Source organism: Lepidochelys olivacea (genome assembly GCF_965140295.1).
Source record: "Lepidochelys olivacea isolate rLepOli2 genome assembly, chromosome: 17".
Lineage (NCBI taxonomy): Eukaryota > Metazoa > Chordata > Testudines > Cheloniidae > Lepidochelys > Lepidochelys olivacea.
In genome coordinates, this window is record NC_140427.1 from 22,729,366 (window position 1) to 22,862,088 (window position 132,723).

The following is a 132,723-nucleotide window of genomic DNA, read 5'->3' on the forward strand; positions in this document are numbered from 1 at the left end:
TTGCTTAATTTTTCATATGTTCCTGTGTAATGATGCAAAAATGCAGAAGGAAAGTATAAATGCACTGGCATGTATTTGTTTTTTGCTAAAATTAGTGCATTTCACAGTTTATGCTTTTAGTTACGCGGTTTGCCCTCAAAATGTCAATTTAAATGTTTAAGAATAAGTTAAAATATCTGTGCTGATTTGTAGAAACATGGGAGTTGCCATACTGGACCAGATTCAAGGTCCATCTAGTCCATGGCCCTATATCTGACAGAGACCATGAACAAAGGCTTCAGAGGAAGGAACAAGAAACCCTGCAGTAGGTAGTTATGAGTACAACTGGTTGGAAAATGGAATTTCCACTCCATGAGAAATTCTGACATTTTGAAACTTGTTTGCATTCTGAATTGGAACATAACATGGGGATTTCTAACGTGGTCCTGGAACAGGTTTCAGAGTAGCAGCCGTGTTAGTCTGTATTCACAAAAAGAAAAGGAGTACTTGTGGCACTTGGAGACTAACAAATTTATTTGAGCATAAGCTAGCTCACGAAAGCTTATGCTCAAATAAATTTGTTAGTCTCTAAGGTGCCACAAGTACTCCTTTTCTTTTGCATCTTGGAACAGAAATTCTGAACAAATTGTATTTGGAAATATCTATTTTTTTAATAATTTTGAATTGTTTCATTTAGATAATGTCAAAACACTGTAATATAAAATATTAACTCTAATATAGATTAAATAAAATATATTGACATTCATATTTTAATATAATAACAAAGCAAATCAAAATAGTAAAGTCAAAATGACATACTTTTACCTTATTGCAATTAAATGTTTCAACATTATCAAATTGAGACAAGAAAATAAAAAGGATTAATTTTGACATTTTTCTGGAAACAGTATAGTCAAAAATCAACACATTTCCATGAAGCATTTTAGTTTTGATGAAATTGCATTTTCAAGTGGAAAATATTTTATCGTGTAATTATGAGATAATCTTCCCCCATGAAGTCCTCATCCTAATCCCTAATAGTTAGAGATTGGTTTAAACCATGAAGCATAAGGTTTTATATCCCTTCCAACATTTTTGTTAGTGTTGACTATTATAACTCATAATAATTAATTATATTTCATTGGAAAAAGATTAATTATAACTGGGAATCATCTAAGAACACCTTACTAAATGCCCCAAAAGCCACAAACTTGTAACCAAGATACAAGACCATGCAGGAAAAACACCAGCCTGGTTTAGAGGGGAAGTGAAGGCAGCAGTAATAAATAAATAAATAAACAAACAACAAATGGAAGAAAGAGGAAGTTGAGGATAATGAATATAAATCAAAAGTTAGGAATTGTAGAAAATTGATAAGGGATGCAAAGGGATATAAGGAGAAAACAATTGCCAAAAGAGTTGAGGACAATAAGGCAGAGGTTTTTTTAAAACTATATTAGGAACAAAAAGAATGCTGACAATGGCATTGGTCCATTATTAAATGGAAATCATAGAATTATCAATAATAATGCAGAAAAGGCAGACTTATTCAATAAATATGTCTGTTCTATATTTGGGGGAAAACAGCTGATACAGTGCCATAAAATTCAAAATTCTGTGCCAAAATATTAAAAATTCTGCATCAAAAAATTCAAAATTCTCTATAATTTTGCATATTTTATTTGTCAAAATAATGCAGTATAATCACACCAGTTTCAATTGTTTTGGTAATTTATTTAAACTACAATATAGAAAAAATTCACAATAACTATTCAGCATTTCCTAAACACCTGAAAGTTAAGTTGCAAACACTTTGTAACTAATGCCCTGCATTCCAGTTATAATCCTGGATTTTCATTTAAATTTCATTACTGAAAACTTAACAGAAAAAAAAAGTAGAATGTCATTTTTAATTGCTCAGACTTTCACACATGAAAGTCATACAGTTTTGCTAATCATTGTCCTGGATCTGGCTGGGACTTTGGGAAGTGCTTGGTTCTGACTGTCCTGACATTTTATTGCCTGCTTGGTAAATGTTTTATTTGCCCTCAAAGTCTTATTTTTTAATGAGTAAGTAAAATAAATCCGGAGCTGTAATATAACCCCATTGTGCCACTTCGTCATGGGAAAAAAAGTGAGAAAGCCCATAGATCTTCCTAGCTGAGGATTTATATCCTATCTTCCTAGCTGTCATTTATAATAAGGCTCCTTTACCTCACTCTAGCAATGTAGGGGCCTTAAAACTTTCACAGGTTTTATGCTCCTGGGGGAACTGACTGAGAATGGGAACAGTTAACTAACAATAGGAACATTAACAATGTTACTACGTAGGCAAGATGCTGCATTTCTGTCTCAGAGAATGAGATCAATTAACCATCAACGACTACTTTAACAACCTTACTACACAGTCAGGCTGCTACATTTGTGCCTCAGAGAATGAGATCAATTAACTCAAGCAGGGTGCTACACTTCTGCCTCTAGCCTGCCTAGTGCATAATAAAAAGCCCTACTCTTCCATGCCAGCAAGCTGCAGTCGCAAGAGAGAGGGACAGATTCTCTCTCTCTCTCTCGCTTGTTGTCACGCATGTACGCCCAGCCCCTTGACGGTGATTAACCATGCAGGCACACATGCCCAATCCCCCTCCCCCATCTCTGAGGCTGATCCACGCACACTGGAACAGACACGCTGCCTGGACTGCTGGGGAAGAGGTGCATGTCCCCCAGCAGATTTTTTTTGCATTTTTCTGTGCAGGGGCCATATAAGGGAGCACAGAATTCTGTCAGGAGTAGATGATAACACTCTTTCCATTGCACTAGTAGCTCTGGAGGATGTTAAACAGAAGCTACTAAATTTAGACTTTTTAAAATCGGCAGATCCAAGAGTTTTAGAAGAGCTGGCTAAGGTGTTAATGTTGATTTTCAAAATATCTTGGAGCACTGGGGAAGTTCCAGAACAGTGGAAGAAAGCTAATGTGCCAATTTGTAAAAACGTAATTGGGATGACCAGGATAATTATAGGCCTGTCAGCCTGACCTTAATCCCGGGCAAGATAATGGAGCAACTCATAGAGGACTTGATTAATAAAGAATTAAAGGAGGGTAATGTAATTAATTCAAATCAATATGGGTTTATGGAAGATACATCCTGTCTAACCTGATACCTTTTTTTATTACAAGTTTGGTCGATATAGTTAAAAGTGTTGACATAATATACCCGTAAGGTGTTTGACACACTACCACATGACATTTTGATTTAAAACCTAGAACAATATAAAATAAAGCATACATTAAATGGATTAAAAACTGGCAATTTGATAGGTCTCAAAATGTTATTGTAAATGGGGAATCATTGAGCAGCTGTGTGTCCAATGGGGTTCCACAGGCAGCTGTTCTTAGAATCATAAAAGTTCAGAGCTGGAGGAGACCTCAGGAGGGCATCTAGTCCAACCCCCTGCTCAAAGCAGGACCAATCCCCAACTAAATCATCCCAGCCAGGGCTTTGTCAAGCTGGGCCTTAAAAACCTCTACGGATTGAGATTCCACCACCTCCTTAGGTAACCCATTCCAGTGCTTCACCAGCCTCCTAGTGAAATAGTTTTCCTAATATCTAACCTACAGCTCCCCCACTACAACCTGAGACCATTGCTCTTTGTTCTGTCATCTGCCACCACTGAGAACAGCCAAGCTCCATCATCTTTGGAGCCCCCGTTCAGGTAGTTGAAGGCTGTTATCTTGGACCTATGCTATTTCACATTTTTATCAGTGAGCTGGAAGAAACATGAAGTCATCACTGATGAAGTTTGCAGATGACAGAAAAATTGGGGGAATGGTAATAATGAAGAAGATCACTGATTCAGAGCAATGTGTATCACTTGGTAAACTGGATGCAAGCAAATATGTGTTTTAATATGGCTAAATGTAAATGTATACATCTAAGAACAATGTAGGCCATACTTACAAGATAGGAGACTTTACCCTGGGAAGCAGTAAGTCTGAAAAAGATTTGGAGGTCCTGGTGGATAATCAGCTGAATATGAGATCCCAATGTGACTCTGTGACCATTAGGGCTAATGCTATCCTGGAAGACATAAATGGGGGGAATCTTGAGTAAGAGTAGTGAGATTATTTGACCTCTATATTTGACATTGGTGTGACCACTGCTGGAATACTGTGTCCAGTTCTGGATCCCCCAATTCAAGAAAAATGTTAATAAATTGGAGACAGTTCAGAGAAGAGTCATAAGAGTGACTGAAGGGTTAGAAAGCATGCCTTATAGTGACAGACTCAAGGAGTTCAATCTATTTAGCTTAACAAAGAGAAGGTTAAAGAGGTGACTTGATTATCTCTTTAGTACAGTATCTACATATGGGGGAAAATATTGGGCTCTTCAATCTGGCAGAGAAGGTCTAACATGATCCAATGGCTGGAAGTTGAAGCTAGACAAATTCACAATGGAAATAAGGAATAATTTTAAACTATGAGAGTACTTGACCTTTGGAACATTTTACCAAGCATCATGGTGGATTCTCCATCACTGACCATTTTAAAATCAATATTGGATGTTTTTTTAAAAGATCTGTTCTAAAAATTATTTTGGGCAAGTTTTATGGCCAGTGTATAGAGAGAAAATGAAGACAGATATTACTACATTCATAGTTCATCTAAATGTTAACACCTCCTTTTGATCTCTGAATGAACAGAATACAGCAATAGACAGGAACTGTTTGGTTACATTGTCAACCTCTAACAATATATATGTAAACATACAAAAAATAGAATAATTATCTAATATGTCTCTGAAGTTGAATCTGGGTCAATTAGCCTGTTAGTTGTATAACCCTTTCTGGTCCTGTGTCACAATAACTGTATATATAATGATCTTTTAACTAATACTCTCTCTCTTTTCTAATAAATCTTAGTTTAGTTAATGAGAATTGGCTGTAAGCGTGTATTTGGGTAAGATCTGAGATATTCATTAACCTGGTGGGTAATATGTCTGATCCTTTGAGACTGGTAGAACTTTTTATATGATTAACAAGATTTTCAGTAATCCTCATCATATTTGATTTGGGTGTCTGGGAGGGAGCTCAAGGCTGGGTGGCTTTAAGGGAGCTGTATTTCTGGCTTCTGGGTAACCCGTAAGGTATTACAGAAGCTGTTTTGTTGCTCACTTGGTGTATCTGAGTATTAGAATAACCACCAGTTTGGGGGATTGTCTGCCCCATTCTTTGAAGTTTGCCTAATTGAGCAATCTCAGCATGGCCCCCCCGGAATCCCGGTCACAAATATGAATAAAGTTCTTAGGTCAGTTTCTTAGGAGAGATAGTGAGCTTCAGAGCTGCAAACAGTTCTTTCAGAATTAGTTTAATAGAGTATAGTCTAATGTCCAATATCAGGGTGATCCACACTGGACCTGGAGACCTCAGTCTTGTGACTCAAACTTCCCCTGACAAAGCTGAAGCAGATCTGAGATACAGGATCAGGGCCCAGGAGTTCTTTTTATAGTTCTCTTTGGCAGGCTCATGACAGTAAACAGAGTAAGCAGGTGTTCCTTGGGTGAAGCATTGTGGCTTTGAAATAAAACCACCTATGTCCAAAGTACCACTGGTGATTAGCTGCATAGATTAGCATCAGGTAACTGCCCACTCCCGCCCTTTACATGTAGTTTACTACAAACTTCAAAGAGAAATTAAGACAATGATATTACTACATTTACAGTTCAACCGTTCATCTAAATGTTAACATCTCCTTTTGATCTTTGCATTAACAGAATACAGGGACAGACAGGAACCGTTCAGTGATATTGTCAGCCTCTAACAATATATACATAAACACACAAACCCCACAGTCATTATCTACTAATATGTCTCTAAAGGTTGAATCTGGGTCAATTAGCCTGTTAGTTGCTTAACGCTTTTTGGTTCAGTGTCCCACCAGCTGTCACATGGGCCCTTGCAACTGCAACTTTTTAATACCCCATCCTAGGGCATTCTTGTGATTAGAGGTTCATCAGAGCTTCAGTTCAGAACAAGTACCCAGTCTTATGAACCTCAGTAGACCAAGTCCTTCCAATCCTCCCCTAAGGATTGGGGCCCTCCATGGACCAGGTTCCTGTCCGTTTGTTGGATCAAGAAGCAAGGCCCTGAGTCAGCCTAAACTCATGCTTTTTATCCAAAAAGCATTTTTTTTTGGTCTGTGGATCACTGGAGAATCCACTTTGAACTAGTGGATGCATATCTCCCCAGGAGGGCTTCAAAGGCTGATAACAGAGGAAGTTCCTTAGCATTTCACCTCCATACTACAGAAGGTAGAACACAAACACAATTCCATTTTTAATACAATGTACCCAAAGGTGTCAATGTAATTCAGTTAAGTTTATCTTAAGTCCATTACGTTTCTTCAGGACGCTGTCAATCCGTCACACTCTGCTGTTTAGCTTTTGCCATGATTAAAATTGACTGTATATTCTTAGCCTGTGTTTCCTGACTCCTAGCCAGCCTTTGATCCCAGACAATACTTGACAATACCAGGACTGCTTAGATTTTTAATAGTCTTTTCTGAGAGACATCGTCAAAGGCCTTCTGAAAGTCTAAATAAATTATCTCAACTTGTTTTTTCTTTCTGCGCTCGTTTATTGACACATTCAAATAGTTTTAACAGATTAGTGAGACATGATTTTTCTTTGCAGAAACTGTGCTCGTTAGAGCCTATCCTATCATGATCTTCCAGGTATTTTATTATTCTATTTCCATTATCATTTCAACCAGTTAGGTACAGATGTAAGGCTTAATGGTGTAGCTAAATTATATGTGTGTGTGTGAGTGTGTGTGAGATTAGAGGCTCACACCACAGGGATATGGGACTAAGAAGTAGGTATATTTGAAGTGTATGTAGTAGGCATATAAGTAAGATGAAGCTGTAATTATGCTAGGTCTGTAAGATATGTAGCCTGAGCATAGAAGGTCTCAGGCCTGAAACAGGCTGTCATGACTTGTTGACCGAGAGATAACACTGTACCAGTAAATGTAAGATTACAGAGTGACATACCAGGGGTACACTCCAGATTAGTGGGGGGCTGTGTCACCCCTGCCCTACACTGTTGGGTGCCTTACAATGCCTTGCTGTATTAGCTCCCCCTTGGGACACTCACGAACAGCCTACCAGGATCTTCCTCCAGAAATGTATGTTGTGTACTGTCCAGCCCTCTCCTGACAGTACAAATATATTAATTCTATTATTCTTTTAAGGGAATAATATGCCACTTTCTTATTTTAAATGGAGTACCCAGACACTCCAATTTAAACACACTGGAGTAGATAAAACAGTAAAACAAGTTTATTACCTATAAAGCAAGAGTTTAAGTGAATATAAGTAATGAGGAATAAAAGTCAGAAATGCTTACAAAAAAATAAAGATAAAATGTTTACTAGTATCTACTTAAGCAACTATCTTAGCTGCAAAGCAAACAGTCGCACCACATGTTCCAGCAGATTACTGACCAAACTGTTCAGGTCAGGGCCCCTGCCCCAGCATCCAATGGCTGTTTCCTTTTGTCTTCTCAGCTGCTGACAATGAAGAAGACGGGGGTGGGGGGGAGTGCCTTGAGGTGTTTGTCCCTCCTTTTTATATTTTCACTCACCCTCTTGAAAAACATTTCCAGCTAAGACCCAGGAGACAAAGATTCTATGTGAAAGGATGTTCCCTGCTGAGTTTTTTTACCTGTTTGAACTTCCTTTGTTTTTCCTCCCTACTTGATGACTCTGTTTACTACTTCCATGCAAGTTAAGATGAACACACATTCCTTTGTTTACGACAGACCTGTTTGCCCACTTCTGCTTGGGCGGGGTTGTTGGGTTTGGAACATACATTAATAACATCCTACAGGGGACTCTTATAACTTCACATACAATGTTGTCACATTTTTTATCAGGACAATATTGAGCAGCAAATTGTGAGTTTTTAAATTATATCTTACTAGGCAGATGTTGTACAAAAATTATTACAATAGTGTTAGGGTGTGAATACTGGGGTGTATTCTGTCACATACAGTAAAAGATGTATTAAGGTTCTCATGTTCTAAAAGATATGCAGCAATAGCTTGTGGAATATATGTCACAATGTATCAATTAATATCTCAAGATGATAAGTAATTATGTCTTGAGCAATTCTACAATGACTGCTATCACATTCTGGGGTGCAATCAAGACCAAAGAGAAGTTGTCTCTCCCTTTGCCCTGCACCAATGGCTTGCTGATGGAGCGCCCAACCTGGGCTTCTCACAAACAGCCAAACAGCATTCAGCTCACACTGCACAGATGCAGCCCTGGCCCAGCAGCTCTGACCCCAGCAGCCTGTCAGCTACAAACTAGTCCACTCTGGCTTTCACCAGCCTGGGTTACTACCTGCAGGGTGAGCCCAACACACTCCCAGTACAGATTTTCCCCACAAACATGTGTTCTGCACTGTCCAGCCCTCTCCTGGACAGTTTAGATATTAGAGGTCCATTGCCCCTGTCAGGGGTCAATGCAGAGGCAAAACAGGGGGGTCCACATGCCCCACCCCCAATTTCTACCAGGGAGGGTTCATACCAGAATGTGACCAGCAGCAGCCTTTTGGCACTGTGCAGGGAGGAAGGGATAGGAGCTGCTTCCAGCTGCAGAGGAGAGGAGGGGGAAGGGAACCCATGTCTTTGCAGAACTCATCCCTTACTCCCCTCCCCCCGGTGGCTGGAAGCAGCTCCCATCCCTTCCTGCCCCTACAGTGTGAAAGGCAGCTAACACCTCCAGGCTGATGCTGGCTACTAACATGACCCAGCTGCCTTCTGTCACCCAGCTGTAGTGAGGGCAGGAAGGGATTAAGCCCTAAGGAGGCATTGTACACCACGTCCCCAGGAAACCTGACTGCAGGGGCTTTAGTGGCCATGGATCCCAGCCAGAGGTGGCTCAGCAGGGGAGGGCGCCTATGGGACAGAGCAGCTCCATGCTCCCTGGGGCCAGACCCAGAGGGCTGCTGCAGACCCTGCAGATTCAGCTGAAAATCGCTTCCCCTCCCTACTCCAGTGCTTATCTGAGAGGTGGAGAGGCTCCCCCATGCTGGTGTAGCGTTCACCTGGTGCTTTGCAGGGTTCTGGGTGGCTTTGGCATATACAGGGCTTGGCTTCTCATGGGTATAGCCTCGTGCGGGAGAGTTGATCGCCAATCAACTTTGATGACACCTGCCTAAAGGCATCAGCTTGTCTTTTGTCTTTGAGAAACAGGTTTACCCCTCCTCAGACTTGACTGGTAAACAAATTTCAGTCATAATTTCAGTTTACGTTCATAACTTTACATATAATGTTGCTACACACATTTCACCATGATATTATTGACCAGCAAGTTATTAGTTTTCAAATGATACCTCAAAAGGTCTATTTAGTATAAAGATTATTTCAGTAGTGCGTAAAGTATGAATACAAGGTGCATTCGGTCACATCCACAAGTCACTGTAGTAACTCACTGACATAATGCTAATGAAAGTAAGAGGAATATTAGACATGCTGTGAAACCCCTTTCTGTCCTGCTATATTGTATTGGTTTTGATATTGTTTATCTGCTTAGTAAGAATCTTAATAAAAGGAGGGTTGAGAACTTTAGAATCATAGAATATCAGGGTTTGAAGGGACCTCAGGAGGCCATCTAGTCCAACCCCCGCTCAAAGCAGGACCAACACCAACTAAATCATTCAGCCTGACCTTTCAAATCTCTAAGGAAGGAGATTCCACCACCTCCCTAGGTAACGCATTCCAGTGCTTCACCACCCTCCTGGTAAAAAAGTTTTTCCTAATATCCAGCCTAAATCTCCCCCCACTGCAACTTGAGACCATTACTCCTTGTTCTGTCATCTGCTATCACTGAGAACAGTCTAGATCCATCCTCTTTGGAATCCCCTTTCAGGTAGTTGAAAGCAGCTATCAAATCCCGCCCCCCCCGCATTCTTCTCTTCTGCAGACTAAACAATCCCAGTTCCCTCAGCCTCTCTTTATAAATCATGTGTTCCAGTCCCTTAATCATTTTTATTTCCCTCCGCTGGAAGCTTTCCAATTTTTCCACATCCTTCTTGTAGTGTGGGCCCCAAAACAGGATGCAGTACTCCAGATGAGGCCTCACCAACGTCGAATAGAGGGGAACGATCACGTCCCTCGATCTGCTGGCAATGCCCTTTAAGTACTTCATTTGTGGTCATTGTTCCTCTAGTGCCCCTAGAGTCTCCAAACCTAATGATGATTCTCACACTGCTAATCCTGATACTGTCGTATCTCTAAGCCCAGGTGACTGTGATCTAATGTAAAACCAATGTTATATTAATCCAGACATTAATAAGGCTACGCTGCTCTGTAATGCCCCAAGTCACTTCTAGAGTATTTTTTAAATATAGGGACAACACTTGCTACCTTTCCACCCTCCTGTATAGTAGAGGTTTTCAATGCAAGATTAAAAAAATTTTTAGCAGCTCAATCACCTCACTCTTAAACCTCCTTCGGATTTATTTCTTTTTAAATTATTAATTTATTCAATGCCCTCTTCTGACAGCTCAGTTTCTGATGGCCTCCCATTTTTATATTTATAATATAAAGAAGAGAGCAGGTCAGAGATAGATATCTCCCTAACATTCTCTGAAGTGAAGACTGATGTAGAGAAAGCATTTAGATCCAGATCCTAAAAAGTATTAAGGTGCCCTACTTCTATTGATTTCAATGGGAGTTAGGTGCTGCACCTAACCATCTTTGAATAACTGTGCTTTATCTCCTTAGCTATGTCCTTACCTTTTTCTTAATTGCTCCCTTTAGCCCCTGGCAATCCACAGATTGATTCACAACCCTCCTGTTTCTGATATACTTAAAGAATCTCTTGTTAGTTGTTTTTTAGCTTTTAGCTAACTGCTCTTCAGAATCCAGCTTACACCTCCCAATTTCCCTCTTACATATTAACTGCTGTTTATTGGCTTCACTGGGGATAGATTTCCAAATTCCAAAGGATTTTTGATGAGCTTAGATAACCAATAAATAGCAAGCTTGGTTCAAGAGGTTATCTTTTGCCTTCCTCATTTCTTTTTTGTTTGCATGAGACTCTTTCATTGTTTCTTTAAAACGTAAGGTTCTGATTTCCTTTACTTTTTGACCTTAGGCCCTTTATGAGCAGCTTCCTCATTTTATTCAGCTGTCCCTTTGCAAAGTTTAGTGAAACTGACAGTGTTTGGATATTGAACCTATTTACTGAACTGGGTTTAAGGTCGGGGTTACTGAATGGCTCATCTACTGTTAATTATTTAACGCTTGGATTGTCTGTGAATCTGCAGTCGGGTTTCCAGGACAAGCCTGCTTTTGCCCTTCCTCTAAAATTCACAAAGGAATACTGGTTTCAGAATTGGCAGGTTAAATCTGGGGCTGAGTGTGGAGAGTGGGCAGAGGTGCAGTTAATTCCCAAAATGAGCTATGCATGGTTGCAGCAAGCATGGGATCTAAGGACAGTAGTGAATTTCCAGTAAGTGTCAATGGGAGTGAAAGCAAGTGCTGTAGAAGTAAAAAGCAAAGAGAAACTGTCTCAGTTTGGGGGGAAAAAGAATAGTGACGAGAGACAGACAGGAAAGATAAGATACAAGCCGCTGAAGAAAAGAGAGTTGCTTGGGATATAGAGACAGTGTTGTTGTGGCTGTGTTGGTCCTAGGACAATCAAAGATATTAATTCACTCACCTTGTCTCTCATAACTGGAGAGCTACCCCTTTGTCAGAAGCTGACCAAGGCACAGCTGGGTAACCTGCTATACTCTAAGGACCAGAAAAGAAATGATTGTCTAGGACTGTAAGGGATACCCAGAGTATGGGGGTGGGGGGGAGGGGGAACCTTGGATAGCTCCTTAGATGGAAGTGGGAAAGAACTGGACAGAGGCAGCAACCAGCCTTCACCTAAACAGAATATACTTCTTCAGCCCCAGTTGTGAAAAAGCCAACAGGTAGAGAAGGAGAAGCTGCAGCTGGAGAAAGACAAACTGTGCTTGGAAGCCCAGTAACTTGCAGACCAGGAGAAGCAACATTGTAGAGAAGGGGATCAATATTATATCCCAATATGATAATATATATTATCTGTCAATATTATATCACAATAGCATCATTCTACTTATAACAAGCTAGAGAGTACATGAAACAGGGTCATAGGTCAACAATTTGCATTAAAAATGCCACTGTTTATGCACTATTGAGGAACTGTAAGTATTTCCATGGTGAAGTATTTCCATGGTGGACCATAGTCCTCTAGGAACTACCTCCCTAGTGGTGGGTCGTTAGGCAAATTCACTCAAGTTGTAACAATTCCAGAGATAGAGGCTTACACATACTGGTTCAGACTGGATTCTCCAGGGACCAACACACAAAGCTAGGACTTTTGGTTAAAAAGCCTGAGTTAAAACTGACTCAGGGCCTTCTTTCTAATCCAGCAAAGAGACAGGCCCTCTGGTCCAAAGGGGGCACCTAATCCTTACGGAAGGGTCAGAAGGTCTTTGGCCCACTGAGGCCCCTTAAGAGATGGGGCTAGTTCTGAGCAAAAGCTGTTATGAACCATATTGGAGTTAGAGGGTGATCTCTGGTAAGCATATTAGCATGCACATAGGTTTTCTCTGTTAGGCTTTTACCTTAATAATAAAAGTGCTTGCTTAGATAGAACTATGTGGTAACTTATAACTGTTGGCAGTTACACTGTCTACTGTCTGTGAGGAGAGAAATGAAGCAGGCCTACTTAGGCAGTCCGTCTTTTGGGGAATAACAAACACTGCTGTTGTAAGGAACTGTTCAGAATGGAAATACCCCAGTGAGAAGGGAGAGATACATGGGTATCCCCCGAAGAGAGGTGGCAGTTGAGGAGCCTAGAAACTAGAGTGGGTGCCCTTATTGGACCAGAAAAGGAGAAAAACAGGTGCAGGTGTCCTGAACTGTGACACTCATCACAACTCCTGAGATGGAGAGTCCTGCCATTGGGTACGTTATCAAAGAGTTTGTTATCCGGAATGGCCAGATGACACAGAACATCCAACACTCCATCATTTCTCAATGGATTTTTCCCTGTGTCCAGCAGAAAAAAAGAGGAATTTGTAGGTACACTTGCTCAAGGCCACAAAGTCTGGGGACTGTGGTATGGTACAGGTAGGAAAACGTGGGGGTCTCAATTAAAAAAGGGGACACAATATGCTTGAAATGTTGGACTCTCATAAATTGCCATTCTTTTGACACACCAGCCATTTTTGAACCATTTTTTTCCTGTATGACTAAAAACTGCTCAGTAGACTCTTGGGGGGGCTCTGCAGACGCTACATATAGTTTTCATTCAAATTACTTCAGCACATCCAATATTATGAATAAAAAGGCCCCAACTCAGTTATTCCTCCAATAAGCCAGCAAGTAATAACAAACACAATGTAATTAGGTTTAACAGCCAAAGGGAAATAAGGTACAAAAAACTATCAGAGGGATACTAAATATAGAAAAGGGGATTTCAATATAATGAGGAAGCTCTTCAGACTAGGCCTAATGTCAACAGTAAGGGAAGCAACAGCCTTTGATTTAGCTACCTAAGACAATAGTAGTAAGCTTATGCAAACTGCTGAGCAAAAAGGAACCAGGAAGAGAAAAGTAAATGGCAAGGTTCAAGTCTTCAAGAGGTTATCTGAAGTGGGCTGTAGCTCACGAAAGCTCATGCTCAAATAAATTGGTTAGTCTCTAAGGTGCCACAAGTCCTCCTTTTCTTTTTGCGAATACAGACTAACGCGGCTGCTACTCTGAAACCTGAGCCAGAGAGAAATTCTTTGGGATTTGGAAATCCAGCCCACGAAAGCAGTGGTTTTCAAACTGTGGGTCGTGATCCAGTACTGGGTCGTGGCGGCTCTGGTCAGCACTGGGCTGTTACAAGTCCCATCGGCAGGGCTCCCCGGCTACTGCAGGCTGGTCCCTACCTGTTCTGACACCGCGCTGCATCCCAGAAGCGGCCAGCAGCAGGTCCGGTTCCTAGGCAGGGGCGTCACGGGGCTCCGCATGCTTGTCCCACCCCGAGCACTGGCTCCTCACCCCCATTGGCCATGAACCAGCCAATGGGAGCTGGGGGTGGGGGGGCAGTTCCTGCAGGCGAGAGCCGCGTGGAGCTGCTTGTGCACCTCCGCCTAGGAGTCAGACCGGCTGCTGGCTGCTTCGAGGGTGCAGCACAGTCCACAGCCTGCCTTAGCTCCCCCACTGTGTTGCTGACTGGGAGCTGCCCCAGGTAAGCCCATGCCCCAATCCCCTACCCCAGCCCTGAGCCCCCCCAAACCCAGAGCCCCTTCCTGCACCCAAACCCCTCATCGCTGGCCCCACCCTAGAGCCTGCACCCCCAGCCCAGAGCCCCAACCCCCTCCCACACCCCAGCCCTGAGCCCCCCCAAACCCAGAGCCCCTCCTGCATCCCAACCCTCTGCCCCAGCCCTGACTCCCTCCCATACCCCAAACCCCTGATCACTCCCTGTTGAGCCCAATGATCTAGTCAGCTTTCTATCCACCTTATAGACTTGCCCTTGGCGAATCCATATTCCTCTCCTCCAAGTGCTTCAAAATGGATTCCTTGAGGACCTGCTCCATGATTTTTCCAAGGACAGAGGTGAAGGCTGTAGTTCCCCGGATTCTCCTTCTTCCCTTTTTTAAAAGATGGGCACTACATTAGCCTTTTTCCAAATGTCCAGGACCTCCCGCAATTGCAACGAGTTTTGAAAGATAATGGCCAATGGCTCTGCAATCACATCAGCCAACTCCCTCAGCACCCTAGGATGCAGTGCATCCAGCCTCATGGACTTGTGCATGTCCAGCTTTTCTAAATAGTCCTTAACCTATTCTTTCTCCACAGAGGGCTGGTCACCTCCTCCCCATACTGTGCTGCCCAGTGCAGCAGTCTGGGAGCTGACCTTGTCTGTGAAGACCAAGGCAAAAAAAACATTGAGTACGTCAGCTTTTTCCACATCATCTGTCACTAGGTTGCCTCCATCATTCAGTAAGGATGTAATGTGATCCTGCGATGCAGGAAAAGAGGAATCTTGAGGAGGATTAGAATAGTTATTTTTCCTCTGTATTTGGCACTGGTGGAATATGGTGTCCAGATCTGGTGCCCACAATTCACAAAGGGTGTTGATAAATTGGGGATGGTTCAGAGAAGAGCCATGAGAATGATTCAAAGTTTAGTAAACATGCATTATGGTGAGAGACTCAAAGAGCTCAATCTGTTTAGCTTGACACTGAGAAGGTTAATGGGTGACTTGGTCAGTCTGTCAGTACCACATGGGGAACAGAAATTTGATACTAGGCTCTTTAAACTAGTAGACAGAGACATAGAAAGATCCAATGACTAGAAGTTGAAGCTAGGCAAATTCAGACAGGAAATAAGGCATGAATTTTTAACTTTGAGAGTACTTAACCATTGGAGTAAGTTACCAGGGGTCATTTTGGATTCTTCATCACTGGCAGTTTTTAAATCAAGATTTAATGTTTTTCTAAAAGGTCTGCTCTGGGAATTATTTTGGGGCTGTTTTCTGTGATATAGGAGAACTGCCTAAATGGTCCCTTCTGGCCTTGGAATCTATTAATCATCTAATTTTTTATCAGTTGAATCCCATCTCAGCTTTTTCATTATTTTACCTGGGATTGACGTTAGGCTAACTGGCCTGTAGTTACCCAGATCATCCAATTTGCTTTGTTTTAAATATCGGCACAACATGAGCACTCTTCCAGTCTTCTGGAATTTCCCTGCACAATTTCCCCACTGTAGTTATTTGCAGGGGCATCAAGTGCCGGGTATCCATTTAAGCACCTGATTATGCCCAGCTAAAGCCAAGGTGAAATTATGGCTGAGAGAATCTCAGTTTTTCTTTTAGATGTGTCTTACATATTTCTAGTTTTTCCACACATATTCTAAGTGTGTCGATTGAGAGAGTGAAAAATGCATTAACTGACAATTAGACTCTTTCACCATTCAGTTCCCTAGAAGATAAGGAACTGCACAGTAAAATGTAGCCCTCTTCCTCTGTTCTATGGATGAATCACAAAGGAAATCTGTTGCCCGGAAAGAAAGAAGTGTGCATTTCTCAACTTCATCTAGGGAAGAACCAGTAAATATTTTCTCTTGGCTCAGCCTGTCCCTACAGGTGTTTCCTCTTGACAAAGCCCAAATCAAACTCTGTGAGTGCCCGCCCTGAGATCAGTGCAGCTGCTATAAAAGACCAAGTCACTGAGCGACCCTCACCAGCTGAGCAGAGATGGCAGGTGAGCTGCTGTTACTTTTTACTCTCTTTTTTATGGCTTTGACATTTGTAATAAAATAGGCAGTGTGTTTCAGAGGGAGGGCATGAAAAGCCATGTGTGGTAAAGAAGAGTCAGAAATGGGCAGGAGTGGGGCTGTAGGAGCCCTGGCCCTCCTTCATTCCCTTTGGGTGAGGGAAATTGATAAAGAAATGGGAAGAAAAGGAGTTCCTTCTCCTACCCCTTCCCCTGTTCCAACCCCATCCCTTTCAGGAGGAAACATTGGGATACTTTACAGTAAAGGACTGTGGGGAATAGAAAACACAGTTGTTGAGAGAAAAGTGCAAGAAACTTTCCATTATAGAAATGGGGGCTAACCTGCCTCTCCCAACCCCTAGCATTATGGATCCTCATAATTTCTCTTAGAGATTGACTTAAACCTTGAAACAGGAGGTTCAATAACTCTTCTAAAATATATGTTAGCACTAACTGCCCTAACAGTGGATGTTCTTTTATCCACACAAATCTTCAGTCCTTTTTTCAATCTCACTAAATTATTGCCCTCAGTGACATTCTGTAGCTGCGAGTTCCCCAGTCTAATTACACACTATGTGAAAAAGCATTTCTTTTTATGACAGTTTGGAATTTTCCACTGAAATTTCCTCAAATGGCCCCTTTTTTCTTGTAGTGTGAGAAAGGCAGAATAGAAGCTCCTGATACTAAACTGGGAGGAGTGGTAGATACGCTGGAGGGCAGGGATAGGATACAGAGGGACCTAGACAAATTGGAGGACTGGGCCAAAAGAAATCTGATGAGGTTCAATAAGGATAAGTGCAGGGTCCTGCACTTAGGACGGAAGAACCCAATGCATAGCTACAGACTAGGGACCGAATGGCTAGGCAGCAGTTCTGCGGAAAAGGACCTAGGGGTGACAGTGGACAAGAAGCTGGATATGAGTCAGTAGTGTGCCCTTGTTGCCAAGAAGGCCAATGGCATTTTGGGATGTATAAGTAGGGGCATAGCGAGCAGATCGAGGGACGTAATCGTCCCCTTCTATTCGACATTGGTGAGGCCTCATCTGGAGTACTGTGTCCAGTTTTGGTCCCCACACTACAAGAAGGATGTGGATAAATTGGAAAGAGTCCAGCGAAGGGCAACAAAAATGATTAGGGGTCTGGAACACATGAGTTATGAGGAGAGGCTGAGGGAACTGGGATTGTTTAGTCTGCAGAAGAGAAGAATGAGGGGGGATTTGATAGCTGCTTTCAACTACCTGAGAGGTGGTTCCAGAGAGGATGGTTCTAGACTATTCTCAGTGGTAGAAGAGGACAGGACAAGGAGTAATGGTCTCAAGTTGCAGTGGGGGAGGTTTAGGTTGGATATTAGGAAAAACTTTTTCACTAGGAGGGTGGTGAAACACTGGAATGCGTTGCCTAGGGAGGTGGTGGAATCTCCTTCCTTAGAAGTTTTTAAGGTCAGGCTTGACAAACCCCTGGCTGGTGTATGATTTAGTTGGGGATTGGCCCTGCTTTGAGCAGGGGTTGGACTAGATACCTCCTGAGGTCCCTTCCAACCCTGATATTCTATGATTTTATGATTCTATGATCTCCCTTCTCTAGGCAGCTCTTTATTATATATGGAACTAGTTGTGCCAACAACATTTAAGTTTGCTCCAAAAGTCCCATTTTAAGACCCAGTTTTAGTGACTTACAACCTTGCCAAACTTTAACTTTGTGGCTGAAATTTTCCTTGATGAGTGTTTGTCAGTTTCAGAAAAATGGTTTAGCCATTTCTCAGAATGAGATTAGGGAAAAATAAGTTTAGTCCCATTAAAAAAATGTCTTACAATAGTTTAATTGAGAAGTTCTAACACCTCCATGCTTTCACGCTATGTTCTCTGAAAAAACGGGTCCTACGTATCACAAAATTGGGCACCTAAAATTAGTGGATTCTTTTGATTTAACTTCTCTGTGCTTGACTTCTCCATCTGTAAAACGGGGATAATAACACGCCCTCAGATCCCAGGTGGTTGTGAAAGTAGATCAGTTAATTGTGAAGTGCTGAGAAACTATAGCAACAAGCAGCATACAACATCTCACGAGGAAATTAATAATTGTGTTTTCAGATCAGGTTTTGAATAGTGTGCAGTAAATAAGGCCTGGGGCCACACACTGGACAGCGAGAGTAAGACAGAATATTGAGTAAGTGTTCTTTCAGTGAACATGGTCTGTCCTGTGCAAGGAATAAGGCAGGGGTCCTGTAGACAAAAATAAACTTTATCTCCATGCATATGCAGAAGAGGACGCAAGGATGTACGGATTAACTCTGGTATTTCCTAACTTTTGAACAGTTGACTTCATTGAACGGTGATCTTTTAACGTAGACTGTGTCTGGAATTGTAAATATTTTTATCATCTCCCCTATTATTTATTTCATTCTTGTCTCCCCCCTTCCAGTCAGGCTTGTCCCTTCCTATAATCTTTATGGTCTCTTAAACACCTTCATGTATGTCCACCCACAATTCACCTCCACTCATTCCAACCTGTCCTCCATCCAGGTCAGCATCCTTAGCCAACTCTCCTTGACCCTCTCCAACCCAGTGCCTTCTGCTGAAAATCCCCATCCAAGCTCAAACTCCCCAATTGAGAACTTCTCCTACCTAACCTCCCCAAGTCCAGAACCCTCCCTCCTGTCCTGACCTGACTCCAGGCTGACAAACCCCCTTCCCCCTTGACCCCCAGACACACACTTCCCATAACCACCTCAGGCTCAGAACCCCTCCCCTGCTCAGAACTCCTCCCACCTGGCCCCCAGCTCTAAAAACTCCCTTTCTACCAAACGTCCCATCCCCAGAGCACTAAACTCTGGGGTGTTAGTACTGTTGTACAAGGCACTGGTGAGACCTCACCTGGAATACTGTGTGCAGTTCTGGTCTCCCATGTTTAAGAAGGATGAATTCAAACTGGAACAGCTACAGAGAAGGGCTACTGGGATGATCCGGGGAATGGAAAACCTGTCTTACGAAAAAAGAAAAGGAGGACTTGTGGCACCTTAGAGACTAACCAATTTATTTGAGCATAAGCTTTCGTGAGCTACAGCTCACTTCATCGGATGCATACTGTGGAAAGTGTAGAAGATCTTTTTATATACACACAAAGCATGAAAAAATACCTCCTCCCACCCCACTCTCCTGCTGCTAATAGCTTATCTAAAGTGATCACTCTCCTTACAATGTGTATGATAATCAAGTTGGGCCATTTCCAGCACAAATCCAGGGTTTAACAAGAATGTCTGAGGAGGTGGGGGTGGGGTAGGAAAAACAAGGGGAAATAGGTTACCTTGCATAATGACTTAGCCACTCCCAGTCTCTATTCAAGCCTAAGCTAATTGTATCAAATTTGCAAATGAATTCCAATTCAACAGTTTCTTGCTGGAGTCTGGATTTGAACCACATACCACACAACAGAACCACTAACCCAGGAACCTATCCTTGCAACAAAGCCCGTTGCCAACTGTGCCCATATATCTATTCAGGGGACACCATCACAGGGCCTAATAACATCAGCCACACTGTCAGAGGTTTCAGAGTAACAGCCGTGTTAGTCTGTATTCGCAAAAAGAAAAGGAGGACTTGTGGCACCTTAGAGACTAACCAATTTATTTGAGCATAAGCTTTCGTGAGCTACAGCTCACTTCATCGGATGCATACTGTGGAAACGGCAGAAGACATTATATACACAGAGACCATGAAACAATACCTCCTCCCACCCCACTCTCCTGCTGGTAATAGCTCGTTCACCTGCACATCCGCCAATGTGATATATGCCATCATGCGCCAGCAATGCCCCTCTGCCATGTACATTGGTCAGACTGGACAGTCTCTACATAAAAGAATAAATGGACACAAATCAGACGTCAAGAATTATAACATTCAAAAACCAGTCTGAGAACACTTCAATCTCTCTGGTCACACGCTTACAGACATGAAAGTTGTGATATTACAACAAAAAAACTTTAAATCCAGACTCCAGCGAGAAACTGTTGAATTGGAATTCATTTGCAAATTTGATACAATTAACTTAGGCTTGAATAGAGACTGGGAGTGGCTAAGTCATTATGCAAGGTAACCTATTTCCCCTTGTTTTTTCCTACCCCCCCCCCCCACCTCCTCAGACGTTCTTGTTAAACCCTGGATTTGTGCTGGAAATGGCCCAACTTGATTATCATACACATTGTAAGGAGAGTGATCACTTCAGATAAGCTATTAGCAGCAGGAGAGTGGGGTGGGAAGAGGTATTTTTTCATGCTTTGTGTGTATATAAAAAGATCTTCTACACTTTCCACAGTATGCATCCGATGAAGTGAGCTGTAGCTCACGAAAGCTTATGCTCAAATAAATTGGTTAGTCTCTAAGATGCCACAAGTACTCCTTTTCTTTTTGCGAATACAGACTAACACGGCTGTTACTCTGAAACCTGTCTTACGAAAGGAGACTCAAGGAGCTTGGCTTGTTTAGCCTAACCAAAACAAGGTTGAGGGGAGGTATGATTGCTCTCTATAAATATATCGGAGGGATAAATACCGGAGAGGGAGAGGAATTATTTAAGCTCAGTACCAATGTGGACACAAGAACAAATGGATATAAACTGGCCATCGGGAAGTTTAGACTTGAAATTAGATGAAGGTTTCTAACCATCAGAGGAGTGAAGTTCTGGAATAGCCTTCCAAGGGAAGCAGTGGGGACAAATGACCTATCTAGCTTCAAGATTAAACTTGATAAGTTTATGGAGGAGATGGTCTGATGGGATAACATGATTTTGGCAATTAATTGATCTTTAATTATTCATGGTAAATAGGCCCAATGGCCTGTGATGGGATGTTAGAGGGGGTGGGATCTGAGTTACTACAGAGAATTCTTTCCTGGGTATCTGGTTGGTGAATCTTGCCCACATGCTCAGGGTTCAGCTGATCGCCATATTTGGGGTCGGGAAGGAACTTTCCTCCAGGGCCCATTGGCAGAGGCCCTGGGTTTTTCGCCTTCCTCTGTAGCACGGGGCACGGGCCACTTGCTGGAGGATTCTCTGCACCTTGAAGTCTTTAAACCACGATTTGAGGACTTCCATAGCTCAGACATAAGCAAGAGGTTTATTGCAGGAGTGGGTGAGATTCTGTGGCCTGTGTTGTGCGGGAGGTCAGACTAGATGATCATAATGGTCCCTTCTGACCTTAATATCTATGAAACTCTTGCCCTCCATTTGACCTCCAAGCTCCCAAGTCAGAAATCCTCCTCCCATGTCAGAAGCTTGAAAACCTCAAGCAGTCAAAAATCATGAGTCAGGCTCCAACCCCCCCCTTGAGATCAGGATAAAAATAGTGAGGGTTTTTGTTTAAAAAAATTGTAGGTTTTATTTTTTTTCTGAACATTTATGGTGAACTCTCCATTTTCAAGCTTTTCTCTGAGTCATAGAAGGGACCACTCGATCAAGTCTAACCTCCTGAACCTCACAGGCCAGTAATCCCCACCCAATTACCCCTGTATTGAGCCCAGGAAATTGGCTTGGACTAAAGTATTGCAGCCCTCAGGAGGCTAAACTATTGTGAGCCACAGGCAGAGGACAGGAGGGACAAGGTGCACCAGTGCTTGAGGTTCCTGCAGTGGCAGGGAACTGGTTTGGTGAAATGTGCCCAGATGAGCTTAGCAAGCCCCCATCCTGCAGAAGAAGGGGAAAAAACCAAAACCAAAAGTTATTGCCAATCTCATCTGGGGGAAAATCCTTCACCCCACCAATCTTAGTCTCACCTGCAAACTTTATCAGCAGCAAATCCATGTTTCCTTCCAGAACACTGATACAAATATTCAGTAAACAGAGCTGTGGAAGTTGATCTCTTTCAGTGTGCGGATGACATCCGTGGGCCCTTTACCTCCTGGAATTATCGCTAGTAACCCAGGTGTATTTGTGTTTCTCTCCAGGGATCCCCCTCTTCGGACTCTTGGTGACCCTGAGCCTGAGCCAGGCATCTGGATCTTCCATAAATGGTACTGTCCCCTTCCTTCTGCTGCTGGTGTTCTGCATTACGGGTATAATGCTTTGTGGTGGGATCTAAAGGGAAACTCATTGTGGGCCCCCACCCAGTCTATAGGGGTTTGCAGTGTTCCCTCTCCCACCCAAAACAAAACCTATGTCTGGGAAGTATGCATTCACCATGAATATCCAAGGACTTCAGAGGACCTGATTGTTATCCCCTTTCTAGATATGGGGAAACTGAGGCACAGAGAGGGTAGATGCCTGCCTCCAGGACAGAAAGAGTCACATACAGGAGAGCCAAGAACAGAACCCAGGTCTTCTAATGCAAAGTCTGCTAGTTTCCGAGTCCAGGACCGTGCTGACTCACTAGTGTCCTTTAGTAAAACAAAATGGATTGGCAGTATAATCAAAAGAGGCCCCGCTTCCTAAATGGGTTGCTTTTGCATCCACACCCCTCCCACAGGTTTTTCTTTTGGCATTTGTTTGGAAAAGTTTTGGCAAAAACAGGGCAGCTCATTTTTGACAATAAATAAAATCTCTGATTCCAGACTTATTCTCTTGCAAAAATTCAGTTCTCAACTCATGGAGGCAGTAGAGCTCTTCAAGGAAATGGCTGGAAAAAAGTTGGCAACACTGGTTCTGTCATAGAAAGAGCTGAACTGTTTTGCTTCAACTTGCCAGAAATATTCTGCCTGAGGCAGAAAGGACTCCTGGAAAGTTCCAGCCCCTGAAAGATTAAAGATTGGCCAAGTGATAACAACGGAAAACAGGGTGTTATAATGGGAAGTCCTGGGCAACTTCAATAATAAGGGTCACCACCAATGTACTCTATAATTAGACCTTAGCTGTAAAGATTTATGTGCACATAGTAAGAAAACCAAAAAAGAACCACCGTGGCTAATCAACAAAGTTGAAGCAGTGAGAGGCAAAAAGACATCCTTTAAAAAGTGGAAGTTAAATCCTAGTGACGAAAATAGAAAGGAGCATAAGGTCTGGCAAGTGACGTGTAAACATATAATTAGGAAGTCCAAAAAAGAATTTGAAGAACAGCTAGCCCAAGTAATAGCAATTTTTTTTTAAAAAAAGTACATCAGAAGCAGGAAGTCTGCTAAACCACCTGTGGGGCCACTGGATGATCGAGGTACAAAAGGAGCACAAAAGGATGACAAAGGATGTGGAGAAACTCAATGAATTCTTTGCATTGGTCTTCACAGTTGAGGATGTGTGGGAGATTCCCAAATCTGAGCCATTCCTTTTAGATGACAAATGTGAGGAACTGTCCTAGATTGAGGTGTCATTAGGTGGTTTTGGTACAAATTGATAAACTAAACAGTAATAAGTCACCAGGACCAGATGGTATTCACCCAAGAATTCTGAAGGAACTCAAATGTGAAATTGCAGGACTAATAACTGTGTTATGTAACCTATCATTTAAATCAGCTTCTGTACCAAATAACTGGAGGAGAGCTAATGTGATGCCAATTTTTATAAAGGGCTACAGAGGTGACCCCGGAAATTACAGGCCAATAAACCTGATTTCGGTACCAGGCAAACTGGTTGAAACTATAGTAAAGAACACAATTGTCAGACACATAGATAAACATAATTTGTTGGGGAAAAGTCAACATGGTTTTTGTAAATGGAAATCACGCCTCACCAATATACTGGGATTCTCTGAGGGGATCAACAAGCATGTGGACAAGGGGGATCCAGTGGATATAATGTATTTAGATTTTCAGAAAGCTTTTGACAAGATCCCTCACCAAAGGCTCTTACGCAAAGTAAGCTGTCATGGGAAAAGAGGAAAGGTCCTCTCATGGATTGGTAACTGGTTAAAAGATAGCAAACAAAGGGTATGAATAAATGGTCAGTTCTCAGAATGGACAGAGTTAAATAGTGGTGCTCCCCAGGGGACGGTACTGGGACCAGTCCTATTCAACATATTCATAAATGATCTGGAAAAAGGGATAAACAGTAAGGTGGCAAAATTTGCGGATGATACCAAACTACTCAAGATAGTTAAGTCCCAGGCAGACTGCAAAGAGCTACAAAGAGATTTCTCAAGACTGGGTGACTGGGCAACAAAGTGGCAGATGAAATTCAATGTTGATACATGCAAAGTAATGCATACTGGAAAACAATCCCACTATACGTATAAAATAATGGGGTCTAAATTAGCTGTCATGACTCAAGAGAGAGATCTTGGAGTCAGTGTGGATAGTTCTCTAAAAACATCCACTCAATGTGCAGTGGCAGTCAAAAAAGCCAACAGAATGTTGGGAATCATTAAGAAAGGGATAGATAAAAGACAGAAAATATCATATTGCCTCTTCCAATACATAAATCCATGGTATGTCCACATCCTGAATACTGCATGAAGAGGTAGTCATCGCATCTCAAAAAAACTATATTGGAATCAGAAAAGGTTCAGAAAAGGGCAACAAAATGATTTGGGGTATGGAATGGCTGCTGTATGAGGAGAGATTAATAAGACTGGGACTTTTCAGCTTGCAAAAGAGACAACTAAGGGGGGATATGATTGAGGTCTATAAAATCATGGCTGGTGTGGAGAAAGTAAATAAGGAAGTGTTATTTACTCCTTCTTATAACACAAGAACTAGGGGTCACCAAATGAAATAAATAGGCATGAGGTTTAAAACAAACAGAAGGAAGTATTTTTTTCACACAAAGCACAGTCAACCTGTGGAACTCCTTGCCAGAGGATGTTGTGAAGGCCAAGACCATAACAGGGTTAAACAGGTCCATCAATGGCTTTTAGCTACGATGGGCAAGGATGGCGTCCCTAGTCTGTTTGCCAGAAGCTGGGAATGGGCGCTAAGGAATGGATCACTTGATGATTACCTGTCCTGTTCATTCCCTCTGGGGCACCTTGCATTGGCCAGTGTCAGAAGACTGAATACTGGGTTAGATGGACCTTTGGTCTGACCCAGCATTGCCATTCTTATGTTCATAACTGTTTATGCACTGAAAAAAATTCGTGGACTCCTGCTAGGATTAAAAGCTCTATAGAAATGACTGAGTGACCAAAAATTGCTCAGTAGACTTCTGGGGGATGTACAGACTCTGTATACAGTTTTGATTCAAATTATTTCAGCATATAAAATATAATGAATCAAAAGGCCCCAATGTATGTCTTCTTCCAATAAGCCAGCAAGTAATAATGACCACAACATAATTTAATGGTTTAATAGTCAAAGGTATATAAGGTACAAAAAAAAAACCTATCAGTGGCACTAAATGTAGAAGAGGGGATTTTAATATAATAAGGAAGCTCTTCAGAAAAGCCCTAACGCCAAGAGCAAAGAAAGCAACACCCTTAGATTTAGCTACCTTAGAAAACAGTAGTTGCCTTATGCAATCTGCTGAGCAAAAAGGGAACCAGGAAGAGAAAAATAAATGGCAAAGTTCAAGTCTTCAAGAGGTTATCTGAGCCAGAGAGAAAGTCTTTGGGATTTGGAAATGCAGCGCCAGCCAAGCCAACTAACAAGAACATGCACTACAGCAGTCAATATGTAAGAGGGAAATGAGGAGGGCTAGGATGGATTTTGTAAAGTAAATAGATGAAGGTATAAACACAACAAGAAATTCTCTAGAAGAAGCAGGAAGTCCACTAAAGAATCAGTGGATCCGCGGACTTACCAGGGGGTTAAATAGAGCAGTTAAAATTGAAAAGGACATTGTTGAAAAACTAAATTATTTCTTTAATCAGCCTTGTATATTCGTAGATTCCAAGGCCAGAAGGAACCAGTGTGATCATCTAGTATGACCTCCTATGTTACACAGGCCACAGAACTTCCCCAAAATAATTCCTACTGCACATTTTTAGAGAATCATCAGCTCTTGCTTTAAAAATTGTCAGTGATGGTGTGGTGTTTAGATGCTGCTTGTTATTATTAGAACTGGGAGCACTGGCTGTTGGGAGTCTGAAAGGACAGGAAACAGGAAGGAGCGGGGAGGAAGTTGAGGAGTGGAGTGAGAGCTACCAAGGGTGCAGCAGCAGCTTGGTAAAGAGGTTTCCACTTTAAAAAGAAAGTTCTGTTGAAGTTTGTTAGTACCTTGCCTGGTTGGTACAACATTTTGGCAGTGAGGATGGATCTTCTGCCTCTGAACCCACCTGCACGCTTTCTGCAAAGCCCAGGTGAGCCTCCAATTGCTTTTACTGCCTGGATCCATATGTTTGAGACTTATCTGCTTGCAATCACTGCTACAGATATTTATGAAGTAAGAAAGCACGCTCTGCAAATCCACTGCCTTGGAAGGTCAGCTTATATTTTACACTTTCCCCCTTGCAGATGATAAATATGAGACTGCACTCACTGCATTAAAGAACTTTTCTGTGCAAAAAGTGAATGTAGTAGCTAATCGCTGCAGATTTTGCCAGCGTGAGCAGAAAACAGGGGAGACTATAATGCAGTATATTGCTTCCCTGAGGAGTCTGATTGTAACTTGTGACTTTGGGAATATGGCAAATGAGATGATTAGAGACCAGCTCATTGAGAAAACAACCATGCTTCATGTTAGAGAATGCTTACTTTTAGAACCACAATTTACACTAGAAAAAGCAATAACCATTGCTACTCAGATTGAGTCATCTACAGCTAAATCCAAAATAATGAGCATGGATACAGGAGACACAGTCCAAGCTGTGACTCCTTTGCAGAAAAGTTCACTATCGCTGCAGACAAATGATTACAAGAGGAAAACTAATGGAAAACCACCGAATCAGCAAATTCAAAATACAGTAAAAGCATGCTTTTGCTGTGGATCCCCCCAACACCTTGCAAGCTACACAGGATATCCGGCAAAAGCAGCTCAGTGCAATCATTGCAAAAAGATTGGGCATTTTGCTAAAGTATATTGCAGCAGCCAGTTCAATCAACAGGTGTATCTAGTTACAATACCAGATGTTACTGTGCTGAGTGTGGACAAAATCACTACTGCACATATTTCAGAACAAATAAAGTGCACTGTAAACTTTTCTGCCATACCCCCAGGCAAATCACACTCTATTCAGAGAATGTTGGACACTGGCTCAGCAGTATCTATACTACCTGATTCCATCTATTTGGATTACTTTAAAGACGTGCCTCTTACTGAACCCAAGCTTCACTTGGTGTGCTATTTGAAAAACCATATTCCAGTACATGTCTGCCTGCCAGCAATAATTGCTTTTGGTGATTGCTGTGTAACTGCAGAGTTCTACATTGTCCACAAAGGCACTCCTATCCTTGGCAGAGATTTATTGGCATGCATCAGATGAAATGAGCTGTAGGTCACAAAAGCTTATGCTGAAATAAATTTGTTAGTCTCTAAGGTGCCACAAGTACTCCTTTCCTTTTTTTTTTTTAAAATCTCACAGTAGTTAGTGGCCGAATTGATCTTTCTCAGCAAAGCACCCTTGTGGTACACACACCAGTTTCAGCTGAGATTCAGCCAGGTTGAGGAGCAACTTGGATGAGCTTATGGGTTTCTGCATAAAGTTAAAATGTGGAACAATGTGATGCCTGTATGGACTGAAGTTATGGTGCTTACCATTTTCAGTCAGGGAAGCTGTTTCAGAGGAACTTAGAAAACTTGTTCAGAGGGACATTATTGAAGAGTGACTCCTTTGGAATGGGTTTCACCTATAATAGTGACGCAGAAGAAGGGTGGAGGCATTCACCTTTTTGTGGACTTAAGGGAGCCAAATAAAGCTATTGTGATTGACAGCCACACTCTTCCTCACATAGAAGAAGTATTTGCAGAACTCCGTGGAGCAAAGATGTTTTCTACTCTTGATTTGCAGAGCGCATACCACCAAGGTTATGTTGCATGAAGATAGCAGAGGCCTCACAGCATTTATTACACGAGGGACTATTTTCTTTTAAACATGTTCTATACGGTCTCGCATCTGCCCCAAGTGCCTTTCAAAAAAAATGAGGTCATTGATTCTGAAGAATAAACATGGAGTTCAGTGCTATCTGGATGATATTATTGTGTTTGGAAATATTTCTGAGAAGCATGACAATAACCTGCAGACTGTACTAAACAGCATCAGCAAAGCAGACCTCAAGCTCAATAGGTCCAAATGCAAATTTAGACAAACTGAACTCTCCTTTCTGGGGCATACAATTTCACAGGCTGGACTAAAACCTGATCCAGATCATATCCTGGCAATTTCAAATGCTTCTCCAACAGATTTGCAAACCTTACGTTCCTTCTTGGGTCTTACCTGCTGGTATGCAAAATTCATTCCCAATTATGCTTCTGTCATTCAACCATTATGGGAATTACTACGGAGAAGTTCAACCTTAGTGTGGACAACGGATGCACAAGCTAGTTTTGAAATGGTGAAAGACTTGATTGTACATAGTCCAGTACTTGCACTATTCAGTCCTGCATTGCCCACAATTGTAACTACTGATGCTTCTGATTATGGACTTGTGGCTGTCCTAACACAGAGAGGACGGTTGCATTTGCTTCAAGGACACTAAGTAATGCTGAGAGGAAATATTCTACAGTCGAAAAAGAAGCCCTTGCTTGTGTCTGGGCTACTGAAAAATGGAGAACTTACCTGTGGGGCCTCACGTTCAAGTTGCGCACAGACCACAGCCCTTTGACGACGTTGTTCACCACGAAAGGACTGGGAAGAGCGGGATATCGTATTGCTTGATGGTCTGCAAGACTACTCTCTCATTTATGAACTAGAATATAAAGCTGGAAACCAAAATGTGGTCGCTGATTGTCTCTTGCCTGCCTTTGCCTTCACCAGATGGTCAACCGGAGGATGAGGATGTAGTGGTTGCGCTTATTACAAGCATTCTAACTGCAGTTACAAAAGAACGATTTCAAGCTGCTTGTTCAGCGTGTCCAATTCAACAAAAACTATAGGGATTTCTCAAAGAGATGGCACAGTCACCCTAAAAACCTTGACCCAGTTTTGTTGCCTTATTTTAGAGTTCGGGATGAACTTTTTTTGCTTGATGGCTGTGTGCTATGAGGTACACACTGGCTACTTGTGCCTGAAGAATTACAGTCAAAACTCTTACACCTGGCACAAAACTCATCAAGGAATTGTCAGAACCAAACAATGACTACGGGATCTGTATTGGTGGCCAGGGATAGACTCTCAAACTGAAGCGCTCATAAAATCCTGTGTCACTTGCCAAATTCATGATAAGACAGCCTGTTCCTCTTCCTGAATCTTCATGGGGAAAAAGTGGTGACTGACATTGTAGGACTTTTTGATACTGCTCCAAGTGACTGCCGTTATGCCATCACTTTAATAGACTATTTCAGTCAATGGCCTGAGGTAACATTTACATCACAAATCTCTTCTGCTACAGTAATTAAGTTCTTCTCTTCAGTTTTTAGCAGGAAAGGTAACCCCAAGGAACTGCAAAAAGAAAAGGCGGACTTGTGGCACCTTAGAGACTAACACATTTATTTGAGCATAAGCTTTTGTGAGCTACAGCTCACTTCATCGGATGCATGCAGTGGAAAATACAATGGGGAGATTTATATACACAGAGAACATGAAACAACGGGTATACCATACACACTAACAAGAATGATCAGGTAAGGTGAGCTATTACCGGCAGAAGAGCTGGGGCGGGGGGGAACCTTTTGTAGTGATAATCAAGGTGGGCCATTTCCAGCAGTTGACAAGAACGTGTGAGGAACAGTTGGGGTGGAAATAAACATGGGGAAATAGTTTTACTTTGTGTAATGACCCATCCACTCCCAGTCTTTATTCAAGCCTAAGTTAATTGTATCCAGTTTGCAAATTAATTCCAATTCAGCTGTCTCTCGTTGGAGTCTGCTTTTGAAGTTTTTTTGAAGAATTGCCACTTTTAGGTCTGTAATCGAGTGACCAAAGAGATTGAAGTCCCAGATGACTGGAAAAAGGCTAATGTAGTGCCAATCTTTAAAAAAGGGAAGAAGGAAGATCCCGGGAACTACAGGCCAGTCAGCCTCACCTCAGTCCCTGGAAAAATCATGGAGCAGGTCCTCAAAGAATCAATCCTGAAGCACTTGCATGAGAGGAAAGTGATCAGGAACAGCCAGCATGGATTCACCAAGGGAAGGTCATGCCTGACTAATCTAATCGCCTTTTATGATGAGATTACTGGTTCTATGGATGAAGGGAAAGCAGTGGATGTATTGTTTCTTGACTTTAGCAAAGCTTTTGACACGGTCTCCCATAGTATTCTTGTCAGCAAGTTAAGGAAGTATGGGCTGGATGAATGCACTATAAGGTGGGTAGAAAGCTGGCTAGATTGTCAGGCTCAATGGGTAGTGATCAATGGCTCCATGTCTAGTTGGCAGCCGGTATCAGGTGGAGTGCCCCAAGGGTCGGTCCTGGGGCCGGTTTTATTCAATATCTTCATAAATGATCTGGAGGATGGTGTGGATTGCACTCTCAGCAAATTTGCGGATGATACTAAACTGGGAGGAGTGGTAGATACGCTGGAGGGGAGGGATAGGATACAGAGGGACCTAGACCAATTGGAAGATTGGGCCAAAAGGAATCTGATGAGGTTCAATAAGGATAAGTGCAGGGTCCTGCATTTAGGACGGAAGAACCCAATGCACAGCTACAGACTAGGGACCGAATGGCTAGGCAGCAGTTCTGCGGAAAAGGACCTGGGGTGACAGTGGATGAAAAGCTGGATATGAGTCAGCAGTGTGCCCTTGTTGCCAAGAAGGCCAATGGCATTTTGGGATGTATAAGTAGGGGCATAGCGAGCAGATCGAGGGACGTGATCATTCCCCTCTATTCGACATTGGTGAGGCCTCATCTGGAGTACTGTGTCCAGTTTTGGGCCCCACACTTCAAGAAGGATGTGGATAAATTGGAGAGTCCAGCGAAGGGCAACAAAAATGATTAGGGGACTGGAACACATGACTTATGAGGAGAGGCTGAGGGAGCTGGGATTGTTTAGCCTGCAGAAGAGAAGAATGAGGGGGGATTTGATAGCTGCTTTCAACTACCTGAAAGGGGGTTCCAAAGAGGATGGCTCTAGACTGTTCTCAATGGTAGCAGATGACAGAACAAGGAGTAATGGTCTCAAGTTGCAGTGGGGGAGGTTTAGATTGGATATTAGGAAAAACTTTTTCACTAAGAGGGTGGTGAAACACTGGAATGAGTTACCTAGGGAGGTGGTAGAATCTCCTTCCTTAGAGGTTTTTAAGGTCAGGCTTGACAAAGCCCTGGCTGGGATGATTTAACTGGGAATTGGTCCTGCTTTGAGCAGGGGGTTGGACTAGATGACCTTCTGGGGTCCCTTCCAACCCTGATATTCTATGATTCTAAGTGTTCTCCGACTGGTTTTTGAATGTTATAATTCTTGATGTCTGATTTGTGTCCATTTATTCTTTTATGTAGAGACTGTCCAGTTTGGCTAATGTACATGGCAGAAGGGCATTGCTGGCACATGATGGCATAGACCACATTGGTAGATGTGCAGGTGAATGAGCCTCTGATAGCATGGCTGATGTGATTAGGCCCTATGATGGTGTCCCCTGAATAGACGGGCTTTGTTGCAAGGATCGGTTCCTGGGTTAGTGGTTTTGTTGTGTGGTGTGTGGATGCTGGTGAGTATTTGCTTCAGGTTGGGGGGCTGTCTGTAAGCAAGGACTGGCTTGTCTCCCAAGATCTGTGAGAGTGATGGGTCATCCTTCAGGATAGGTTATAGATCCTTGATGATGCGTTGGAGAGGTTTTAGTTGGGGGCTGAAGGTGATGGCTAGTGGCATTCCGTTATTTTCTTTGTTGGGCCTGTCCTGTAGTAGGTAACTTCTGGGTACTCTTCTGGCTCTGTCAATCTGTTTCTTCACTTCAGCAGGTGGGTATTATAGTTGTAAGAATGCTTGATAGAGATCTTGTAGGTGTTTGTTGGTGTGTGAGGGGTTGGAGCAAATGCGGTTGTATCATAGAGCTTGGTTGTACACAATGGATTGCGTGGTGTGGTCTGGATGAAAGCTGGAGGTATGTAGGTAGGCATAGTGGTCAGTAGGTTTCTGGTATAGGGTGGTGTTTATGTGACCATTGCTTATGAGCACCGTAGTGTCCAGGAAGTGGATCTCCTGTGTGGACTGGTCCAGGCTGAGGTTGATGGTGGGATGGAAACAAAACCTGTTGCCAACTGTGTCTGCTTTTTTTACCACAGCGATATAGTGGCCAAAGGGTTTTATTCAGCTGTATATAATGAAGCTTAGGTCACTTTCTTGAGTTGATTCCATTAATTTAGAACCTTGTATGGTGTATGAGTATTATTCATTGTTTAACACTGAATTTCATCTGCCATTCTGTTGCCCATTCACTTAGCTTGGATAGATTTGTCTGAAGTATCTCAATCTTCCAGGGCTTGACTAACCTGAATAACTTTGTGTCATCTGCATATAAATTTGTCAACTATGTCCGATTGCTGCTGCAATATTGTGTCCAGTCCTGGGGTCCACAATTCAAGAAGAATGTTGATAAATTGAAGAGTTCAAAGAAGAGTCATGAGAATGACAAAGGGATGAGAAAAATCTTTGTTATAAGGAGAGGCTCAAGAAGTTCAATCTATTTAATTTAACAAATAGAAGGTTAAGAGGTGATTTGATTACATCTGAAATTATCTACATGGGGAACAAATAATAAATAATGGGCTCTTCAATCTAGCAGAGAAAGGTGTAACATGATCCAATTCCTGGAAGCTGAAGCTAGAGAAATTCAGACTGGATATAAGGCATAAGTTCTTTACAGTTATTAACTTAACTACTAGTAATTAACAACTTAGCAAGGGTCACTGTGGATTCTCCATCTGTTGGAACAACCAGGCAAGGTATTAACAAACTTCAACAGAACTTTATTTTTAAAGTGGAAACCTCTTTACCAAGCTGCTGCTGCACCCTTGGTAGCTCTCACTCCCTTCCTCAACTTCTCCCTCTTAATGGAGCCCATCAACAGCTTCACTGGGTGCAGGGGAGCTGCAGGGAGGGGTGAGGATTTAGGCAGTGGAGCTGCAGGGTAATGGTGGGAAAGATGGTCTGTTCTCTTTGTCTGGTCTGGCAGGGAGCTGCAGCACAGGGGGAGGGCTGAGGTTTGTGCCACCTCTTCTGGTGTGGGGGTGTTTGCTCCATGAGCTCCTGCCTGCTCTGGGCTGTGATGGCAACTCCCACTTGGCCAAGGGATCCCTGGGTAGCAGGGCTGGACGTGGGGCAGAGAGGGAGGGAAGCAATGCTTGATAGGTTCTAGTGCACCCATTGAATTGGGAGACTACATCTCTTAATTTCTAGCTTCAAACTTGTAAATTTTCCTTTACTCAAAACGGCCACAACCTCCTGTTCCTGGCAATGGGCCTCAGACAAGAGGGCAGCTGTTCACACTGGCTTTGCCTGTGGAAGAGAGACTGACCCTAGTAACAATGAGCATCAATTCTCAGTGGGACTGCAGCTAGGCTGTGTGCAGGGAAGGTCATGACCTCCCTATAGCAGAGGGCTGGACAGGAACCTATGGGGAGATGGGAACATGGCACACAGGAGGGAGGTTGCAACAGAGCAGGGAAAGAAAGGGAGCGAGGGATACATAAGCAGTAAGAAGATATGGGAGCAGGTAGATTTGGGTTGTGCATTTAGGAAAGGAACCCAGGGGAGCATGGAAAGGAGACTAAGTGGGGAGGGAGGGAGCGAGTGAGAGTAGCTTGTGGCTGGAGAGGAACTGAATAATGGTCTGTCCAGTAGTGCTGCATCTCTAGCTCAGTGCTGAAATGTGGTCTATTTTGATGTTATGCTACTGTATCTGATTGGGGGGCAAGTGGGTGGAAGAGGTGGCGAGGAGGAAGTGAAGTCCTGCCAGTGTGTGCTGGGGTTGGTACTTGCAGTGTTCCAATAAATCCTTTGATTCATATAAGAATATCACAACTGGGTGGCAGCAGCTTTAAGAAGTCAAAAGCACTTTTGCTTCAGAACAAAGGTACTGATCACAAAGAAGAGACAGGAACCTGTGAGCATTTGATAAACTTTGAGCTGTTGCACTCTGAATGAGTGGCCTGCTGAGCCAGCAGCCCGGATCTGGCAGTGTTTCTGGATTGCCACACCAAAGCATTTTACCAGCAGCTTCCAGTGTGGATCGTGGATCTTACAGACTGTTATGCAAACACTGAAATGCCAGAACGCCTGGCAAGCCAGGAGGCGGTGGGGGGAACCCCCACACAGTTATCGGTGTGTATTGAGGAGACTGGTTGGTTGGTAGGGCTTTCTCTATGTCAGTGTCTGTGGGAAATAGCTCGAATGAGGCAGAACCAGCTGTACTGCCTGCAGAGTTGGCAACGCAGAGAAGGTCTTATGGTCAGTGGTGAGCCATGAGAATACTCCATGACAAGTCAGTTTATAAATGGTTTAAGAAGGGAACTTCCTAACCTGCTGGGGGAGGAGGATAACATACTGGATAAATCCATGGATGAGACTAGATGCAGAATTATAAATGTGAAAGCAGAAGCCTGGGTTTTTTTAAGCTCTGAACTGTTAATTCATAGAATATCAGGGTTGGAAGGGACGTCAGGAGGTCATCTAGTCCAACCCCCTGCTCAAAGCAGGGCCAACCCCACCTAAATCATCCCAGCCAGGGCTTTGTCAAGTCGGGCCTTAAAAAACCTCTAAGGAAGGAGATTCTACCACCTCCCTAGGTAACGCATTCCAGTGTTTCACCACCCTCCTTGTGAAAAAGTTCCCAGCCCTCAGATGACTTGTGTATACCAGATGCAGCTCTTCAAATAGATTGCTAGGGAAGTGGTTACAAAATTGGAGAAGGCCCCAGTGCAAGCTATTCACAGGTGTCCTGTAGGTCAGATGAGAGTTTCCTAAGGGACTCCCAGGCCAGAAGACATTTGCAGGTGATGTGGAGGCAAAGGACTTTGTAAATAGAATCGCTCAAGCAGAGGAAAGCCAGACCAGGCAAACTACACGCTGCTGATGCAATAGTGCCACCATCAGGAAATATTAGAACTGCCGATGTGAACAGCGACCTGGATACCTATTACAAGTCTACATGGTGTCAGACTGCACCAGAGGGGTATGAATTCTAGTGCACATCAGTGTGTTGCACACTAAATGGCTTCTGTGGATGCTGCTGGTGCACACTAGTAGTTCCCTAGTGGGTTAATGTAATCCCATTTCAAACAGGACGCCACTGCCAGCTTGGCTGAACAGAACAATCTCCCATGAGTTTAAACACAAGAAGTGGAAGCTTGGACAGATGATTAGGGAGGAGTATAAAAATATTGCTTGAGCGTGCAGGGGTGTTATCAAGAAGGCCAAAGTACAATTAAAGTTGCAGCTAGCAAGGGATGTGAAGGGCAACAAGAAGGGTTTCTACAGGTATGTTAGCAACAAGATGATCAGGGAAAGTGTGGGACCCTTACTGAATGGGGGAGGCAGTCTAGTGACAGATGATGCGAAAAAAGCTGAAGTTCTCAATGCTTTTTTGCCTCAGTCTTCACAGACAAGGGAAGCTCCCAGACTGCTGCACTTGGGATCACAGTATGGGGAGGAGGTTAGCAGCCCTCAATGGTGAAAGAACAGGTTAAGAACTATTTAGAAAAGCTGGACATGCACAAGTCCATGGGTCTGGATCTCATGCATCTGAGGGTGCTGAGTGAGTTGGCTGATGTGATTGCAGAGCCATTGGCGGTTATCTCTGAAAACTCGTGGCGATTGGGGGAGGTCCTGGATGATTGGAAAAAGGCAAATAAAGTGCCCATCTTTAAAAAAGGGAAGAAGGAGAATCTGGGGAACTACAGACTGGTCAGCCTCATCTCAGTCCCAGAAAGATCATGGAGCAGGTCCTCAAGGAATCCATTTTGAAGCACTTGGAAGAGAGGAAGGTGGTCAGGCCACAGGTCTTGTTGTGGGAACAGAGGCTTGAGAAAGCAAATGCAGACACAGTCAACTTCAGTTGAGAGCTGAAGAATGGCTGGCTATCCAAAAGTTGCCACCTATTAAGTTCCTTCCTGGAATACATCCTTGTCCTCTTGAGGACCAAGAGCTCTATGATTCATAAAGTATAAGGCCAGAAGGGACCATTAGATCATTTAGTGTGACCTCACCTATATGAGCAGGCCATTCAATTTCACCCAGGTACCCCTCAGTTTAACTTTGCTTCATGTCTCCCTTTCTTTAGCTCTTAGATCCATAGCATGAAAAAGGTTCAATTATAGAGGAACAACTTTCTCAATCAAAACCTCAGTCTTGGCTTTAAGCGCCTAAAGGTTAATCCAGCAAGTTTATCGCATGAAGGAGAAGAAATGTGCTCCTTTCACTTTGGGTCTGTGCAGTGAGCTGGTGGGAAGGAGTTGTCCTCATGTCCTGCTCTTTCCTCTTTGGACTAGATATCTTGGAGACACTGCCAGATCCATTCTTTCTGAGCAGCACTGATGAAGCCAAGGAGCTGGTGGATGCTGCATACAAGTACGAACGGGACAGGTCAGTTCACCTTATGTTATCCATACTAGGGGTACAATTTTACAAAAAACATGGGAACATGATACCGTTATTTGGGGAGTTTCTTTTGTACAAATATGTATTTATTATGGCAACATCATAGTTCAGGGTTCTGAATTTTTTTCCTAGCATGGATCACACCACATGCACTAATCTCTTCCCTCCACAATGGCATGGAACACCTCCTCTCCTGTTTGTGATCACACAGTACTGCTATGGCAACTACAGTGATTGCTTACGATGCAAAGTGATATTTGGACAGTACACATATTTTAAGCTTTTTAATGTAGCTCAGCCAGTGGAAATAAGAAGAGCCAGCACCACATGACCAGACTGCTCTGTGAGAACGACCAGCAGCCAGGGATCATCGCTCACAGTCACTACAGTGATTCTATAGGGAAGGGTTTAGCTGTTTCTAGTCTCGATATCAACTCTGTTCAATCATTCTGGAAAATATATGAGGCCCTCTCTCTATGGAAAATATGGCATGTTTGGTCTGTAGCAAGGGAGAATTTTGGAGGAAAGCTTGAGATTATTGGAGAAAAGCACTTCTCAGAGATAGTTAATGGTTAAAAGGAAGGCTTCTGCCTTCTGCTCCCCACCCAGCCATTTTGTGAGGGTTGTCCTGCTTTGCTTTTGTTAAAATGCCTTAAAAAATCAAGATGAAAAATTTCAAGTCAGGTCAAAACAAGACATTGTTTCAACATTTCTGAAACAGTTATATTTTTATCAACACTGTTATGGGAGAGGGATAGCTCAATGGTTTGAGCATAGGCCTGCTAAACCCAGGGTTGTGAGTTCAATCCTTGAGGGGGCCACTTAATCCTGCTGTGAAGGCAGGGGACTGGACTTGACCTTTCAAGGTCCCTTCCAGTTCTATGAGAGGAGTTTATCAAATAATGTTCTAATATGGAGATATACCTAACAAATAGATTTCAGTTAAATGAAACCTTTTTTTGGTGAATGAATTAAACATTTTTTGCCTGGCTCTAGTATTGACTGTGCTATTCATCACAAGCTGGTAGTAACTCTGATATTCAAATTGTCATTATTAGGCATTAATCTGGTTTTTCCAATACTATTAATTTTTGCAGAAATATAGCTGATATATTTATCTGCTCTGGCTGGACATTCCATTCATTTGCAAGGATGGAATAAGGTGGATAGTGCTGCACATTTACACAGGTGTTGGCTTAGTGATGTCCAAACAGAAAGATAATGTGCAGAATAGAGTTCCTCCTGGATCTTCCTTGCTCCTGGTCACACAGACTGCATTACTTGCTACTGTTGCTTTAGTCCGCCTCTGGCTGGCAATGAGACTCTTCATTCCTTCCCACTGTGATACTTGCTACTACCATCACCAGATTAGACTATTGTAGCTTCCTCTACCTGGACTTGAAGGTGAAAGGGTCATAGAAACTCCAACTTCTACAACACTTAGTTACCTGCCTTTTGTACTATTTCATGTATGTCCAGTCCCAGCCAGCAGCAGGATGTTAACCCAGTGCATTTTGAAACAAAAAAAGTTAGACTTCTTAAAAAGTGAATTAGACTTTGACAGCCCCAGATGATCTCTATGAAATGTTTCAGTGGTAGCTGTGTTAGTCTGTATCAGCTAAAAAACCGAGGCGTCCTTGTGGCACCTTAGCAACTAACAAATTTATTTGGGCATGAGCTTTTGTGGGCTAGAACATACTTCATCAGATGCATGAAGTAAAAGATACAGGAGGAAGTATAAATACGTGAAAGGATGTGGGTTGCTTTGCCAAGTGTTAGGTCAGTCTAACAAGATAAATCATTTAACAGCAGAATATCAAAGGAGGAGAAATAACTTTTGAAGTGGTAAGAGAGTGGCCCATTACAGACAGTTGACACCAACTAAAACCTCTCCAGCACATCATCAAGGATCTACAACCAATCCTGAAGGACTCACTCTCACAGACCTTGGGAGACAGGCCAGTCCTTACTTACAGATAGCCCCCCAACATGAAGCAAATACTCACCAGCAACTACACCAACCCAGGGACCAAACCCTGCTACAAACCCTGGTGCCAACTCTGTCCACATATCTATTCAAGTGACACCATTATAGGACCTAACCACATCATCTGGGGCTTGTTCACCTGCACATCTACCAATGGTGATATATGCCATCATGTGCCAGCAATGCCCCTCTGCCATGTACATTGGTCAAACGCAAAAGAATAAATGGACACAAATCTGACATCAGGAATCATAACAGTCAAAAACCAGTCGGAGAACACTGCAATGTCTCTGGGCACTCAATAACAGACCTCAAAGTGGCAATTCTTCAACAAAAAAACCTTCAAAAACAGACTCCAATGTGAGGCTGTAGAACTGCAATTAATTTGCAGACTAGATACCATCAGATTAGGCCTGAATAAAGACTGGGAGTAGTTGAGTCATTACAAAACGTAAACTTAATTTCCCCTCCCAATACTAATTTCTCCCTACTGTTACTCACACCTTCTTGTCAACTGTAAAGTCTAGGAATAGGTCTATGCTGGAATTAAAAAACCCCCAAACCTATGGCACCAAGACTCAGAGCCTGGGTCAGCTCACAGGGCACAGGCAGCGGGGCCAAAAATAGTGTAAATGTTTGGAGCTCCAGCCTGAGCCCCACCTCCGAGACCCTCCCCCCCACAGGATCTCCGAGCCGAGACTTAATCACCAACACTGATATTTTTAGCCCCACAGACTGAGCGCTGTGAGACTGAGTCAGCTGACCTGGGCCAGGTGCAGCCATGTCATGGGTCTTCGATTGCACAAGTATAACACCTATACATAGCTTGGGGCATCCCCTATTCTTTGGGCTATTGGGCCCTACCTCACAACCTTCTCTCCCCATTTCCACAAGTACCTTTGTGGCCTCAAGCCACTCTTCGGTGTTCTTCCTCCCCAGCATAGTCCTACGTGAACACGCAGAGGTCCAGGCCTTCAGGGCTGGGACTGGTCTCTTGGTCCAACACATCTTTCTAGGCAGTCCAAGAAAGTTCTCTGGCCATCAACTACCTCTCTCTGAGTGTGATCATATCATCATAAGAGGAGGGGTCATTTTGGCCAACCCACGGCCTCACAGGTCTGATGGAAGTCCTCTCACGAACCTGTCCAGCACTAAAAATTCTATAATCTCTGTGCTGTGGGTCTTGGGATGCAGCTACTTCTGCGTTAGATGGATCAGGTCAAAGAATTGTGACCTTTGTGCTTTGCTCTCTAAGTACCGCCACTCGTGGAACCTCTGAGCCCTTATAGCTGTCGTCACCTTGGATCTTGCCAGAATCTCAGCTTTCAACTGCGAGTAGTCTGAAGCAGCTTTTGCTGCCATGTCATAGTAGGCCTTCTGGGCCTCCCCACACAGGAAAGAGGGGAGGATAGTGGCCCACTGGTCTCAGGGCCAGGCCTCACATAGGGCTGATTTTTCAAATGCAAGAAGGTATGCCTTCACGACATCCTCCACCATAATCTTTTGTAGGTAAATGCTGGCTCTTAGGGATTATGTCCTGTTGTGGCCACGTGTCAGAGCAGCCAGGGCCTTCAGCGGGTTCACCACCTCATGGTGGCTTGGTCCTGGGCTGCCTGGCTCATCGGTTGTTGATTTGTCTCCTGCTGTAGCTGTACCGACTCCTGTTGGGCAGCCATCTGGACACTGGTAGCTTCTTGTTGCATTGCTGTGACGTGCACACTATCTTCATTATTTGTCCATTTTGAATGTGATTTACCTTGTCCCCAGAATAGTTTGCTGTGCCAAGTTCCCACTTTAACACCATATGTAGCAGAGCACCTTCTATATCTCAGCAGGCTCAGTGGTTCCCCCTCCGGTGGTGGGGGCCTGGAATAAGTCAGTCGCACTCTGGATGGCGTTTACTCTCCCACCTGGGGGCTTATTCCCCAATATTTTCCAGGCAGGCCTTGGGGCAGGTCCAGGGAGCATCCCTCCGCAAACAAAGAAAATAAAAGCACCAATTTCCACACTAAACAAAGGGGAATAACTCTCCCTACCCTCACTCTGAGGGTGGTTGGTCTAATAATTGGCCCTGGGGTGCCAGTCCTTGCCCTAAGCAGGCAAACTGTTACATAGCTTCCCCATAGGGAAGAGAACAGCTCTCCACCCTAGAGCAGCTTTTCTTCTGCTGCCACTAGCCCTGCAGCAGCTCAGCTCCATCCCCTCTCACACCGGCGGAGGGGTTTTTAAACATCTCAGGCAGTGGTGGATTAGCTACTGGGCAAAAGGGACCCATGCCCAGGGGCTCCGGCCAATTGGGGACCCCCTGGGAAAATGGGCACCCTGTGCCCTGCTCCCCTAGCGCTCCTGTTGGGGAGCAGAGTTGGGGGCTTGCACTGCTTCACCTACCTGGTGCTCCTGTCAGGGTGCAGGGGCTTGCCCCCCTTGGCACTCCTGATGGGGAACAGGAGAAGCCTCTGAGTCCCAACTCTGCTCCCTGGCAGGACTGCAGGGGGAAGAGGCAGGGAGGGGCCCCCACTTGCTCTGGCCCAGGGCCCCAAAACACCCTAATCCACCTCTTATCTCAGGCAGCCCTTTGTTGGACTCAGGGGTTAGTTGGACTAACCCCTTCTCAGTTAAAAGGAAAAGGGCCGTTATCATTCTAGGGTTAATCTACTGGCCTTCTACCACTTTCTTGAGGGTGTGGAGCTGCTGGGTCAGACACCCCCGCCCGCATCCCCCCACGACCTTGCCAGCTGGTGGGCTCCGGGTTGCTGCCGCTCCTCGGGGGCGGGGTGGCACCTGCTGGCCTGCTTCCCAGAGCAGGAGTGAGGGACCTTACCCCTGCTGCTGCTGCACCACCGGAGGGGTCCCTCATGGCTCGTTGCCAGACTGACTGTTGCTGGTGCTGCGGCCTCGGAGCCTGCTGGTGCCTTGAGGAGGTGGAAGGAGGCCTCTGTTGCTAGGGGAACATGCAGGACACCATGGAAGGGGCCTCCTGAAGGCCTGAGTAACATTTCAACTATGCTCTTGTGGTGGGGAAAACTATTGCTGTAGGGAGACGGGGAGGGTGGTGTGGAGCCTGCCCCCTGGTCCATCTGTCCCCGCTACTCCCCCCCCCCCGCCTCCGCTCTTTACTCCGGGACTCAAGCTGCCGGTCTTGCCCCTTTTTCACTACCTGGGCCTGCAGCAGCAGCCTGTTCGAACTGAGTTACAAGTGCACGTGAGTGCGAGTGCCACCCCCGTCCCTTGCACTGCTTCCTCTCCCCTGCAGCCTTTGGCTGGTGAACTCTCCCCCCTTCTGCCTTGCTCACCCGCCTTCCTGCTGCAGCCTGCCCCTTTTCCCATTGCTACCCACCCACCCCTTGCTACCCTTTTGGCCCTGGACCCTTAGTAGATGCAGTTTGTTTGCCTGCCCCGCCCTTGGGAGTTTTGCTTGTTTGCCTGCCCCGCCCTTGGGAGTTTTGCTTGTTTGCCTGCCCTGCCCCAGTCCCTTGGTGATTGTTAGCTTGCCTGCCCTGCCCACAGCCTGTTTCCAGCCCGTTTGTTTTTCCCCTCTCCCTCCGTAGTACCCCGGTCAGTCCCCTTGCTTCATGCATCCATGTCCCACCACCCCTCCCCCCCCCATGCTTGTGCCCCTCTCCCTTTTCAGTTGAGCCCTAGTATTCACCACACTCCCGCTGACACTATAGTCCTTCCAGGGCACGGACCCCCTGGCCACCCCTGCGCCTAGGAGCTGGACATGCTGGCCGCTTCTAGGAGCTGCCCAGGGAGCCTGCCTTAGCCCCGTTGTGCTGTGGACCACACTTCTGGCCTATTAAAATCTCCCAGATTGCTTTTAATAATCACTGGTTGGGAATTCTACCTGAGAGAAGGGTGCAGAAACACCCAGAGTTCTCAGGTGACTGCATAAATACATACCTAGGAGATGGTACAGACCCCCTCCTCAGACAAGGGGGGAATGACAGGATAATGGAAGAGGATGTTTTGTTTGAACTAGCAGGTACAGGATAATAATGAAAAGCATGTGGAATGTAATACAACTTGTTGGTGTTGGGACAAAAATTAGGCTGAAAAACTGTAAGAGCTGCCTCCTCCTTCCCTCTCCCCACTTCCTTTGACTGCTGTCCCCGCTCTTACTTCTGGAGTGCCTTTGGGTTCATCTGCCTGCCTGGCTGCAGAAGGCACCTTGTTTGTGGCTTCCAGGTCCACTGAGGCAACGGCCAGTGTTGAGCCGCTGGGTGCACCCTATCCTGATGTGGGGCAGCTGCTTTCCCTACTGGTTGGGGGCCCAACTGCAAACATCTCCTTCTCTGATACCATGGCTGCAGGTGCTGTGTCTGCTATGGCACCTGAGCCTGGCATCACCAAGGGCCCCCTCCCATTCTTGTTCCCTCAACCTCTGTGCCCAGTCAAGAGGTGCCACCCCCCAGCAGCTTGGCCGCCAGGGTCCCTGATCCCAGCTCTGGCCCCATCCCCAATTCTGCCTCTGATCCTGTCACCTTTTGTGAGTGCCCATCTCAGAGCATGTGCCTGCACTCTCTCTCTGTTTGTGATGGATCTTTGGTGACTCAGCCCTCCGACCGAGTCTCACAGTCTGTATGGGAGATAAAAATTAAACAGGGGGCCTATCCACAGTGCCCTCTGTAAGGTACCTCAATTTGCAGCACCATCCCACAGTATTCTTGTCAGCAAGTTAAGGAAGTATGGGCTGGATGAATGCACTATAAGGTGGGTAGAAAGCTGGCTAGATTGTCGGGCTCAACGGGTAGTGATCAATGGCTCCATGTCTAGTTGGTAGCCGGTATCAAGTGGAGTGCCCCAAGGGTCGGTCCTGGGGCCGGTTTTTGTTCAATATCTTCATAAATGATCTGGAGGATGGTGTGGATTGCACTCTCAGCAAATTTGCGGATGATACTAAACTGGGAGGAGTGGTAGATACGCTGGAGGGGAGGGATAGGATACAGAAGGACCTAGACAAATTGGAGGATTGGGCCAAAAGAAATCTGATGAGGTTCAATAAGGATAAGTGCAGGGTCCTGCACTTAGGACGGAAGAACCCAATGCACAGCTACAGACTAGGGACCGAATGGCTAGGCAGCAGTTCTGCGGAAAAGGACCTAGGGGTGACAGTGGACGAGAAGCTGGATATGAGTCAGCAGTGTGCCCTTGCTGCCAAGAAGGCCAATGGCATTTTGGGATGTATAAGTAGGGGCATAGCGAGCAGATCGAGGGACGTGATCGTTCCCCTCTATTCGACATTGGTGAGGCCTCATCTGGAGTACTGTGTCCAGTTTTGGGCCCCACACTACAAGAAGGATGTGGATAAATTGGAGAGAGTCCAGAGAAGGGCAACAAAAATGATTAGGGGTCTGGAACACATGAGTTATGAGGAGAGGCTGAGGGAGCTGGGATTGTTTAGCCTGCAGAAGAGAAGAATGAGGGGGGATTTGATAGCTGCTTTCAACTACCTGAAAGGGGGTTCCAAAGAGGATGGCTCTAGACTGTTCTCAATGGTAGCAGATGACAGAACGAGGAGTAATGGTCTCAAGTTGCAGTGGGGGAGGTTTAGATTGGATATTAGGAAAAACTTTTTCACTAAGAGGGTGGTGAAACACTGGAATGCGTTACCTAGGGAGGTGGTAGAATCTCCTTCCTTAGAGGTTTTTAAGGTCAGGCTTGACAAAGCCCTGGCTGGGATGATTTAACTGGGAATTGGTCCTGCTTTGAGCAGGGGGTTGGACTAGAGGACCTTCTGGGGTCCCTTCCAACCCTGATATTCTATGATTCTATGATCCTTGGGCTCCCTCCTCAATCAGTGCAACAGGGCCTATCACAGTGCACAGGTTTGAACTGTCTCTAAAATTTTCCCTGGTGTGGGGCCATATCCCCCAGGCCATATCCCCCTGAAGACTCTTTGCCTCTCTGATAGAGTTCAGTTCCCCTTCTGGGGTGTATCAATGTCCAGGCCACTTTCCCAGGGGCTGGTGGGGGACCCAGGCCCACCCTCTACTCCAGGTCCCAGCCCAGGGGACCTATAGATAGCAGCCATCTGCCACATCCCTTTAAATAAAGAGCATTGCTTCTACAATTTCCTGGGCCACTTCCGTGAAGCCCCAGTTCATCCTTATCTCAGGTCTTTGTCCTGACTGAGTCCCCGTAGCCAGCCCCGAATTCCTCCACATCCCCCTGGCCTCTGTCAGCACTGCTCTGTCCAGGGTCCTGTAACTGCCTCCACCAGCCAGGCACCATCCACACTCCCCCAGCTCCAGCAAGGAACTGATCTCACACTGGCCCTGCAGCTCTTCTTATACCAGCCTGCTGAGCCCTGAATGGCTGCTTCCCACACAGCTGCTCTCGGCAACTTGGAGGACCTCTCTACTGTCTTTTTCTGGGGCAGGGTGTGGCAGGGCCGCAAGGCCTCTGGACCTAGTCCACCCCGTCACATACCTCCCCCCTCAGACAAGACTGAGGTGGTGCTCTTGCGGATAATGTCTCTGCTTACCCAGTCCTTTGCCTCAGTTCAGCAGGGTCTTCTCCCAGCCAGACGTTTCTGTTTGAAGAGTTCCTTTGCCTGTGCCCCCCTAGGCTCTCCCTCCTTGGCCTCTCTTACCCAGGAAGCTTTAGTAGCCCTTGCTCTGGTTTCTCAGTCCTGCTTCTAGGCCTCTCTGCCTGGAGAGATTTGGGAGTCTTTCACCCTAGTGGATCAGGATCTTCTCCCTCAGGCCTATCTACCTGGAGAGCTATTTATGGTAATGTGACAGATTTCCTTCAGGGTGCCACCTGGACCTGGGGTACCACTGAGCCTGCCTGACTCACCAGCCTGAGCTCCCTTTACACTGTACTGCTGTGACAGGCCCTTAAGGCTTGCTGGTTTTATTCTAGATCCAGCTTCTGTTGCTGGTTTTCCTTCGGTGTTCTGCTCAAGGAGAGGGTTTCTTTCTCCTGCTCCTGTACCTCCATTTCCATACTTTCCGTTAGTCTCTATAGTAGGCAGAACATTACCTTTCCAGAACACGCAGATGCCCAACATCTTGTCTGTCTGTCTTTTAGGCTGGAGACTTCTTCCTCCAGGTCTCGGTTCATCTCACCTCCTTCACAGGGCTCCTGCCCATCATCCCCTGTGTACCCAGTGTTTCATCCCCTAGGCAGCCACACTTTGCTTTCCTTGGCCAACTCTACATTCAGCCACCAGTGTCAGCTTCACCTTCTCAAGGTTGGCCATCTCCTGCTTGGTCTGTCCCAGCTGTTTGGCCAGCTCTTTCACCACTTGAAAACATGTCCATTTCATTCCCTGCATCTGGGTCTCACTAGACTTCATCCTGTTATTTAGTTTATGCCAGACAGCATTTATCTTGTTCTGCAGGTTTTAGGGGTGCCTGGTGCCCAACCAAGAGTCCTGGCTATCAGTCATTTTCTGAGCTCCCAGGCCTTGTGAAATAGATTTCCTTCTGTCTCCAACACCTCCCGTCAGGGAACCCTGCTATCCCTCAGGGCCTCTCATTGGGCTCTTCTCCACCAGAGTTATTTCAGGCCCTGGTCCTGTGACACATTAGATAGATTCCCCATGTTCTCTTTCCTCAGGATGGAGACTGAGTCTTGCCCTCAGCAGAAGAGTTGTTCAAGCCCCCCAGACTGCTTTCCCATTTCTACTGTGTGGGCCCAGTCCCGCTTCCTTGTCTAGCCCAGTTTTGCCAGTTACCAGGAGGCCTAGGTCTATGATAATACTAGTACTGCTTTCCAGAGTTCAAGTTTTTCTCAAGGCAAAATACCTTCTTATGTGGCCCATTTTCCCACAACGGAAACAAATTGCCCCTGGGGCAGCCTCCCAAGCACTAAACTAAGTTATGATGGTCCCCTGTTCTACCTTCACTATAGCCTGGGCCTCCCCCATTCCTGGCCAGGTGTCTTGGTCAGCCTGGCCTTCACTGGTCTAGGTGGCCCTCAAGGCAACTTGGCTGGCCTTACAACCATGGCTTGGATCAGGGTGAAACCGTTTTGCCTGACCCACTTGCCCATAATACCTGCAGCACCATGGTGGAGCATTATGGCTTTTTCCTTTGTGGCACCTATGACGGCTGGTCCTGAGTGGACACTGTCATGGTTGACGGGCTCCCTGCCAAGCCTGAGATTGGTGATCCTGGAGTTGCTGCTGCTGGGCAGCTTGCTGGAGCTTTGTAGCTTCTGCTGCTGCTGGCCTAGAACTCTTATTAGAAGAGCTCCTTGCTCCCCTTGCTTGCAAAGGCTAGTTCAAATATCCCATTTCTGGTACCATATGTAATGGGATGCTTCCAATTCTCATGAATGCCCCGTCTCTGCGTGTCCCTGCTCTCTCTTTCTTTGTTTGTGGTGGATCTTTGGTGACTTAGCCCTCCGGCTGAGTCACACAGTCTGTATGTGAGATAAAAATCAACCCCCTTCTGGGTTAGGCCCCCTGTTGGATGTATATTTCAGCGCCCTCTGCAGCCCTCGATCTGCAGCCTGACCTTTGGGCTCGCTCCTCAATCAATCCAGAAGGCCTATCACAGTACCCTGGTTCTAACTGTCTCAGTCCCTTCTGGGCTCTCTGAAATTGTCCCTGCTCTTCTAGTAGTCTTGACCCTGGCGTGGGTCCATGTGCCCCAGGGCTTCCTCCCTGGAGGCTCTTTGCCTCTCTGGGCCTTTCTGGCCCCAGATCTTCAGCTAGGCCACTTATAGAGTTCAGTTCCCCTTCTGGGGTGTATCAGAGTCCATGCCAATTTCCCAGGGGCTGGTGGGAGCGACCTGGGCCCCCTCTACTATGGGTCTCAGCCCAGTGACCCTATTGATAGCATATATATATATATGACCCTATCGATAGCATCCGTCCACCATGCTAAACTGTGTTGCTGCTATAGTTCCCCGGGCCACTTCCCCGCAGCCCCAATTCATCCTTCCCCCAATTCATCTCTGTCCCAGCTTTCCCTATCTCATTGGTACCTACACATACCATGACCACTGGCTCCTCCCCAGCACTACCTATAAGGCTATCTAGAGGTCTCATGAGATCCACTGCCTTCACTACACTAGCAGGCAATTCACAAACCCAACCACTTCATATAAATTAGCATGATTCTGTATAAGAAGAAGCATAACACAAAGTTGAATTGTTTACAGAAATTAGCAAATGTTTGCCAAGCAGGGGTTACAGACTGGAATGGTGTGTCCCTTGCAGCGATGACCTGGGAACCCTGAGGCTGCTGGTCAGAGTGCAGGAAAGGTCAGCGTGGAGCTGGCTGCTGCAGCTCTGCTCCTCAGTTGTTTTGGGCCTGGACTTAGTTCCCACATACCAGTGCAGGTCTCATTTTAGAGGGCTGGGCTGTGGACAGCAGTGACTGGTGCACCACTTTGGGGGTCCTTTTTTTTCCAGAGCAAAAGAGACCACAGGGGAAATGGATGTCAGCCCCTCAGACTTCCTGAAACATTTAAAGGAGCCAGTGGCAGGAACCAGGTCTGCAATCCGGGCTGCCGATTACATGGAAACCACCCTGAGCCTCCTGAAGAAGAAGCTGCTTCGGATCGTGAAAGGAAAGTTTAATATCACAGGTATTGTGCACATAAGACTGTAAATGGCTAATTAGCAGGAAACCTGTCAATGTGTAACATGCATGACTTTTGGAAGACACGTTTGAACAAGCTAGAAGTAGTAACAAGGAAGTCCTATAAGAACTAGCTTCTCAGCTAGTACCTGTAAACAAGCTTAGAGCTTGGCACAGCAGAAAAAAAGCATAACAAACTTAGACTGCTGTGTGGAAGGGGAAACTGAGGCACCCCACCTTGTGGCATTGGTGGCTAAATGCCAAGACACCTACACTCGAAAAGATATTAATAGCTACATTGTGTTAACAATGCTGTACACTAAAAGGCTTTCAGGCAACTTGGAAAAAGAAACCCAGGACTTTGTAAAAGCATCTGTGAATAACAAAATTTTTTGGTAACACTGGGAAGTTAGACAACCAAGACCTAAAGAGGATTTTAGGCACATTATCTTTGCATTAGTCAGTGACCAACCCTCAAGGGGAGGTGGGGAAGGTGTGACCCTATGTCCCATATTCTTCATAGAGATATTTTTATGATATGAATATGACATAACTAAAATGTGTTCTATGCAAGATGGGACATGTGAGGTATCATTGGAAAGGTTATAATTTACTGAATATGATTATCCTATTTGTATACATGTATCATTTCTATATCTGAAGTTAGGAATAGGGACTACGTATCAAATACAAAAGTGTTTTCACCTGGGGACTGCCCACCAAACAAAATGCAATCAGTCTGGCTGGTTAGCCAATGGGCCATTAGGGAGAACAATAGGACTTTGAAGATGCTAATCTCCCACCTTCCTGGGAAGTCTTCTGGAGGATTTATGGCTGCTTTGACACGGCAGGGTCATGTTAGCATGTCACCTGGTACTGGACTCCATCTTGGACTGCTAGTATTTTTCCACAAAGAGGGTGGGGATCAAACTGGGAAATGAAGGATTCCTGCCATATGTAAATCCTATTTAAGGCAGGGAAATGAGTTAATCAGGGTTGGTTCTTCACTGAATCCCTGTCCAAGATGACTGCTGAAAACATCTACAATTGAATTGGGAAAGAAAAGACTGGACCCAGGCTAGAAGGTCTCTGGTCTGTGAAAGTAATATCTGGCATTCTAAGATGCCAAGCAAGAGCAGTTTGTCTTCAAGAATCTCTGAAACCTGCTTAAAAAACATTTAGGGTGAGAAATTACTACTTGTAGCCAGTTTCTTTAGTGTATTAAGTTTAGTTTGTGTATTGGCTTTATTTGCTCAGTAATCTATAAGGGATAGCAAACAGATCAAAGCAATCCCTTAAAATCTGTCCTTTGTAGTTAATAAACTTGTTTTGTTTTCTTTAAACCAGTTTGTGCAATCCATAACTGGGGGGCAAAAAGCTGTACATATCTGCCTTCACACTGCGGGTGGGGGGCGATTTTCATGAGCTTACTCGGTACAGATTTCTGTGCAGTGCAAGACAATACAATGTTGGGTTTACACTCCAGAGGGGGTGTGCACGTGAGTGCCGGGCAATTCCTGAGCTGAGTCTTCCCATGCAGAGCTGATCTCAGTGTCTGTGTCTTTCTGAAGCTGGGTGTGGCTTTACCTGCATGTTGCTGGAGGAAGCTTGAGGGCCTGGCTCAGCAGGGCAGAGTAAGGGAACCCAGACTGGTGGAACTGGCAGGCTCAGTGGTACCACAGTACATCAGGTGGCACTCCGGACGGGGGATAACCCAACACACCGGCCTCGCCTTCTCATCCTGCCCCATCCTGTAATTCTCCCATTGCTTTGTCCTGACCTAGTCCCCTTGACCTAGCCTCAAATTATGTCACCATAGCCATTGAAAATACCATACATTTTAAACCCCCCAAAAGGAACTTTATCTCATCAGTATTTGACTCAGGCAGGTATACTAAATGTAGGGATTTTGTCATTAGCACTTTTGAATCAGTCCTGATACCTGTCCTCCACTTCAGATGCTCCAAAACTGCTGAGAGATGAAGGTTGCAAACAATATGATTCCTAGAACATGAAGTACTGAGTGAGTTCCTGAATGTGAAGTGGGCCTTTATTCTGCAGGAAAACTGGTGTACTCTGTTGGTATAAACTAGAAAGTGTTTTAAAATGAGATGCTATTTGTTTGTAGAGCTTTCCTGCTGAGGGAGCCATGAAATGGAACTATTGGAGACTGCTCCAGAAATTATGACAGAAATGACATCACTCTGATTGGCTTCTCTTGCAGATGTACTAAGTAGGAAGCAGAAGGAAATTATTTCCAAGGCAACTGGTTGCGACTATCAGATTCGTTCCATTAGGTGCCCGAGGAGTAGCATTTACCGGACCATTACTGGAGAATGCAACAACAGGTAAAGCATTGATTTTTTTCATGTGTAATAGAGGGTCTTCAGTGTATATAGTGTCCAGTATAGACACATGAATGTTATCGGTATAACACCATTCCAGCAAGCAGAAACAATTGTATTAGTAGTTATTTGTATTGTGTTAACACGGAGGGATCCAAGAGAGGTGCTGTACAAACACATAACAAAGAGATTTTAATCTGGAGGAGTGTAGCAGGCTTTGCTCAGGGGCCTATTGGTCAAACTGTGGACAGTCTCTCCAAGACTTGAGGCTGGTCTTCCAGGCAGCCCTGGGGCCCAGCAGCCAAGCCACCATTCATCACCCCCTCCCCGGCCCTGGAATCCTCCGATATCTCTCAGGAGGCCAGGGGAAGAGGGAAGGATAGGGGGATCTGGGCCCTTCCTCTCCACCGAATCCCAGTGCAGGGCCCAACGGAGAGAGGCGAGGGATGGTTCTGACTGCCATTCTGGATCAGCCTTCCCTGTATCACTTCCTACCTTCTTGTTTCCCTTCAGTTTGGGGCATGGCCCAGCCTTCTGCTTCCACAGTGTTGGTAATTCTGGGCTTCAGCTGTGGGTGGGCAGGGATGCTTCCTAGCTCACCCTTGGAATCCAGTTGTCCCCTCTTAGTCAGGGGAAAGGGGATCCCAGCCAGTCCCTGTCCTTCCCCTGTAGATTGCTCTGCCTCAGTGGCTGCAGCTTGTCTGACTTCTTGTAGTCAGTGTCTCCTGCACACACCCCTCTGGAGGGAGGGATAGCTCAATGGTTTGAGCATTGGCCTGCTAAACCCAGAGTTGTAAGTTCAATCCTCAAGGGGGCCATTTAGGGATCTGGGCAAAAAGTGGCGATTGGCCCTGCTTTGAGCAGGGGGTTGTACTAGATGATCTGCTGAGGTCCCTTCCAACACTGATATTCTATGATTCTCTGCCAGAACTCCCTTTTAAGCAGGTCTTCCATAGCAAGAATGCCTGATAGCTGCTGAGGAGCAGGGCTTTCTTGATCCAGTACTGTTCCACCATTCCTTTTACCATGGTGTGAGGTCTGTAAACCCCATCACAAGGAGGTTTGGAATTTCTTTAAGTCAAAGGTGCAAAAATTATCTGGATTTTGCATTCCAAGCAAAGGGCAAAGCTTGTAGGGAAGAGCTCCACACATAACTCGATGAATAACCACCTCAAAGTGATACTAAAACTAAGATAGGTTTCAGAGTAACAGCCGTGTTAGTCTGTATTCGCAAAAAGAAAAGGGGTACTTGTGGCACCTTAGAGACTAACCAATTTATTTGAGCATGAGCTTTCGTGAGCTACAGCTCACTTCATCTGATGAAGTGAGCTGTAGCTCACGAAAGCTTATGCTCTAATAAATTGGTTAGTCTCTAAGGTGCCACAAGTACCCCTTTTCTTTTTGTAAAACTAAGATGACAGCATACAAGAAATCATAGAAATGTAGACCTGGAAGGGAGCTCAAAAGGTCATCGAGTACATCCCATCTGTGCTGGGGCAGGGCCAAATAAACCTTGACCATCCCTGACAGGGGTTTGTCCAACTTGTTCTTAAACCCCCCCACTCATGGTGTGACAGGGGCCCCAGGGTGCAACCGGGACTGTGGGACCACTGAGCCCTCTGTCCCACCAACCTGGGGTATCCCTTTCACACTGTGATGCTGATGTCTATCAAGAATCCTCTGACAGACACTACATTTACACAGACATCCACAGGCAGGGACACATCCAGCTGTATTACATGAATGATCTCCCAGCCACTCATGAACCATCTGTAGGGAGGCTCCAGTCAATTTCTCTCAGTTCCCCAGTCTTACACCCCAGAACTGTTCCATCTTGCAATAGTCAGAAGCCTGACCAGTGTAAGTTCATTATCCAGTTTGGCCCTCCCTCAGTGTGGAATGGATACACACTAGCCTTTGTAAACTGAGCTGCTCTGACTCTGTGGGTGCTCCAGGGCTGGAGCACACATGGGGGGAAAAATGGTGGGTGCTGAGCACCCACCGGCAGCACCCCTATCAGCTCCCCCACCAGCGTCTCCCACCTGCTGGCAGCCCCGTGGATCAGCACCTCTCTCTCCTTCCCCACTCCTCCTGTCCACCGCAATCAGCTGTTTCATAATATGCAGGAAGCTGGGAAGGTGTAGGAGGAGTGAGGACACGGTGCGCTTGGGGGGGGGTGGCGGAACTGGGTGGGAAGAGGCAGGGTGTGGGTGGAGCAGGGGTGGGGCCTTGGGGGAAGAGGTGGAATGGGAGCGGGGCCTGGGGCAGAGGCGGGGCTTGGGCACCCCCTGGCCCTTTGGAAAGTCGGCACCTGTGGCTGAGATTTCCCAAGCACTTCAACCAAAACACATTGTTTTAGGTAAAATATAAACACATTTATTAAGTACAAAAATAGATTTTAAGTGATTATAAGTAGCAGGCATAGAGATCAGAGTTGGTTACTTAAGAAAGAAAAATAAATTTGCAGTCTAATTTCTAAAAACTAAGCAGGATTTGAATCAGTGTCTCACCCTGACAGATGATACAAGCAGGTTACAGATCCTCCATACATAAACTGGTAATATATTTTATTGGACCCACATGGCTACAACACTGCAAACAAAGGCAGATCATGTCAGACTAATCTGAAATCTCTCTTTGATAAAATGGATGATTTCTTACATAAGGGAAATGCAGTAGATCTAATTTATCTGGACTTCAGTAAAATATTAGACACAGTACCACATGGGAAACTATTAACATAGATTTCAGAGTAGCAGCTGTGTTAGTCTGTATTCACAAAAAGAAAAGGAGGACTTGTGGCACCTTAGAGACTAACAAATTTATTTGAGCATAAGCTTTCGTGAGCTACAGCTCACTTTATTGGATGCATTCAGTGGAAATTACAGTGGGGAGATTTATATACATAGAAAACGTGAAACAATGGGTGTTACCATACACACTGTAACGAGAGTGATCACTTAAGGTGAGCTATTACCAGCAGGAGAGCGGGGCGGCGGGGGAACCTTTTGTAGGGATAACCAAGGTGGGCCATTTCCAGCAGTTGACAAGAACGTCTGAGGAACAGTGGGGGATGGGAGGGAATAAAAAAGGGGAAAGAGTTTTACTTTGTGTAATGACCCATCCACTCCAAGTCTCTATTCAAGCCTAAGTTAATTGTATTCATATTGCAAATTAATACCAATTCAGCAGTCTCTCGTTGGAGTCTGTTTTTGACATAGAGAAGATGGGGATTGGTACAGGAATTGAGAGGTGGGTAAGGAACTGGCTGAAAGGGAGATGACAATGAGTCATCTATCTGCCGCCCTGACTGGGAAAACCGAGAAGTCTGCTGCTTGCCAGGGGCTAAGATTCGCGATGTGACGGAGAGACTGCCGAGACTCATCAAGCCCTCAGATCGCTACCCCTTCCTGCTTCTCCACGTGGGCACCAATGATACTGCCAAGAATGACCTTGAGCGGATCACTGCGGACTATGTGGCTCTAGGAAGAAGGATAAAGGAGTTGGAGGCGCAAGTGGTGTTCTCGTCCATCCTCCCCGTGGAAGGAAAAGGCCTAGGTAGGGAGCGTCGAACCATGGAAGTCAACGAATGGCTACGCAGGTGGTGTCGGAGAGAAGGCTTTGGTTTCTTTGACCATGGGATGGTGTTCCATGAAGGAGGAGTGCTGGGCAGAGACGGGCTCCATCTTACGAAGAGAGGGAAGAGCATCTTTGCCAGCAGGCTGGCTAACCTAGTGAGGAGGGCTTTAAACTAGGTTCACCGGGGGAAGGAGACCAAAGCCCTGAGGTAAGTGGGAAAGCGGGATACCGGGAGGAAGCACAGGCAGGAATGTCTGTGAGGGGAGGGCTCCTGCCTCATACTGGCAATGAGGGGCGATCAACAGGTTATCTCAAGTGCTTATATACAAATGCACAAAGCCTTGGAAACAAACAGGGAGAACTGGAGGTCCTGGTGATGTCAAGGAACTATGACGTGATCGGAATAACAGAGACTTGGTGGGATAACTCACATGACTGGAGTACTGTCATGGATGGTTATAAACTGTTCAGGAAGGACAGGCAGGGCAGAAAAGGTGGGGGAGTAGCACTGTATGTAAGGGAGCAGTATGACTGCTCAGAGCTCCGGTACGAAACTGCAGAAAAACCTGAGTGTCTCTGGATTAAGTTTAGAAGTGTGTGCAACAAGAGTGATGTAGTGGTGGGAGTCTGCTATAGACCACCAGACCAGGGGGATGAGGTGGATGAGGCTTTCTTCCGGCAGCTCACGGAAGCTACTAGATCGCATGCCCTGATTCTCATGGGTGACTTTAATTTTCCTGATATCTGCTGGGAGAGCAATACAGCGGTGCATAGACAATCCAGGAAGTTTTTGGAAAGCATAGGGGACAATTTCCTGGCGCAAGTGCTAGAGGAGCCAACTGGGGGGGCGCTTTTCTTGACCTGCTGCTCACAAACCGGGTAGAATTAGTGGGGGAAGCAAAAGTGGATGGGAATCTGGGAGGCAGTGACCATGAGTTGGTTGAGTTCAGGATCCTGACGCAGGGAAGAAAGGTAAGCAGCAGGATACGGACCCTGGACTTCAGGAAAGCAGACTTCGACTCCCTCAGGGAACGGATGGCCAGGATCCCCTGGGGGACTAACTTGAAGGGGAAAGGAGTCCAGGAGAGCTGGCTGTATTTCAAGGAATCCCTGTTGAGGTTACAGGGACAAACCATCCCGATGAGTCGAAAGAATAGTAAATATGGCAGGCGACCAGCTTGGCTTAATGGTGAAATCCTAGCGGATCTTAAACATAAAAAAGAAGCTTACAAGAAGTGGAAGGTTGGACATATGACCAGGGAAGAGTATAAAAATATTGCTCGGGCATGTAGGAATGTTATCGGGAGGGCCAAATCGCACCTGGAGCTGCAGCTAGCCAGAGATGTCAAGAGTAACAAGAAGGGTTTCTTCAGGTATGTTGGCAACAAGAAGAAAGCCAAGGAATGTGTGGGCCCCTTACTGAATGAGGGAGGCAACCTAGTGACAGAGGATGTGGAAAAAGCTAATGTACTCAATGCTTTTTTTGCCTCTGTTTTCACTAACAAGGTCAGCTCCCAGACTGCTGCGCTGGGCATCACAAAATGCAGAAGAGATGGCCAGCCCTCTGTGGAGATAGAGGCGGTTAGGGACTATTTAGAAAAGCTGGACGTGCACAAGTCCATGGGGCCGGACGAGTTGCATCCGAGAGTGCTGAAGGAATTGGCGGCTGTGATTGCAGAGCCACTGGCCATTATCTTTGAAAACTCGTGGCAAACCGGGGAAGTCCCGGATGACTGGAAAAAGGCTAATGTAGAGCCAATCTTTAAAAAAGGGAAGAAGGAAGATCCTGGGAACTACAGGCCAGTCAGCCTCACCTCAGTCCCTGGAAAAATCATGGAGCAGGTCCTCAAAGAATCAATCCCGAAGCACTTGCATGAGAGGAAAGTGATCAGTAACAGCCAGCATGGATTCACCAAGGGAAGGTCATGCCTGACTAATCTAATCGCCTTTTATGATGAGATTACTGGTTCTGTGGATGAAGGGAAAGCAGTGGATGTATTGTTTCTTGACTTTAGCAAAGCTTTTGACACGGTCACCCATAGTATTCTTGTCAGCAAGTTAAGGAAGTATGGGCTGGATGAATGCACTATAAGGTGGGTAGAAAGCTGGCTAGATTGTCGGGCTCAACGGGTAGTGATCAATGGCTCCATGTCTAGTTGGCAGCCGGTATCAAGTGGAGTGCCCCAAGGGTCGGTCCTAGGGCCGGTTTTATTCAATATCTTCATAAATGATCTGGAGGATGGTATGGATTGCACTCTCAGCAAATTTGCGGATGATACTAAACTGGGAGGAGTGGTAGATACGCTGGAGGGGAGGGATAGGATACAGAAGGACCTAGACCAATTGGAAGATTGGGCCAAAAGGAATCTGATGAGGTTCAATAAGGATAAGTGCAGGGTCCTGCACTTAGGACGGAAGAACCCAATGCACAGCTACAGACTAGGGACCGAATGGCTAGGCTGCAGTTCTGCGGAAAAGGACCTAGGGGTGACAGTGGACGAGAAGCTGGATATGAGTCAGCAGTGTGCCCTTGTTGCCAAGAAGGCCAATGGCATTTTGGGATGTATAAGTAGGGGCATTGCCAGCAGATCGAGGGACGTGATCGTTCCCCTCTGTTCGACATTGGTGAGGCCTCATCTGGAGTACTGTGTCCAGTTTTGGGCCCCACACTTCAAGAAGGATGTGGATAAATTGGAGAGAGTCCAGCGAAGGGCAACAAAAATGATTAGGGGTCTGGAACACATGACTTATGAGGAGAGGCTGAGGGAGCTGGGATTGTTTAGCCTGCAGAAGAGAAGAATGAGGGGGGATTTGATAGCTGCTTTCAACTACCTGAAAGGGGGTTCCAAAGAGAATGGCTCTAGACTGTTCTCAATGGTAGCAGATGACAGAACGAGGAGTAATGGTCTCAAGTTGCAGTGGGGGAGGTTTAGATTGGATATTAGGAAAAACTTTTTCACTAAGAGGGTGGTGAAACACTGGAATGCATTACCTAGGGAGGTGGTAGAATCTCCTTCCTTAGAGGTTTTTAAGGTCAGGCTTGACAAAGCCCTGGCTGGGATGATTTAACTGGGAATTGGTCCTGCTTTGAGCAGGGGGTTGGACTAGATGACCTTCTGGGGTCCCTTCCAACCCTGATATTCTATGATTCTATGAATGGGTTGTGCTGAAAGGGAAACTATAAGTCTGGAGGGAGGTTGCCAGTGGAGTTCCTCAAGGATCAGCCTTGGGAACGAGCTTATTCAATATTTTCATTAATGACCTTGACACAAAAAAGAAGTGCCTGCAGTTTGGTGTATTGTAAAAATACACCAATCTATGGTCCTTTCAGGTACACGGTTAATGGTGACATGTTCACTTTAGGTGTATTACATGATTTCAGTGGGAGTTAGGGTCCAGATTTTCAAAGGATTTAGGTGCCTAATTATGCAGATAGGTGTCCAGTGGGGCACCTAAATCCTGTTGGGTGCTCTAAACCTCTGGCTTCTAGAGCTGTGGGGGAGGTGAGCAGGAAGAGCATAGGGCAGTGGTGGGCAACCTGTGGCCCATGGGCTGCATGTGGCCTGTCATAAATATAAAGGGAAGGGTAAACCCCTTTAAAATCCCTCCTGGCCAGAGGAAAACTCCTCTCACCTGTAAAGGGTTAAGAAGCTAAAGGTAACCTCGCTGGCACCTGACCAAAATGACCAATGAGGAGACAAGATACTTTCAAAAGCTGGGAGGAGGGAGAGAAACAAGGGGTCTGTGTCTGTTTGTATGCTGCTTTTGCCGGGATAGAACAGGAATGGAGTCTTAGAACTTTAGTAAGTAATCTAGCTAGGTACGTGTTAGATTATGGTTTCTTTAAATGGCTGAGAAAAGAACTGTGCTGAATAGAATGACTATTCCTGTCTGTGTGTCCTTTTTGTAACTTAAGGTTTTGCCTAGAGGGATTCTCTATGTTTTGAATCTAATTACCGTGTAAGGTATCTACCATCCTGATTTTACAGAGGTGATTTCTTTACTTCTATTAAAAGTCTTCTTGTAAGAAAACTGAATGCTTTTTCATTGTTCTAAGATCCAAGGGTTTGGGTCTGTGGTCACCTATGCAAATTGGTGCAGATTTTTACCAAACCTTCCCCAGGAAGTTGGGTGCAAGGGTTGGGAGGATTTTGGGGGGAAAGATGTGTCCAAACTACGTTTCCCAGTAAACTCAGTTAGAGTTTGGTGGTGGCAGTGGAGATCCAGGGACAAAGGATAAAATTAATATGTACCTTGGAGAAGTTTTAACCTAAGCTGGTAAAAGTAAGCTTAGGAGGTTTTCATGCAAGTCCCCACATCTGTACCCTAGAGTTCAGAGTGGGGGAGGAACCTTGACATGGCCCATCAAGGTAATCCACTGGCAGGCCACCAGACAGTTTGTTTACATTTGTATGGCCGCCTGCAGCTCCCAGTGGCTGTGGTTTGCTGTTCCCAGCCAATTGGAGCTGCAGGAACGTGCTGGCTGCTGCTTCCCGCAGCTCCTATTGGCCAGGAATGGCAAACCGTGGCCACTGGGAGCTGTGAGCAGCCATGCAAATGTAAACAAACTGTCTGGCGGCCTGCCAGCGGATTACCCTGATGGTCCGCATGTGGCCTGTGGGCCGCAGGTTGCCCACCACTGGCATAGGGGCTCTTTGCCTCACCTGCAGCAAGGCTGGAAGGCTCTTGTCAATTTCACAGGCAGCCAGAAAGCCAAAAAATTGCCTTTCGGCTCTCCCAAAAGAGAAAGTTTCTTTAAATCCCTTCCCTTGAAAAAAATAATGTTTTTGATATTTTGTCTTGGCTTGGGATGAAAACGTTTCTAAAAACACACATTTTTCCATGGGAATGGATTCCTGTTTTTGGATTAGCTCTCGTTGTGAGCACAGGTATATTGAGGGTTGTGAGGCACTCATACTGCCGTGATGGAGACCATATAAGTAGCTTAGGTTTAAATTCTGAATTACAAATGTGAGTATAACAACAACATGAGGATTCGTCCTTTTACCTCAGTATTAACCACAGCCTGCGCTAAGAGACTTTGAGCCTTTGCCTCGGAGGGTTGTCTGTCCACAATATAGCTGTTGCCTCTGAACCCGAAAACAATTCCTTTCTATCGTTCGAGCAATTCAACTTAGGTTCCCGGGAGAAAAAGAAATTCTGCTTCTCTGCAGGGCGTGTCCTTTCTGAAATAGTTTACTTGTTTGTTTTCTTCCCAATGTTCCAGGAAGCATTCTTATTTTGGAGCTTCCAATCACGGATATGCCCGATGGCTCCCGGCGGAGTATGAGGATGGAGTGTCTCTTCCCAGAGGGTTAACTGAAGGAAAACTTTACAATGGATTTCCGCTCCCACTGGTACGAGCCTGTGAGGTCGTTTGATACCTTGTGTAATCAATGACTCCCATATTTCAGACCTGTCCATGGCTGGGGGAAGTGCTCCCTGGGCAGAGGCCCAGGCCAGGCTACTGCCCCATTTAAGTCTATTCTGAGGGCACAAGTGAGGCTTAAGCAGTACGTGTGTCTTGTGCTGGGCTGTGTTGCTTCGAGCACTCCACACACCTCATACCTTGGCAGGTGCTGCATGTGCAGGGAATTCATGCCCACCGAATAGCATTCCTGTTACCCTCCTGTGGAGAAGAAAGCGCTCATTGGATCAACGTTTTCCGGGGGTTGCTCAACCCCAGCTTTTCCCCAGGCCCCATCCCAAGTCCACCCCTTCCCCCAAGGCCCCATCCTGTCTCTTCCCGCCCCTTCCGCCCCTCCCCTGAGCTCCCCACCCTCACTCTGCTCCCTCCCCCCAGCACCTCCTGCATGCCGTTGAAGAGTTGGTTGTAGGGGATGGGAGGTGCTGGGGGGTGGGGGAGGAGCCGCCATGAATGAGTGCTGAGCACCCACTGTTTTTTTCTGGAGGGTGCTCCAGCCCTGGAGCATCCACAGAGTCAGCACCTGGGCTTGCATTCTGCATGGGGTGAATTTCACCCCAAATGGATATGCCAGTTCTGTGCCCCGGGCATTGGTGTCTGTAAGGTGGAGTAACTCCTGCATCTCCACCTTCCTAAGGTGCTTTGAGACCCATTGAGGCCTGAGAACGGTGTCAATGCATTGCATCACTAGCAAGCATTCTCATTCTCTCATTCAAACAGTTTATGTTCTTGCTTTCATACTCAGAGATCCTGGGTTCAAACCCTTCAGACTCCCTGACATTCTACTTCTGTCAAGCAAATAACCTACTGGCAACATGTGTGTCATGCCCAGTCCAGAAGTCCGTCCACATAGAGGACCTGAGGAAGGACTCTGTGTAGCTTGAAAGCTTGTCTCACTCACCAACTGACGGTCTAATAAAAGACATTCCCTCACCCACCTTGTCTCTCATAGCCTGGGACTGACACGGCTACAACAACACTGCATACACACAGAGGACAATAGCCTACTACCGCTCTAAGCTAAAGGAGCAACTCCTTCAGCTGAAGAATAAGAGATCTATGTTCAAACCCTGCTGCTAACCCAAGCTCCTGGGTTACTACAGCTGCACATGATGGAATTGTGTTTCTTCAGGGTCTTTAAATTCTAGGAAACTCTATACCAGAAAATATTGTTAAAAGAAGGTTGCAAAGTTGAGCCCTCAAACGTGAGGGAATGCCAGAATCACAGTCGCCAGCTTCTTTCACGCCCCAGTGGTGCTCAACCCACCACTCTGCTCCACCCGAGGCCCTGACCCCACCCCACCTCTTCCTGCCCCCACTCTACTCCTGTCCCACCTCTTCCTGCCCAGTTCCAGCCCATCCCCTGAGTGTGCCCTGTCCCCACTCCCCCCACCCCAGGGTCTCCTGTAAGCCATGAAATAGCTGATCGTGGAGTGTGGGAGGTGCTGGGAGGGAGGAGGAAGAGTTGATCCAGGCTTCTGGTGAATGGGAGGCACTGAGGGGAAGTGGGGGGAGCTGATTGGAGCACCCATGGAGTCGGTGCCTATGGCCAGAATGAACCCAGCACTCCCACTCCTTCTGGGTCATCCAGCTTGCACTCTCTCCCACTGCTCTGACCCTCAGCTCTGTGGAGAAGTCGAGGGGAGAGCATCCACAGTACCACAATGGCAGAAGCGCTTCCCTTCCTCACAGAGGGGAGAGATCTGTTCACAAAGGGTGTCTTTCATGTGCAGATGGGGGGTGATGATCTCAGTCTGGCGTCAACACACGTGACTGAATACATGCAGGGAGCAGATTGGTTGAGTAAGGAAGTTCCATTTTAAGAGTCACTGTTCAGAGTAAAACCAGACTGTAACGCTTTCCTCCTCTTCCTCTTCCTCCTCACCATCATGGTGTACTGTGGTTGTGCCTAGGACCCCAGTCATCAGTCAGAACCCCATTGTGCTAGGCACTGTGCAAACAGAACAAACATCTTCCAATCTAAATATAAGACGAGGCAAAAGGTGGACACAGACAGACAGATGGGGAGCACAATGCAACATCACAGGGCAGCATGATGGATAGGGTCTCGGCTCACCAGCTGCCTAAACACTACCTAGTTTTTTGTAGGCATGATGGCAAAGGAGAGTTTGAAGAGGGGTTTTGACGGAGGACAGTGAAGTGGCTTTGCAGGTGTTTTACAGGGAGCTTCTCCCAGTTGCTGAATGGCAGCAAGGGAGAAAGCACAAAGCTGCTTCTTTAAAGATTCCAGTGGGCGATGAAGGCTGCGTCATTGGCAGTTCATTGAACTTCATCACTGATGTTCAGAAATTGACTTTCAGCATAACAAAGTGTTGTGTCTGATACTTTCCTGAGGTCTGTAGCAGGCTACCCCTAAAGTTACAGCACTTCCCCTATGGAGCTAAACGTTCACTGTGTCTCAATCATAAATGGTTTTGTTTTGATTCTGTGCAGGTTCGAAAAGTGTCAAATGAAATAATTCACACAGCCAATGAGAATGTCACTGAAGACCAGGAGCGCTCTCTCATCTTCATGCAGTGGGGTCAGTGGGTTGATCACGATTTGGACTTAGCCCCTTTCACTACTACAAAAATCAACAATAAAGAAGTTCATTGTGAGACCAGTTGCACCTTTGAGCCACCTTGCTTCCCAATTAAGGTACAACTACAGCCTTGAGTCTTTTCCTCCCTTGCAGGAGCAGCCCCTGGACTCTAAGACTAGAATAGCCTTTAAAAAAAGTCAGAAAAACTTTATGGTGAAAAAATAGAGAGATCAAAGATGTGAATTCTTCAAAGAGCCTAAAGCACCTAGCACACTGTATATTACAAGGGGAGCTGGTAGTAAGCAGGGGTTCTGGAACATTTTATATAGTGGGGTGCTGAAAGCCATTAAACCAAACTGTAAAGCCTGTATATAACGGAATCCATTTCAAGCCAGTTCATGAAGCAGCACCCCTAGTTCCAACACCAATGGTAGTAACCTCTATATTTAGGTTGCCTAGCACATTCTTGTCCATGGGGATTGGTGTCCAAACCTGGCAGTACAGCCTAGTGGGAAGATTCTGCAGTCACGACAGGCCAGTGGCGAGAGTCTGCGGCGTGTGAGGTAGGGGAACCTGGGCCCTCCCTGCTCCATCGGAGGCCCTGTGACTGGCAGGTCAGATACACAGCCTGGGGCAGACCCCCCCAAGCCTGCTCCCTGGGTCACTTCCTACCCCAGCCTCTGCCTTTCCAAAGTCACAGCAGAGTCTGCTTATGGACTCACCGAATAAGGTTTCTCCCTGGCAGTGATCCAAAGATTCTTCTCCATCAATCGCAGCCCACTGCTCCCGGTCTCCCCAGGGCCCTCCAGCAGCTCAGGGGATGGGTCTGGTCCAAGTGGTGGGAGCTCCTGTAGGAGCTAACTACGTAGAACTGCTCCCTGGCTTTATCTACTCTGACACAACTGGGCTGCTCCCTTTTGAGCTCTGCCTCCATTGTGAGCAGGCCCCGCAGGTGCAGCTGGCCTGGGCCTTCTGGGCTACTCATTAACCCTTGGTTCCCCAGTATAGGGCATGTACACCCCGTCACAATTCCATCATAAAATACTCTTGCAAGCTTTTCTGGGATGATCTACTAGCTCCACTGTTTGCAGCTGGCTTTTGAAATTTGGCACAGTGAAAGCCCTGGAGCCAGAGAAGTGCCCGTTCATTGCCCTGTGTAATTCTGTTCACGTTTTCCTGAGATACAACAAATAGTTGAAAAAATGGCCATTTCCCCTCTCTCACTTTCATTCTTCAGAAACATGTTGGTAGCCTGCTGAAAAACTAACTGAACAGCACATTCAAAGGCGGGGCCCACACTGCTGCCAAAGAAACAGTAGCCACCGTACTGCGAATGTCTATCAGCTGAAAAAGGGTATTGTGGGGAGAGACAGACTGGGATGCTGCACCCACCACCTTCCCCAAGCCAAAGAAGACAGGGAATTACTTGCACAAAAACTACATTAAAGGAACACTATTTAGACTGCAAAGTCAAGCAATCCAAAGTTTAAAAATAACATAATTCAGGTTGTCCATGCAGCCTTTACTCTGTCCGCTGGCACATAGTGATCATGCTACAGTCTTTTATTATGTGATAAAATACTATTTTTTCTAGGATTCGTTTAGTGCACAGAATGGACACACAAAAGCAGAGTTAAGAGCAGCCATAAAATTTGTAATTTCCTAACTTTTGAGTGCTTGACTTTGTGATCTAAATAATATTCTTTAAACATAGTTGGGTTTTTTGTTTAATTGGGTTGTTTGAGAGTAGGGTTGTATGTAATATTTTTATAAATCAGGAAAAGAACTCGGGCATCACTGTGGACATTTCAATGAAAACCTCTGCTCCATATGCAGCTGTGGTCAAAAAAGGAAACATGATGTTATGATGCATAAAGAATGGGATGGAGAAAATGACAGAAAAAAATATAAGTATATAAATCAATAGACTTTGGAACTTACTGATACTAGATGATGAATGTAGCAAGATACAAAGAGGGATATGCATAACAAGAGCATCCAGATTTAGAATAGTTAATGCTAATAAAATTTTTGACAAGGTTCTAAAAATCCTACTTCAGATTTTAAACTGATCTTTTACTGTTAGGGATTAGAATGTGACCTTCATGGGGGCAGATTATTTTATGACTGCCTACTGCAGGGTTCATGGCACCTTGCTCTGAATCATCTGCTATTGAACACTGTCAGAGACAGGACATTAGATTAGATGTACCATTGGTCTGGTCTAATCTGTGAATTCCCCTGTTGCTATTTTCATACATAATAAGAATAGATAATGCATTTGGAACATTTGTAGATTCATATATTCTAAGGCCAGGGGGTATTGTGATCATCTAGTCTGACCTCCTATATAACATAGGCCATAGATCTTCCCTAGAATAATTCCGTTTGAACTAGGGAATATCTTTTTAAAAAATCCAAACTTTATTAACACCTCGACACTTTAAATTGGGAGTAATTCTCTTTTGTTTTCTACAGATTCCCCCTCATGATCCACGAATTAAGAACCTAAATACTTGTATGCCATTTGTCCGTACAGCTCCAGTGTGCAATGCCAGAACATTTGTGCGAGAGCAGATCAATGCAATCACCTCATTTCTGGATGCCAGCATGGTGTATGGCAGTGAAGTACCTTTAGCTAAGAGTCTTAGGAATCAGACAAACCAGCTTGGTTTGATGGCGCTGAACCAGAACTTTACGGATGCAGGGTTGGGATTACTGCCCTTTGAGAACAAATCCCAAAGCCTCTGTTTATTCACAAACAAGATCATGAATATCCCCTGTTTTAAAGCAGGTAAGTCATGTGCCTGGAGAACAATTAATTTTCTGAAGTGAGCTGCAGAGAAACTTAGCAGTCCCTGAGACAAACATAATGAGACATCAGAAACTATTGTGTAAAAGTATTGTGTAAGAAAAAATGGGGGGAACCATGAAAATGACAAAACTGAAAATGGAAATGTTTTAAGCCAAAAACATTATTTTCATTTTAAATTGTCATTACAAAACTAAATGAAAAGTTCTAGTCAAAAGAAAAATCCCCACAGAGAACTCATCATTTTTTCGTGAAAAAATTTCGAACGGTCATTTTCCCAAGAAAATTTTTGAGTTTTTCAATCAGTTTTTGTAATTTCCTAGTTTGTTTTTTTCAACAGACAAACAAAACAACTGTGACACCTCTTCTTGCGCATCATCAACAGCAGGGTTTGTTCTAGGGTCTAGAACCTTTTGTACTTCAGCATAGACTAGTACCAGTGCCATGGAAGAGCGACTGCACTATGTGGAAGCAATAGTAAGCCATTTTATTCTAAAAGAATGGACTAGATATGCAGAAACAGTCTACTTTACTCATGTTCATAGGTTTGGCAAATTCTTTCGAAGAAGTAATGTGGCTAAGAGGATGAGACTCGAGTGGATGAGAAACCTGGGTTCTGTTCCCAGCTCTGTGAGGATGATGTTATGAAACCTCTGTTCCTTCTTCTGTGAAAGGGGAAGTCTGACACCTGAGTCCTTCTTTAGTAGTAAGAATTATGAAGTGCATAAAATTATTAATGCCGGTTAATAGGAGAAGTGAGGTTAGAATCTATGGCGGTAGACAAAGGTACCTATCCCTCAGCTGAAGGATTAGAGGGAAGAAGAGATCACCTTGGAGCTTCAAGGCTGCATATCTGCTTTAAGAATGGCCATACTGGGTCAAACCAAAGGTCCATCTAGCCCAGTATCTTGTCTTCCAACAGTGGCCAACACCAGGTGTCCCAGAGGGAATGAACAGAACAGGTAATCATCAAGTGATCCATCCCCTGTTGCCATTTCCACCTTCTGGCAAACAGAGGCTAGGGACACCATCCCTGCACATCCTGGCTAATAGCCATTGAAGGACCTATCCTCCATGAATTTATCTAGTTCTTTTTTTAATCCTCTTATAGTCTTGGACTTCACAACATCCTCTGGCAAGGAGTTCCACAGGTTGACTGTGCATTGTGTGAAAAAATACTTCCTTTCGTTTATTTTAAATCTGCTGCCTATTAATTTCATTTGGTGACCCCTAGTTCTTCTGTTATCAGAAGGAGTAAATAACACTTCCTTAATTACTTTTTCTACACCGTCATGATTTTATAGACCTCAATCATATCCCCCCTTATTCGTCTTTTTTCCAAGCTGAAAAGTCCCAGTCTTATTAATCTCTCCTGATATGGCAGCCGTTCCATACCCCTAATCATTTTTGTTGCTCTTTTCTGAACCTTTCTAATTCCAATATATCTTTTTTGAGAAGGGGCGGCTACATATGCATGCAGTATTCAAGATGTGGGCGTACCAGGGATTTATATAGAGGCAATATGATATTTTCTGTCTTATTCGTGTGGCAAATTGCCGGCACTGCTATGATGGGTCTCGCGCTTTCTCTTCTTGGGGGACGTTCAGGGCACCGCTTCTTGCCCCTGAACTGGGGTATTAACTGCCCCACTAGTGTCCTAGAGGAGGGGAGTAGAGAGAGGCCTGCCCTCTACTCTGGGTCCCAGCCCAGGGGCCCTAGGGATAGCGGTAAACTGCTTGAACTAGCAGTTCCTTCCCCTGGGCTACTTCCCTCTCCTGCCCTTCAGCTTGTGGGGCTTGCTGCCCTCCCTCTGCACAAACCAGGTGTCCCTTTCATAGAATCATAGAATTATAGAATATCAGGGTTCGAAGGGACCTCAGGAGGTCATCTAGTCCAACCCCCTGCTCAAAGCAGGACCAATCCCCAACTAAATCATCCCAGCCAGGGCTTTGCCAAGCCTGACCTTAAAAACCTCTAAGGAAGGAGATTCCACCACCTCCCTAGGTAACACATTCCAGTGTTTCACCACCCTCCTAGTGAAAAAGTTTTTCCTAATATCCAATCTAAACCTCCCCCACTGCAACTTGAGACCAGTACTCCTTGTTCTGTCATCTGCTACCACTGAGAACAGTCTAGAGCCATCCTCTTTGGAACCCCCTTTCACGTAGTTGAAAGCAGCTATCAAATCCCCCCCCCATTCTTCTCTTCCGCAGACTAAACAATCCCAGTTCCCTCAGCCTCTCCTCATAAGTCATGTGTTCCAGTCCCCTAATCATTTTTGTTGCCCACCGCTGGACATTTTCCAGTTTTTCCACATCCTTCTTGTAGGGTGGGGCCCAAAACTGGATACAGTACTCCAGATGAGGTCTCACCAATGTCGAATAGAGAGGAACGATCACGTCCCTCAATCTGCTGGCAATGCCCCTACTTATAAATCCCAAAATGCCATTGGCCTTCTTGGCAACAAGGGCACACTGTTGACTCATCCAGCTTCTCATCCACTGTAACCCCTTGATCCTTTTCTGCAGAACTGCTGCCTAGCCACTCGGTCCCTAGTCTCTAGCGGTGCATTGGATTCTTCCGTCCTAAGTGCAGGACTCTGCACTTGTCCTTGTTGAACCTCATCAGATTTCTTTTGGCTCAATCATCTAATTTGTCTAGGTCCCTCTGGATCCTATCCCTACACTCCAGCATATCTACCTCTCCTCCCAGTTTAGTGTCATCTGCAAACTTGCTGAGGGTGCAATCCACACCATCCTCCAGATCATTCATGAAGATATTGAACAAAACCGGCCCCAGGACTGACCCTTGGGGCACTCCACTTGACACGGACTGCCCACTAGACATGGAGCCGTTGATCACTACCCATTGAGCCCAACAAGCTAGCCAACTTTCTATCCACCTTATAGTCCATTCATCTAGCCCATACTTCTTTAACTTGCTGGCAAGAATACTGTGGGAGACAGTGTCAAAAGCTTTGCTAAAGTCAAGGAACAATACGTCCACTGCTTTCCTCTCATCCACAGAGCCAGTTATCTCGTCATAGAAGGCAATTAGATTAGTCAGGCATGACTTGCCCTTGGTGAATCCATGCTGACTGTTCCTGATCACTTTCCTCTCCTCTAAGTGCTTCAGAATTGTTTCCTTGAGGACCTGCTCCATGATTTTTCCAGGGACTGAGGTGAAGCTGACTGGCCTGTAGTTCCCAGGATCTTCCTTCTTCCCTTTTTTAAAGATGGGCACTACATTAGCCTTTTTCCAGTCGTCTGGGACTTCCCCCGATTGCCATGAGTTTTCAAAGATAATGGCCAATGGCTCTGCAATCACATCCGCCAACTCCTTTAGCACTCTTGGATGCAGCGCATCCGGCCCCTTGGACTTGTGCTCGTCCAGCTTTTCTAAATAGTCCCGAAACGCTTCTTTCTCAACAGAGGGCAGGTCACCTCCTCCCCATACTGTGCTGCCCAGTGCAGTAGTCTGGGAGCTGACCTTGTTCGTGAAGACAGAGGCAAAGAAAGCATTGAGTACATTAGCTTTTTCCACATTCTCTGTCACTAGGTTGCCTCCCTCATTCAGTAAGGGGCCCACACATTCCTTGACTTTCTTCTTGTTGCTAACATACCTGAAGAAACCCTTCTTGTTTCTCTTAACATCGCTTGCTAGCTTCAACTTCAGGTGTGATTTGGCCTTCCTGATTTCACTCCTGAATGCCTGAGCAATATTTTTATACTCTTCCCTGGTCATTTGTCCAAATCTTCCACTTGTAAGTTTCTTTTTTGTGTTTAAGATCAGCAAGGATTTCACTGTTAAGCCAAGCTGGTTGCCTGCCATATTTACTATTCTTTCTACACATTGAGATGGTTTGTCCCTGTAACCTCAATAAGGATTCTTTAAAATACAGCCAGCTCTCCTGGACTCCTTTCCCCCTCATGTTATTCTCCCAGGGGATCCTGCCCATCCATTCCCTGAGGGAGAGAAAGTCTGCTTATCTGAAGTCCAGGGTCTGTATTCTGCTCCTCTCCTTTCTTCCCTGTGTCAGGATCCTGAACTCAACCATCTCATGGTCCCTGCCTCCCAGGTTCCCATTCACTTTTGCTTCCCCTACTAGTTCTTCCCGGTTTGTGAGCAGCAGGTCAGGAAGAGCTCCTCCCCTAGTTGGTTCCTCCAGCAATTGCACCAGGAAATTGTCCCCTACACTTTCCAAAAACTTCCTGGATTGTCTGTGCACCGCTGTATTGCTCTCCCAGCAGATATCAGGGTGATTGAAGTCTCCCATGAGAACCAGGGCATGCGATCTAGTAACTTCCGTGAGTTGCTGAAAGAAAGCCTTGTCCACCTCATCCCCCTGGTCTGGTGGTCTATAGCAGACTCCCACCACGACATCACCCTTGTTGCTCACACTTCTAAACTTAATCCAGAGACTCTCAGGTTTTTCTGCAGTTTCATACCGGAGCTCTGAGCAGTCATACTGCTCCCTTACATACAATGCAACCCCCCCACCTTTTCTGCCCTGCCTGTCCTTCCTGAACAGTTTATACCCATCCATGACAGTACTCCAGTCATGTGAGTTATCCCACCAAGTCTCTTTTATTCCAATCACATCATAATTCCTTGACTGTGCCAGGACTTCCAGTTCTCCCTGCTTGTTTCCCAGGCTTCTTGCATTTTTGTATAGGCACATGAGAACTCGCTGATCATCCCTTTTTCTCAGTATGAGGCAGGAGCCCTCCCCTCTCATGCGCTCCTGCTCGTGCTTCCTCCCGGTATCCCACTTCCCCACTTACCTCAGGGCTTTGGTCTCCTTCTCCCGGTGAACCTAGTTTAAAGCCCTCCTCACTAGGTTAGCCAGCCTGCTTGTGAAGATGCTCTTCCCTCTCTTTGTTAGGTGGAGCCCGTCTCTGCCTAGCACTCCTTCTTGGAACACCATCCCATGATTAAAGAATCCAAAGCCTTCTCTCCGACACCACCTGCATAGCCATTCATTGACTTCCACGATTCGATGCTCCCTACCCAGGCCTTTTCCTTCCACGGGGAGGATGGACGAGTAGACCACTTGCACCTCAATCTCCTTTATCCTTCTTCCCAGAGCCACGTAGTCTGCAGTGATCCGCTCAAGGTCATTCTTGGCAGTATCATTGGTGCCCATGTGGAGAAGCAGGAAGGGGTAATGATCTGAGGACTTGATGACTCTTGTTAGTCTCTCCATCACATCCTGAATCCTAGCTCCTGGCAAGCAGCAGACTTCTTGGTGTTCCCGGTCGGGGCGGCAGATAGATGACTCAGTCCCCCCTAGGGTCTTGGTCTTCTTAGCCCACCTCAGCACTTCTCCAAACTCTCCTTTGCTTCCCTCCAAACTGCTCTCTGCTCCAGCACCAAACCACTCTGCTTCAACCCCTCCTCCTGTCTGATTGAAGCAGGGGTTTTTTATCAGGTGACTGGTTTCAGGTGCTCTAATTGGCTTCCGGTGCTTTAATTGGCTTCTATAGCAACCTCTCTTCCCTCTACAGGGAATAAGGGTCCCTTCTAACACTATCCTGCTGCCCTCTGGCCATGCTGTATCACATAATCTATCCCTTTCTTAATGATGCCCAACATTCTGTTGTCTTTTTTGACTGCCGCTGCACATTGAGTGGATATTTTCAGAGAATCCTTTTGTAGCTTTTTACAGTCTGCCTGGGACTTAACTATCTTGAGTAGTTTGGTATCATCTGCAAATTTTGCCACCTCACTGTTTACCCCTTTTTTCAGATCATTTATGAATATGTTGAATAGGACTGGTCCCAGTACATACCCCTGGGGTACACCACTATTTATGTCTCTTCATTCTGAAAACTGATAATTTATCCATACCCTTTGCTTCCTATCTTTTAACCAGTTACCAATCCATGAGAGGACCTTCCCTCTTATCCCATGACTGCTTACTTTGCTTAATAGCCTTTGGTGAGGGATCTTGTCAAGGCTTTCTGAAAATCTAAATACACTATATCCACTGGATCCCCCTTGTCCACATGCTTGTTGACCCCCTGAAAGAATTCTAGTAGATTGGTGAGTCATGATTTCCCTTTACAAAAACCATGTTGACTCTTCCCCAACAAATTATGTTCATCTATGTGTCTGACAATTTTGTTCTTTTTAAAAATTGGCGTCACATTAGCTATCCTCCAGTCATTTGATATAGAAGCTGATTTTAATGACAGGTTACAGACTACAGTTAGTAGTCCTGCAATTTCACATTTGAGTTCCTTCAGAACTCTTGGGTGAATATCATCTGGTCCTGGTGACTTATTACTGTTTAGTTAACCAATTTGTTCCTCTTCTAATGACACCTCAATCTGGGACAGTTCCTCAGATTTGTCACTTAAAAGGAATGGCTCATGTTTGGGAATCTCCCTCACCTCCTGAACCATGAAGACTGATGCAAAGAATTCATTGAGTTTCTCCGCAATGACCTTATCATCCTTGAGTGCTCCTTAGCATGTTGATCGTCCAGTGGCCCCACTGGTTGTTTAGCAGGCTTCCTGCTTCTGATGTACTTGCTGTTACTTTTTGAGTCTTTGGCTAGCTGTTCTTCACATTCTTTTTTGTCCTTCCTAATTATATTTTTAAACGACACTTGCCAGAGTTTATGCTCCTTTCTATTTTCCTCACTAGGATTTAACTTCCACTTTTTAAGAGGATGCGTTTTTGCCTCTCACTGCTTCTTTTACTTTGTTGATTAGCCACGGTGGCTCTTTTTTGCTTCTCTTACTATGTTTTTTAATTTGGGGTATACATTTAAGTTGAGCCTCTATTATGGTGTCTTTAAAAAGTTTCCATGCAGGTTGCAGGGATTTCACTTGTGGCGCTGTACCTTTTAATTTCTATTTAACTAACCTACTCATTTTTGTGTAGTTCCCCTTTCTGAATTAAATTCTACAGTGTTGGGCCACTGTGGTGTTTTCCCCACCACAGGGATGTTAAATTTAATTATATTATGGTCACTATTACCAAGCAGTCCAGCTATATGCATGTCTTGGACCTGATCCTGTGCTCCACTTAGGAATAAATCAAGAATTGACTCTTCTCTTGTGGGTTCCAGGTCTAGCTGCTCCAAGAAGCAGTCATTTAAGATGTCAAGAAACTTTATCTCTGCATCCCGTCATGAGGTGATATGTACCCAGTCAATATGGGGATAGTTGAAATCCCCCATTATTATTGAGTTTTTTATTTTAATAGCCTCTCTAATCTCCCTGAGCATTTCACAATCATCATCACTATCCTGGTCAGGTGGTCAGTAGTATATCCCTACTGCTATACTCTTATTATTCAAGCGTGGAATTACTATGCATAGAGATTCCATGGTACAGTTTGGTTCATTTTAGATTTTTACTTCATTTAGAACAATTGAAACACTGTCATCATCTAGAGTCTGACCTCCTGCATAACACAGCACATAGAACTTCCCTGAAAGTATTCAGTTTGAATAGAGCATATTGTGATGTGTTCCTCCCGGGGTGTCACCTGGAACTGGGGTATCACTGAGCCATCTGACTCATCACCCTGGGTTCCCTCTCAGCACTGTGCTGCTGTGACAAGCTGTAGACCCGCTCCTGGTCCTAGACTGCCAGCAGCATTTACACAGACAGGGACACACCCAGCTGCAGGTACTAGCTGTGACCAGTCACTGCTGGAACCAACAATGGAGAGGCTGCAGCCAAGATACCCCCAGCTTCCCAGCCTAGGACCCCAGAGCTGTACTGTCCCGCTTTGGTCAAAACCTCAATCAGTATGAATTTATTACTTAGTTCGCCCCTCCCTTAATGTGGAGAGGAATATGCAACAAGCCTGTGTTAACCAAACTGAGATTTTTTCCCCAGACCCTGCACTCAAAGGCACACTGATTTAGATAAAGCAAAAAACCAAGTTTATTAAAAGAAGATAGATTTTAAGTGATAGCAAACAGATTACCTAGCAAATAAAAAACCCCACAAACTAAGCCTAAAATACTAGAGAGATTGGATTTTTCACCCTGGCTGCTGATACAAGCAGTCCACCAGATTTCCATACACGGGCTAGAAATCCTTCTCTCCGTCCAGTCTTTGTTTCTCAGATGTTTCCAGGAGTTCTCTTATGTGGGGCATGAGGCCACTAGATGTCACACCCCACCTTAGATAGTTTTAACATACGGTGGGAACCCTTTGTTCCAAAAATAGTTCCCAGCCCAGTTTGTGGAAAAATACAGGTACCCAAAATGGAGTCCAGTATCATGTGGTCTGGTCACATGCCCTTGCTGAGTCATAGCAGCCATTACTTACAGGCCCGCTGAAGCGATACAGAATCTTTGTAGAATTTTTCTGCCTGCCTCTAACAAATCTTCGCATGTGCGAACTGAGATCTGGGTGGTTTTTATGGGGATGGCAAAATTACATCCCTCACACTAGGGCCCTGTTTCTCAAATGCGGCCACTGTTGCCGCATGTGGATACCGGGGGTTTCCCTGCGGCTCAGGCAGATTCCTGGGCAGTGGGGGCAGAAAGCATCTGCTCCCTCCCCTTCCTTCCTGTTGCTCCTGCATGTGCCGCCTCTCTGGAGACACAAGTGGGACACACAAGGCTTAAGGAGCAAGGTGAGCAGTTGGGTTGGGGTAGGAGGCAAGCGGTGAGGCAAGTGGCGGGCAGGGTGGCCTGGCAGGGGAGTAAGCAGGCAAGCAGCGAGCCAGCAGCAGAGTGAGGAGGCAGGTCGGGGATGGGTCTGGCTGCGAGTCGGGGAGTGAGGAGGCGAGCAATGAGCCACCAGCGAGTGGGGGTTCTCATGGCAGGCACGGGGGTGTCTGTGGCAGGGGAGCGAGGAGGCAAGCGGTGGGTGGGGGAGGATAAGAGGAGGCGAGCAGCAGGTGAGGAACTGAGGAGGGACGCAGGAGGCAAGTGGTAGGCGGGGGGGTGAGGAGGTAAGCGGCAGGCATATGGGCAGCAGGTGGATTCCCCCCTTTGGGGAGGCTTGTGCCTGACTCCACCGCTTCCGCCTGCTCCCCCCCATCAGCCAGAGCCCCAAGACCGTTGCCCTCCTGTGGCTGGAGCCACAAGACCCCAACCTGGAGAAGCCCCGAGTGTGTCCCCCTCAGCTGGAGGAGCCCCAAGAACCCACACACACACACACACCTGCCCGGAGAAACCCTGGGCCAGCCACAGCCATGCCTCACCTCCCCAATCCTCCCCAGACCCAAGCTGCCCAGAGATGTTTTTCATTATTATTTGGACTTCTATTATGTCAAAGCATTTCTAAATTTACTTCAGAATTGTTGTACAGACAACCACTTTTATCCAAAAAGCAAAAGAAACAATAATAAAAAGACAAGAATGTGCAAAATACCTTATTTGTGTTTCTATTTTGTTAGGTCCAGTAAAGAATAGAGATAATTGTGCATTATTTTTATTATTGAGTTTGCAAAAAACACCCCCAAAACCTTATGTCAGGGTTCCCTCCCCACTCTGAACTCTAGCGTACAGATGTGGGGACCCGCATGAAAGACCCCTAAGCTTATTCTTACTAGCTTAGGTTAAACACTTTCCCAAGGCACAAATTTCGCCTTGTCTTTGAACAGTATGCTGCCACCACCAAGTGATTTAGACAAAGAACAGGGAAAGGACCACTTGGAGTTCCTATTTCCTCAAAATATCCCCCCAAGCCCTTACACCCCCTTTCCTGGGGATGCTTGAGAATAAACAAGATGAGCACAAACCAGCCTTGGATTTTTAAGACCCAAAAAACCCACCCAAAAACCTCAGATTCTTAAAAAACAGAACTTTATTAGAAGAACAAAAAAAGATAAGAGAACAACTCTGTAAGATCAGAATGGAAGATAATCTTACAGGCAGTCAGATTCAAAACATAGAGAATCCCTCTAGGCAAAACCTTAAGTTACAAAAGACACAAAAACAGGAATACACATTTCCTCCAGCACAGCGAATTTCAAAAGCCAAAACAAAGAAAACCTAGCGTATTTTCTAGCTAGATTACTTACTAACTTTACAGGAGTTGGAGGGCTTGCATCCTTGATCTATGCCCGGCAAAGGTATCGCACACACACAGACAAAGCCTCCCCCCCCAGATTTGAAAGTATCTTGTCCCCCCATTGGTCATTTCTAGGTCAGGTGCCAGCCAGGTTACCCAAGCTTCTTAACTCTTTACAGGTAAGAGGATTTTATAGTACTGTATCAGAGCTTCTTAACCCTTTCACTTTATATTTATGACACCTTACATTAATAAATTACAATGATTTGGATGTATATATGTTGTATATTACTTTATTATCTTTAGGAAAAATAAATAATTTTAGGAAAAAAGTGTTCGTGCAGCCACCAGAAAGAGTTGGTGGCCGTACTCTGCGGCCACCGAAAAATTTGTTGCAAGAACCCGTGCACAAGGGCCAAATTTCCAGTCCCTGCTCCACAGCATGGAGGTGCTAGAGATCCTCAACAAAACAGTTGTAAGAACATTTTAACATGGTCAAAATAATATTAATTCCCTAGCTCCATTCTTGGAATTGAAAGCAGCTCAACTTACAATGCAGGAATCTAATATGGCAAATTAAAAACAGTTCCTCAGTTGAATAAAATATAAAATTATACTGTATTTTTATAATTTAGGTGATGCACGAGCAACTGAAAATCTGGGACTAACAGCTATCCACACACTCTTTGTGCGGGAGCACAATCGCTTGGCTATCGAGTTGAAGAAATTAAATCCATGCTGGGATGGAGAGAAGCTCTACCAGGAGGCTCGAAAAATCATAGGTGCCATGACCCAGGTACTAGCTGCAATATTGGTTTTGCTGCCATTCACTTGTTGATTAAAACATTTTTTGCTCAGGTTTAGACATGATTTTTCCTCTCCAGAATTGCCTGTGCAGGTTCCTACACACCAAGCTCGCTCGGTCCTGTAGCCACTGGGGCTATGTGGGCAGCAGCCTGCAGATCTAAATGTTTTAGGCGCCCTATGTGCTGCAAGTCCCCTCTGCCTTATCAGTCACTCACAGCTCAGTTTTAGTGGCTTAGTGTTGTACAAATGGAAATAATTTCTGTGACAGATATTTAACCACATGCAATATCTTTGGGGACCAATGCAATCAATCTAGGAATAGTTTCAGTATGACTGTGTTCTACTCCATTGGGGTAGTTACTCCAGGAATTAAAAACAGTGTGGGGATGATTAATGTGAGTTGCTAAGACAATTCCATGGGGTGGATTGCATTTCTTGGCTCATACTGGGTTTTTCAGAGACAGGGAAAGAACTTGGGCTATAGAATGGTTGAGTTTAAACACACTCGAGGTCCTCATTTTGATTCAGCAATCAGACAGGACCTTTGGTCCTAAGGGGACCCCACTGCCATCTGAAGGGTTGGAAGAGACGTTAGCCTACCAGACTCCCCATGTGGAAGTTGGGTGATTTCTGGCATGTTTAGTTTGTGTGTAAGAAGTTTTATTGTTTTTATATGTTGTCTCTGTGATGCTTTTATCCTAAGAATAAATGTACTCTGCTGAGAAAGAGCTGTGTGGTAGTTGGTAACTACTGGCTCGTGCCAGTTATTGCCCTTAGAGAGAAAGCACAGCCCAGGCTGACTGGCTTGGAGAGCATATCACGGTGGGTGGCAGGAGGCTGTGCAGCCTTAAAACCCCAGAGATGCGGGTCTCTGTCCAAGTAATGTGACAACTGGGAGCCTAAAACTTTACGTAGGAGGGGGGAATACATGTGCAGTTACCCTGAAACTGTGACAATAACAAAAGGAGACCTAAAGAGTTAATTTTTGTCCCTGACATGGCCATATTAGGCTGCATTAGTAGGAGCATTGCCAGCAGATCAAGGGAAGTGATTATTCCCCTCTATTCGGCACTGGTGAGGCCACGTCTGGAGTATTGTGTCCAGTTTTGGGCCCCCCACTATAGAAGGGATGTTGACAAATTGGAGAGAGTCCAGCAGAGGGCATCAAAAATGATTAGGGAGCTGGGGTACATGACTTATAAGAAGAAGTTAAGGGAACTGGGCTTATTTAGTCTGCAGAAGAGAAGAGTGAGGAGGGATTTGATAGCAGCCTTCAATTACCTGAAGGGGGGTTCCAAAGAGGATGGCGCTTGGCTGTTCTCTGTGGTGAGAGATGACAGAACAAGGAACATAGAATCATAGAATATCAGGGTTGGAAGGGACCCCTGAAGGTCATCCAGTCCAACCCCCCGCTCGAAGCAGGACCAATTCCCAGTTAAATCATCCCAGCCAGGGCTTTGTCAAGCCTGACCTTAAAAACCTCTAAGGAAGGAGATTCTACCACCTCCCTAGGTAACGCATTCCAGTGTTTCACCACCCTCTTAGTGAAAAAGTTTTTCCTAATATCCAATCTAAACCTCCCCCACTGCAACTTGAGACCATTACTCCTCGTTCTGTCATCTGCTACCATTGAGAACAGTCTAGAGCCATCCTCTTTGGAACCCCCTTTCAGGTAGTTGAAAGCAGCTATCAAATCCCCCCTCATTCTTCTCTTCTGCAGGCTAAACAATCCCAGCTCCCTCAGCCTCTCCTCATAAGTCATGTGTTCTAGACCCCTAATCATTTTTGTTGCCCTTCGCTGGACTCTCTCCAATTTATCCACATCCTTCTTGTAGTGTGGGGCCCAAAACTGGACACAGTACTCCAGATGAGGCCTCACCAATGTCGAATAGAGGGGAACGATCACGTCCCTCGATCTGCTCGCTATGCCCCTACTTATACATCCCAAAATGCCATTGGCCTTCTTGGCAACAAGGCCACACTGCTGACTCATATCCAGCTTCTCGTCCACTGTCACCCCTAGGTCCTTTTCCGCAGAACTGCTGCCTAGCCATTCGGTCCCTAGTCTGTAGCGGTGCATTGGATTCTTCCATCCTAAGTGCAGGACCCTGCACTTATCCTTATTGAACCTCATCAGATTTCTTTTGGCCCAATCCTCCAATTTGTCTAGGTCCTTCTGTATCCTATCCCTCCCCTCCAGCGTATCTATCACTCCTCCCAGTTTAGTATCATCCGCAAATTTGCTGAGAGTGCAATCCACACCATCCTCCAGATCATTTATGAAGATATTGAACAAAACCGGCCCCAGGACCGACCCTTGGGGCACTCCACTTGATACCGGCTGCCAACTAGACATGGAGCCATTGATCACTACCCGTTGAGCCCGACAATCTAGCCAGCTTTCTACCCACCTTATAGTGCATTCATCCAGCCCATACTTCCTTAACTTGCTGACAAGAATACTGTGGGAGACAATTGTCTCTCTCAATGGGGGAGGTCTAGGTTGGCTATTAGGAAAAACTATTTCACTAGGAGGGTGGTGAAGCACTGGAATGGGTTCCCTAGGGAGGTGGTGGAATCTCCATCCTTAGAGGTTTTTAAGGCCCGGCTTGACAGACCCCTGGCTGGGATGATTTAGTTGGGGTTGGTCCCACTTTCAGCAGGGAGTTGGACTAGATGACCTGCTGAGGTCTCTCTTCCAACCCTAATCTTCTGTGATTTCCCTATCACATGTGGTCTGAAAGCAGCTTTTCCTCCAAGGGCTTTCCTGGCTGCAAGGGTGCAGGGTTACTCTGCCAGGCAATTTATGGTGCCTTTGAACCTGGGAGCACATGGTCTGTGTGGATTCAAACATCACTTAACCCTGAATCTTCTCATGCCTACCCTTCTAAAAAGGGAGGCGATGAAAGAGCAAAATCACTATATTCTCCTTCTCCTAAACTGTCGAAGAAAACAGTGGAAAAACCTCTGCCTGCCAAAAGTATCAACAATCTGCCTCCCTCAGGAACAGTACTGAACTGAGAAGGAGAGGAACAGGTTTTGGGGTAACTGCACCTGTAGTCCCCCTCTGTCATCCTTCAAGGCCATCTACTTAAGGTTGACTCCAAGATCTCATTCCTGAGTGGTAACAGGTAATTTAGACCACATCATTTTGGTCTAATGGGATTATGTTTTCCAATGGGCATTTCTTTGCACTTATCAAAACTGAATTTCGTCTGCAGTTTTGTTGCCCAGTCACCCAATTTTGTGAGAGCCCTTTGTAACTCCTCACATTCTGCTTTGGACTTAACTATCTTGAGTAATTTTGTATCATCCACAAACTTTGCCACCTCACTTTTTACCTCTTTTTCCAGGTCATTTATGAATATGTTGAACAGCACTGGTCCCAGTACAGAGCTGTTCCCCTCTCTCCATTCCGAAAACTGATCATTTATTCCTACCCTTTGTTTCCTGTGTTTTAACCACTTACTGATCCATGAGAGGACCTTCACTCTTATCCCATGACAGCTTACTTTGCTTAAGAACCTTTGGAGAAGGACCTTGTCAAAGGCTTTCTGAAAGTCCAAATATATTATATCCACTGAAACACCTTTCTCCACAAGTTTTTTGACCCCCTAAAAGAATGCTACCATGGAGATCCTTGACTTTAATCTCTTACCAAGGCTCTTGGGGAGCTTTGCAGGGTAAGGAGATCCAGCTGGGGAGGAAAGTTCATATCTCAGCCATGCTGTCTGTGAGTGAAGTTCAGCCCTGTGCAGAGGCCAGCACAAGGCACAGGCACTATCCAATCCCTTCAGGTAGCTGGGCCTTTCTAGTCACCCTTCTGAATATCAGCGCACTGGCTTTTCTCTGGTCCTCTGGACCATCAACATCAGTGGCTCAGAGAGCTCCCCGGCCAATTCTTTTAATTCTCTTGGGGGAAAGTTTTCCAGTCCTGCAGATTTAAAACATTTAACTTCAGCAGTTGCTGTTTAGCATGCTCCCTACTTATTATTGGAATAGAAAGCATTTAATGATCACTGTAAGTTATGAATACATCCTCCTGCTCCTTTCAAAACACAGAACAGAAATATTTATTGAAGACTTCTGCCTCTTCTGCATCATTACGCACAATTTTGCCATCCATACCTAGTAATAGAATAAAGCCATTGCTTGAATTGCTTTTGTGTCTCATATATTTAAAATTTCCTTCTTGTTGTCTTTTACCTTCCTGGCTGTTTCATTGATGTCTTGCATTTTGACATAGAATTTTTGACCAATCATAGAATCATAGAATCATAGAATATCAGGGTTGGAAGGGACCCCAGAAGGTCATCTAGTCCAACCCCCTGCTCAAAGCAGGACCAATTCCCAGTTAAATCATCCCAGCCAGGGCTTTGTCAAGCCTGACCTTAAAAACCTCTAAGGAAGGAGATTCTACCACCTCCCTAGGTAACGCATTCCAGTGTTTCACCACCCTCTTAGTGAAAAAGTTTTTCCTAATATCCAATCTAAACCTCCCCCACTGCAACATTATCAATCCTATTGATAATGTTAGAAAGTGATCGTTTTTTTCCTTTAGAAAGAGTGTATATGAGCTTCTAACTCAGTCTGTACTCCCTTCCAGGTAGTAACATACAGAGACTACTTGCCACTTCTGCTTGGAGATGAGAGTGAGAAGGAAATACCATGCTATGGGGGCTATGATGAGTCTGTGGATCCCACCGTGGCAAATGTATTCTCCTTGGCTTTTCGGTTTGGTCATGGTTCAATACAGCCTTTTGTGACCCGTTTAGATGATCATTTCCAACCTTTGGGTCCACATTTCCGGGTCCCTCTTCACCTCACATTCAGTGCTTCCTGGAGGGTTGTAATGGAAGGTAAGCATGCTTTGCCAGGCCCTGCCTGCAGTCCTGCTTTGTCAGCAAGGCAGAGATTCAACAATGTACTTAAGCAGATGAGTTCACTGGGACTTAAGCACATGCTTCAAGTTAACCACATGCTTAAGTAAATTCCTGAATCAGAACCTAAAGCTCATTACATCTGATCATTTGTTTCTATTCATCAGGACATGTTTTCAGTTTATAAATCATTTCCTCAATTCCAGCAAATAAGCAATTTTCATCAAAGTGTAATTATCGGGCAAATGGATAGAATCATAGAACAGGAAGGATCTCGAGACATCATCTAGTCCACACCCCTTATGGGAGGACTAAGTATTATCTATTATTTGTATAGATTATTATTAGAGCTGTCAATTAATCATAGAATATCAGGGTTGGAAGGGACCTCAGGAAGTCATCTAGTCCAACCCCCTGCTTAAAGCAGGACCAATCCCCAACTAAATCATCCAATTTTTTTTTTCTTCTTGACCCAGATCCCTAAATGGCCCCCTCAAGGATTGAACTCACAAACTTGGGTTTAGCAGGCCAATGCTGAAACCACTGAGCTATCCCACTCACATGTTGCTGAGGAAGGTGAAACACTCCCTCCCCCAAGGTTGCTGTCAATCTGACTGGGGGAAATTCCTTCCCAACCACATGTATGGTGATCAGTTAAACCCTGAGCTCGTCAGCAAGAACCCGCCAGCCAAACTCCTCAAAGGGAAAGCCTTAGAGAGAGAACCTCTATGGCCACGGAGCCTGGATGAGATGCCAGACTTTGTGCTATGGATGTTCCAGGGCCAGGATTTAGATCTAATGCAGAAAACCAAATGCTGCAGTCCTTATGAAATCAAGAGTATTACTCCAGACATGTTTAAGTGTAAAAAAATTTGGCCCCTTATGTCTTTCATTGACTCATTTGGGAGCATTACGCACAGTTGCATGTCTAACCAATTACAAATATGAAAGTAAGTTGAGGGAGTGGGAATAATTAGAGTTAGAATGGCTGGGAACAGCCCACACCATATTTGCTAGCTCCACCCCTGGTGTGGCCATTACTGTCTTCTTCTGCACATGTAAAAATCTGTCTGAGACCTTCTGTGCACTAAACGCTCCTTCCCATTAATAAAGTAACTGAAAAATTGTTCCCACCAATGCCAAGAAGTCTGGAACAATTTGGCTGCCCCGTATATTTTAGAAGAAAATGCAATTTCTAATAGCTGACAGAAAGGCTGTTACCGTTTCTGATGTTTGAAAAGCCAGTATTTCGATATCGTCCACTTTGGATATTTGAATACCCTAGCACAGCCAGGCAAACACTCTTCACATTCTCAAATGCCAACGTAAGAAGGGGGAAAGGAAAACAAAAGCCAACTATTCCACTGTCTAAAGATAGAACACTTGGTGAAACGGGGCTTTAGATAGTACCATTAATGGATTGAAGGAGGAATCTTCATCAACGACCGATCACAATAAATAAATAAAATAAATGGGCCATAGACACTACCAAATTCTTGCAATAAGTATAATAATAGAATCATAGAATCATAGAATATCAGGGTTGGAAGGGACCCCAGAAGGTCATCTAGTCCAACCCCCTGCTCGAAGCAGGACCAATTCCCAGTTAAATCATCCCAGCCAGGGCTTTGTCAAGCCTGACCTTAAAAACCTCTAAGGAAGGAGATTCTACCACCTCCCTAGGTAACGCATTCCAGTGTTTCACCACCCTCCTCGTGAAAAAGTTTTTCCTAATATCCAATCTAAACCTCCCCCACTATAATTATTGTCACTTACGTAGTGCTGTCACATCCAATCACTTTATGGCCAGGATTTTCAAAAATTAACAATTGGTTTTGCCCAAATTGAGAAACCTTAAAGAGGCCTGATTTTCAGAGTGTGGGTGCTCACTTTCTTGAAAATCTGTGCTTAACCCACTAAGGCAAACAATGTACCTTAGTGGCGCCCCACTGAGCTGGGCCTCAGGAGAACTGGATTCCAGTGCCACCCGTGTCAGTCATGCTGGGTGACCTTCGCCCCATCAAAGCACCTCTCTGTGCTAGAGTTTCTCCATCTGTAAAATGGGGATCATGACACTGACCTTCTTCGTAAAGCACTCTGTGATCTATACAGGAGGGAGGCATTATTGTAAGGTAGTTTGTCTCCTGAATACCTATGTGAGGGAGGGAGGTATTATTATGGGAACGGAGGCAGAAAGATCCAGTGACTTGTCCAAAGTCACAGAGAAGTTAGTAGCGAAACTGGGGTTAGAACACAGGAGTATGTGGCTTTGAGTCCTCTGTTTGTACTAATTAATTGCAGTTGACTCAAGTGTTTTAAGGCAAAACAAATTTAAAAATAATCGCAATTAATTGTAGTTTTAATCACACTGCTATACAATAATAGAATACCAATTTAAAGTTGTTATAAATATTTTTGAGGTTTTTCTATATTTTCAGACATATTGATTTCAGTTACCACACAGATTATAAAGTGTACAGTGCTCACTTTATATTATTATTTTTATTACAAATATTTGGACTGTAAAAAAGATAAAAGAAATAGTGTTTTTCAATTCACCTCATACAAGTACTGTAGTGCAATCTCTTTATTGTGAAAGTGCAACGTACAAATGTAGAATTATTATTTTTTTAGGGCTGTCAATTAATCGCAGTTAATACAAGCGATTAATGTAAAATAAATTAACACATTATTTTTAATGAGTGTTAATCACATACTTCTCTTTTGACCCTCTTCACTTACTGTACTTCATCACTTGGCCGACATTGGCACAGTTCTCATGATCTGGAGTGATTAAATATCAGAAAAAATTAATGGTGCAAAGCACCAAAAGTTCAGGTCTTTTGAATGGGTCTTTATTTTTAAAAAAACTTCTGGGTGGTTCTCTGGATAAAAAGACGGTTATCTGTAGTTATTGCAAGGCTGAGTTCCAATACCATGGAAGTACTTCCAGTCTTCAGTACCAGGTACACGCTAAACATGCTTTCACCTCAAGTTCTTGTGCTACAGATAACTTACTGACAGCAAATGAATCCCTCCAGCCACGACAGAATATGCTTAAAGAGTTTCAGGATCGCTAGAAGCCCCTGGATCAAACAAAATACAACAGCTTAATCAATGCTATTGCAAAGTGGATAGCTATGGACTGCAGACCGTTCAACATTGTAAATGACAGAAGGTTAAAAGATGTTATTCAAATTGCATCTTCCATCTTCCAATCAGTCATACACCTTGCCCTCCTGAGGAACTATTGTATCACAATTACATGACCTATATCACGAGAAAACTACAAAGTTGGAGCTTCTGAAAAATGCGCTAACTGTTGCTTTGACTGGTGATCACTGGACATCCCTGTGCAATCACAGCTACCTTGGAGTCACAATACACCTGATTGATGCTGCATGGACACTGCAGTCGTTTGCTTTAACAGTAACGCAGAGAGACATTATGCTGAAGCATGTGCAGAGCACTTCTCGGATGTTGCGAAAAAATGAAATATTCAAGAAAAGGTTACAACAATTTTGTACTGACAATGCATGTAATATGATAGCAGCAGACAGTCATTTGCCTTTTGAACATATGACATGCATCGCTCATGGTCTGCAGCAATCAATTACAGTAGCACTCAATGGTGGTGGTTTTGAAAACATGCTGTCAAAATGTAGAAAACTTGTGGGCCATTTCAAACACAGTCCAGCTAACAGTACGGAGCTAGAAATAAAACAAGCGGCAAATGGACAGAAACAAGAACCTCTTGTACAAGTCATTTCAACCAGATGGAACTCCACATTGGGTATGGTTCAGTGTCTGTGTAACCCACACACCTTCTGCGTGTGGTGTTCTGTCCCATCTAGTGGCACCGAGACCACTTAGAGAGAGAGATAAAATGTGTCTGCTATACAGCCTTGGCTAATATGGCCATGTGGTAGAGGCTCATGTACTAAGCTCCAGAGGTCCCTGGTTCGATCCTGCCCGCTGACGACTGGGGTCTGTCAGCATTACATGAGCTTTGAAATAAAGTCACTATCACAGCCACATTAGATCTTCAAAAGCACAGCCTACCAGTGCCAACAGGAAAGGATTTAAAAAACTGCAAAAGCTAGAAACACTACTTGAGCCCTGCTGGTTTGTGAGTGAATTCCTTGGGGGAGAATTGTATGTCTCCTGCTCTGTGGTTTTACTCACATTCTGCTATATATTTTGTGTTATGGCACTCTCGGATGACAACCCAGCATATGTTGTTTGGTTTAAGAACACTTTCACTGCAGATTTGACAAAGCACAAAGAAGGTACCAATATGAGATTTCTAAAGATAGTTACAGCACTCGACCCAAGGTTTAAGAATCTGAAGTGCCTTCCAAAATCTGAGAGGGACAAAGTATGGAACATGCTGTCAGAAGTCTTAAAAAGAGCAACACTTCAATGTGGAAACTACAGAACCTGAACCGCCAAAAAAGAAAACCAACCTTCTAACATGCGTCGGTCCACACTGCTTTGGATCATTATCAAGCAGAACCCGTCATCAGCACATCCTCTGGAATGGTGGTCAAAGCATGAAGGGGCATATGAAGGTTTAGCATATCTGGCATGTAAATATCTTGCAACGCCAGTTACAACAGTGCCATGCGAATGCCTGTTCTCACTTTCAGGTGACATTCTAAGTAAGAATTATCTTCCGTAAATATTAACAAACTTGTTTGTCTTAGCGATTGGCTGAACAAGAAGTAGTACTGAGTGGATTTGTAGGCTCTAAAGTTTTACATTGTTTTATTTCTGAGTGCAGTTATGTAAAAAATAATAATTCTACATTTGTAAGCTGCATTTTCACGATAAAGAGATTGTACTAGAGTACTTATATGAGCTGAATTGAAAAATACTATTTATTTTGTTTATAATTTTTACAGTGCAAATATTTGTAATAAAAATAATTATATTTTGTTGTAGTGGAAATCAAAATATTTGAAAATGTAGAAAACATCAAAATATTTAAATAAATAGTATTCTATTATTGTTTAACAGTGCAATTAAAACTGCAATTAATCACCTTTTTTAATCTCACGATTAATCACAATTAATTTTTTAATCACTTGACTGTCCTAATTATTAGAGATTATTATTACTATAGAGGGCTATATTTATTATAGCCATCTTATAGACTTGGGGCTGCAAGATCTTCTTCTTTGATAGAGGTTTTCCAGGATGACATTTACAATTGTCCTCCCCACAGCTAGAGCGTCTCATAGACAGGGAAGGGAGATGAGCCAAAGACTCTGTGAAGTCCGATAGGGACCTCACAATGCTAATCTAATTAACCTGGAAGGTACTAAGTTAGTATGGTGATGGATAATGGCAGAGAACTCTAAAATGGACAGCAGATGAGCCATAAGCTTCAATCTAAACATGGCACCACAAATAGCCAGTGCAAGTTTGAGCTGCATATGCAGATGGAACAGCTCATGGAAAAAAGGGTAACAGTCCCTGTTCGATTGTGAGTGCACTTGGAATGCGGCGTTCAGCTCTGGGCACCAGAAGAAAAAACAAATTGAAGGACATTAAAAAAAGCAACAAAAATGACTCTAGGACTCTAGTATGCAGCGTTGTTACAGCCATTTTGGCCCCAGGATATTAGCGAGACAAAGTGGGTGAGGTAATATCTTTTATTGGACCAACTTCTGTTGGTGAGAGAGACAAGGTTTGAGTACACTACCTGAAGAAGAGCTCTGTTTAGCTCAAAAGCTTGTCTCTCTCACCAACAGATGTTCGTCCAATAAAAGATATTACCTAACCCACCTAGTCTCTCTGGGATTCTAGGAAAGATTTTAAAAGCTGCCAGTAACTTTCACTGTATTGAGTAAATGAAACCTTGCAAAACCACTTAAACTATGAAATTATATGCAAAAATTAGCAGTGGGCATCTGCAAAAGAACTTGCTGATAATTGTATCCTTAAAGACCTGGAACGTGAGCTGAGGCTGAATTATGTCTTACTCCTGCTGCAAGGCTGGTTTAATCTTCTGCTTTGAATGTTCTGCCTCTCATCAGTGTAGATATAATTCCCAGTTACAATGCAACATAGCTTTTAATAACTGTTCTATTAATACTAAGCCACCATTTTAAAATGGTGCTTTTGGTGATAGCCCGCTTAGTTTATAAAACTTATACAATATACTGTTTTCATATTAAATATGCCTTTAATCAAGGACCCAAAATCACTTTCCAAACATGAAGTCTCATGACCTTCAGAGGTGGGAATTATCTCTTATTTTACAGCTCCAGAGACTGAGATGCAGAGGCCTAGAGCCAGATTTTCAAAGGTCTTTAGGTATCTAAAGATGCACCTAAGTGCTCATTGAGAAAATCCCATTGGACTCCTATCTGTGTCTTTAGATGGCACCTAGCTACTTTTAGGAATCTGGCCTCTAGTGATGGTAAAAATTTTGGTGACAATCAGTAAAAAGCAAAAATTGTAAAATCCAGGAAATTTTCAATAAAAAATCAGTACAAACTGAAAACAAATGGCCTTATCTAGATTACGAACAAATATCTCAAACAGGAGATTTTTTTCCCCAAAGAAGATTGCCTGAGCTTATCAATAGCATTCTGCTATATTTTAAAAATACACAATTCTATAGCTCATTTCACTTGCATTTAGTGGTGACACTTTCATTTTATATGTAGACCATCAGAGCGGTAGCCGTGTTAGTCTGGATGTGTAAAAGCGGCAAAGAGTCCTGTGGCACCTTATAGGTTAACAGACGTATTGGAGCATAAACTTTCGTGGGTGAATGAATACCCACTTCGTCGGATGCATGTAGTGGAAATTTCCAGAGGCAGATATAAATATGCAAGCAAGAATCAGGCTAGGGATAACTAGGTTAGTTCATGTTTTATATGTATTTCAAGCTAATTGGATATATATATACAATGGGACAGAGTGCAGCCACTTTAGAACTGACTGCCCTACCTCTCAACTTACTGTGACTCATTCTGCAGAATCTTAAACCAAATTAGCCAAAGTATGACATGGGTGAACTCACTACTTGTGAATAAGTAAATAGTCATTGGAGCAAGGGCTTGACCATGGCTCTTTCACATGGTAGATACAGGCCCTAGCCACCAGGCTATCGAGTCAACATCTCTCGCTCTCTGTCTCTGGCCCAATGAATTGCTTAATACCAAACGGAACAGCTTCGACAGGAGTGACTGGGACACCCCCACCCTCAGATTAACCAATAGCCTGCCAGCTAGGGCTCTTACCTGGGATATAGGAGAGCTGAGTTCAAGGCTTTGTGCCAAATCAAAGAGGGGGATTTGGAAACAGCTCTTCCCTTGCTAACTGGGGAGCATGAACTTCAGCCAGTCTAATTCCCACTCTCCTTATTGCTGACTGTCTTCTGCACAGGACCCAAATTGGACCAAGCCTGGTAGGGGAACACCTAGCTTGTAAATCCTGCTGGGATTTAGGTGTGCACTAGGGTGCTGAGCAGCTCAGTGGCATCAGGATTTGGAGGCTTTATGCATGCCCACTGGTGGACATGTAGGCAGCTATGGAATTTAGATGTCTACAGAGTTAGGCAGCAGTGGAGCAGGGTTTTAAGGATCTTATGGCGTGGAAATTAGGGGCCTAAGTCCCTTAGTGGGTCTAGCCTGAGGCACCGCTATGAACTCAGCGTTATAAGAACTGTATAGCTTTTCAGAAATCAAACAACAGCTAATGACCAACAGCCCTGTGCTCAAAATATCCTGAATATCAAAATCGCATTACTAGCAGCCCACATCACCCACAAGCAAATGGAGAGGCGGAGAGAGCTTTAGACAGACAGCCAAGAAAATCCATTCCTTGCCCTTCTAAGTTACACATCAACACCAGTCATGGTTACTGGACATAGTTCAGCCCAAATCCTGATGGGAAGACAGCTCAGAACTACTGTTCCAGCTTTGGAAAAGAACCTATTTCCAAAGTGGCCAGGTATGAAGAGAATAGACAAATCAGATAAAACTGCTAAAAGAGCTTATGTACACTTTTAGGATAGACATCACTCAAAGAGCTGCCAGGTCTAGAACCTGAGGGTCAAGTTCATATCTAATTGGGAACAGTATAATACAGCTTAGCTCTGCATTACATCACTGACAGAAGGATTGTTCAGTGTGTTTCAGGAGCTGTTATTGAGAGTAATGGCGTAAAACTAAGCAAAGGAAAATTTAGGCTGATTTCCAGGAGAATGTTCCTGAGAGTAAGGAATTCAATGCTGGCCAACTCTTCCAAGGGAATCCAGGGAATTACGAAACCATTGGGGAGGACATTTTAAAACTAGACAGAACAAAAGGAACTGTAAAACAAAGCCCTTCTCTATGAGGAGGGCCTGGCATGTATCGCCTACATGTAGAGCTTGGGAGTAGCAGCCATATTAGTCTGTATCTGCAAAAAGAAAAGGAGTACTTGTGGCACCTTAGAGACTAACCAATTTATTTGAGCATAAGCTTTCGTGAGCTACAGCTCACTTCATCGGATGCATTCACTGGAAAATACAGTGGGGAGCTTTATATACACAGAGAACATGAAACGATGGGTGTTACCATACACACTGTAACAAGAGTGATCAGGAAAGGTGAGCTATTACCAGCATGGAGTGGGGGTGGTGGGAACCTTTTGTAGTGATAATCAAGGTGGCCATTTCCAGCAGTTGACAAGAACAGTGGGGGGGGGGGAATAAACAAGGGGAAATAGTTTTACTTTGTGTAATGACCCATCCACTCCCAGTCTTTATTCAAGCCTAAATTAATTCCAATTCAGCAGTCTCTCGTTGGAGTCTGTTTTTGAAGTTTTTTTGTTGAAGAATTGCCACTTTTAGGTTTGTAATCGAGTGACCAAAGAGATTGAAGTGTTCTCCGACTGGTTTTTGAATGTTATAATTCTTGACGTCTGATTTGTGTCCATTTATTTTTATGTAGAGACTGTCCAGTTTGACCAATGTACATGGCAGAGGGGCATTGTTGGCACATGATGGCATATATCACGTTGGTAGATGTGCAGGTGAACAAGCCTCTGATAATGTGACTGATGTGATTAGGCCCTATGATGGTGTCCCCTGAATAGATATGTGGACGTCACACATTCTTGTCAACTGCTGGAAATGGCCCACCTTGATTATCACTACGAAAGGTTCCCTCCCCCCGCACTCCGGCTCTCCTGCTGGTAATAGCTCACCTTCCCTGATCACTCTGGTTACAGTGTGTATGGTAACACCCATTGTTTCATGTTCTCTGTGTATGTAAATCTCCCCATTGTATTTTCCACTGCATGCATCCGATGAAATGAGCTGTATCTCATGAAAGCTTACGCTCAAATAAATTTGTTAGTCTCTAAGGTGCCACAAGTACTCCTTTTCTTTATCTAGAGCTTGGTGAAAGTTTTATTTGAAACATTTTTTTTCGATGAATGGGGGCTTTTTTGTCAAAATAAAAATTTCCACAGAAATTCCCCACTTATAACAACATTTTTTGAATTGTTGTTGTTGAAAACCTGAATACCAAAACATTTCAGCTGAGAATCAGGTATTTTTCACTTTTTTGCCACTGTTGGTCCCAAAATTTTGATTTTCAGGTATTTGATGAAAACCTGAAAACTTTTTGTGGTGAAGAAGGGGAACCACCCACCAGCACGGAAGGGGTTAAAAAGAGCCTTTGGGCCCAACTAACCTCTCCCCATTATGCCTGCAGCCAATGCCAGGCCTATAGGGGAGAGAAAAGGAGGGCACCCGGCTCACTTCAGGGCTGACTGGTGTAGAGACAGGAGCTAGCTCCCCAGCCAAGGGGAGACTGCAAAGGAACCCCCAGAATCAGAGAAAACTGATTGAGTGGATCCCCAAGATATTGTGGGGCTTGCCCTCATCAGTTCATGGCTGCCCTGCCTGAAGGAGCCGGGGATCGCAGAGAGGTGCTGCCCCAGACCCAAGAGGGAACACTACAGGGAGCATGCTGCTTGGAAGATTGGACTAGAGGGGCCATGCCCCAAGCTGAACCCACTGGTAGGAAGTAACTCAGGGCAGTGGTTTGGACTACCTGTTGGGAGGGACACCAACCCCCTATTTGGGGGTTGATATACACAGGGCTCTGGGCTGGGAGATGGTGGAGAGGGAGGGCCTGGGTCCTCCTATCCACCCCCAGCCTTAAAGGTGGAGCTCAGTAGGGGGCTGAGAGCCAGGAGATCTAACCACTAGGCAACCCAGCCACCCAAGCCTCTGTTATACTTTTCAATGAAATTTTTCCCAGGAACAAAACACACATTGCCCAGCCAGCTCTACCTGCGAGGCCTTTTCCAGCTCCTGTTTTATTGCTGTGAGGTAGAAACACAAAGATCCACTTTTCCTGAAGGAGAAGCCTTCCCGGTTCTTCCTATGCAGTTTGTTTACTAAAACTGCTTGGCTTCCTTTGAGCAGCTCATGTTGTTGTCAGCCAACAGGCCTCTGCATCTGCAGACATTCTTAAAAACTACTCTGGTTCCTTAGGGGGAACATGGTGCTAGGAAGAACCTTCCCAACCATCAGAGCAGGAAGGATCTCAGGTGACCCCTGAAGAGCAAAGTGAGCACTGGGGCTAACCTTCTGTTGCACAAAATGTAGCCTACAAGGTGGAATGTATTACAGACTGTTCTGTTTCTTTCTGGACTTGACCTTCATTGCAGGTGGCATTGACCCGCTTCTCCGTGGTCTGCTGGTTGACCATGCAAAACTAATGAAACAGAATCAAATGGTGGTTGAGGAGCTCCAGGAGCGGCTTTTTGAACAGGTAGAAATAATTGGACTGGATCTAGCAGCCTTAAACCTGCAACGGGGAAGAGATCATGGTCTTCCAGGTAAGTAAGCATAAGACTGCATCCCATAGGTAGTAATAATGTTCTTTCTGCATTGTTTGCAGTTGCTTCCACAATGTGCTAGGCTTTTCCAGACAACCCAGGAAGGACAGAGGAGAAGGCGGAGTAGAGGAGAAGGGGGGTAATACAACATTGAAAAAGAAAGATAACGAGGGAGGGGCAGAACTGTGCAGAGACTTGGAGAAGGTGGACAGAGGCTTAAATCTAATGTCAGAACTGATGAGAGGCAGGGGAGGGATGTGATCATGGATGGAGAGGGAAGGTGCTCTATTGCTGGATTCTGGATGGGCCAGAGGGAAAGGGAGTGTCCGGGTGGCCAGAGGGAGGCTGGTGCAGCAGTCAGGACCTGGACAAGAGATCTGGTGTGGAATGAAAAGAAAAGAAGGGATCTTGGAGATGCTGAGGAGGAAGCAGCAGGGTTTGGAAATGACCTGGATGGGCAGCAAGGGAGAGGGCAGAGTCAGAAATAGCACCTGCGATGCAGACCCGAGTGACGGGACTGGGGCTATCGATGGTGATGCAGAAGAGGGAAGATTTGGGAGGGAAGGGAAGGTGTTTGGGTTTGGCCGTGTCCCGGGTAAGATGATGCAGGACACCCGAAGAGAGATGTCAGAGAGCCAGGCTGAGAGGCGGGATTGGACAGCAGGAGACAGGCGAGGCATGGAGAGAGCTGTGTGAGCCATCAGTGTGCAGATGAGAGCTGAGTCCTGTGAGGCTGTCCAGGGAGCGAAGGGAGATGAAGCAAGGGCAGAGCCCTGGGAACACCCCGAGAGGGACAGGGGGCAGCCCCACCAAGAGGACTCATGGTAAAAGGGGTAGGAGAGGTCAGAGTCTCAGCACCCAACATGGAGAAGATGTCCAGGAGAGTTTCTGTTGTAACTGCCTCAAACTCTGACAAAGATTTGTGGGTCATGGTGGACAATCAGCTGAAGGTGAAATCCCTGTGCAATGCCATGGCCAAAAGAGACAATGAGATCCTAGGATAAATAAGCAGGGAAATCTTGAGCAGCAACAGAGAGGTTATTTTACCTCTGAATCTGGCACTGGTGCGACTGCTGCTGGAATACTGTGTGCCGTGCTGGTGCCCGCAATCCAAGAAGAACCTGGAGAAAGTTCAGAAAAGAGCCATAAGAATGATTGAAGGGTTGAAAAACATGCCTTATAGTGAGAGAGGCAAGGAGCTCAATCTGTTTAGCTTGATGCTGAAAGGTTAATGGTTGACTTGATCAGTCTGTAAGTACCACATGGGGAACAGAAATTTGATAATTGGCTCTTTAAATGGGCAGACAGAGGTACAACAAGACCCAGTGTCTGGAAACTGAAGCTAGACAAATTTGGATTTGAAATAAGGCAAAAAATTTTAAGTGATGGGAATCAACCACTGGAGCAATTTGACCAAGGGTTGTGGTGTATTCTGCATCATTGGCAACTTTTAAATCCAGGTTGGATGGATTTTTTAAACGATACACTCGTTCAAAAGAAATTCCTTGTGGGGAAGTTTCTGGCCTGTGATCTACAAGAGGTCAGACTAGATGATCGGGGGTCCCTTCTGACCTTGGAGTCCATGAAAACAGCGGTGACTATATTTTTCCCAGCAGGAATAGTATCTGGACTTCATTTTTTGGTAGACATTGCTCAAACTTTCAAAACCAAAACAATGTCCTTTGGCAGATTCTGAACCTTGGATTATTATTGTTATTTGTTTTACCATAGAACCTAGGAGCCCAAGTACTGGAGCAGGATCTCACTGTGCTAGGCCCTGTACAAACACAGAACAAAAAGACAGAAGAAGAATCTAAGTATAAGATGAGACAATAGATGGCTACAGACATACCTCCAGGGAAGCACAAGGAAACAGCGAGACAATATTGATCAGCCCGCCAGGCAGTGGGTCTCAAAACAGCAGCAGCCTAACTGTTGGCAAGCTTTTGTAGGCATCACACACAGGAGAGTTTGAAGGAGGATAATGAGGTTGCTTTGAGAATGTTGACAGGGAGCTCCTCCCATGTGCAAGGGACAGCATGAGAGAAAGCTCAAAGGTGCTTGCTTGAAAATTTAACAAGTTGGCAATGGGGGCTGCCATTGGCCAGTCAGGTAGGAACTGACACCTAGATGGTGCATGAGAGATGATAGGCAGGGTGAGGCCTTGATGATAGGCGTAAATGGCCTTGAAAGTGAATACAAGCAGCTTGTGTTCGATGCATTAGAGAAGAGGGAGACAGTGGAGGGATCTAAAGAGAGGAATGACGTGGTTAAAGCAATTGGCTAGGAAAATTATCCTTGCAGAAGTATTCTGGATCGTTATGAGCGGAGCAAGATTGCATTTGTCAAGGCCAGAGAAGAGACTGCTGCAGTAGTTGAGATGCAAGATGAGTAGGACACTGAACTTTCTAAGTCAGCTTTAACTCCCACTCCCATTTGTGAAGACAGTACTTTGTTAATTCAGTGTCTGATCCTAGATGACACATCAACATCAGCTGAAATGCGTTTTAAAATCCTGGACAAGGCAAATGTTACTAGTGGGCAAAGGCAAAGCGGGCTGCCTGTGGGGAACGGACTACAGATGGGGTGATGCTGGCACAGATGGCAGTACTGACTGCTCTGCTCTGGTTCTGCAGGGTATAACGCCTGGAGGCAATTCTGTGGGCTTTCACAGCCTCGCAACTTAGCTGAACTCTCTGAAGTGCTGAGAAATCGTAAGCTAGCCAAGAAGTTCATGGACCTGTACGGGACACCAGACAATATTGACATCTGGATTGGGGCTATGGCAGAGCCGTTTGTTCCCAATGGCAGAGTGGGACCTCTCCTGGCTTGCATCATTGGATCTCAGTTCAGGAAATTGCGAGATGGGGACAGGTAGGCTGACTGGAAAGTGAATCTCCACTTCCATTTTATTTACAAAAGAACAAACGGCAGTCGGTGTCCTGTGCTGTTCCATTCCCTCGCCGATGAGCTTGCTTGGTGTTCCAAGCTCCACAGCTCAATACCGGAGTTTCATTCACAGTTATTAAAGGGGTGCCCCTGTGGGAAGGGCAGTTGCTTAACCCCTACATGGCCAGGCAGCTCCAATCACTGGTGCATGGATGGTCTTTAGAAGGCTCTGAAGAAAGGTGAAACACCCCCTTAAATCTCCTTTAAAGGTGATAATTTCTGGGATCGTGATCCTGTGTTTATGAATCCAGCCTGCTTCAAACCAACATGAAAAATGCAAACACTATGTCAATTTTGATTTCTGTTTTGTGTATTGCCACTTTAAAAACATTTCTTACAAATGCAGGTTTAATTTGACGGTTATTGTTGCAGCAGAGTTTTCCTTTTAACAACAATGTCAGCACCATTCTCCCATAATTGATGACATTCAGAAACACTACATTAAAAGAAAATTGTGTAGTTTGCAAAGTTGAGCACTCAGAAGCACTCAGAAATAAGGCTGCCTGCAATCTTAATTTGGCACCCTTGTGCGTATGCATTTTGACCATCTTTTTAATTACATGATTGCATGTTGACGGGGTTCTGGGAAAAACAATGTCAGTCAGTACACAGGATGGACAGTGCTCCAGGAATGAGGCAGCTGTTCAATATTTCTTTATATCCCTCTTGTTCAGCGTGTGGCCCCTGCCGTGTTCACCTCACATCACTCAAACCTTGCAGTGAATACAGAATTAGTCATTTCTTCATGGGCAGTTCCCTGGCACTTACCGTAGTATCACCGATATATTTTCACAGCACCTCAGGGAGGTAGGAAGGTGTTATGGGCCCCATTTTACAGATGGGCGCAGGGCTAGTAACTTCAGAACTCACAAGCCAAGCCTTTGTTCCTCCTGCTAAATTTCACATCCATACCACAAACCCTTGGGAGCACTAGAGGTCTTCAAGGAAATGGCAGGAAAAATTGGCTAATGTGGGCAAAACTACCTCTTTCCCTCACCTTGTTCTCAAGGGGAGCCAAACCATTTTTGCTGAAACACAGCAGAAAAATCCAGCTTGAGGCAGAGACCAAGTCTGGTGATTCTCAGCCTGCAGGGTTCAAGTCTGGCAAAGTAACAAGTGATAAACCAGAGGGACCTGAGCTGGGCCAGCTTCCTCCCCTCCCTCCCTCACCCCTTCTGCCACAGGCTTGATGGTGGGGGGATAAATTACTGTTGTCCTGCCTGAGAGTTGGGGCGGAAGTGTCCCATTTCTCCCTCCCCTCAGATGGACCTTATACTAGCATGTACAGCACTGCAGAGAGACAGGGTCCCAGAAAGGCCCCCAGTATCGTGCTGTTCAAGCTAGTTTACCCCCTACACATGCCTGCCCCCTTTCCAGTAGCAGGAGCCGCGCTAACAGCATGGCAAGGATTCCCCCTTCCTCATGGAGCGTGGGGAGTGTTTAGGCAGCAGCAACCCTGAGATCTGCTCCACCATACACCAGCCTCACAGAGCAAGGAGGAGAGGCATCTCCTAGAGTGCAGCACTCCAGCCCTCCGGACTGTGCCCTTCACTAGCCGTAGCACTGCCTGCAGGTGCTCACCAGCCCGGTCAGATCATGGCCCCAGCTCCAACGGGAGCAAAGAGCCCTCTGGGCCTGTCAGTAAAATCAGCTAATGCCTCCCTGAAACAGGGCGAGTTCCTGGAATACACTAGTCTGTCTTCTGCGCAGTGCTTGGGTGGCATGCACAATGAGTGGAAAAAGATACAAATGTGGTCAAGCAGAGTAACTGCCCACCAGCCTGAAAAGGGTTAAAGAGAGCCTTTGGGCCCAGCTAGCCCTGCCCTGTTATACCTGCAGCCAATGCCAGGCTTGGAGGGGAGAGAAAAGGAGGGAGCCTGGCTCAGTTTGGCAAAAAGGCAAGAGCTAGCTGCCTCCCTACCCGAGGGAAGGAGCACTGCCCTGCCAGCCGAGGCAGTCACCAGGAACCCAGCACCGTCTTCCTGGCCAAAGGAAATAGAGAAAGAGGCCTAGGTGCATCCGGCCTGAGAGGAACCCGGGTGACCAAAGCACAGAGACCTTGTGGGGGTTCTGGCCCTGGCAAATTTATAGCTGCTCCACCTGGAGGAAACTGGGACTGCAGCAGGATGCTGCCCAGGGTCCACGAGGGGCCATTACTGGTGACAAGCCATCACAGGAACCTGGTCTGTAGGGGCCAAGCCCCAAACTGAAGGGGCAGCAGTAGGAAGTAGCCCAGGGCAGTGGACGTAGACTCCCCGTTGGGAGGTCCTCTACTCAGGGGTTGACTGAAACGGGGCCCTGGGCTGGGATCTGGTGGAATGGGAGGGAGTAGAGGTGGCCATGGTAGCCAGCTCACTATTCTAGCCAATTTATTCCAGGGTTCTCAAACATTGCAGACCCTCTTACCCAGGTGCTCCACTCCACTGCATGCCCCTGTCCACCCTGTCATAAAGCCTGAAGCACCTCGACCACACCAGCAGGGAGTCAAGTCCTCCAACCACTAGGTTCACTGGCCCCCCAAGCCCACTGTTACAACCAAGAACTGGGCAGCTACCTCATTCATACAGCACCGTGCGTTGAGTGAGCCAGGGGTTGTTTGTGGACTAAACAGTATGTGAACATTCAATTAAGCTGTCTAACACAGCCCATACGCACAAGAGGGCAGAGTTAAGATTGCGCAGGCAACCTTAATTCAGGGATTCCCTAACCTTTGCATAGATCCATAGATGTTAAGGCCAGAAGAGACCATGGTGATCATCATCTGAGCTCCTGCACAGCACAGGCCGGAGAACAGCTGTAATTCCTGCAGAAGCTTTTTAGCCCGTGACTTTGCAATCTAAAGTTCTTTTCATTTTCAATAGAACTTATCTGTATAGAATCTTCACAGTCTTTCTCTGGAAATCCTGGAGGCTGTTTGGCTATAGGAGATTTATTCACATTAGAAATACACTTTTTTTAAACTGTGGCCCCTCTGCAGCTGGTGGGAGTTTTGCTGCTGACTCCAGTGAGTCCCAGACTTCACACCCCATCCCTTGTACTTCCTTTTCACAGGCAGGCTCCTTTTCCTATCTGTGGAGACAAAACAGAATCGTGACCCCCCAGAACTCAATCAATTCCCAAGAAGGATAAACCCAGGCGGTAACACTGCTGTTTTTCTGCTTCTCTGTAGGTTCTGGTGGGAGAATCCCGGGGTTTTCACTCCACAGCAGCGCCGTGCCCTGAGCAGCAGTTCATTGCCAGGGGTTCTCTGTGATAACACTCGCATTAGAGAGGTGCCCAGGGACGTCTTCAAGGTCAACCGCTATCCTGAGGACTTTGTGAACTGCAGAATGATCGACCGTCTTGACTTGTCACCTTGGAGACAACGCAGTAACTAGGGAGTGGAAGGTACAGAATGGACCCCGTGCCCAGAGAAACACACGCAACCGGGCCCATGTGGAGACTTCCCCTCCCCAGCACTCCCTGGCCTTTCCTTCCCAGATCAACCCCAATCTCTAAACAAACTCACTCTTCCAGCCACCCTTCCTCAAACAGATCCTTCCTCCCAATCCCCCACCTTGATCTTCCTATCTGCCCCAGAGGCTCCTGCTTGTCTTCACTATAACATGAGGGAATGTTAGCACTGCTTGGCGGAGTTGTGTTAACCAATGCACTGGCGAATACACCCACTGCAAAGTCGCTTTTAACACCACGTTAGTTAACACAACTAGTTCAGGGCCATGTTCTGTCACGCCCTGATTTTCTAGTGAACACAAGCCCATTGACTCTCTTGTCCCTAAGGCTCTGTCACTGCCTGGCCCCGGTACCAAAGACCCGGCCTTCACCCACCCTGCTCACAGACTGTAGGCTGGATCCAGCTGCACTGAAGACAGTGGGAGGCTTTCCATTTACTCCAGTGGGAGTTGGACTGGGAACCCTAGATCCCTGGCTGTGGATCATATTCTGACAGCTGATCATATTCTGACTGTACTCATAGTTATCTTCTTAAGAGAGATTCATCCACTCTAGAAATGGGAAGGATCTGTTAGGCCCCATGCAGGCCCTGTCCCTGCGGCCAGTGCAGGATTGTTCCCTGTAGTATTTCTCTAGTGTCATAGCCAGACTCCCAAGAGGTGGGTTTTCCACGCTTTCCCTTGGTACACTCTTCCACAGCCTCCTAGACCTCACTGCTGGGATGATATTTCTGAAATCGTGTCTAGTGTTCTACTCAGGCACTTACACAGTGTTCATCCCCATAGTATCGACCAAGCTCCCACGAGTTGAAAATGTGCTCCCCCTTTCTGGCCTCAGGGGGATTGAAATGATTTTAACGTCATTTGGAAGGTTTCTCAGGTCCAGGATGGACTTTCTGGAGAGAACCAGCCCTACCCCACAACAGCTTGCTCAGGAGCAAGGACTTGGGTCTTCCACATCCCAAGTAAGTGCTCTAACCACTAGGCTATAGAGTCACTCTCTTTCAATGACTCCTGTTGGAGCTGTTCCATTTTATATTGAAAAAATTACATGTTTATTGCTCCAGAGAGGCTGATTCTATTGCCTGGTGGTCAGAGTACGCACTTGGGATGTGCAAGATTCAAGTGCCTACTGCAAATCGGGAATGTGAACCTGGGGTGTTTTCATCCCACATGAGAATGCCTTAACAATCAGGCTATTGGATATCCTGGGGTGGGCTGGTGCTTGTACTCATATTTGGGTGTGGGGGATTTTGAAAGGTCTCAATTTTGTTTTGAATTGGAACCAAACAAATTAGAGACCTCATTTTTCCCCAAACTGGAAGTGCTGTTTCTGGCCAGCCCTAGTGTTCCAGCGGAACTCAGGTGTCGGAGGACCCCTGGCTGCAGCAGGGTGACCGATCTCTCAGGGAGCCAGGACCAGTGCCATGCAGGGTCTTGAAAAATCCAGACAGCACCCCGTGGAACTGGGCTCTGAATTGAATGGGGAGCCAGTGCAGAGAACGACATGCTGGGGTGATGTGTTCCCAGTGTCCTGTGTTGCAGAGCGACCACGTTGCTGTGTTTTGAACAAGCTGTTTTTCCTCAGGGCTTGGTCTTCCCTCTTAGATACAAGGAATTGCAATACCCAGCTTAAGTATTGCAGTGCGCAGATCACTGTGGCCAGGTCTGCCTTTTCTAACACCGGGCACAATCGGGCCAGCCACAGACTGCAGGGAGGTTTTTTCTTTGTTGCTGTTGCTACATAAATCTAAGAGGACCCCAGGCTGTGGACCAGAGTGGCAGTCTGAGGGCAGATGGCTGGGATTGTGATAGAGGAGGAGTGCTTTTCCTTTCCCACATGTGTCACATCAGTCTCATCCTGGTTCAGCTTCAGCCAGCTGCTCTTCATGCATGTGCTGAGCTCGGAAGGCAGTGAGAAACTGTCACGGGGCAAGTGCACCCTGTCCCCCTCTGGGGTGAGGGAAAGGGCATTATAGCCCTACGGCTAAGTCCTCCTGAGCACCCTTAGCCTCAGGGTGGTATGCCCTAATGGCCAGGGTCAACAGGGTTGCCCTCTCTCGCAGGGCCATGCAGCCTAACAGTCAGAGGGGGATGGGCCACCGCTAAAGGGAGGTGGTGGGCAGGGTAGGGGGACCCAAACCCTCCTTACTCCGCCAGGTCCCAGCCCAGGGCCCTGTCAGCAGCTAGTGTACTCACCACTGGCTCAGCAGAGATCCGACCAAAACACACTAAGTTAGTACCCAATCCTACAACTGGATCAATGTCTAGTTCCTCTGGGGTGCTTCCTACTGTATCTTCCAGTGGCGCGGTCTCTGGATTTCCTGGGTCTCCAGGGTCTCTGACCTGTAAAGCTCCCAGCAGTTCCGACATCTCCTGGGTGTCCATGGGTAACCTTGTAATTCCTTTGTCCAGTAGATTAAAGGGCCCCCTACTATCAGATTGAAAAGAAGCTGGATGATGCAATCGTGTCTTACAGTGCCAGTGATATACTTTTTATTCCAACAATAACTAGGCAGATGTGAAACTACACCTGTTAAAGAGAAATTTCTTTAAATCCGCAAGACCAGAGAATTTGCATCCAAGAGTTCCAAAAGAATTGCCCAAGAAGCATTCTGAGCCATTGATCTTAATTTTTAACAAATATTAGAAAGAATGGGAAAGTCCCAGAGGACTGGGGAAAAAGCTAATATTCTGCCAATATTCTAAAAAGGCTAAAGGGGATAACCTGGGTAATTACAGGTGCTAAATGTTCAACACCAAAAACTGCTTCACTCAGAGGCAGAATACACAATATTTCAGGGGAAATTTCATGTCCAGGACAATCCCAGCCACCCAGGAGCCTTCTCTGTTTTATTGACACCTTTCCCATTTCACCCCACAGAACAAGCATCCAGTGACTCCTTATGATGGAAGTTGAGATTTCCTTGGAGGGCTGGATTCAGGATGCTGCTGGCAAGGATTCTTCACTCCTTTCAGTCTAACCCCCCACTGACTTTGCTGGCTGGAATGCATGGCCTAGCTGCTGCCATTTTGCCTGTGTTTGTGTCGATTTTCTTCCATTTGCAAAAACTTCCAGGCCTGTAATTAGCTTGCAAGTGGCCATTGCTAAAAGAACTAGGATTAGCTAATAACACTAGCTAAAGAAGTCCAGATTGAATTGAAGCCCATGAGTGCAGATTTACAAGTTAGTGATTGTAGGCTGCCTACTGGCACCTATTTTTGTGATTCTTCAATTTCTTTATAATACAGATGATTGATTCTCTTTCTGGTTTCTCTGAATGGTGAATGGGCAAGTTGTACACATTTAAGATATTATCTCAATAAAGCCTGATTTATGCAAAGGTGTATTTGGGTACCATCACCTCCCATTTCTGATTATTGTCAGTACATTGGAACAAATACACTGTTAACCAAATAGCACTATCTAGCAGACGATATACGTCTCTAGCACCCCCTCAGGGAAAGGGCCACTACTCCTGTCTCAGAGTCCAGGGCACTGTCCCCCAGCTGTTTTGTTCAAGGTGTCAGCCCCCTTTTGTGCCAACCAAAAGTCAGCAGGTTTCTGCAGCCCACAAAAAGCATAGTCTGAGATCTTTGGGAAGCCAAAGAAAGAGAAAAGACCTGGCACTTCTCCTTTCTGAGAGAGCTTAGGGGGACAAGTCTCTCAAACCTTTTCCCTGTTCTGCAATCCCTGCTTCCAGGGGCCAAAGGGCTCTGAGTTGCAGTCCTGCTCCTTCAGAGTGCCACCCTGCACTGAGCAGGGATCCTCCCTTTTAGGAACCCACCCATCTCCGGGCTTGACATGTCTCACAGGTACAGCAACAACTCCGTAACCCTCTAAAAAGTTGTTCTGAATTGACCAAAATGTTTCAGTTGACTCAAAATTATTTTTTCTATTTTCTGATTTTGGGGTGTTTTTCACTCCTTTTAATGCTTTTCATTTTTGTGTTGGATAGCTGTCATCCAATTTTTTTATAGCTGTTTTGGGGTTCTTGCATGATCTCCATGTAGGTTTTCTGATTTTTTCCTTCCAGTGTGTATGAACATGTGATAATTTCTTGTCTGAGGTGGCCCCTTCTGAATGAGTGAGGAGCAGGAGATGGCTTTTTTTTTTGAGAAAAGACAGAGCGGGACCTGATAACAATCTTCAAATATGTTTAAGGGTGTTATAAAGAGAATGGTGATCAATTGTTCACCATATCCACTGAAGATAGGACAAGAATTAATGGGCCTAATCTGCAGTAATGGAAATTTAAGTTAGATATTAAGAAAAAAGTTCTAACTACAAGGATAATTAAGTTCTGGAATAAGCTTCCAAGGGAGATTTTGAATCCCTTTCATTGGAGGTTTTTTAAGAACGGGTTAGACAGACACTTGTCAGGGATGGTCTAAATATATTTTGTCCTGCTTCAGCACAGGGGGCTGGACTAGATGACTTCTCCATGTCCCTTCCAGCTGTATATTTCTATGTTTTTATGCTGTATGCACCTAGTTTACCAATGCAGTCCAGTTTGCTCTGTAACAGTGACTTGTCTTCATCATTATTTACCACCTGACCAATCGCTGTGTCATTGCAGAACTTTACCAGCAATGACCTTAGACTTTCTTCCACATCACTGATAAAAGATTTAATACCTTCAGGCCTCGCACTGAGCCCTGTGGGACCCAACTAGAAATGCATGCACTCATTAATGATTCTTTATTAAAAACTATGTTTTGGGATCTATCAGTTAGCCAGCTTTTAAGTCACTGAATATATGCCATATAGACTTTGAGTGGTGCTAGTTTTTATTCAGAATGTCACGTGGTTCTACTGGAAATGCCTTACAGAGACCAAGTGTATTATAGCCACACAGTTATCTCTATCAACCAGACGTTGATAATTGTTGACGAGGACAAGAATTTCTTTTTCCCTGGAGGCACAATCAGAATTTGCTGTGCTAACTCATCTGATTTGATATTCAATGGGCCAGAGAGGATTACCGGTTGCTAGGTTAGACAAAAACCTGTTTGTGGGGCTGGAGCATTAAGAGAGACTTTTCTGCTGTAGGTGATGTGCACAGGCCACAAGCATCATAGTGATGTCCTTCAGATTCCACGGGTAACACGAAGAACTCGCATTCATTTTCCTGAAGAACATGCCTTTGTTCCTAGTCACTGAGAACCCGTCTTCAAGTACCTTCCATACTACACAGTATGCCATCCAGGTATCACTGGATTCCTGGCACACCGTGTAGGATTCTGCCCAGGGATATGTAGCAGGAGCAGGTGAAATGGCAAATGGTGTGAATGAAAGCAGTAGCAGGGACCTTTGGGTGTGTCTGTTATTCAGTACTGCTGCACCAACATCTTGCACCAGTACCGGTAGCTGGTGCCTGTGCCAAGTGTCTCAGTCAAATGCTGTCCACAGCCAGCGAGGCAAAACATCCCTCTGTGTGTTGGATACACCTACCTACTTCGTCTTGTCAGTCATCTAGACCAGCTGGAGTCAGAATTGTCCTAGTGCTTCCTGGTATCTCAGCTGTGAATTCAAGGCAGTCTGTAAGAATCAGCTTTACCTCATCAAAGCTGGCCTGCCTTGTCTGTCCCTTGGAACACTAGCAGCTTTTGCTACGTTTCCTGCAATAACTCAGGCAGGAGGAACTGTTTCCCTTCGGGTTGGTTCTAACATCACAGCGGCTGCTCTTAAACACACTGTAGCCCAGTTCCTTTCGGAGGCAAGAATGAAAAGACAGCAGAACCTTGTCCTTCTGCCTCTGGGTAATTCAGATGGACTCAACCACCCCCGCCACATACTCCTCCAAGTCCCAAACATTCCAAGAGCTTGTTCCACACCCTCTGGTCCTTTCCTCGCAGGTGTGAACAAGAGGGGCTAGAATGTGGCCAACTAGACAAATTTACTGGAGACATCAACTATCTCTTGCCTTTTGTGTCCTTCTTGTGGAAAAGATGGGACAGTGACTGTGCTGCTCGCTGTTTGGGCACATGTTTGACGTTACCTTGCGATTCAGTGGCGTTCTTGTGCTGCTTCTGATCCCATTGAAATGTCTGCCTTCACAATTCACTGGACTATCAAATACCTCTCTGTCAGCAGGCACAGCTAGGCCCTCCTCATCCCTACGCAGCAGTGGTGTGTCACCTAATGTGTTCAGGGCTAAGGTTGCAGCCAACTTCCATAAAGCCCTATTCCATCCCTACATTTGTACATTATTAATTACTATATTATTGTATCTAACTATTTTGTTATGTCTGGTTTGGGGTTCAGTCTTGCTGCCATTGATTTCAGTGGGAGCAGGAGCAGGCTGAGCATGTGTGCGTGTGTGAGTGTCTGTAGGTTTTCAAAAAGGAGTTAAGAAGGATTTTTAATAAATCTATCAGATTGGGGGCAGTACCTTATCATCATACCTATATTTAAGAAAGGGCAAAAAAATGATCCAGGCAACTACAGACCCATTCATCTGAACTCACTAGAATGCAAGGCTTTAAAACAAATTTTGAAGAAAAGAATGATTAAAGACATGGAGGTAAATGAAAAATGCAACATGGATTTACCAAAGGTAGATCATGCCAGACTAACCAGGTACCTTTCTTTGATAAAATAACTGATTTTAAGGATAAGGATAAGTGCAGGGTCCTGCACTTAGGACGGAAGAACCCAATGCACAACTACGGACTAGGGACCGAATGGCTAGGCAGCAGTTCTGCGGAAAAGGACCTAGGGGTGACAGTGGACGAGAAGCTGGATATGAGCCAGCAGTGTGCCCTTGTTGCCAAGAAGGCCAATGGCATTTTGGGATGTATAAGTAGGGGCATAGCGAGCAGATCAAGGGACGTGATTGTCCCCCTCTATTCGACATTGGTGAGGCCTCATCTGGAGTACTGTGTCCAGTTTTGGGCCCCACACTACAAGAAGGATGTGGATAAATTGGAGAGAGTCCAGCGAAGGGCAACAAAAATGATTAGGGGTCTGGAACACATGAGTTATGAGGAGAGGCTGAGGGAACTGGGATTGTTTAGTCTGCAGAAGAGAAGAATGAGGGGGGATTTGATAGCTGCTTTCAACTACCTGAGAGGTAGTTCCAGAGAGGATGGTTCTAGACTATTCTCAGTGGTAGAAGATGACAGGACAAGGAGTAATGGTCTCAAGTTGCAGTGGGAGAGGTTTAGGTTGGATATTAGGAAAAACTTTTTCACTAGGAGGGTGGTGAAACACTGGAATGCGTTGCCCAGGGAGGTGGTGGAATCTCCTTCCTTAGAAGTTTTTAAGGTCAGGCTTGACAAAGCCCTGGCTGGGATGATTTAATTGGGTATGGGTCCTGCTTTTGAGCAGGGGGTTGGACTAGATGACCTCCTGAGGTCCCTTCCAACCCTGATATTCTATGGTTCTATGATTTCTTAGACAAGGGAAATTCAGCAGATCTAATCTATCTGAACTTCAATGAGGCATCTGATATAGTAGCACATGTGAGTAGTTAAGTTGGAGAATATGGAGATTAATACAAGAACTAGAAGGTGGATAGTGAACTGTCCAACAGGAGATCGCAACAGGCTGTACTGAAGGGAGAACTGGAGGAAGGTTAATAATGGAGCTTCTCAAAGATCAGTCTTGGGACCATTATATTTTCAAAAAGTAGGAGTGAGCTAATGAAACTTGCTGATAGCAACAAATTTAGGAGATATTGTCAATGTAGAGAAGGATTCTTGTATTATACAGGAAGAATTGAATGACCTAGAGGACTGGAGTAATAGAAATGGGTTGAAAAGTTGATAGTACAAAGTGAAGGGTCATGCATTCAGGGACTAGTAACAAGAATTTCTGCTATAGAATAATAGAATATCAGGGTTGGAAGGGACCTCAGGAGGTCATCTAGTCCAACCCCCTGCTCAAAGCAGGACCAATCCCCAACTAAATCATCCCAGCCAGGTCTTTGTCAAGCCTGACCTTAAAAACTTCTAAGGAAGAAGATTCCACCACCTCCCTAGGTAACGCATTCCAGTGTTTCACCACCCTCCTAGTGAAAAGGTTTTTCCTAATATCCAACCTAAACTTCCCCCACTACAATTTGAGACCATTACTCCTCGTTCTGTCATCTGCTACCACTGAGAACAGTCTAGATCCATCCTCTTTGGAACCCCCTTTCAGGTAGTTGAAAGCAGCTATCAAATCCCCCCCTCATTCTTCTCTCCCGCAGACTAAACAATCCCAGTTCCCTCAGCCTCTCCTCATAAGTCATGTGTTCCAGTCCCCTAATCATTTTGTTGCCCTCTGCTGGACGCTTTCCAATTTTTCCACATCCTTCTTGTAATGTGGGGCCCAAAACTGGACACAGTACTCTAGATTAGGCCTCACCAATGTCAAATAGAGGGGAACGATCATGTCCCTTGATCTGCTGGCAATGCCCCTACTTATACATCCCAAAATGCCATTGCCTTCTTGGCAACAAGGGCACACTGTTGACTCATATCCAGCTTCTCGTCCACTGTAACCCCTAGGTCCTTTTCTGCAGAACTGCTGCCGAGCCATTCGGTCCCTAGTCTGTAGCGGTGCCTGGGATTCTTCCATCCTAAGTGCAGGACTCTGCACTTGTCCTTGTTGAACCTCATCAGATTTCTTTTGGCCCAATCCTCTAATTTGTCTAGGGCCCTCTGTATCCTACCCCTACCCTCCAGAGTATCTACCTGTCCTCCCAGTTTAGTGTCATCTGCAAACTTACTGAGGGTGCAATCTACACCATCCTCCAGATCATTAATGAAGATATTGAACAAAATCAGCCCGAGGACCTACCCTTGGGGCACTTCACTTGATACCAGCTGCCAACTAGACATGGAGCCATTGATCACTACCCGTTGAGCCCGACAATCTAGCCAGCTTTCTACCCACCTTATAGTTCATTCATCCAGCCCATACTTCTTTAACTTACTGGAAAGAATACTATGGGAGACCGTGTCAAAAGCTTTTCTAAAGTCAAGGAACAACATGAAAAATCATGGAGCCAGTCCTCAAAGAATCAATCCTGAAGCACTTGCATGTGAGGAAAGTGATCAGGAACAGCCAGCATGGATTCACCAAGGGAAGGTCATGCCTGACTAATCTAATCGCCTTCTATTATGAGATTACTGGTTCTGTGGATGAAGGGAAAGCAGTGGATGTATTGTTTCTTGACTTTAGCAAAGCTTTTGACACTGTCTCCCACAGTATTCTTGTCAGCAAGTTAAGGAAGTATGGGCTGGATGAATATACTATAAGGTGGGTAGAAAGCTGGCTAGATTGTCGGGCTCAACGGGTAGTGATCAATGGCTCCATGTCTAGTTGGCAGCCGGTATCAAGTGGAGTACCCCAAGGGTCGGTCCTGGGGCCGGTTTTATTCAATATCTTCATAAATGATCTGGAGGATGGTGTGGATTGCACTCTCAGCAAATTTGCGGATGATACTAAACTGGGAGGAGTGGTAGATACGCTGGAGGGGAGGGATAGGATACAGAAGGACCTAGACAAATTGGAGGATTGGGCCAAAAGGAATCTGATGAGGTTGAATAAGGATAAGTGCAGGGTCCTGCACTTAAGACGGAAGAACCCAATGCACAGCTACAGACTAGGGACCGAATGGCTCGGCAGCAGTTCTGCGGAAAAGGACCTAGGGGTGACAGTGGACGAGAAGCTGGATATGAGTCAGCAGTGTGCCCTTGTTGCCAAGAAGGCCAATGGCATTTTGGGATGTATAAGTAGGGGCATAGCGAGCAGATCGAGGGACGTGATTGTTCCCCTCTATTCGACATTGGTGAGGCCTAATCTGGAGTACTGTGTCCAGTTTTGGGCCCCACACTTCAAGAAGGATGTGGATAAATTGGAGAGAGTCCAGCGAAGGGCAACAAAAATGATCAGGGGACTGGAACACATGAGTTATGAGGAGAGGCTGAGGGAGCTGGGATTGTTTAGCCTGCAGAAGAGAAGAATGAGGGGGGATTTGATAGCTGCTTTCAACTACCTGAAAGAGGGTTCCAAAGAGGATGGCTCTAGACTGTTCTCAATGGTAGCAGATGACAGAACGAGGAGTAATGGTCTCAAGTTGCAGTGGGGGAGGTTTAGATTGGATAGTAGGAAAAACTTTTTCACTAAGAGGTGAAACACTGGAATGCGTTACCTAGGGAGGTGGTAGAATCTCCTTCCTTAGAGGTTTTTAAGGTCAGGCTTGACAAAGCCCTGGCTGGGATGATTTAACTGGGAATTGGTCCTGCTTTGAGCAGGGGGTTGGACTAGATGACCTTCTGGGGTCCCTTCCAACCCTGATATTCTATGATTCTATGTCCACTGCTTTCCCCTCATCCATAGAGCCAGCTTTCTACGATGAGATAACAATTAGATTAGTCAGGCATGACTTGCCCTTGGTGAATCCATGCTGACTGTTCCTGATCACTTTCCTCTCCTCTAAGTGCTTCAGAATTGATTCCTTGAGGACCTGCTCCATGATTTTTCCAGGGACTGAGGTGAGGCTGACTGGCCTATAGTTTCCAGGATCCTCCTCCTTCCCTTTTTGAAAGATGGGCACTACATGATCCTTTTTCCAGTCGTCCGGAACTTCCCCGGATCACCATGAGTTTTCAAAAATAATGGCCAATGGCTCTGCAATCACATTCGCCAACTCCTTTAGCACTCTTGGATGCAGCGTATCCGGCCACATGGACTATAAAGTGGGGTCTTATCAGTTGGATATGACAGAGGAGGAGAAAGACCTGGGTATATTAGTTCATTGCAAGATGACTATGAGCCACACATATGATGCAGCGATAATAAAGGCAAATGTAACTCTAGGATGCATCAGGCAAGGTATTTCCAGTAAAGACAGAGAAGCATTAATGTCATTGTGCCATAGTTTGTGCAGGCTGTGCTCGTTGCATATCCCAGGGGCTACTTGCATCCTTCTGTTCCCCCTCGCAAGCTCACTGTGTGTCACCCTCCCATCCCCTTCTATTTCAGGGACTCCCTGCAACTTCCCCCAGTCTCCCCCCTGCCAGGGATTCTGTGTGTCCCCTCATTCCTCCTCGTATACTAGGGTCCACCCTTCTCCCCGCCACCATGCAAGCAGCGCTGTGCCCATGTGTGCACCCCCATTCTCACTTCCCTCCATGTCCTCCAATCCCCCTTCCTCCCACCAAGGGTTCTGGGTGCCCCATTTCCCCTCCCCTCCTACCAGGTGTCACAGTTTCAGGGTAACTGCCCCTGTGACCCTCCAGCATGGTATGCTCAAGGAATGTCCTCTTAGGCATTTAGATATCATGGCTCTCTGGGCAGGGACCCACATTGCTCTTCCTAGTGACCAGGGGTGTAGGCTTGTAGTACCCAGGCACTTCACTGTGTTGATTCCAGTGGATCTGACTCAAGCACAGCCCCTGTGCTTTGCTTTCTCTCCAGGGCTATCAACAGTGTGTGCCAGAGGTTACCAGTAACTAAACCTCTTGTAAGAAAGACAGGGCATAGAACAAACCTTAATTAAGCAACTGCTTAACTGATTACCCATTCAATCTGGCTTAGGGTTCTTTTAATTTTGATTGCTTAATTAAAGAAAAGGATTTGGGAATTGAATTTAGTTTTATAAGGTTGTATTAACTATACTGAACCACAGCAACCAGTGGTATAGGACTGAGAAGGCAAAGATAGTGTAACCCATGTTAATGAGTCTGAGGAAAAAGGGAGTCAAGCTTGTTGCCGGGTAGCTAAGAGAAGGGGGAATACTGCAGTGTGCTCACCTCACCACGGGTGTTGAGCCTTATGGGTTGGGTGAATGCTGGGGGATGGAAGTCTGCTAAGCCAATTGGAGGGGGGAGGAGAGGAGGGGAGTGTGGGCGATCCCCTGACTGTCTCCTCCTGTCTGAGGGGAGCACGGGCCATCCCCTGACTGTCTCCCCTGCCTGAGGAGAGCACGGGAGATTCTCTGACTGTCTCCCCTGCCTGAGGGAGCACAGGCAATCTCTCCTTGTAAATAAAGTGTACATTTGTTGTTGGTTTATCCATTACAGAGGTTTCAGAAGAGAATATGTACAAGGTATCAGGCTAGTCATAGGAGTAAGTACTGGGTCAGGGATCATTGAAATCACATAGGCATGTATGGTAGGGTTCCTGTCTCCCTGAAATAGTCAGGTGAAGGCACCACCAGATTGTAACTAAGAACCCAAGAAATTGAAACTCACTGCAGCCAAACCAGAGGGACATTGGGTAAGGGTTCCTACTGATGACTAGTTGTTCTTAGAAGTATGTCAACCTGTGAAACCCCCTTAGATTCTTGGAGGCACCCCTGGATTTTGAAAAGAAAAAACTCCTCCCTATTAACCCCTATGTTAGTCTGCATGGATAGAAGACCGGTCCTAGACTGGTGTGAAGGGGATTAAGTAGACCCACAACAGGCAGTGGTGGTGGCAGGCTTTAGTAAGAGTACCTCCAGAGCACAAATTGAATAGGCTTTGGCTACAGTAAGGGCCTTTGGAAATGGTACTTTTCATGGCAGAACCGATCAGGAGAAAGAACAGAAATGGTATGCCTTATGTTCTGGGTCCATGAGTGTGATGTGCAGATGATACCTTGTGAAATCATTGTGGCTGAAGAGCGGAGGCAGTGGACTCTACAAACTGTTGGCCCAGTGTAGCCAGACAGCCCCCCCCCCTCAGACCAGCACTGCTGGAAACACAGGAGGAAGCCGGAACAGGGCACTTAACATATATTCCAGCACAGCCTTTGAAGCTGTGAAAGCACAGGTGTGCTGCTACTATGTGCCTCTGGGAACAGATACGATTAAGCTCACAGCAGGCAGAGGCCCTGTGACAGACATGGCTCTTAGCCCCTACTAAATAGCGTGATGCACACACCCCAACATCCTAGGTGGGAAAATATTTACCCTGATAAAAGAAATGTCCAGTAGTCGACACTTATTGTTTCTCTCTCTTGCAAGTGTAAACTACTCTTGCGAAAGCTGGCGTCACCCCGACAGACCAGCCTCAATTTGGCATAAGAAAGGAGAAAGAGAATAAAGGAGTACAGAGGTATAAGTAGGGGACCTACAGCACCATGATTTTGGAGTGCTTTTCACTATCTATCTGCTGGTCAGATAAGTGACAGCCTCCCAAGGCTTCTGCAGCTAAGAGGGTCCCTACGCCTTGTCCCTTATTCGTCTTTCCGCGGAATTGAGTGACCGATCCTGGCTTGGCACCGCTGGAATCGAGAGATGCAAGGAGGGTAAGAAGCACCCACACCTGATCTCCTATCTTTAGTGTACACATATTTTGAAATAGAGCTCTATACTTTGTTTTCTTTCTTTGGGATTGTGGCTTCAGTTTTGTAACTTGTTTGTGTGTGTAACATCTCTACATTTAAATAAGTAGGCACTAGCAATTTTGTAACCACATGATTAGAATCTAGCTTAATAAATTTTGGTAACCATTTGTGCATAAGCCTGACTTGTTTTCTCTGGTTTACTGTAAAGCAGCCAACACAATTAAAGAACCTCAGCCGTTTTGGCTCTAAAGCCTGGCCATTAGGTGAGAGTACTAAGAGCCTAGCGTTGAGTTGTGCCGCCTCCACGGGGCAAACTCTTGGGGCACCTGTCAGTCAATCCTGGCTGCCCGCTGCTAAGGAGCTCTGAGCTCTAGCAGTTAAAGTCACGGGTGTGGAGAGGCTCTTAGTGCTGCCATTGGGGCACCTGTCAGTCAGTGTTGACTGCCCGCTGCGAAGGAGCTCTGAGCTCTAGCAGTTAAAGTCATGGGTGGTTAGGACCTTGGGGCATCCGTCAGCCTAGCCCGGGCTGCCCGCCGCGAAGGGACAGTGCGTCCTAGTGGTTAAAGTCACGGATGGTATAAACGGGCATAGCTGGCACCTCACCAAACATCCTTGGCCGTCGGCTAACACCCAGTGCCCATTATGCCCCCTTCCTCACAGGATGAGTCATCTGATTTTCAAGGAGAAATTCAACACTTGCACCAGAGAATGGGAAATAGGGAAGAAGATTTAAGGGCATTGTATAGTCCCGCCCCATCTTCCCACCCTCTGACAGAAGTTTAGTTCCTGAAGGCCATTACCCAGACCATGGGACAATTGGTAGGCCTGGAAGCAAGAACTGGCAGTTATCAGAGACTAAGAACTTTTTCAGGGATAAAACCTACTGTGATGGGTTCAGTCACAGAGATCACCTTGGGACTGTCACCTGATGTGCTGAAATGATTTCTGAACCTGTTTTCCCTGCCAGCTTGGGACTCCAGAACCCTGCCTTGTTGAGCCAGACATTCTAGCCTGCTGCAACACAGACCCAGGATCTGGACGATGCTCCCAAAGCTGCAGACTTAACTGAAAACACCTCAGCAGGTTACCTGCTTCCAGCACCCAGACACCCAGTTCCCAATGGAATCCAAACCCCAAATAAATCTGTTTTACTCTGTATAAAGCTTATACAGGGTAAATTAATAAATTGTCCGCCCTTTATAACACTGATAGAGAGATATGCTCAGCTGTTTGCCCCCACCCAGGTATTAATCACTTACTCTGGGTTTATTAATAAACAAAAGTGATTTTATTAACTATAATAAGTAGGATTTAAGTGGTTTCAAGTATTAACAAACAGAACAAAGTAAGTCAACAAGCAAAATAAAGCAAGAACACGCAAGTCTAAGCCTAATACTTTAAGAAACTGATTACAGGTAATATCTCACCCTCAGAGATGCTCCAATAAGCCACTTTCACAGACAAGACTCCTTCCTAGTCTGGGCCCAATCCTTTCCCCTGGTACTGTCCTTGTTAGTTGCAGCAGGCATCTCAGGTGGTAAGCAGGAGTTTTATCATGACTGGCTTCCACTTTTGTCCTGTTCCACCCTCTTTTATAGCTTTGGCACAAGGCACGAAACTTGTGTCTGTGCTTGTCCCCACCTCATCAATGGAAAAGTACAAGGATTAAGATGGATTCCAATATCATGTGACATGGTCACATGTCCCTGTAAAACCCCTAGTCTCCATTCTTCCTGGGTTGGCCCACACATACACAGGAAGACTTGCAGATAAATAAACCATTTACAACCAATTGTCCTAGTTGATGGGAGCCATCAAGATTCTAAACCACTGTCATAAATATAAAGGGAAGGGTAACCACCTTTCTGTATACAGAACTATAAAATCCCTCCTGGCCAGAGGCAAAACCCTTTCATCTGTAAAGGGTTAAGAAGCTAAGATAACCTCGCTGGCACCTGACCAAAATGACCAATGAAGAGACAAGATACTTTCAAAGCTGGGGGTGGGGGAATAAAGGGTCTGTCTGTGTGTGTGAGATGCTTTTTCCCTGGAACAGAACAGGAATGGAGTATTAGAACTTGTTAGTAAGTAATCTAGCTAGAAATGCATTAGATTTCCTTTTGCTTAAATGGCTGGTAAAATAGGTTGTGCTGAATGGAATGTATATTCCTGTTTTTGTGTCTTTTTGTAACTTAAGGTTTTGCCTAGAGGGATTCTCTATGTTTTGAATCTGATTACCCTATAAGGTATTTACTATCCTGATTTTACAGAGGTGATTCTTTTACTTTTTCTTTAATTAAAATTCTTCTTTTAAGATCCTGATTGATTTTTCATTGTTCTTAAGATCCAAGGGTTTGGGTCTGTGTTCACCGGTACAAATTGGTGAGGATTTTTATCAAGCCTTCCCCAGGAAAAGGGGTGTAGGGCTTGGGGGGGATATTTTGGGGGGAAGATGTCTCCAAGTGGGCTTTTTCCCTGTTCTTGGTTTAACATGGTTGGTGGTGGCAGCATAGGGTTCAAGGACAAGGCAAAGTTTGTACCTTGAGAAAGTTTTAACCTAAGCTGTTAAGAATAAGCTTAGGGGGTCTTTCATGCAGGTCCTCACATTTGTACTCTAGAATTCAGAGTGGGGAAGGAACCTTGACAACCACCATTAATGGCCTACACTTTGCATAATTACAATAGGACCTCAGCATTATACTTCATATTTCTAGTTTCAGATACAAGAAAGATACATGCATACAAATGGGAGGAATATATTCAGTGGGTTATAAACTTTGTTATGATACTTTACAGGAGACCTTTTGCATAAAGCATATTCCAGTTACATCATATTCAGTCATAAGCATACTTCCATAAAACATATGGAGTGCAACATTACACCCACCTCTGTGCATGAGGAAGAATCTGAGGCCTGGTTGGATCATGCTGTTGATATGGACTAGGAATGGACATGCTTCAAAAGGGAAAAAAGAAATAAGCTCATGGAAAGTCTGCAAGAGCCTGCTCCTGAATTTTTTAGATCCCTCAGGGCCAGTAACCTGGAGACAACTGCTGCTAAATGCCTCTCAACCATGGAGGGCATGGCTGGAAGCACTGAAAGTGAAGAGGATGTTATATTAACATTCCAGACCAACCCACTAGGCATGTAGAGGGAGGGATACCTCAGTAGTTTGAGCATTGGCCTGCTAAACCCAGGCTTGTGAGTTCAATCCTTGAGGGGGCCATTTAGGGATCTGGTGCAAAAATTGGGGATTGGTCCTGCTTTGAGCAGGGGATTGGACTAGATGATCTCCTGAGGTCCCTTCCAGCCCTGATATTCTATGATTTTATGATCTGGCACAGATGGAAGGACTCCTGCAGACGTCCCACTATAACAAGGAGTTGGAGGAAGTCATTTGGATCATCTTAGACTATAGCAAGTGTTAAAGGGTGCCAGACATGCTGGATTGATGCTGTTCTAGTTGTGATTAGAGGACAGAAAGGGGAATCCCCCAACTTTCACTAAACTGGTAAGATAGGTCAGGGAATAGGAAACTCGGGACTCTAAAAATAACCCTTCCAGAGGGAATCATAGAATGTCTGAGACCTCAGGAGGTCATCTAGTCCAACCCCCTCCTCAAAGCAGAATCAATCCCCAACTAAATCATCCCAGCCAGGGCTTTGTCAAGTCTGACCTTAAAAACCTCAAAGGAAGGTGTCAAGGTTCCTCCCCCACTCTGAACTCTAGGGTACAGATGTGGGGACCTGCATGAAAAACCTCCTAAGCTTATCTTTACCAGCTTAGGTCAAAACTTCCCCAAGGTACAAAATGTTCCACCCTTTGTCCTTGGATTGGCTGCTACCACCACCAAACTAATACTGGTTACTGGGGAAGAGCTGTTTGGACGCATCTTTCCCCCCAAAATACTTCCCAAAACCTTGCACCCCACTTCCTGGACAAGGTTTGGTAAAAAGCCTCACCAATTTGCCTAGGTGACTATAGACCCAGACGCTTGGATCTTAAGAACAATGAACAATCCTCCCAACACTTGCACCCCGTTTCCTGGGAAATGTTGGATAAAAAGCCTCACCAATTTGAATAGGTGACCACAGACCCAAACCCTTGGATCTGAGAACAATGAAAAAGCATTCAGTTTTCTTACAAGAAGACTTTTAATAAAAATAGAAGTAAATAGAAATAAAGAAATCCCCCCTGTAAAATCAGGATGGTAGATATCTTACAGGGTAATTAGATTCAAAAACATAGAGAACCCCTCTAGGCAAAACCTTAAGTTACAAAAAAGATACACAGACAGAAATAGTTATTCTATTCAGCACAATTCTTTTCTCAGCCATTTAAAGAAATCATAATCTAACACATACCTAGCTAGATTACTTACTAAAAGTTCTAAGACTCCATTCCTGGTCTATCCCCGGCAGAAACCAGCATATAGACAGACAGAGACCCTTTGTTTCTCGCCTTCCTCCCAGCTTTTGAAAGTATCTTGTCTCCTCATTGGTCATTTTGGTCAGGTGCCAGCGAGGTTACCTTTAGCTTCTTAACCCTTTACAGGTGAGAGGAGCTTTCCCCTGGCCAGGAGGGATTTCAAAGGGGTTTACCCTTCCCTTTATATTTATGACAGAAGGAGATTCCACCACCACCTTAGGTAACCCATTCCAGTGCTTCACCACCCTCCTAGTGAAAAAGTTTTTCCTAATATCTAGCCTAAACCTCCCCAACTGCAACTTGAGACCATTACTCCTTGATCTGTCATCTGCTACCACTGAGAACAGTCTAGATCCACCCTCTTTGGAACCCCCTTTCAGGTAGTTGAAAGCAGCTATCAAATCCCCCCACATTCTTCTCTTCTGCAGACTAAATAACCCCAGTTCCCTCAGCCTCTCCTCATAAATCATGTGCTCCAGCCCCCTAATCATTTTTGTTACCCTGTGCTGGACTCTTTCAAATTTTTCCACATCCTTCTTGTTGTGTGGGGCCCAAAACTGGACACAGTACTCCAGACTAGTGGTCAGCTCCCAGACTACTGCACTGGGCAGCACAGCATGGGGAGGAGTTGACCAACCCGCTGTGGAGAAAGAAGTGGTTCGGGACTATTTAGAAAAGCTGGATGTGCACAAGTCCATGGGGCCAGATGCGCTGCATCCGAGTGTGATAAAGGAGTTGGCGGATGTGATTGCGGAGCCATTGTCCATTATCTTTGAAAACTCATGCGATCCGGGGAAGTCCCGGATGACTGGAAAAAGGCTAATGTAGTGCCCATCTTTAAAAAGGGAAGAAGGAGGATCCTGGAAACTACAGGCCAGTCAGCCTCACCTCAGTCCCTGGAAAAATCATGGAGCAGGTCCTCAAGGAATCAATTCTGAAGCACTTAGAGGAGAGGAAAGTGATCAGGAACAGTCAGCATGGATTCACCAAGGGCAAGTCATGCCCGACTAATCTAATTGCCTTCTATGATGAGATAACTGGCTCTGTGGATGAAGGGAAAGCAGTGGACTTGTTGTTCCTTGACTTTAGCAAAGCTTTTTGATACTACCAACAGTAGTGCTGTGTGAATGCTAAGGAACTATGATAGGCATACCAGAAGGCCAGGGAAGCCAAGAACCGAGCCAGTGCAGAACCACAGACCTGCTGCTTTTACAAAGAGCTGTGTACTGTTGTCAGCTAGGTGCGTTGTGTGCTCTCTCCGTATGCTGTCCCAGCCCTGTTCAGATAGTTGGTCCAGAAGACCTTACAAGAATGACCACCCGCATGGTTCGGTGACAAAGGGACTCCGCCACATTTATTGCTCTCAAGACACTAGTGCCCTGGCTCTATGGTTACAGGTACACTAACACATAAGTGTCCAGTGGCAAGGAATGGCTCAGTCAGCAGCGAGAATTCCTGCTGTCCCCGAGGGATGCACAAAAGGTTACGATGAGGCACTCCAATATTTATAGAATGAGACAAACAACTCTCTTGCCACTTTATGTGTTTCATGACATCTTCTTTTTACCTTCCCTTGTATCATGCTCCACGTGTCTTGGGCACAACATCCATATTCGTTACTTCTGTCAAACCCTCTTATCTGGTGTTAGGACAGGATAGCCCTGGGCTAATCTTTTGGAGTATGTTCTGTTATTCTGTACCCAGAAACTGTTGCTTCTTAGAAGTGCTGGTGTCTTAGCAATGTTAGCAGTACCTTTGCCAAGGTCATACAGTGATCTTGTAAATAGCTACTTTAATACACGACCTAACTCTGGTTCACAGACTCTGGTTCAAGCCTCAGAGCTTGCACCAGGCACAGTGCGCCATCCTTTTTCTTTCTCCTACACGTGCTTGGTGTATGTATGAATTCAGTTTGTCGGGATGTCAAAATTTACAAAGTCGGGGGAAGTCTAACCCACGTTAATGGGTCTGACGAAAAAGAGACCTGAGCTTGTTGCTGGGTAGATGAGAGATGAGGAAGACTGCAGTGTACTCACCTTGCCAAGGGGGTTGAGCTTTGTGATTGGGTGAACCCTGGGGGAAGGAAGGCTGACTAAGCCAATCAGAGAGAGGCTGAGAGGAGGACAGCTGTGCCTGACAGAGTGCGGGCGATCCCCTGCCTGTCTCCCCCTGCCTGAGGCAAGTGTGACTGATCCCCTGACTGTCTCCCCCTGTCTGAGGGGAGTGCAGGTTATCCCCTGATTGTCTCTGTTTTTCCTACATTTCTTTTAAGGTTAAGGAAGTATGGGCTGGATGAATGCACTATAAGGTGGGTAGAAAGCTGGCTAGATTGTCGGGCTCAACGGGTAGTGATCAATGGCTCCATGTCTAGTTGGCAGCCGGTATCAAGTGGAGTGCCCCAAGGGTCGGTCCTGGGGCCGGCTTTGTTCAATATCTTCATAAATGATCTGGAGGATGGTGTGGATTGCACTCTCAGCAAATTTGCGGATGATACTAAACTGGGAGGAGAGGTAGATACGCTGGAGGGGAGGGATAGGATACAGAAGGACCTAGACAAATTGGAGGATTGGGCCAAAAGAAATCTGATGAGGTTCAATAAGGATAAGTGCAGGGTCCTGCACTTAGGACGGAAGAACCCAATGCACAGCTACAGACTAGGGACCGAATGGCTAGGCAGCAGTTCTGCGGAAAAGGACCTAGGGGTGACAGTGGACGAGAAGCTGGATATGAGTCAGCAGTGTGCCCTTGTTGCCAAGAAGGCCAATGGCATTTTGGGATGTATAAGTAGGGGCATAGCAAGCAGATCGAGGGACGTGATCGTTCCCCTCTATTCGACATTGGTGAGGCCTCATCTGGAGTACCGTGTCCAGTTTTGGGCCCCACACTACAAGAAGGATGTGGATAAATTGGAGAGAGTCCAGCGAAGGGCAACAAAAATGATTAGGGGTCTGGAACACATGAGTTATGAGGAGAGGCTGAGGGAACTGGGATTCTTTAGCCTGCAGAAGAGAAGAATGAGGGGGGATTTGATAGCTGCTTTCAACTACCTGAAAGGGGGTTCCAAAGAGGATGGCTCTAGACTGTTCTCAATGGTAGCAGATGACAGAACGAGGAGTAATGGTCTCAAGTTGCAGTGGGGGAGGTTTAGATTGGATATTAGGAAAAACTTTTTCACTAAGAGGGTGGTGAAACACTGGAATGTGTTACCTAGGGAGGTGGTAGAATCTCCTTCCTTAGAGGTTTTTAAGGTCAGGCTTGACAAAGCCCTGGCTGGGATGATTTAACTGGGAATTGGTCCTGCTTCGAGCAGGGGGTTGGACTAGATGACCTTCTGGGGTCCCTTCCAACCCTGATATTCTATGATTCTATGATTCTATGATTCTTTAGACACAATTATATTGGTATGAAAGTGCTTGTTCCAGTTGAGGAAGTAAAATAAACTATACGGCACCTTTATACCTTTATAACTGTGTTTACTCTAGGGCTTTACGAGGAGTAAGTATGTTGACAAAGAATCACAGCCATGATCAACACAGGTATTCTAGGAACACTTTCAAGTGTAGACCAACTGGAAAATATTTTTCCAGACCTCAAACTATTTTTGTGGCTCTTCTCTGCACACTTTTTCAAGATCCTTAGATTTGAGTTGTAAGTTTAAGTAGTAAAATATAAGCAGGCTCCCACCACAGGGGCGTGGGACTAAGGAGTAGGTATCATTGAAGAGTATATAAGTAAGATGAGGCTGTAATGCTAGGCCTACAGACGGTAGGTCTGTAAGATATGTAGCCTGACCATAGAAGGTCTCAGGCCTGAAACAGGCTGTCATGACTTGTTGACTGAGAGATAACACTGTACCAGTAAAATGTAAGATTACAGAGGGACATACCAGGGGTACACTCCAGATTAGTGGGGGGCTGTGTCACCCCTGCCCTGCAATGTTGGGTGCCTTACAATACCTTGCTGTATTAGCTTCCCCTCTGGGACACTCACAAACAACCTACAAGTATGCAAGCCACACCCTGAGTGTCTGTGTGTAACTGAGACCTGCCAGCTACACCCTGGCTCTCATCAGCCTGGGTTATATTTCAGGATGACCCCCCAAAAACACCTGCAGTCCTGGATCTTCCCCGAGAAATGTATGTCCAGCCCTCTCCTGGACAGCACATATATATTTATTCCATTATTCCTTTAAGGGAATAATAGGCCAGCTTATTATTTTTTAAATAGCGCACCCAGACACTCAAATTTAAACACATTGGAGTAGATAAAACAATAAAACAAGTTTATTACCTATAAAGAGAGAGATTTTAAGTGAATATGAGGGTACAAGAGGGGAAGCCTCCTGATTCATACTGAGAAAGCAGGGCAATCGGCTAGCTATCTTAGGTGCATGTGCACAAACGCAAGAAGCCTGGGAAACAAGCAGGAAGAATTGGAAGTCCTGGCACAATCAAGGAACTATGATGTGATTGGAATATCAGAAACTTGGTGGGGCAGTTCACATGACTGGAGCACTGTCATGGATGGTGTCAGGGCTCCTTCCCCACTCTGAACTCTGGGGTACAGATGTGGGAACCCGCATGAAAGACCCCCTAAGGTTATTCTTACCAGCTTAGGTTAAAACTTCCCCAAGGCACAGATTCCTTTCTTGCCTTGCGATCGCTGCCACCACCAAGTGATTTAACAATCAGGAAAGGACCACTTGGAGTCCCATTCCCCCAAAATAGTCCCCCAAGCCTACACCCCCTTTCCTGGGAAAGGCTTGAGCATATATCCTCACCAATTGGTTACAAAGGGACTATAGACCCAAACCCCTGGGTCTTAGAACAACGGAAAAATCAGTCAGGTTCTTAAAAAGAAGGATTTTATTTAAAGAGAAAAAGGTAAAAGAATCAATTCTGTAAACTTGGGCTGGTAGTTAACCTACAGAGTAGCGGAAAATTCAAAGAGCACAGAGGAACCCTTAGCCTTAGTTTCAAAGTTACAACAAAACAGGGATAAACCTCCCTCTAGCAAAGGGAAAATTCACAAGTTGAGAAAACAAAGATAAACTAATACGCCTTGCCTGGCTGTTACTTACAAGTCTGAAATATGAGAGACTTGTTCAGAAAGATTTGGAGAACATGGATTGATGTCCGGTCCCTCTTAGTCCCAAGAGCCAACAGCCACAGAAACAAAGAAGCCAAAAGAAAACCTTTCCCTCCCACCAGATTTGAAAGTATATTTTGTCCCCATTGGTTCCTTTGGTCAGGTGCCAACCAGGTTACTTGAGCTTCTTAAGCCCTTACAGGTAAGGAGGAATTTAGGCTACCCCTATGGTTATGACAGATGGGTATGAACTGTTCAGGAAGGAGTATGAAACTGGAGAAAAACCTGTTGAAAGTCTTTGGGTTAAGTTTAGAGGCGAAAGCAACAAAGGTGATGTTTTGGTGGGCATGTGCTATAGACCACAGGATCAGAAGGATGAGGTAGACGAGGCTTTCTTCGGACAACTAACTGAAGTTTCCAGATCACAGGCCCTAGTTCTAACTAGGGACTTCAATCATCCTGACATCTGCTGGGAGAGCAATACAGCAGTGCATAGACAATCCATGAAGTTTTTGGAGAGAGGACAACTATCTGGTACAAGTGCTGGAGGAACAAAGTGCTCCTCTTGATCTGCTGCTTACAAACAGAGAAGAATTGGTAGGGGAAGTAGAAGTGGGTGGTAACCTAGGCAGCAGTGACCATGAGATGTTTGAGTTCAGGATCCTGACAAAAGGAAGAAAGGAGAGTAGGAAAATACGGACCCTGGACTTCGGAAAAGGAGATTGACACTCCCTTAGGGAACTGATGGGCAGGATCCCCTGGGAGGTTAATATGAGGGGGAAAGGAGTCCAGGACAGCTGGCTGTATTTTAAAGAAGTCCTTATTGAGCGCGCAGGAATAAACCATCCGATATGCAGAAAGAATAGCAAATATGGCAGGCGAAGTGAAATCTTTGGTAAGCTTAAACTCAAAAAGGAAGTTTACAAGAAGTGGAAATTTGGACAGATGATGAGGGAGGAGTATAAAAATATTGCTAGAGCATTCAGGGGTGTAATCAGGAAGGCCAAGGCACGATTGAAGTTGCAGCTAGAAAGGGATGTGAAGGGTAACAAGAAGGGTTTCTACAGATATGTTAGCAACAAGAAGGTGGTCAGGGAATGTGTGGGACCCTTAGTGAATGGGAGAGGCAACAGAGTGACAGATGATGTGGAAAAAGCTGAAGTACTCAATGCTTTTTTTGCCATGGTCTTCACAGACAAGGTCAGCTCCCAGACTGCTGCACTGGGCAACACAGTATGGGGAGGAAGTGAGCAGCCCTCAGTGGTGAAAGAAAAGGTTATGGATGATTTAGAAAGCTGGACGTACACAAGTCCATGGGTCCAGATCTAATGCATCCATCGGTGCTGAGGACGTTGGCTGATGTGATTGCAGAGACAATGGCCATTATCTCTGAGAATTCGTGGTGATTGTGGGAGATTCTGGATGATTGGAAAAAGACAAATATAGTGCCCATATTTTAAAAAGGGAAGAAAGAGAACCCGGGGAACTGCACACTGGTCAGCCTCACGTTAGTCCTGGGAAAAATCATGGAGCAGGTTCTCATGGATTCCATTTTGAAGCACTTGGAGCTGAGGAAGGTGATCGGGAACAGTCAACATAGATTCACCAAGGGCAAGCTATGCCATACCAACCTGATTGCCTTCTATGATGAGATAACTGGCTCTGTGGATATGGGGAAAACGATGGATTTGATATATCTTGACTTTAGCAAAGCTTTTGATATGGTCTCCCCCAGTATTCTTGCCAGCAAGTTAAAGAAGTATGGATGAAGTGGATAGAAAGCTGGCTAGATTGTCATGCTGAAAGGGTAGTGATCAATGGCTCGATGTCTAGTTGGCAGCTGGTATCAAGTGGAGTGCCCCAGGGGTTGGGTTCTGGACCAGTTTTGTTCAACATCTTTATTAATGATCTGAATGATGGCATGAATTGTACTCTCAGCAAGTTCGCAGATGACACTTTAGTTTATTCAATGCTCTCTTCTGACACCTCAATTTCTGATGGCCCCCCATTTTTATATTTATAATATAAAGAAGAGAGCGGGTCAGCGATGGGTATTTCCCTAACATCCTCTGTGGTGACGACTGATGCAAAGAAAGCATTTAGGCCCAGATCCTAAAAAGTATTAAGGTGTGTAGCGCCTTTGATTTCAATGGGAGTTAGGCGCCGCAGCTAAACACCTTTGAGTAGCTGCACTTTATCTTCTTAAGAAGTCCTTATCATTCTTAATTGCTCCCTTTAGCCCCTGATGATTCACAGATTGATTGAAGCCCCAGTTTCTGATATAGGAATAGTCTACACTAGAAGCACTCCAGCAGTTCAGATGCACTGATGCAGCTGCGCTGCTGTAGAGTGTCTGGTGAAGACGCTGTATGTCAACAGCGTAATAAAACCACCTCCGCTAGAGACGGAAGCTCTCTCGCCAACATAACGTTGTCCACACCGGCATTTAGGGTGATATAACTTATGTCGCTCAGGGGGGTGATATATTCACACCCCTGAGTGAGATAACTTATGCTGATGTAAGTGTACAAGGCCTTGGTAAAAGAATCTCTTGTGGGTTGGTTGCTAGGTTTTAGCTATCTGCTCTTCTGAATCCAGCTTACACCTCCCATGAACTGCTGTTTATTGACTTCACTGAGGTTAGATTTCCAAATTTCACGCAATTTTTGTTTGGCTCAGATAACCTTTTGAACCAAGCTTGTTATTCACTGGTTTTCTTTTGCCTTCCTCATTTCTTTTCTGTTTGCATGAGACTTTTTTATTGTGTCTGTAAAATGTAAGGCTCTTACTTCCTTTACTTTTTGACCTTAGGCCTTTTCTGAGCAGCTTCTTCATTTTATTCAACTATCCCTTTGCAAAGTTTAGTGAAATTGGGAGAGTTTTTGGATACTGAACCTATTTGTTGAACTGCAGTTCTGGTCACTATTACCGAATGGCTCATCTACTGTTTAGTATTTAACTCTTGAATTGTCTCTATCAATCTGCAGCTGGGTTTCCAAGATAAGCCTGATAACCCTTGAAAATCCCCAAAGGTTTCAGAATTGGTAGGTTAAATATGGAGCTGAGCGTGGCCCCAAATGGGGCAGAGGTGTAGTTAATCCTCCAAATGTGAGATATATGGGTGCAGCACACATGGGATCTAAGGACAGTAGTGAATTTCCAGTAAGTGCCAATAATAGTGAAAGCAAGTATTGCAGAAGTAAAAAACAAAGAGAAACAGTCTCAATCTTTTTGGGAAAAAGAATAGTGAAAAGAGAAAGACAGGAAAGATAAGATATAAGCTGCTTGGAATTCAGAGAGAGAGACAGTGTTGTTGTGGCTGTGTTGATCCTAGGACAATCAAAGATATTAATTCACTCGCCTTGTCTCTCATAACTGGAGAGCTACCCCTTTGTCAGAATTTGACCAAGACATAGCTGGATAACCTGCTATACTCTAAGGACCAGAAAAGAAATGATTGTCTCGGACTGTAAGGGATACCCAGAGTGGAGAGAGCTCCTTAGAGGGAAGCAGGGAAGAACTGGACAGAGGCAGCAACCAGCCTTCACTCAAACCGAATATACTTCTTCGGCCCCAGTTGTGAAAAAGCCAACAGGTAGAGAAGGAGAAGCTGCAGCTGGAGAAAGATAAACTGCTTGGAAGCCCAGTCACTTGCAGACCAGGAGAAGCAACATTGTAGAGAAGGGGATCAATATTATATCCCAATATGATATTATATATTATTATCTGTCAATATTATATCACAATAGCATCATTCTATTTACAACAAGCTAGAGAATACATGAAACAGGGTCATAGGTCAACAACTTGTATTAAAAATGCCAGTGTTTATGCACTATTGAGGAACTGTAAGTATTTCCATGGTGCAGGGGGACCATAGTCCTCTAGGAACTACCTGCCTAGTTGGGGGTAGTTAGGCATATTCACTCAGGTTGTAACAACTCCAGAGAGAGAGGCTCACACATACTGGTTCAGACTGGATTCTCCAGGGACCAACACACAAAACTAGGAATTTTGGTTAAAAAGCCTGAGTTAAAACTGACTCAGGGCCTTCTTTCTAATCCAGAAAAGAGACAGGCCTTCTGGGCCAGACCAATGGTTCATTGAGCCCAGTATCCTGTATTCCGATAGTGGCCAATGCCACGTGCTTCAGAAGGAATAAATAGAATGGGTAATCATCAAGTGATCCATCCCATGTCGCCCATTCCCAGTTTCTCCTTGTGATAATGACACCAGGTGAAATCAAAAAGCCTGGGAATTCACATCCTTGTAATGCATTAGGCTGGATACCACATGTTAATTTTGATCACCTTAGCAAGGAGATGCAGGAGGCTATGTAATCCATGCTACAAGATGAGTCAAGGACTTTTGCAAAGGATGTCATGACATAGGCCAGGTTGAGAATTTAAAAACGCACATAAAGCTCCATGACTCCCAACCAGTACAGAAGGGTTATCTAGCAGTCTGCTATTCCCTCTACCAGGAGGTAAAAGACTATTTGCAGGGCCTACTAACTATGGATGGATCATTAGGTCGAGCTTTCCCTACTCTTCACCTGTTTTCTGTGTGTGGAAGAAGGATGGCAATTTATGGCTCTTTATTGATGACCAAGAGCTGAATCAAAAGACAGTGCCAGATTGTCAACCCCGTCCTCATACATAGGATGTTAGATGGTTTGGGTGGGAATTCGTGGTTCTCAGTTCCAGATCAGGGGAAGGCCTACCGTCAAGGGTTCATAAGCAATGAGAGTTGAGGAGAACATCAAGCTGGAGCAGGAGGAAACTATCCCATAGTTGGGACCCTCCTTCCAGATGATGTCATGGTATCCTCTCACACTGAGGCTACCCATCCAAGGCAGGGGACCCCGTTATTAGGAAGAGTTAGGTAGTAGTAATGTGGGATTTAGTTATTAGAACTATAGATAGTTGGATTTGTAATGATTAGGAGAACCGCCCGGTGAATTGCCTACTGGTGCAAAGGTTGTGGACCTCTTCAGACATCTAGACAGACTTATGAGCAGTGCTGGGGAGGATCCAGTAATAGTGATATCTGTAGGTACCAATGACATAGAGAATATTTATATTCTTTATATGAGCTGGAAGTAAACGTAAAATCATCACTGATAAAGTTTGCAAATGACAGAAATATTGGGGGAATGGCAAACAATGAAGAGGGACAGGTCATGGATTCAGTGATCTGGGTCACTTGGTAAGCTGGGCACAAGCAAAGAATATGTGTTTCAATATGGTTAAATGCAAATGTATACATGTAGGAATAAAGAATGATGGCCATAGTTACAGGATGGGGGACACTGTCCTAGGAAGTAGTGACCATGAAAGAGATTTGGGAGTCCTGGTGAATAATCAGCTAAACATGAGTTCCCAATGTGATACTGTTGCCAAAGGTATAATGTGATCCTGGGACGCAGGTACAGGGGAATCTTGAATAGGATAGGATATTTTACCTCTGTATTTGACACTGGTGGAATACTGCGTCCAGTTCTGATGCCCACAATTCATGAAGGGTGTTGATAAATTGGAGAGAATTCACAGAAGAGCCATGAGAATGATTGAAGGACTGAAAAACCTGCCGTATAGTGACAGACTCAAGAAGCTCAGTCTATTTAGCTTAACAAAGAGAACATTAATGGGTGTCTTGATCAATCTGTTCATGGGGAACAGAAATTTGATAATGGGCTCTTTAAACTGGCAGAGAGAGGTATAAAAAGATCCAATGGCTAGAAGTTGAAGCTAGACAAATTCAGACTGGAAATAAGGCATACAATTTTAACTGTGAGAGTCATTAGACATTGAAGCAAGTTACCAAGGATCATTGTGAATTCTCCATCAGTGGCAATTTTTAAATCAAGATTTAATGTTTTTCTAAAATATCTGCTATAGGAATTATTTTGGGGATGTTTTCTGTCCTGTGTTATATGGGAGAAATGCCTAGATTATCACAATGGTCCCTTCTGGCCTTGGAATCTATGAATATATTAATCCTCTAATTTTTCATCTGTTGAATCCTTTCTCAACGTTTCCATTATTTTGCCTGGGATTGATGTTAGGCTAACTGGCCTATAGTTATCCTGGTCATCCAACTTGCTTTGTTTTAAACATTCACACAATATTAGCATTCCTCCAGAGTTCTGGAATTTCCCTGCAATTATTCCCCACCACAATTATTTGCAGGTACATGAAAGGGCATTTATCCATTTAAATACCTGATTATGCCCAGCTAAAGCCAAGGTGAAATTATGGCCCAGAGATTCTCAGTTTTTCTCTTAGATATGTCTCACATATGTTGTCAGTTGGTTCGCGTATGTGTCTTTCTGAGTACTGTCCACAGCTCTGGGCAACCAATTTGTCTATTTGCCTTTTTAAATGTTCCCTAATGAGTTGGTTATGGTAGTTACTAACTTCCATAACCAGTACAAATAATGTCTTTATCAGTTTCTTTTCCCTTGCCTTTATATTATTTGCTGTGATTAATTTGTTAAGTTTTACTTTATATTTGGTTAAACAGGTTAGCAATGTCGTGCACATTGTAAATGCTGAACTATTTCTTATTCACACCAGGGACAGGGACAGGGACAGGGACTCTTAACAGTGATGGCAGTTGGCGTGTGTGTGTGTGTGTGTTCTTTGCATGTGCTGTCCCCAGTTCTGGACAGAGAGCGGACCCCGCAGACTGTGACAGCACCACCCAGTTTGGTTAAGTGCTGGAGGCTGGAATGTAGTTGCCTCGGTAACTCTGTTTAGGCTACTCATTACTTTTGTCCTTGGAGCTTCAGTGGTTTAATGGATAGTGCAGAATGTTAGTTCAGCAGACACCAGCGTTACTCATAAAGGAAGATCACAGGCATGGTTCGGTGGTGAAGGCACTCAGCCAGATTTACTGTCAAGGAAGCACAGTACTAGCTCCCTGGATCAATGTCTACAGTCACACTAACACAAGTATGCTCGTTACAATGGACACAGCTCAGTCAGCGGTGGGACTTTCTTCTGCCCCCTAGGCTGGACAAAGGGTTAAGGTGAAGCACCCCAGCATTTATAGGCTGAAACAAACAACTGGAATACACAAATTGTATACCACATTACATATTTGATGACAACTATTTGTTATCATAGAATCATAGAATCTCAGGGGTGGAAGGGACCTCAGGAGGTCATCTAGTCTAACCCCCGCTCAAAGCAGGACCAATCCCCAATTTTTGCCCCAGACCCCTAAATGGCCCCCTCAAGGATTGAACGCACAACCCTGGGTTTAGCAGGCCAATGCTCAAACCACTGCACTATCCCTCCCCCAAAGTAAAAACTCCGTCTCCTTCGAACCAGAAATGAACCAGCGACCTAAGGATTCCCGCAGGCAGCTCCTCAACAGTCCTCTGCTCTACCAGCTGAGCTGTCAAAGGGATGTTATCTCCCCTTGTTCCTGATAATTTGGACAAAACATCCCTATTCACTATTTTGTTAAAGCATCTTATCTTGTACTAGATTGGGATGTATTTGTCCAAGCTGATACCTAGTAGACTAGCAACAACTTTGCCAAGTTCATGTACTGGACAGTGTACTTGTAAGCATCTGCTTTAATACATGGCCTGACTCTGAATCACAGTCTCTGGCTCAGGCCTCAGATCTTCTACCAGGCCCAGTGCTCCAGGATCTCGCTCTCGCTCGCTATTACAAGATATTTCTACTTTTCCCACACATATTGAAAGAATATTGAATGAGACAATGAAAAATGAGCAGCAAACAGCGGAAAGGCTAACAGAGGGAGTTTGACTGAGATCTGTCTGAGAGGAGGTACACTAAGTGCAGCATTGGGGGGCGGTGTTGGTGAGTATCTGAGTTTCTGTGGGGACAGTTTGTCAGTTTGACCATGTGCTTGATTGAAAAGTGTGAATTGGGAGTGCTTTGTTCCAGGTGGGCCTTAAGTGGGCCTGACTATTATAAAAAGGCAGCCAGCTGCAAATCAGCTGAGCGGCGAACAGAGGGAGTTTGACTGGGAGTTTGCCTGGGGAGAGCCCACTGAGGCTTTCATCTTGCAGGCTTCTCTGAGTAGTTACTGCAACAACTGAGGAAGCTCGTAGAAGGAAGGTAATATGGATGGTGCGCGATCAGCTGTTGTGACCTGCACAGGATGTGCCATTTTTCTCTTTCTTCCACAGGACAAAAGTGACGTTGTCTGTACAAAGTGCAAGCTTGTCTCCATATTGGAAGAGAAGGTTCAAGGTCTGGAGCAACAGGTATCGACCCTGTGTTGCATAAGAGAAACTGAAGAGTTCCTGGACAGACGTCAGGATATGCTTCTACAGGCACAACATTCTGAAGATTCAGAGCAGGCTGCGCCTGGGGACAGAAGGTCGGTGAAGAAATTTGGCAGAATGTGACCCCCAGAAGAAGAAAGGGGAGCGTCCATGTACCAGCAACACAGATACAGGTGAGCAACCGTTTTCACATACTCTTCACAGGTACTAATGCGGAGAGTGGACTAGATGATACATCTGAGGGAAGGGAACAGAAGGAGACCCCGCTGATTGGAAGGCATGAGATGCACTGTCCTAGGGTTGGGGGTTCCATGACCACTGCTCCCAAGAGAAGGAGGCGGGTGGTGGTGGTCGGGGACTCTATCCTCAGGGGGACTGGATCATCTATCTGCTGCCCCAACTTGGAAAACCGAGAAGTCTGCTGCTTGCCAGGAGCTAGGATTCAGGATGTGACGGAGTGTTTGCCGAGACTCATCAAGCCTTCGGATCACCACCCCTTCCTGCTTCTCCACGTGGGCACCAATGATACTGCCAAGAATGACCTTGAGCGGATCACTGCGGACTACGTGGCTCTGGGAAGAAGGATAAAGGAGTTTGAGGTGCAAGTGGTGTTCTCATCCATCCTCCCCATGGAAGGAAAAGGCCTGGGTAGAGACCATCGAATCGTGGAAGTCAACGAATGGCTACGCAGGTGGTGTCGGAGAGAAGGCTTTGGATTCTTTGACCATGGGATGATGTTCCAAGAAGGAGGAGTGCTAGGCAGAGACGGGCTCCACCTAATGAAGAGAGGGAAGAGCATCTTTGCCAGCAGGCTGGCTAACCTAGTAAGGAGGGCTTTAAACTAGGTTCACCAGGGGAAGGAGACCAAAGTCCTGAGGTAAGTGAGGAAGTGGGATACCGGGAGGAAGCACGAGCAGGAGCCCATGAGAGGGGAGGGCTCCTGCCTCGTAATGAGAAAGAGGGACGATCAGCAAGTTATCTCAAGTGCCTATACACAAATGCAAGAAGCCTGGGAAACAAGCAGGGAGAACTGGAAGTCCTGGCACAGTCAAGGAATTATGATGTGATTGGAATAACAGAGACTTGGTGGGGTAACTCACATGACTGGAGTACTGTCATGGATGGATATAAACTGTTCAGGAAGGACAGGCAGGGCTGAAAAGGTGAGGGAGTTGCACCCTATGTAAGGGAGCAGTATGACTGCTCAGAGCTCCGGTATGAAACTGCAGAAAAACCTGAGAGTCTCTGAATTAAGTATAGAAGTGTGAGCAACAAGGGTGATGTCGTGGTGGGAGTCTGCTATAGACCACTTACCCAGGGGGATGAGGTGGACGAGGCTTTCTTCCGGCAACTCACAGAAGTTACTAGATTGCAGGCCCTGGTTCTCATGGGAGACTTCAATCACCCTGATATCTGCTGGGAGAAAAATACAGCGGTGCACAGACAATCCAGGAACTTTTTGGAAAGTGTAGGGGACAATTTCCTGGTGCAAGTGCTGCAGGAACCAACTAAGGGCAGAGATCTTCTTGACCTGCTGCTCACTAACCGGGAAGAATTAGTAGGGGAAGCAGAAGTGGAGGGGAACATGGGAGGCAATGGGAGGAAGTGACCATGAGATGGTTGAGTTCAGGATCCTGACACAAGAAAGAAAGGAGAGCAGTAGAATACGGACCCTGGACTTCAGAAAAAGAGACTTTGAGTCCCTCAGGGAACTGATGGCAGGATCCCCTGGGAGAATAACATGATGGGGAAAGGAGTCCAGGAGAGTTGGCTGTATTTTAAAGAATCCTTATTGAGGTTACAGGGACAAACCATCCGGATGTGTAGAAAGAATAGTAAATATGGCAGGCGACCAGCTTGGCTTAACAGTGAAATCCTTGCTGATCTTAAACACAAAAAAGAAGCTTACGAGGAGTGGAAGATTGGACAAATGACCAAGGAAGAGTAAAAAAATATTGCTCAAGCATGCAGGAGTGAAATCAGGAAGGCCCAATCACACTTGGAGTTCCAGCTAGCAAGGGATGTTAAGAGTAACAAGAAAGGTTTCTTCAGGTATGTTAGCAACAAGAAGAAGGTCAAGGAAAGTGAGGGCCCCTTACTGAAAGGGGATGCAACCTTGTGACAGATGATGTGAAAAAAGCTGAACTTCTCGATGCTTTTTTTGCCTCTGTCTTCACGAACAAGGTCAGCTCCCAGACTACTGCACTGAGCAGCACAGTATGGGGAGGAGGTGACCAGTATGGGGAGGAAAAGGACCTAGGGGTTACAGTGGACGAGAAGCTGGATATGAGTCAACAGTGTGCCCTTGTTGCCAAGAAGGCTAACGGCATTTTGGGCTGTATAAGTAGGGGCGTTGCCAGCAGATCGAGGGACGTAATCATTCCCCTCTAGTCGGCACTGGTGATGCCTCATCTGGAGTACTGTGTCCAGTTTTGGGCCCCACTCTACAAGAAGGATGTGGAAAAATTGGAAAGAGTCCAGCGAAGGTCAACAAAAATGATTAGGTGGCTGGAGCACATGACGTATGACAAGAGGCTGAGGTACCTGGGATTGTTTAGTCTGCAGAAGAGAAGAATGAGGGGGGATTTGATAGTTGCTTTCAACTACCTGAAAGGGGATTCCAAAGAGGGTGGCGCTAGACTGTTCTCAATGGTAGCAGATGACAGAACAAGGAGCAATGGTGTCAAGTTGCAGTGGGGGAGGTTTAGGTTCGATATTAGGAAACACTATTTCACTAGGAGGGTGGTGAAGCACTGGAATGGGTTACCTAGGAGGGTGGTGGAATCTCCTTCCTTAGAGGTTTTTAAGGCCTTGACAAAGCCCTGGCTGGGATGATTTAGTTGGGGATTGATCCTGCTTTGAGGAGGGGGTTGGACTAGATGACCTCCTGAGGTCCCTTCCAACCCTGATATTCTATGATTCTATGAAAAATGCAAACCTAAGTCCACAATCACCTGGAATAGTGAAGATCACAAAATTAACTGATAATGAAACTCTTTCACCCATTCAGTTCCCTAGAAGTTAAGGAACTGCAATGTAAAATATAGCCCTCTTCCCCTGTTCTATGGATGCATCACAAAGTAAACAATCTGTTTCCTGGAAAGAATGAAGTAGTGTGTATTTCTCAACTTCATCTAGGGAAGAAGCAGTAAATATTGGCTCAGCCTATCCCCAAAGCCCAGATGAAACTCTGTGAGTGCCCTCCCTGAGATCAGTGCAGCTGCTATAAAAGACCAAGTCACTGAGCTACCCTCACCAGCTGAGAAGAGATGGCAGGTGAGCTGCTGTTACTCTTTATTCTCTTTTTTATGACTTTGACATTTGTAATAAAATAGGCAGTGTGTTTCGGAGGGAGGGCATGAAAAGCCATGTGTGGTAAGGAAGAGTCAGAAATGGGCAGGAGTGGGGCTGTAGGAGCTCTGGCCCTCCTTCATTCCCTTTGAGTGAGGGAAATAGGAAATGGGAAGAAAAGGAGTTCCTTCTCCCACCCCTTCCCCTGCTCCAACCCCATCCCTTTTAGGAGGAAACATTGGGATACTTTACAGTAAAGGACTGTGGGGAATAGAAAACACAGTTGTTCAGAGGAAAGTGCAAGAATCTTTCCATTATAGAAATGAGGGCTAACCTGCCTCTCCCAACCCCCAGCATTATGGATCCTCATCATTTCTCTTACTTAGAGATTGACTTAAACCTTGAAACAGGAGGTTCAATAACTTTTCTAAAATATATGTTAGCACTAACTGCCCTA

At 45.3% G+C, this 132,723-nt stretch overlaps 1 protein-coding gene and 1 long non-coding RNA gene across 2 annotated transcripts in view; one reads left to right on the forward strand and one right to left on the reverse strand.

The window, feature by feature from the left end:
• Positions 1-10,852, reverse strand: part of LOC311532648 — a 14,279-nt gene extending 3,427 nt beyond the window's left edge. The window contains exons 1-2 of the long non-coding RNA XR_014714429.1: positions 10,780-10,852; positions 3,937-4,056 (exon numbers count right to left, since the gene is read on the reverse strand). This is a non-coding gene — a long non-coding RNA (uncharacterized lncRNA). The remainder of the gene's footprint in view (positions 1-3,936; positions 4,057-10,779) is intronic.
• A 25,820-nt stretch (positions 10,853-36,672) lies between these two features.
• Positions 36,673-101,196, forward strand: LOC311532685 (myeloperoxidase-like). Its single transcript, XM_084651363.1, has 12 exons — positions 36,673-36,750; positions 48,120-48,295; positions 50,513-50,636; positions 59,440-59,569; positions 62,092-62,295; positions 64,658-64,973; positions 75,616-75,776; positions 80,394-80,646; positions 91,351-91,521; positions 94,158-94,395; positions 97,640-97,857; positions 100,807-101,196. The coding sequence occupies exons 2-11, from the start codon at positions 48,142-48,144 to the stop codon at positions 97,845-97,847; spliced, it is 1,959 nt and encodes a 652-aa protein (XP_084507489.1). The 5' UTR covers positions 36,673-36,750; positions 48,120-48,141; the 3' UTR covers positions 97,848-97,857; positions 100,807-101,196.
• Positions 101,197-132,723: the final 31,527 nt, after the last annotated feature.

Coding starts and splice junctions, on each gene's coding strand:
- LOC311532685 (XM_084651363.1), top strand. CDS start 48,142: ATGGATGTCAGCCCCTCAGACTTCCTGAAACATTTAAAGGAGCCAGTG. Junction 59,570..62,091: donor ATGGATTTCCGCTCCCACTG/GTACGAGCCTGT, acceptor GATTCTGTGCAG/GTTCGAAAAGTGTCAAATGA. Junction 91,522..94,157: donor AAGAGATCATGGTCTTCCAG/GTAAGTAAGCAT, acceptor CTGGTTCTGCAG/GGTATAACGCCTGGAGGCAA.